This window comes from Onychomys torridus, chromosome 4 (genome assembly GCF_903995425.1).
Source record: "Onychomys torridus chromosome 4, mOncTor1.1, whole genome shotgun sequence".
Classification (NCBI taxonomy): Eukaryota; Metazoa; Chordata; class Mammalia; order Rodentia; family Cricetidae; genus Onychomys; species Onychomys torridus.
Window position 1 is genome coordinate 42,988,440 of NC_050446.1, and position 115,180 is coordinate 43,103,619.

The 115,180-nt window shown below is 39.7% G+C and overlaps 1 protein-coding gene across 2 annotated transcripts; it reads right to left on the reverse strand.

Annotated features, from left to right (window-relative positions):
* Positions 1–27,502: 27,502 nt before the first annotated feature.
* Ttc21b (tetratricopeptide repeat domain 21B) lies at positions 27,503–103,337 on the reverse strand. 2 transcript variants are annotated; one of them, XM_036183833.1, is made up of 29 exons: positions 103,079–103,337; positions 97,509–97,638; positions 97,305–97,415; positions 92,714–92,880; positions 90,789–90,911; positions 86,012–86,169; positions 82,997–83,081; positions 81,350–81,448; positions 79,683–79,875; positions 79,190–79,287; positions 78,663–78,863; positions 75,102–75,231; positions 72,060–72,217; positions 69,656–69,877; positions 68,771–69,009; positions 67,240–67,312; positions 66,638–66,748; positions 65,770–65,908; positions 60,818–60,924; positions 54,973–55,161; positions 53,609–53,719; positions 52,415–52,496; positions 46,115–46,265; positions 45,752–45,913; positions 42,546–42,741; positions 37,512–37,736; positions 34,478–34,598; positions 29,424–29,491; positions 27,503–28,024 (listed from the first exon to the last, which is right to left on the reverse strand). In XM_036183833.1, exons 1-29 carry the CDS (start codon positions 103,097–103,099, stop codon positions 27,947–27,949), a joined length of 3,948 nt encoding a protein of 1,315 aa, XP_036039726.1. In that variant the 5' UTR covers positions 103,100–103,337; the 3' UTR covers positions 27,503–27,946. The 2 variants fall into 2 exon arrangements, with proteins under 2 accessions (XP_036039726.1, XP_036039727.1); XM_036183834.1 differs by lacking the exon at positions 90,789–90,911.
* Between the last annotated feature and the right edge of the window lie 11,843 nt (positions 103,338–115,180).

Genomic DNA, 115,180 nt, shown 5'->3' on the forward strand with positions numbered 1-115,180 from the left:
TAAAGTATTGCCTTCAGAGGTCACTGTCAGAGTCAAGTTACAACTGTAAGCAAACATATTTTTTAATCTGTGACTCTGAGGATCACTGTATAAATGTTGTTTGTCCTCATAAAATTAGTGCAGGTAGTTGGTCAGCTGCCAGTGATCTGCTTCGATCAATTTACTTAACGAAAATTGGATACCGATTTCTTTACTTTTTCTGGGTTTGCTTAGCTTTAATCAATCATGAATGCCTGTAGGCTTGTCATTACATTGATCAGCTTTAAAGCTAAGACACTCTTTTGAGTACTGTAAAGAAAATTGTTAGAACCTGATGAGACGGTGACATCTTTCATTCATTTACTTTTACCTTAACATGGTCACTACTACAGGCTGGAGAGATGGTAGCAGCACTTGACGCCAGCCAAGCTGCACAAGCTGAGCTCAATCCCAGGAACCCACTTGCTGGAAGGGAAGAACTCACTCTCTCAAGCTGTCCTCTGACCTCCACATGTGTAGTACGGCACATGCACACAAACCCCAATAAGTAAATAAAAGTATAAAAGTTTGAAGTGCATCATTCTAAAAAATGACTGTAGTATTTATAATTAAAATAAATCACAATCATAAAGGCTTGAATAAAGTACATGAAAATTCATCCTTAATGATTTAATGAACAAATCATTATATATAAAGTTTTTCCCCCGTAAAGAGTAGGTTAACATTTTCTCTGCCCATAAAAAAGGGGGATTGAGCAAGAGAGAGATCATTCCTTGAAGATGTCTAAAATTTTAGGAGTAAAACTCTTAAGCAACAGCTTTTCTGTTTTCTAAATTAAAATGTCTCCTGGATATTTTCCTTCCTTCCTTCCTTCCTTCCTTCCTTCCTTCCTTCCTTCCTTCCTTCCTTCCTTCCTTCCTTCCTTCCTTCCTTCCTTCCTCCTTCCCTTCCTTCCTTCCTTCCTTCCTTTCTTTCTTTCTTTCTTTCTTTTTTTTTTTTTTTTTTGAGACAGGGTTTCTCTGTGTAACAGTAACAGTTCTGGCTGTCCTGGAACTCACTTTGTAGTCCACACTGAGCTCGAACTCACAGTGATCCACCTGCCTCTGCTCCCCAAGTGCTGGGAATAAAGACATGTACCACCAGTACCCAATTTGGATATTTTTCAATGTAAGTAGATATTAACCTGTCTCAGTTTTATACCTTCAAGAACAGCACTTATACATTGCTACTATTTCATAATAGTTATTAATAAATTATTTGTAAAAATAAATAAGACTTCTCAAAATGAACAGCTTAGCATCATGAGAATCTCACTAGGTTGTTGAAAAATGTCTAGCAAAAACTCTGAAACACAGTAAATGATTAATAAAAATTACATGATATTATAATCATGAATAAAATTGACTGAGGCTAGTACATTTTTATTTCTAGAGAAGTGCTTTATTGTGTATTATATATGATTCTATATGTAATTAATATTCTCTGTTATATGTTTCCTTGTTAAGGTGTCTGACTTGGACTGTGACACATGGTACAAATGGGCACTGTGTTCTAGGATACAGGTTGTTGGACTCTGGTCTGCTCTCTGTTAGATCTTCCCAGCCCATGATTATTCTGGTCAGTGCCAAAACTGAACAAAAATTATTTGACTGTCCTTTTCTCAACTGATAAGACATAAAAGAAAGTATTTAGCTTTTAGGGCATTTAAAAATGTAAAAAGTAGACATTAACCAATTAAAGATGTCTGCTGGGACTCACCTTCTCTAGCCTTAAAGCCAGTGGGGATTTAAGTGAGATATGAACAGTGACAAAGCAACCAGACACACAGAGAAAAAGTAACTTGGTCCATACCTCGATTCAGACTTATGCTTCACATCCTTACTGTGTAGAATCCCCTAGAAACTCTAATTTATAAATGTGTTTAATTTATTCTTAGTGTATGTACATATGCATATTCATGAGTGTGTGTGTGTGTGTGTGTGTGTGTGTGTATGTGTGTGTGTGTGTGTGTGTGACCAGTGTGGAGTTCTGAAAACAACTTTCAGGAGTTGATTCTCTTCTACTGTGGGATGTTATGTTGAAACTTGTGTGGGAAATGATTTTACCCACTGAGCCATCTCAACAAACACTAATTTTTATTTTTAGGCCACATTTTAAGCCCAAGGAAACTTGGTGGGCAACTATTCTAACCAACCCCAGTTTCTATATTAAGAAAAACAAACCCAGGAAGGTACTGCAGAATAAACCAGACTTAAGTATTGTGAAAAGGCAATTCATAGAAGAGAATTCCAGATGGCTGATACATATATGGTAATGTTAAACTTCTCAGATAACAAAGAGGCCCAAGTTAAAATGAGATTTCCCTTTACATACTGTGAGTTTGTAGATATTACAACCTTCCAGAATACCAAGTACTTGTCAGACTATGAGACTGAGGCATAAGTACCTTGTTAACAAGGTGGGTGGCCTTCTAGAATGAAGTCAATTTGCAATATTTGGGAGAAATTAGTATGCATACCATAGGCCTAGCAATGGTATCTGCTATCTACTTTGTAGGGATCGGAATTGCTGACAGATAAGATTTAATGGGAAGAGAAATGGATAAATAAAATGTATTGGATGTATACTGTGGAATAATATGCAGTAGGTAGGTAGAGTTAAACAAGAACTAAAGCACCATCCTAACTATAGTGTTGAGGGAATACAAAATATGCCAAAGAACAGGCTCTGTTGTTAAATATGTAAATTAAATCTCCATGCACATAATGAGTTTACTTATTTTTCAAAGACAGAAACATTTGTATATTCAGTGACATGCATGGAAATTTCTAGGATGCCTGAAGTGGGGGAGATGAAAAGGAACTGAGCTCAGGAATAAATTAGCAAAAGAATCAAAAATGCATGTGCGAAGGCTGGAAGATAAGGTCTTACTTAGGGTCTCTATTGCTGTGACAAAACACCATGCCCAAAAGCAAGCTGGGGAGGAAAGGGTTTATTTGGCTTACACGTCTATTATTTCTGTTCATCATTGAAGAAAATCAGAACAGGAACTCAGACAAGGTAGGAACCTGGAGGCAGGAGCAGATGCAGAGGCAGGCCATGGAGGAGTGTTGCCTACTTGGCTTGCTCTTCAAGGCTTTCTCAGCCTGCTTTCTTATTGAACCCAGAACCTCCAGCCCAGGGTTAACCCTAACCACAAACAAGCCCTCCCCCAGACAACCAGTAATTAAGAAAATGCCCTACAGGCCAGATTTTTTTTTCTTAATTTTTCTTTATTAAGAAATTTTCTACTCACTCTACATACCACCCACAGATCCCACCTCCTCACTTTTCCCACCCCCAGCCCTCTCTCCCAAGCCACCCCACACCCCCACATCCCCCAAATCAAGGTCTCCCATGGGGAGTCAGGAGAGCCGAGCACACTGAGCCTAGGCAGGTCCAAGCCCCTTCCCACTGCACCAAGGTGCAGCCAGATCTTATGGATGCATTTTTTTCTTCAATGAATGCCGTTATTCAAACCACTGACACACTCCAAGGTTGGAGCATGTCATAATATTTGGATTATTAGAGTGACTTACAGGCTGTGGTTGAGTTAGTCCAACAATGGCTACCTACCAACCCAAAGTCCATGAATCCAGTAGTTGTTTAGTGCATGAGGCTGGGTGTCTCCTCTGGTCTTCAGTGTACTCCAGAACCCTGAAAAGTTAGGCTCTAATGCCAGTGAAGGAATGAACTTGCCAGGAAGAGCAAAGGCAGTCAGGCAAAAAGCAAAAGCTTCCTTTTCCACGTTCTTTATAAGCTGCCACCTGATGCTGTGGCTCAGATTAGAGGTAGATTTTTTCCCACTTCAAAAAAAAAAAAAATCTGGATTTGATCTTCCTATTTCAAATGACTTGGTTAAGAAAAATCCCTCAGAGTAGTACTTAGGTCCTTGGATTTTAGTTAATTCCAGCTGTAGTCAAGTTGACAACCAAGAATAGCCATCACAATAAAGGTCTAACGATCTGGTTTTGTTTGTGTTTTTTTCGCCCATTTTGTCATAGTTAGGCCAAACCATGAATGACAGTAGTCTTGCTAATGGTATCAAGTCCCCAGGAGTCTCCATCATTATCAATACTCTGTGGGTTCCATTGGCTACCCTTTCTTTTCTGGATATCCCTTTAACTATATGTTCATTTGCATTTTCAATGTCACTCCTTTCTCTATTTCAACACAACTGGTACCATTGATGGACCAAGCATCTTCACATTCGGTAGCTTATACTTCAGTATCTTCCCAGGTTTACTCACTGGAATTTAAACAGCTTGGAAATAGCTTGGTCCTAATAGCTTGATGGAGGGATTTTCTTAATCGAGTTTCCCTCCTTCAGATGACATTTCTTGTGTCAAGTTGACATAAAACTATCCAGCACACTGTGACTGTGCACTGTGACCAGTGGTGTGATGAGTCATCCCTCTGTACCCAAGACCCCCAAAGACAACTCAAGGGGCCATGGAAGGGAGTTCTTTTGTTATTGGTTAAATAGCTTATTCTGACTTTGGATGATCTAATTTAAAAAAAAAAAAGATAGGTCATCTGATTTTTCATTGGGGAAAGGCATCATACCAGGAATTTGTACACTGAAATGAGGACAGAACAGAGGGTTTTCTTTCTAAAATATAGGAAAGGTTAGTTTCTTAGATTTGACCCTGGGGTCATATAATTAAAGATGTCTTGGCAAGGCTTTGGAACTTGTTCATTGGACTTGTTTTAATGGAAGAGAGAATTGACCAAATAATTCCTTCTGAGTAGGCAATGTTGATGTAGAGTGTTACTGTGTATGTAAATGTATAGAGTTTTCCAGCCTTGTTTGCATAAGGCAGGCATAGCCTCCCTACCCTACTCAGGTCTACATGACCACCTTGCTTAAAAATAAAGGACACACCAATGAAATATATATATTTTAATTCTGTTCAACCTTACTTGACAAGTCAGAAATTGCTAAGACAGCTGTTACATTTCTTCCTCCCCCAAATCATATACCTTTGACATTTTTAGATATGGGGCCCAGAATATATTTTCAAGGAATGAAGTGTTTTAGGGTTCATTCATAAAGTTAGAAATTATATGTAATTGATAAAATAAATAATAAGCATACAAATGAAAGGTGAGCAAAATACAAACCAGGAAATCTAGGATGCATGTCCTTACACCAAACACCAAGATCAACAGGCAGAGAGGAATGTCAAAATAAGCTAAATAAGAAGGTATGTCATTTAACTGTGCTTATTGAGAGTGGTGGATTTTATACATGTGTCATTATTTAACTTGATGACTTCTTTTGAGTTCACCTATCATTTTTAGGAAATTAAACAATTTTAGTAAAATATTATGTTTTTAGAGAATAGAAATGAATCACACACTTTTAGGCATAAGATGTCTGGTGTCTCAGTGATTTTACTGAGTGCTGCCCAGAAATGCATATAAGGGCCTTGGGATATAAGAGTTTAGGGCTCCATTAATAACTTTAGGGGTGGGGCTGGAGAGATGGCTCAGAGGGAAAGAGCACCAGTTGCTCTTCTAGAGGACCTGGGTTCAATTCCCAGCACCCACACGGCAGCTCACAACTGTCTATGGCTCCAGTTCCAGGGGATCTGGCACCCTCACACAGACATACATGTAGGTAAAATACCAGTGCACATAATATAAAAAATTAAAAAAAAATAACTCTAGGGGTTCATCTCATATATACAAGTGTGTGGGTGTTTTGTTTTGTTTGTCTATTTTTAGAAGATCATATATGGGTACTGTATTATAACATGTAAATTTGTATTTCATGGAAGTTTTCTTTCTCTGTCTTTATGATTTTATGTGTTGCCCAATTCCTCGGACATTCTCACAGCTAATACAGATACAGTCTTCCCATGTGGAGAAAATAAAATCATGTGTTTGGTATGAAGCATGTAGACAAATCACTTTCTCCTTCCTTCAAAGCTTCCATACTTGTTTCAAAGATCCAAGGGAAACTCCAAAGCTTTGTGGTACCCAGCCCAGGGAATCCTTCCCACTCCCTTTAATTTTATATCAAATTTGTCCACAAATAGCTCTTTGTGTATCCATTTGTAGTTCTTCTTTGTTTCATTTTTAAGGTGTTCAATCAAAAGTGTGACTAGAATTTTACCTACCACAGCTCTTGAATTTTGCCAGTTGAGTTTGAAATAATATTTCCTTTTCTTTCTTCTACTAACTGTAGTTTTACAGAAGCTTAAAAAAATCTGAATCTTATTTGTCTCTAGTCACAACAATTGCAACAGCAACATTTAGCATTAAAAGGTACAAACATTACATAATCTGAAGAGGTTTGAGGAGAACCCCAGACTTGTCTTCACATTCAAACATCACCTTCCAGATAGATAAGGTAAGAAAGCCCCATGCGTGTGGCTGTGTCTACACACTCAGCCATAGCAACTGTAACCCGGTCATGTTTTTTTTTCACTGCGAGCCCTTTGAAGCTAGACTCTGAGCAGGACTACCGATACCTGAAGTGCTCCCTACAAACATCTGTTCTTCAAGCACAAAGTACAGGGCTTGCCTTAGTAATGGGACACGGATTACTTTCAACTAATCTTAAAATAACCTTTACTAGTGAACGCTATTATTTCATTTTAGACATGGAAATAATAATAGTCACTTGGCCCCATTTGACACAATGAAAAAAGATGAATGTGACTGCCCTAGCTGCTCCCTAAACTTGGAAGCAAAGGCATTTAATAGTGTGCTCACACCAGTCTGTGTTCTTTTCATCTGAGTCTCCCTCTCGTGTCAGACACTGGCTCTTTTTGCAGAAGTATAATGGCTGAAGACGGGTTGGGTGGTCTGCATAGCTGATGTGCTTCCTGTTCAACCAAATGACCACTGACCAACAAAAGGACAACTCAGTTACTTCAGGACTGACACTAAACATATATAAAGCAGCTATTGGTACACAATGAAAACCATACTTAAAAGCGCTAAGTATGGGTTGACTTTTGTATTGCATTATGCAGATTCCTAGTCTCAAATACAAAGAGCTGGGCATTTTCTAACCTGATAATTTCTTAAATTAGTATTAATAGAAAATGATTTTTCAAGGGCTCTCCGATTGTTTTCAACAAACAATTGAAAATGATCCTTAATATTTTTATTTTCATTTGTGGGGAGGTACGTACCTGTATGTGGGTACACATGGGTATATGTGTGTGTACTGTAGGCCAGAAGTCAGCATCAGATGTCTTTCTCAGCTTTTCTCTACTGTGTGTGTGTGTGTGTGTGTACATATATATGTATGTATTTTTAAATTTTATTCATTATTTTGTTTATGATCTCTATCTGTCTATCTATTATCTATCTATCTATCTATCTATCTCTTTCTCTCTTTGAGTGTGTGTGTATGTGTGTGTGTGTGTGTGTGTGTGTGTGTGTGTGTGTATCATGGTGCCATGTAAGGGTCAGATTACAGCTTTATGGAGTTGTTTTTCTATTTTCACCTTTGCTTGGCTTCTAGGGATTGAACTTAGGTCACCAGGCTCAAGTAGCAAAAGCCTTTCCCACTGGGCCATTCCAATGGCTCTATTTTCCTTTGTTTAAGCAAGGTCTTTTGCTGAACCTGGAGCTCACTGACTTGGCCTGACTGGCTAGGCAAGGCTCTTATGTGAGTACTGGGGATTGAACTCAGTCACTCAGGTTTCCACAGTAAGGACTTAACAGACTGAACTATTTCCCCAGCCCTCCGTACATTTCCTGAATAGTACTAAATCCTTATATACAAGGCCAGCAAGATGGTTCAGTGGGTAAAGGTGCTTGCTGAGCGGGCATGGTACATTGAATTCAACCCCCAGAACTCATCTACATGTGGAAAGAGAACTGAGTCCCCTACACACACACACACACACACACACACACACCATGAACACACACAACAATAGTGAAAGTAAAGTTTTGATATACAGCCAACTCTGATGTCATGTTGATAAACTGCTTTGATGCCACTCTAGTGTCTTCATCACACTGTCAAAGCAGGGGTTAAATGTCATGCTTGGCCCTCCCTCAAAGTGTCATGCTGGTTGGGGAGATGTCTCAGTTAATAAAGAAATTACCTAGTAGTAATGATAACCAGAGTTCAGTTCCCAGAACATACCCAAGAAACAATGTGTGGCAGGTCATGTCTACAATCCTAGCACTGGAGAAGTGGAGGAAGGCAGATCATTAGACCTCCATGTCTGTCCAGCCTATCCTCGATAGATAGTTCCAAGCCAGGAAAGACCCTGTTGCTGGGGAATATTATTATAAAGTGTGTTGCATTATTTCCTACTGCTTTTGTTAACAATTCAAAGATGTATTTGATTAAATAAAAGTAACCTGCGAGCAGGAGGCTGAGTCAGCACTGTTTGTTTGTTTGTTTGTTTGTTTGTTTGTTTGTTTGTTTTAAGTGAGGGCTGAGAGAAGGGCCCTGGAGTTTTTTGGAAGACTAGCAAAAGGCGAAGGTTGGCTACTTGCTATTCAGCCTCTCTGAGCAAGTAGAAGTCCACCTAAACTGCTGAATCTGAGTTCTTCAGATCTAGATAAAGTTTCCCTTTATGGCTTTGAAAGAGTTGGAGGGAACAGAATCCCCTCAGGCTGCAGCCCTTGTGGCCTAACCACTGCAGGTAGCTGAGGAGCTGCAATCTTTGACAACCGCTGCTTGAGGGGCAGCCACTGTAGATAATAGAAAACAGATAACCACATCCTGCCTCAAAAAACAAAATGAAACAAAACAACAGAATGCCGCAAAGGACAGATACCTGAAGTTGTACTCTGTCCCACAAATAAGTAAATGCCTTCCATTCTCATGCACCCACCAACATGTGTGTGTCCCCACATGTACAAAATTCATAAAAAATATTTAGGTATATTTTTGTGTGGTAAAAATATTACCAACATTACAAGTGATAAACTTTTTAAACATCTTTTTTTCTTTTATTTTTGAGATTACAATACAATTATATCATTTTTCCCTTCCTTTTCCTCCCTTCAAAATCTCCCATATGTGCTTCCTTGCTTTCTTTCAAATTCACAACCTCTTTTTTTCTGTAATTGCTGCTACATGCATATATGTATATGCAATATTATATGTGTATATGTACACAAATTCCTCAGTATATGTCTAATATATATGTGCATATATACATACACACACACACACACACACACACACACACACACACACACACACATATTCCTAAATATGACCTACTCAGTCTGTATAATGTTATTTGTATGTATGCTTTTAGGGCTGTCCATTTGGTATTGTGCATCCAGTTGGTGTGCTCTTCCCTGGGGAAGGCTGTTTCTCCTGTTCTCAGCATTCCTTAGTTTTTATGGGGGCTTAAGGTCTTGTAAGATTTCCTCCTTCCCTCTTGGCATTCTTGGTTAATTCTAATTGCAAGGCTTTCCTTTGAGTTCAAGTCCATCTTCATTTCGGCTTGTCTGCTTCAATGTTTCTATTGGCTTTTTGAATTTCATTCTCAAGTCTTAGATTGTCTTTATTGTTTTCATGAGCCTTATGTTTGTGTTTTCTTGGGCATCACTCAGGTATTTATTCTCCTTCAGTTGTTTCTCTTTAATTTCATTAGATGTTCATTTGTGTCTTCTTTAAACTCCTTGCATTCTTTGTTGAAGTTTAGAATTGTTCCTTTAAATTCTGTGTCCTGGGGTTCATCTAAGTAATTCTCATTGGCAAACATCTCTACAAGAATGGCAGGTTTTGGAGCAGAGATACTGCCTTGGTCTTTCATGTTGTTGGTATTTTCGCAATGTGATCTGGCCATGTAATTTCTTTTATTAATTCTAAGATATGAACAGAGTAGGCTGGCTCAGAAGAGACGATAGATGGGTAGGATGGGCTTAGAGGATGGAAATGGGTTGGATGGGTCATGTGGAGTAGTGGATAGGTGTTGCCTGGTCCAAGCCTGGAGTGTTAGGGTAGATCTAGCTGACTAAAAGGTTGGATGTGACTTGGGGGCCTGTGACTTGGAGGATAGGTAGAAAAGGACAGAAGTCTAGAGACTTGTTGCTGTACAAGCAGGGCGGCCAGACCTGGTGGAAGCACTGTATCTGTTGGTGGGTTGGAAGGGTGTATGGATGAAGAGTGTCAAGGAGACCAGGCTGGCACCTGGAGAAGGATGTGAAATAGCTGGTTGGGTGGAGAGACTGGATGCGGCTCCAAGTGATAAATATTTTTAATGAGGAATATTAAAAAAATAATTGGACCAATTTGAAACAGTGAAAGAGATAAAAGGATTTAAGGCTCAAAATCTGCTGTAATAGAAGATTTATTTTAAAAAATTAGTGATCTGTTATGTAAGTAGGGACAGAAATATTAAATCTTTCTTCTGCTAGACATATAAATTACAGTGAATGTAATGTAAATTCAAATTTAATATAATTTAAATTTTATTTAAGAGTAGCCATTTGGAAAAGTGCTTTTTGACTTGATACAATAATCAAAACATCCAAAATATGCAAACTTAAAAAAGAATATGAGATCAAACTATGTTACTTGAATGTGTGAAAAGTCACAAGGAAGCCTATTGTTTTTATATAGCTATTATGCACTAATAAACATCTAAAATATGTAATTGTTGTATGTTCTACCTTTACAGTCAACAGTTCCTCTATGTCACAATTCTTGGGCAATCTATCACAACTCACCATGCTTAACTCATCTACAACTTCCCATTCACACTTGAGGACAAAATGTCCTTCCCAGGCTTTTAAAAATATGGGCGTTTTCTTCCCATTGATGTGTGGGAAGAAATATTTCTTCAAAAGACCCTGTGAAACCTGAGTGGGCATACCCACACTTAAAGCTTGAAATAGGAGGGGCTAGTAGGAGGGCATGCTCATCATTCCTGTCATCGGGTGATTCAGACAGGTCCTGTACATCATTGTCTGAATGAAGCGGAAGAAAATGAATTGTTGGTATTTCCAGGGAGTAACTCTGAATTGTAACCTCTACCTAGTCAACTAGATGTGCAATTGTGGAGCAAATGTTATAACAAAGAGGTAAATCGTGTTGCTCAAAAGGCCAGTCAGAAAGCCTGAGGACCTGTCAGTGGCCTGGTTGAAGCTCATCACTGTGCCATAGCAGCCCAGACACAATGACTTACACACTGTGCATCAGTGCACGAATTATAAAACCAACTAGGATGCAGCATGGGGTGGGATGGTTTCAGCCCGTGAAGAAATGATTATCAGGAAAGGAAAGTGAGTGTTGAATTTAAAAGGGCACCAGAGAGAAATTAAGTTATATGCATACATCATCACTCTTCTTGCCCAACAGAAGTCCAAAGTCATACAGAAAAAATTCCAAGGGAAGAGAAAGAGAGAGAGAGAGAGAGAGAGAGAGAGAGAGAGAGAGAGAGAGAGAGAAGAAGGAGGAGGAGGAGGAGGAGGAGGAGGAGGGGGAGAGGGAGAGGGAGAAGGAGAAGAAGGAGGAGGAGAAGAGGAGGAGGAGGAGGAGGAAGAAGAAGAAGAAGAAACTACCACCAAAACAAAAACTGTGTACATGAAAAAGCATTTACACTACCACTTTAGAACAGACATTTTGCTAAATGATCTGAGAGTTAGAAAAAGAAACCTATTCATTGTGAAAATGTGTTATCTAAACAGTACAGCACACAGAGGGTCTGTAGCTTCTCTCATGGGAATCGATATGAGGCTTGCATTAGTGTGGATGATGTAAGCTACAGAAAGAAAACAGCCAGATAACTGCCACATGTCAAGCCAAGAAATGAACGGGGGTGCCAATCAGCTTCACTTCCAAGGAGGCTCAGTGAAAGACAATCAAGTGCCACCCTTTTCCTTCTGTTAATTTATGCTTAAAATTAAAGTACCCCCCCCCCGTGTTGCTGAAAAGGGGTTTTGTTTTCAACAAATGATGCACTATAAATCCCATTCAGTAACTACTATTGAATATGATTCATGACAGAAATACAGTTGCTTGCATTCCAGTGACTGGTGTAACGTAACAACTCTCTCTTGTGATTCCTGTGCACTAATTGCATCTGCTCCAGCTCATGACAGACTCCCTCCCTTTTGTGTCTGGGCTTATCTGATACAACTTTGGTCTCCCAGCAGTCACAGTGATTTGCAGCAGTAAGCAGGACACCTTTTGGTGGAGATGATGTGACGTGTTCAAATCACTCCCACGGACATTGCCTTAAGTGAAAATCTTTCTTGGGAGATTCTGATATGTGCCACTCTGCCCTGCTTTGTAAACTCCTCCCACTTTTGAAAAATCACCCATATTTTCAAATATTATAAACCCCCCTCTCCCTTTGAGACCCCCTCATCTTTGAAAGAAGACAGAGATGTTACAGTTTTTCTTCATGCTGATGTTCTAGAACATGGCTTGTGTGCTAGATGCGCCCAAAAATGCACCAAGAAATGCACTAGTATCTAGGAGAACTCATTCTTGACTTCTTTTCATTTTTACAGCAATAAAGGATTTACATCTGTTGAGCAGCTTGGTTGAGATCACCACCATAAGAAGGTGGTTTGGGATTAAAAGGCCAGGGGATAGAAAGATGCTTCTCTTTGGATTACTTGCTTAGAAATTCTAGCCAAAGCCAGTGAGCCATAGATCAAAGCAGTGTTTCATCAGCGATGTTAATGGAGGCTTCAGGTCTGAGTCAGTGACCTGGACCTTTCATTCACTCTGGCTGTCAGGAAAAGGGAAAGGAGAGGTCAGGTCCCTGCTGGGCTGAGACTACATTCCCCAGCACCTGAAACAATTAGCCTCCGGGGCTGGGGGAGTCTGAAAGTGCTTCATCTACCTCAAAAAGTAAATGACTAGATGACATCAGGGGACGCTTCTGGGAAAGAAACTTCATCCCCCAGTGGATACTTTTCATGCTCCCCCACCACGTCTTAGGACAGACAGGATCAAGGCCATCATCTGTCAGATGCCAGAAGTGTTGGCTGCTGAAGGCTCACAGCCAACCCTCTCCAGGAGTCGTCCTTGGCGGGAGATTGCTTTCTCTCATGTGGGTAGGAAGCAGCCTGCCTATGCACAGAGCAGGGCCAGGCCTGGGGAAAGGTAAGAGAGGAGCTGGTCTCCTCAACTGTAAAAAAATCAGATTCTGTGATGACCAAAATATCACAGTTCCCCACAGCAATGTCATCAATATGGATAAGTTTCTCTTTTTTGCCAGAGACTTGGATATGTCTCCACAAAAACACTGATCTCATATATATTTATGGATTTTTAATGTCTTCTACATTGTGATTTTTCGTGATTTATATTTTTTAGTAATAATATGTTAATACATTCAAATTTTGGCTACTAAATATTTGGATGGGCTTAAATTTTGCTTCCAAGCAAGTGCCTCACCCATTCAGTTTAACCTAGCTCTACTCTCTACTCGGTTGTTTTGGCAGGGACAAAGGCCTGTCTCCTTGGATTTCAAAAGGCCAACCCTGAAGGGCCACTCCAGCAGCAGAGAGCCCCCTGGAGATCAGCAGAAACCTGCTTCACACTCCAGCCCCTGCTTCTTAACACCGCCTTCCCACTCCCCACCCCGTGGCTTTCTCTCATCAGTGTTAACTCCCAAAGTTACTTCTTCAGGTTAACCTCTGTCTGTTTCCCCTTAGATGGAACCAGGCCAGAGAAATGAATATGGAGCTTCAAAGAGTCTGAGGAACTGTCCAAGGTCCCACATGTGCTGAGAACCCAGGTTTGTCTCACCTAAAGTCCTCACACAATCCCGTAGCCTCCTTCAAGCCAGAAGAATGGTCACAGTCCAACAAGTCAAGGGTAAAGTCAAAGAGCCCCGCCGTTCTCACACCCCACCCTGATACGCTGCCATAAGGTTCTGTGATTTCCAGGTTGTCAGCCTGAGTTTGATTTCAGCCTTGTAAGAAGCAGACTGATGCTCTTTCCCAAAGATGTCCCCATGCTAACCTCTAGAATGTGTTAACTGACAGGACAAGAGAGACTGCAGGGGTGATTGCATTAATGGGGATGACACCTTGTTTTGTCCACAGGGAACCACTACATGCACCGGCTCCTATTGGTGAAATTATTAAGGCCACTCCACGTAGTTAAAAGGAAGGTTTATTTTGTGGGGTAACTTACAAATGAAGGGATAGGTTGCAGGGTCTGGGAAAGGGATGGCGCAGTCCGACAGTGTTCTCTGGAGAACTCTGCTTCATCTACCTCCAGCGTCCAGGGTCCTGGAACCAAGAGATGCCTCTCCTCTTGATCCTGGGTCTTCAGCATCCTCCCTCAGCCCCGCCTTGTGGGCGTGACCATTACCGAAGCCTCCATGGGGGTTGGAACTTCCAGGCCAAGGCTGGGATGGCTACCCACTACAGGCTCCTAACTAGGGAAGAAGGAGAGGGAAGTTAAGACAAGATATGACGGCAGAAACCAGCTGGAGTGTTGAGACCATGAGCCAAGTAAAAAAGGAATTGCAGGTGGCTTATAGAACCTGCTGAGTTCTAAAGAACAAACTCTACCTTAGAGCTCCAAAGGAAGACAGCTCGGCCCTGCTTTCAGTCATATAAGATCCATTTCAAACTCCTGACCTAAAATAGAGGGGAAATAAACATGTGCTGCTGGTAACTAACCACTGTGCAATAACTGTTTCAAAACAGCAGTAGGAAACTGATACAGACCCTCCCCTGCAAGGGTAGTGCTTTTTATCTGCACATCAGGGCTTCACTCCATTCATTCTGACTTGATCCTTAACTTGAGGGGAACCCTAATGTAAGAAGAACCAGAGACAAGTTCAATGAAGACTTCTCAGTTGTACAATATTAGACATTTGAAAAAAAGAGCTTGGCTGTGTGAAAAGATTGATTATCGGTACTGGTACAGATGGCCATGTTCTTCCGACAGATGGAAGTCTAGGAGAGGCGGGATATCTACATGGAGGCAGCAGGATGATTGACATAGAAAGGGCAAGCACAATCCAGGAACTCTTTATACAAGGACAATTTTTTTTTAACTTTTCTGATTTCTCAGTAATATTTTTTCCTATTCTTCAGTAATATGGTCATGTTATTTTTCTTTGAATAATATTTTGCAAGCATATTTTCTTTACTTTTCTGTTTCTGTAATATTTGTCCAGTACTCAGAATACTGATTGTCCAGAACTATTCAGTGTGTGGTAGTGGAAGACAAACCTTCCTATTATTTTTGTATGGAACCAACAGTTCTGTTTTTCTCTTGATCCTTGCTGCATTGGAAGAGGGTCTAGTTTCAGATTCTCTTGTTGAGCAATAAAAGACTGGCTTGGGTTCATGTCAGACGTTTGTGTCTAAAGGACATCAAGATTGATTACACAAAATCTGGATATTGGAGAATTTTTTATATTAGTAATTATGAAAATGAAAAATTTCTTGCATAAGAGCCAAAACAGGAAAATTTGGAGCATTAACAAAATATCTAAAATATAAACAGAAGAGAGCTGACTTCACTTCAATAGAGTAAGAGATTCTTCTGTAGAAACAGGTGAAGAGAGAGGATAGTCTGCTGTGTATATAAATTGAGAGAGGCAAAGAGAGGCAGTCATAGCTTTCTGGTTAAATGGCTAGGACCTTGAGTAACCTTGCAATGATATTTTGCTCTAAGCATGTGTCAGCAAGGTGTAGTTCTACAGTGGAGTCATTACCAGGCAAAGCCCTGGAATCCATCCAGAGAATTATCTCTTCCTCCCTAAGGGCTCAGCATCTTCACTTGCCTCCTGCCTCTTCTGATAAGTTCACTTTACCAGATAGCATCTTGTTTGTGTTGACCTCCTGAAGGAGTGATGCTCATCTATCTCCTTGAATTGTGCTTCCTTGGTTGACTGATGCTAGCTCATAATGCCCCAGGGCAGACATATGAGCCCAAGAAGATGGCGGTGTTATTATACACACTTGGTAAATGGTAATAGGGAATCTTTAGGGCTCAAGATTTCTTCTCATCTTTCAAAATAGTTGAGATGGTAGTTAAGGTGCATTTTTACATAATGATTAAACAATGTGTAAATATAAAACTCACAACACAGTAAGAGCAATACAAAGTCCAAACAGTTCTATATCAACACAGTACTGAAATGCAAGCATGGGAATCTTTATGACTGTCTTTGGTTTGGAAAGTAGAAAGCCTTGCAATAGTCCTAGTAGAAGGCAGATATCTTTTTTTTCTTTATTAAGAAATTTTCTACTTACTCCACATACTATCCAAGATTCCCCCCTCCTCCCTCCTCCCACCCTCCAGCCTACTTTCCCAAGCCACTCTGCATCCCCACATCCCCCAAATCAAGGTCTCCCATGGGGAATCAGCAGAGCCCAGTACACTGAGCCTAGGCAGATCCAAGCCCCTTCCCACTGCACCAAAGCTGTGCAAGGTGTCATACCACAGACACTGGGTTCCAGAAGCCTGCCTATAGATCAGGGACAGATCTTCTTGCCTGGGTGCTCCCAAAAAGTTTGAGCCAAACAACCATCTTCTGAATTCAGAAGGCCTAGTCCAGTCCCATGGGGGCTCCACAGCCACCAGTCCACAGTTCATGGGCTTCCACTAATGTGGCCGATCATCTCTGCATGTCTGCCCATCATGATCTGACATCTCTCGCCTGCAGTATCTCTCCTCTCTCTCATAAATTGGATTCCTGGAGCTCAGCCTGGTGCCTGGCTGTGGGTCTCTGTATTGAAGGCAGACATCTAGTAGAAAGAAAATAAATGGAATTACAGTGTAGAGGCAAGTATGCTGGTTCATTTGGGGGGTGTGGGAGGCTACGGCAAGAAGATCATACACTTGAGTCCATCCTGAGCTGCTTGATAAAACACTGTCTCAAAAAGATGACAAAAAGGGCCAGAGAGATAGTTCAGCAGTTAAAGAGCAGTGGCTGCTCTTCTAGAGGAACCAGGTTCAATTCCCAGCAGCCATATGGCAACTCACAGCCATCTGTAACTTCAGATCCAAGGGATCTGGTATCTTCTTCTCACCTCTGCAGTCAGCAGGCACACACATGGTACACAGGCATATGTGGAGGTAAAACCCCACCCACATAAAAAATAATTAACTAATAGAAAGTAAACTCACTTTATGAAATTACAAAATATAATTTACCATACTGAAATTTGCTATTTTTACAGAAGTTGAATATTTTCTCTGTTTCTAATTAAAATATGCTTTTTATATGTAGATGATCAGCTATGCTTGGGAATAGCTATCAGACTTAGTCCTGTGGAGAGAAAGGTATCAAAGAATCAGAGAGCATGATTATAGTGGACACCTTGAGACCTAGCAACTTCCTTATCTATTACTGTAGACCCACATAAATTGTTTTCCTTGCTCCTGTCTACATTAATGGGAACTGGGAACCCAAGGACTGTCTATGGTGCAGTAGTTAACTTGGCAACAGGAAAGCATTGACATGTCTGTGAGCATTGGAAAGGATGGCTTTGCCATGTGTGAGGGCCCACTGCTTGGCCCAGTGCTTAGCACTGAACAGGCCTTCACCTGAATTGATAAACAGGCTAGCTAGGTGAATGAATACAAACATGAAGAAACATTTAAAAAAATGCAGTCCTCTCCACTTCTCATTTGGGGGACATTTGAGTCTACTCTGAGGTAACAGTGAAAAACTTTATGCACCTGCGAACCTGATTTTCTGTTTATTTGGAAGAACATGTTTATGTATGTTTATATGCATACTTATATATGTATTGGTCATATACATATATATGCATACTTATATATGGATTAGTCTATTTTCTGTTGCTATAGTGAAATACCTGAGGATGGATAGTTTATGAACAAACAAGGCTTGCTCAGAATACAGTGTTAGAGGCTGATGGTCTGTTATGGCCAGTACCATTTTGATTTGGCTTCCAGAGATCACAGACTAAAACAGGAAGCCAGAGGCGGGGATGGGGGAGCAGTCTGGAGTTTTGGGGAGAACTACATTAATCTCTTCAGAGGGGAATGTTTAGGTGAACCAATCACTTTTCACTAGGTCTCACATGTTCAAGTTTCCACTACTTTTTAGTGTCAACATGCTAGGGAATATGACTTGAGCACATGAGTGCTCAAGTGACCTTGGATGGGGCATTACCTTATATAAAATTATATATATATACATACACACACACACACACACATTGGTGAATGGATGTGGTAAGTAAATTGTACTCTCTGAGCTCTACCCCTTATTTCTGAAACAAAAGGAGTGGGTTCAGTAATCTGAAAAGTTAAGAGGCAGATATGCATTCCCTAAGTAATGACAGTGGCTTGCTAATCACCAGAAGACACACTGTTGTTGGATATGAGTGCCCAGAAAAGGCATTTCAGAAATGTATATATGTTGCACATTATTTCACTGCCAGCAGCATTGTGCATTCCATTAGGAAACTGCATTTGGACATTGTTGCCCCTTTCTTTTCACTGCATCCATAAAGGTAAGTTAATCAGTATCTTGGCTATACTAGAAACGCTCAGTTCTGCACAGTGTAGCTGAAATTTTCCTGGTCCCACCCAGTTCCTGTGGTCCTTCAGCTGCTCAGACCCAAATGAACACCCAGAGGCTTAATATTAATTAAAACTGCTCGGCCATTAGCTCGGGATAACTACTGACTAACTCTTACACTTAAACTTAGCCCATTTTTGTTAATGTATGTGTCGCCACATGTTCTGTGTGCCATTACATGCTGTTCCCTGGACGGCAGGCAGGTGTCTCCTGACTCAGCCTTCCTCTCCCCAGAATTCTCCTTATCTGCTTATCCTGCCTATACTTCCTGCCTGGCTACTGGCCAATCAGCATTTTATTTATCAACCAATCAGAGCAACACATATTCACAGTATACAGAACATCTCATAGCCTCACAGACATAAGATTTAGCTGGAAAATATAAGTAAGAGATTTTTTTCTTTGAAATCTGTCTGGGGCTTACCCTGAAGGAGTGCAGTGTTCAGTATGCACAGAGGACGGCATGGTAACCAAACTGTGAAAAGGTGAGTCAGCTACAGTTGTGTTCCTATGTGGGTGTGTCCTAGCTGGGGTTGCATTATTACTCCTGAGTAAGCACAAGGCAGTGCATTTACCACCTGCTCTGTGAGCACTTCCTGCTTAAAACACACTCCCCTACAGCAGGTCAGTGTTGAATCAGCCACTTCACATCCACCAGCTTGTTTGCATGTCAACAGTCTACTCTTAAGTACCATCTCAAACACCAGAGCACAGAGGCTTCAAAAGCCGAGAGAATTTGCCCCAAGTCACACTGCTAAGAAGGGGCTGAGGATGAAAACCCAGTTTGTCTGATTCCAAAGCCTAAGATGCTTCTGGGGCCTCACTGTTCTCATCTACGATTAGAGGCAGGTCAGAGGAGCACAGAGCGGTGTGCCTCAAACTGTTCTAATCCAGAAAGACACTATTAAAGTTATATTGATCTGACCAAAATGTGCTCCTGAATTGTGCTGTCTGCTTAGAAAATACCCATAGAGGATGGGTTGAAATGGTTTTTAAAATTGTACATGTGTATTTTTACAATGTAAATCTCCAGCTGTCCCCTTCCATTTTGTTTTTAGTGCTGTTGAAAGGGCAGCACAGCTTGTTTAGATCTCTCAGCCACTGATGTAGGTTTTACTACTCTTTCCCTTCCCCACATGCCTTCTGAAGGGCACTTCTGCCACCCACTGAAGTTCACTTCTCAGCTGTGGAGGGGTTCATAGTTTTTTTCAACTTAGTGCGGAAAAGAGGGAACAGAGCGGGTTCCTCCCAGATGCTGATTTCTAAGTCAGCATGCTGCTTGGGTTCCCTGGTTGAACATATTTCAGCCATCCTGTGCCTAAGGAGAAAAACACCACTCCTGGCTCAGGTCGCTATGGTAACCGATGCTCAGCAGGCAGTTGCTGTTTCATTTAACATCACTGGCTTTAAGAACTTGAGGGGAAAGTATGCTTTCATACAAGAGAAAGGGGAAGCTGCGCAGCTTAATTAATGCATCTCAATCTAATGTAAGGAAACAGGTCACTTGCACTGTTTGACCATATCTCACCTAGTTCCTTTTTATGTCTGTATCAGATCTCAATCATCAAAGGACAGGATCTTTCTCTCATCATGTGTGAAGTGTACAAAGTGGGCAGGAGAGGAGAAACAGGGGTTATGCTGGACCTTTTGCAAAGGATTTTTCACTTTATAAAGCCATCTCAGCTTGAGAGTATACAGAAGAATTGCTTTCTCTTCTCTCACCCACAGAGGAGGCCTGGGGGATGGGTTGCTAGGCAACCTCACACCGAAGTCTGGGGCGCTTTGAAATGAACATAGCTGACCTCCCCATCATCTCTGCAGCTATGCTATTCAAAACCATTTTATGAGTCTGTAGGACTCAAGAAAGTAGATATAAAATGTAAATACAAAATAAAGAATAGGGGAAATAAATCCTTCTCAAGTAAAGACCAAAATTCGCTCAGTGAGCTAGGCAGCAGTCTGGAAGGATAGATTGAGGGGGGAAGTAGTGTTGACTGCTATAAATCAGAGACTCACGTTTTTAATAATATAGGAAGACAATATTTTCCTTAGTATTCTTTTGGAGATATGTATAACTGCCACGTAGACTATCACAACAGAATCTAAAAATACTTAGAGTCCATGGAAAAATAAATCAGTTTCTAATAATGCCATTCCTCTACATGTTTTTAACAAAGATGCTCACCTCTCATTCTTCACCACACGGTGAGTTGCTTGAAGCTCCAGAGTCTCCTATTCTCCTTTCTGCCTCTACATCGTTAATATGACACTGTTGGGGTGGGAAGAGAAGCAACCCATTTTGTGAGGAGGGGAACATTTAGAAGGAAATGGCAAAGCTGCTCTATGGAGCACAGCAGACGCTCTAATCTGCAAGGAATTTTTTGGTGTGACTTTTTAAATGCTTCATGTCATTAGGGTATGGTTATGGGGACATTTAAAGATAGGTTGCATTTATCGAAGTTGGTAGTGTGGGTGCTGGGCAGGGAGGGCTGCAAACACATGGGCTTCGGTGGCTTTGTTTGTTGTGGATGTTGGGGAGAGGTAATTCTGAAACACATTTTAGTTGCCTTAATAAGAAATGAATGTGTTAGGATCCAGGGTTTCAGTATGAAGATTCATGTAAATAATTCTGGAGGAAGCAAGAAGCTCTGTGGAATGATTTGCAATTGTTGGAATTAATGTGATTTTATGATTCCTAAAATATACATGTATACATGAAAAGAAGTACACCTGTGTGATCCATGTATATGTGTATTCAGGCATGTATATGTTTTTACTAACTGCAGAAAGGGCACAATATTACATCCTGGGATCAAAGAACAGATTTTGTATCCATATTTTAATTATATTTTACATTTGTTTGTTGTGTGAATGTGTGGGTACAAGGGTTCTTCTACGTGTGTGTGGAAAATGGAGAACAACCTGTAGTTGTCAGGTCTTGCCTTCCATCCTGTTGGTTCTAAGGATCAAATTCCAGTCATCAGATTTGGCAGAAAATGCTTTCAACCTGCTGAGCTGGCTGTTTCTTCTCCTATCTCAGGTTTTAATTACAAATACCAACCCCAGTAAAAGGAATCATGTCTTTTCAGTTTTGTTAAAATGCCACAGAATGGAAATGGTTGGATTCCAAGGCCTGGCTAATTAAAAAAACGATCTAGGGGACCTCCTCACACTGCAAAGTAAGGAAGTACACACACACACACACACACACACACACACACACACGAATGATGCAGTGTATCTCAAGGACACACAGGAATCAGCTGAGGGGGCTTCAGCTGGTCAAACCTGAAAAAACTTGAGCACCAGAATTATTAAAAACATTAACAAATTATGAAGGATCCTGAAAACCCGGAATTCATGAGCCTACAGGTTAAATTACAAATTTAAAATGGACATAATATTCTTAATACGGTAAACTGATCACTGACTGCTGTACATTGGTGGAGAAAGGGGTGATGTTAGAATATTGTCTTTTATGGCCATTGTGAGGAAATGGGATCAGAAAAGACTAACAACATGGGCGGTGGGGAGGGATTTTGGAAGAAGAGCAGGATGTCCATGTGATCCCAAAGTGTCAATTTATAGATTTATAATTGCAAGGAGAAATGAAGCTATACATGGAAAACTCTGAGTAATCAAAGTTAATTCACCTGCCATGTGTGTCTGAGATGTGATTCTCTGAAGATGTAACACTCATGTTCTGTGATGGCCATGTATGCTTATGATCTCAAATGGAATTATCAGACAAACCCAAAATAAGAAATATTATAGCACAAATGTTCAGGGGATGTGGTGGTCTGTAGTTATCTATACTATGCATGGCATAAAAGACAGAGAAAGCTTGAAATGTAAAGATTTATTTATTTTTATGTATGAGTGCTCTATCTGCACTTAAGACTTTGTCAGGAGAGGGTATCAGATCCCACTACAGATGTTTTTGAGCCACCATGTGGGTGCTGGGAATTGAACTCAGGACCTCTGGAAGAACAGTCAGTGCTCTTAAACCACCGAGCCATCTCTCCAGCCCCCAAGTTTGAAATTTAAACAAGGCTAAAAAGACAGAGTCTGACCAGAGGGTGGACTCAATCCAGGGAGTGGGGGAGGACCCTATAGGTTCAATCGGCAGTAAGAGGTGAGACGGTATTGTATCCATTCTGAATGTCCTACTGTTGATAATGGCAGGAAGTTGACTACATAGGCAGCTATCTTCTTAGGGAAGAAATGATTCAGGGTAGAGGTGTGTGTACCTCACATACTCGTCAACCCATTCTCAGGATGCTCCAACAAAACAAGCCATGTTTGTTTATATATGGTTTGTGTAAATAAACAATTTGTGTTTATGCAGAGGGGTAAAATATTAGCAATCCTTCACCAAGTATCTGGGTAAATATCTGCTGTGGTGTGGGGGGCCTCTGCTGTCTTCTCATTCACACAACTCTCTGTAAATCTGAAATTCTTTCCAAATGAAATGTTGATGAAAAAATTCATATCTGTTTGTGGAAAAAGTAATTTATACTGGAATGCAAATGGATGCTAAACATTTTAAGAAACATACGAAGGGCTGGAGTGATGGCTTGGTGAGTACTTACTAATGAAGCCTGGGAACCTGAGTTCCATTCCCCAGAAGCCACATAAATAAACCGAGCCATGATGATACCACTCTCATAAGCCAGTACTGGAGAAGACAAGACAGGGCTGGTCAGCGAGCTTAGCACACTTGGCAAGTTCCAGGACAATTAGACACTCTGCTTAAAACAAACCAATGTCAAAACATAAAAAGTGTGGATGGTTCCTAGGCATGAAAGCTAATGTTTTTCTCTGGCCCTACGTGACTGAATTCACATAGAGACATGCACATGTACACACATCCAACACCCATGTGCATGCACATACAACACAAACACAAGCACACACACACACACACACACACACACACACACACACACACACATTCGACAGAAACAGAGAAATACACAAATAGCCAACACATCCAACAAGATTTATGTTTTGACTACAGGGAAATGGCACCAGGATACAGGCCCATGTCCTATCTCTTGTGTGGCATGTGTTCACTCATTTTAAATTTGTGTGTGTGCACGTGCGCGTGTGCGTGTGTGTGTGTGTGTGTGTGTGTGTGTGTGTGTGTGTGTGTGTAGACTTTCCTCTACTCTGTGATTCTTGTGTCAAAATATCTTTTGCACTTTGTCATTTCAGTCTTGGTCAGAAACTAATAGAAATTTTCAATAAGCATGGTTACCAGGCAAGGGTTTTCTTCTATCGAATCTGTGGATTTCAGTGACCTCACTTTAACTGCCTGGGAAGAACACTTCTGCAGGTCAGTATTTTGGCAAACCACTTTTCATGAGCGCAGGTAAGCTTAGTGAGCCTGTCAGTGAGAGCTGAAGCTGAGTGGGCTACTATGACTGCACCAGAGCACCTGTCCCGCTGCAAGTGTTTTCTCAGTCTCTTACGTCACTTCCTGCATTAAAAATACAACTAGGCTGCCTTGGGCAGAAACGGAAGTAGTAATTACCTTCTTAAAATATCCTTGTTTTCTTAAAAACAGTTTAAGATTGTCAAAAGGATTTGTTTGAAGGAAGATAAAAATAACACACACCATCTGAAAGTAGGCTGGTTTAAGGACTGCCTTCTCTTCTAAGGTTAGCCCCTCAGAAGGAGGCATTCAGAACCCACTACTCAGCTTTCCTCATGTATGGGCTCAGATTGCATTCATGGGCACTGTGCCAGATTCACTGATGAGCACTCTAAGGCAGATTGTAAAGTGAAGCATTCTTCTCAAAAACATCTGGTTCTGGAGGAAAAGTATTAGGAGTTAGGTGACACTTTTTTGCTCATAACTATGATTTATCAAGTCACACAGTGCCACACTGTCCCTGCCCCTAGCTCAAATCTGGCAGGCAGACTTCCAGAAGCCACAACCAGGAACATGGAGGTAAGTGGGAAATCTTTGAGTCCAAGCCAAACAGAGGCCAAGACTCCAGTTTATGCAGGACAAGGGGCTGCCCTTTGGTCCAAGATGATTTTACTTATTATAAAACAGCTAAAGCCCATTAGCATAACAGTTCCTCTGGCCAACTTTGTGTGCTCTATCTCCTTTTGAACCTTTGTTTCTTCATTTTCTTTACAAAAATTGTCCAACGCTCAGACTCATTCTTCTAAAGTTCCTGCACCCCACTGTTTTCCTATTACATTTCAACATCTTTATTTCTTGTACCTTCAGTATTTATTGGCTTTTCCCCATAATATCTCCATATATGAAATACTTCTATTTTAAAAAGTAATCAGGCAAATCAAAATTTCTCCTACCTCCCTTCCCTTCCTCTGCCTCCAATTTAAATATTAGATATCTAAATATCTATTGTCTCCTGATCCTTGCTTCCATTCTAAGGGTGTCACTAATCTCCAAGTAAGGTTGCCCCAACTTGAAAAGGGATCTCCTCCTCCTCTCTCAAGGAGCCAGTGACATGAGATTTTTTATGCCTCCTCCTCAGGATACATCGCATAGCTCGGTGTCGTGGCCTTGAATGACTTTAGTTATTTCCTTCTCTAATTCATTAAATGTGGCAGGGTCATCACTCAAAGTCCATTACTACCGCAAAGACCCAAGGTGAGGGAACTGGCTTGCTCACGGGTCTTTCTGGATTCCCAAAGATGTGCTCTGTGCCCCTTTGGGGGATAAATTCTTTGTGTGATCCTTCAAGGCCTCCCCTGTTCTGTCACTCTGCTGTTACTGCACCCAGTGCCATTTTCTGGAAGTCTCCTTTCTATCCTCTCACTCTGGATCTCTGGCAATCAATGGAAATGAGAATATATTTTGTAGGAACAATTAGAAAAATTTGACTTAAGTGTCACCTTTTTTTTCCTAATCATATTTGCCATGAAAATAGCTTTGAACAGTGAAAAGGAAGCTTACAAAGGTTGTCCTCTGAAAATTACATTTAAAATGTCCTATTTTAGTTTTATGTGTATGTGGTGACTGTTATGCATGAGTCTGGTTTTATTTATTTTTTTGGCAAATGGTTGTATAACTTCAACAATTATACTTTTCCCGTTTTTACAATTTTGAAAATTAAATACCTTTGGAAAACATTTACTGAGTGTTTAAATATACTTAATTAATATCTACATAACAATCTACCATTAGATAAATGTGAATACATTTGACCAATTTTTTCTTAATGGAGGACAGTTTCAGTTCATTGACACCAAAAGGAAAAAAAAAAAAAAAAAAAAAAAAAGCAATGCTGTCTCCCCTCCCCATCCCTGAGTATTCCCAATGGTGCCTCTCTAAACAGGACAGTTGGTAAGGGGACAGACTCACTTCTACTGCCTCACGTATGGGCCTCGCACAGGCACAGCACCTGCCTTCCCATGCATTCATTATTCACCCAGAGCTCAATCAGCCCCAAATGGTGCCACGTGAGTCTGTCTGAAATCACTTATCTTCTTTGGTCCCAAAGTAGCATGGCACGTCTCAGATTCTTGATTCTTACCTACATGAACCCTAGTCCCAAGTTCAACCTCAATTCCTCCACCATTCTTTCAGGAAGGCCCTCCGAGGCTTGCTCTGATTTGATTTTGGGGGAAGAAAGCTATTCCTCCAGGGTACCCCCACTTATTACATTAGACTTCCCAACACTTCCCTTTTCCTGAGGGCATGTATTGAGATAAAGGCTCCATGGGAGCTTCTTCTACCTGTTGGAAACTGGACTCTTCTCCATCCTGAAGGCAGGTACAAACTTCTACTCAATGTATCACAGTTGTTTAAGTTGCGGTTTGGAATGGTAACTGCCTAGTCTGAGCTCCAAGTTTCACATACCTGTGATTTAGAGATGTCACAAAAAGTCAACTCTTAGTGAAGAAAAAAATATCTAGGGCAGTCAATGCTGAAGAGTTTAGCTAGGGTGGCAGGAGCCAGAGTGGTGGGCTGGTCACATTAAACTGAGCCTGGATATGACAATGGCTTTTCTAAAGTGATAACAACAATAATGAAAGGAGTAGGCCACCCAAGGGACCATCGACCCCAATGCCCACCCTCAGGCATGCACTTCCTCCAGCAGGGCTGTACTCCTAAAGATTTCCAACAGCACCACCAACCGGGGAAGAGGTGTACAAATGCCCGAGTCTGGGGAGGGGATATTTCTCATTCCAATCACATGTACATGCTTAGTCTTTGTTAAGGAAAGAATAGGCATAGTTTGGAAGTTGAGGAGGGCAGAATGGCCAATTAGGAGTCTCAGTACTGTGGAAGAATAATTCTCTCTTAGTAGTTGTTATCAGAGTTTTATGAAATGCTATAATTGCAATTTTGGTGAAGAATGATTCAAATTTCATAGCACATAATTGTCAGTAAAGGGACACTGAAGTCATGGAGATGTGATCTTCAAAGTAATCAATTTTAAAGACAAACAAATTATTAAAATATTTTATTGCAAGTGAAAATAAAACCAAGGACTATTATATTTCTAAAGAATTTAAAAAGATGTAGATGAGACACTGAAAAGAACGCTTAGGACAGAGCTGGTTAAGATTAGGATATTTTGGTGTAAGAAAGCTGAGGCTGGCTATGCATGAGAACTATCTGCCCGGGCAGGGCCTCCTGTAGCTGCCTCTTAGTCTGTGCTCTGTGAGTCTCTGAGGACCAAAAGCAGTTTTCAGCCTTCCTCCCCAGGCCAGTGTCTGGGATACATTAGGTTCATTAGACTCACTTCCATGGCTTCTGCTTAAAAACTGCTGTAAGGACTTACGCATTTAGACAGGTTTCAGAAGATGGTCATCTGAGATCACACTAGCTTCGAGAGTAGGAAGTACAAACATAACAAAGGAGGCAAAACACACTTTTATAGTGTCCCAGGAAAAGTTTTTCTAAGAAATGCCATTCCTTCAATATTCTTATGTAAACACTACAGAGTGCACTGTGAGATTACCTTTATTTTACAAAACAACATATCTTTAGAGTTCTGAGAAAAATGTCAACCAGATATTCACAAAATCTTTATTAAAATATACATTTAAAATACTTATTCTTTTTTCATAAATTACATGAGATTATTTCACAAACGATAATAAAAAATTTAACAGGAAACTGGAGACTTTGAATAGGATTGTTGAAAATCTATACTCTTTAGAAAAGATATATCACATAGACTTTAACAAAAATATCCTCTGTAGACATGAACTAGCCTTTATCACAGAACTACCTCATTTGTGCATAATGAAAGAGAGCAAGGCCAGCTCTCACCAGCTTCTCCACCAGGAAACACCACAGTCACAGTGTTTGTCCATGGACAGCAGCATCCTCTGCTGGAGAAGAGGGGACATGCTTCTGTGACACAGTGTCAGCTGGAGCTGTGAGTACTGCAAAGGATGTTGGACCCTGCTGTCTCCTGCTCACCAGTATAACGTACTAACCAACACAATCATTTTCAAGGTCTTAATGATGCACGGGCCTTATCAAGTATATCCTTTCTGATTTTGGGGTAAGCTGGATGTGCTTCAAGAACCTGGGGAAAGAAAGCCAAAATAACTTGTAATGAACTGTTGAGAACGAGGGAACTTTGACTCTTACTATAAAGGGCATTACAGCCAAGAGTCCACTGTATTAACACTGTAACTGTAACAGTTTGCAAAGGTCATCACAGCTGTAAAGTGGTGACTCACAGAGGAGGAAATAAGAGCATCAGAATATGGAAGCCCATGTGGAAACATCCCATACACACTTCCAAACAGATGATTTAGAGGGCAACTTATAACACTGCTGCAACTTAGCTACTTGTGATGTCTAATAAACCCTGGGAGAGTGATATTAACAGGGAGCACATATCAGATTTTCCTGGACTGATTTTGGAACTTTCAGATTCCTGGGAACACTATGTCTAAGAGTGAGGAGCTATTCATTTAAAAAGATAGAACTCTACAAGCGATTCTAATGCACAGCCTGGCTTTAGTGTCCACTTTGACCCTTAGTGAGATGCTAAAGCATGGCCTTACTGTGGCGTCCACAAATACCTTAATGAGAAACATTGCCTTATAGAAGTTGGCAGTCAACAGCATCCCCTAGCCAGATGTTTACTACAACAATGATGGAACATGACTACCTGATGTAAGGGACAAGAGAAAATTGTAAGGAGTTTATTCTGAACTACTGCCTTACATGGAGGACCACTGGGACATGGCAGGTACAAAGGAGCTGAGGAAATTCTAAACCTGGAAAGAACTTAAATGTGTTATTTTAATTGTGGGATTTTAATGGAATGAAATGCAGAAGTATTTTCTAAATTAAGGAATATTTTTTTATCTGCAATTTATAAATCAAAATTCTCTAATAAATAGATTTAAATATATTCACAAAAAGTTCCACTTAAAACAGTGACCTGGGAAACCAATACTATTTTCAAATGTGCACCTGGTACTTGCAGAGGCCAGAAAAGGATGGTGGAGCCCCTGGAACTGGAGTTAGAGATGGTTGAGAACTGCACATTAGTGCTGGCAACCAAACTCTGGTCTTCTGCATGAGCAGCAAATGTTCATAACTGCTGAGTCATCTCTTCAGGCCTTCAAATCCTTCCAAACTGGGTTTTGTTTAACATGTTTTCCCTACTAGCCTACATCTTTAAATTTACACAAACACTTTACTATGGGAACTCCAATTATAAACACATCCTTGTATTAAATAAATTTATTTTCTAAATCTTGAACTGAACACTGATAATTTCTCCACAATTTAATTAATAAACTAGCTACAGGACTGCATCTTCTCTTTCTTTCTATTCAATGGCATTTTGGGAGTAAAAGAAAGTTGTCCATCTGTACTTTGAATTATGAGCCTTAGCCTTTAAGAGCTGAGCCACCTCTCCAGCCTCCCCCTGTGCTATTTAAAGAAACTGTAATTTAAGCATTTACCTGGTGACATATGTCAATTGCATCCACATATCGTTTTGCTTTTAAGTAATTAAATGCCAATTTGTATCCTGTTAAGACAAAAAAAAAAGTGATACATGATACAGTGGTATATGTTTTTTTTCTTCCTCTTTTGTTGACTTATTAGGGAAGTCCAAAGGGAAGCTATTGGCCAATCTAGCAAAGTGACATGCTATTATAAAGCAAAGTGAAATTAAGAAGAGCAAGCAGAAAAGAACAAAGTTGGAAAAAAGAACTGCAGTGAATTCCTGTTGGGAGAGACATTCCACAGTGTGGTTTCTTTAACTTACTAAAAAGGTCTCATTGACTTCAGGTTACAGTAAAAACTCATCACAAGGCAGTAAAACACAACTGATTTATACAGTATAGGTTCACTTAGTACTTATTAGGGAAACTGATTCCTGTAGTCAACTTTCTATTAGGAGAGGAAGTACCTTATTTGAGCAATTGCATGAGTAATTACATAATTTTAAACAGAGATAAATTCTATGAGAGAAAGATCCAAGTCAAGACCCAATCCAAGACAGCCATAGCAGGAACCTGAACCACAGGAAGAGAGTGTTGGGGTGTTTGAAATGAAAGGATAAGGCCTAAGCTGACCTAGGCTGGGAATCAAAAACACTTTCTCTTCAGGTGGGGGTGAGAGGCAAGATGTCTCATATGTTAAGATCAGTGGTAAGACACATAAGAAACCAAACCACTTCAGAGTCCTTGCTTAGAAGACAGCAAATCAGAGAGCAGCACAGGTGGGTAGATTAGTCATCAGGTGTCCAATTGATAAACAGCAAGTCTTGTCACAATTATGCATACAGAAATGCCACTCTTCTAGTGTTGTCAATTGTAAGTTTTAAGACAGTCACAATGATTATTGCTCTCCTACAAGACTATTCCAAGAAAAAGAAAACTAAGATTACAATCTTTCCACTTCCTCTTTCACAATGATCCCCAAGTCTTGGCAGGAGAAGGTGCAGCACAGATGCCCCATTTAGAACTGAGCATTTCCCATCCTCTTATTATCTGCACCTTGGTCACTTGTGAGTTTGTGTGGTAATCACCATCTACTACTGCAAGTAGAAACTTATCTGATGTGAGTTTAGAGGTGCATTAATCTATGGGGAGAGCAATATGTCATTCATTAGGAGTCAGTTTAATACTCTGTCCATTGAGCAGAATAATGGGTTGTCCTTTAGGGCCTATGACATGCTAACCACAGATTCTTGGCCCAACCATGGTGCCAAGTATGGATTTTATCTTATGGAACAGGAATTAAATCCAATTAGAAAATGGTGGTTACTCCCATGACATTGTGCCACTATTGCATCAATGGATATGTCTTGCTGGAAAGTCATTAATTGTACCTCACAGGTTTCACATCTGGGCAAAAATGATGATAACTTTTCTTCTGCAGTAGTGTGAACATCAGTTTTCAGCACTATGAAAGCTAGCCAATAGAGAAGCTTCCATGTCAATGTTAACTTAATATCTCCAAGTTCGCTGATTCAAGTTTGTGATACCTTCAGCAATAGGGTAAAGTTTGGGAGAGTAACCAATAGTATTGACAATATCCTGTAATGTTTAGGTGTCTATGAGATCACATTGGCCAGGAACTCCAAAAGAAGAAATCCAGGTGACAAATACAAGGAAACAAGTGTCCTCTGTATACAACAGATCCACTGTACATACGAACTTACAGTGGTTATGACAGCATACACAAACCCTGTGGAAGCTCAAGCCTGACCAAATCTCAAGATGGAGGGAAAGGTAGATACAAATCCCAGCATTAATGAGGAGTCATTAGCAATTGATAGCTGGTAGGAGACAGAGAGAGTCAGTTTTCTTTAAGAGTGTTGCCATTGGTAGGTTGACAGACTTGAGTGGAAGGCTACACATTATGAATATGAGGTCAACACAAATTGGACTTGATAGGTGAGAGAGAGAGAGAGAGAGAGAGAGAGAGAGAGAGAGAAAGAGAGAGAGGGAACAAAGTTTGGTGGCTAGGGAAAGGAAGTAGATCTGGGAGAAGTTGGGGCAGGGGTAAATATAGTCAAAAATTACTGCTCAAAGAACTAATGAAAACTTAAAGCTAAAAATAGGATAGATATTTAACATTTGGGTACTTTGTGAATTATGATTAATATAAAATAATGGATAATAATCGACATTTAATTTTACATGTTACAAACAGGAAATATGAAAATGAAAACATTGCTCATGAGCTCTAATGATTGGAGTATGTTGTAGCTTTGTGTCTGTAGCTGTAATAAAATACCAGGACCAAAGCAACTTAAGGGAAAGAAGGGTATAATACATCATTTCAAGGAAAGCAAGGTAGAACTCACTACTGGTCATATGCTGGTGATATCACATCCATACCCAAGAACAAAGAGAGAACAAATGCATCTTTGCTTACTTGCTTTCTGCTTCTTTCCTCTAATTCTGTTCAGGGTACCCTGCCTAGAGAGTCTTGCCCACATGGGCTGGGTTTTCCCATATAGAACTTTTAAGTGTGGAAGCGTGGGCTTCTGGCTTGCTGACTGTGGTGGTTTGAAAGAAAATGGCCCCCTAAAGGGAGTGGCACTGTTAGGAGGTGTGGCTTTGTTGGAGTAGTGTGTTCTTGTTGGAGGAAGTGTGTCAGTGTGAAGATGGACTTTAAGGTCTTAAATATGCTCAAGCTACACCCAGTGAGACAGTTTACTTCCTGCTGCCTGCAAGATGTAGAATGCTCAGCTCCTTTTCCAATACCATGTCTACCTGCACGCTGCCATGTCCTGCCATGATGATACTGGACTAAACTTCTGAAACAGTAAGCCACCTAATTAAATGTTTTCCTTTATAAGAGTTGCTGCAGTCATACTGTCTCTTCACAGCAACAGAACACTGACTAGATGGATGTTGATTAACTTTGGACCTATAGGCACATTGCCTGAGTTTTTGGTTTTTCAGTTTTCTTAACTGTTAGGGAAACAATTCTTAACCTCTCATAGTAAAATTGTTTTATTTTTTATTTTTTTATTTTATTTTTTTAGTCTATAGGTGATTGTCTATAGGTGATGTGTACCACTTGTATGTCTGTTTCCAGTGGAGGCCAGAAGAGGAAGTCAGATCCCCTGGAACGGGAGTTACAGGTGGTTTGTAAGCCATCATGTGGGTGCTAGGGATAAAGCCTGGGATCTCTGGAAGTGAGGCCAGTGCTACTAACTGTTAAGACATCTCTCTAGTCCCTCTTAGTACACCCTTAAAGATTAAATAGTAATCTTATTATGAAATGTTTTTAAAAATTTTGGAGTGCCACAGAAGTAATAGCAATTTTCCTGAAAAGCAAACTCTATATGACTAAAATCATAACTTTAATTTTAACAGTCAATAAGGTCATCTTGAACAAAAACAAAATGAAAAAGGAAATAAAGGGCTAGGAAGCACAAGAAACATGTGCAATACAGCCATAAGACATGTCTCAAAAGTGTACACACTCAATTATAGGGCAAGCAGGAGAAAGAGAGAGCAAACCAGCAGTCTAGCGACTGCCGTGTAACCTAAGTGTAGGTGTGAGTGGATCCTCCCCTCACTGCCTCTCAGTTCTTAGTGTTCTTCTAGTTTAAAATGATATTTCATTGCAAATGTGTTCTTGTGCACATTTATACAAGGGATACAACTATATATACTCTATGTGAATTATAAATATATTACTGGCATATCCATTTTAGTGCCATTTGCAGTGGCAGCACCTGGTTCTGAATTCTATGGAACCAGTATGTCGATTTCAAGTATGCACTGTTAATTTGGCCAGTCAGACTGGAGTAGTGGATAGAGTGACAGTCTGAAGCGAGAGACTCAATCACTGAAAACGTCATAGGCACACCCACAGACAGAACACTGGGAGTGCTGCCAAGGTCATCTACAAACTACAACAATATAAGGAACGAGCTGGGCAGTTGGAGTCTCCGTGTTTTCCAAAGCTTTCCACGAAACAGAGTATATAAATAAATTGTAAACATCTTACTCTGGGGGAATAAATTATCAAAATTATTTATATCTTATGGGTATTTAAAAAGTTTCCATGTTACAAGGTGACTCTATCTCATATGATGTATAATACCAGGGGATGAAAATTTCTAAACAATCATTAGTTCCTGCACTTTATCCAATCCAGTAATTTAACAAATCCTAAAGAAACACAAGTCAGGGCCAAGTTAAACAGATGGCATTGAGTGTAAGGAGGATTGTCTGACTGCAAGTCAAACATTGTAACACAGCTGTTAAGGACTGGTGACATCTTAGGCTAAGTTAATAACTTGAAGTCACCTAATCTAATGCAAATATCAACACCCTTATACTTACAATGAGTCAAACCATATTTAGAAACACATCCACATGCAGTAACACAGATCAGAAGGGACATAGCGAATAATTTTTCATGATTTGTGGCCATAGAATCTCAATCTCTCTGTCTCTCTTTGTCTCTCTCTCTCTGTCTCTCTCTCTCTGTCTCTCTCTCCCTCTCTTTTCTATAAAAATCCCACCAATGTTTTAAGGGAGAGTAGGTAAAGTCTACTTAGGGGTTTTGAGGGACCACGTCAAACACGGAAAAGATGATAATCTTCTCAAGAACAGAAAGTACCTGAGGGCCACCTCAGGAGGAAGTTCCCACTGAAGGGTCATCCTCTGTAAGAGGGAAGGGAGCCAGATTGCATCACAGGACAAATGTGCATTGCTTCAGTGAATCAGATTTAGCTCAGTGGAAGGACCCCCATCGCCAGTGAGATTAGTCATTGAGTGCACTACTGATATAACTCAAGTGTTCAGACACTATAGACTAACATTCTTCAAGCAAGAGTCTACAGACAGAACAAGTGATGGTTCTAGACACTCAGAGAACTGTAGCCCTTTATAACACCCCCAAACTGTACTTTAATGCTAAAAGGCTTTAGAAGATCAACAGTAAAAAGATGTAATGTAACATGTGCATAATTTATTTGACAATGGGACACTTTTTGTCATTTCTTGTGAACACCCTGGGTCCAGTTTGCTGAACTCACCCACTGCCGGATTTGTCTGGTTACTATGCTTCCAGGCCATCTCATAGTTGAAGGCCGCATCTGTATATGCTTGCTCTTTCTCCATAATGTATCCCATATATTCATAAGCTTTGCAACAAGACTGAGGGGAAAATGAAAGGCATGAACAGATTAATCTCAACACCAATAAAATTTTATGGGATGTGTCTGCACACCAGTCATATTAATCCATCTAAATGGTGTATAAAGGGATGGTTTTGAAACTTGGATATATCACCAAAGTACGTACAGGACACAGTGAATAACTGATAAGAGCCAGTGCAAACCTTTCAGAAGCAGAATTTCTTTTTACAGAAATACATATAGTGGTATGTGGATTTTACTCATACACAAGCACCAAGTTTATTGTGAATTATTTAAACACATATATGGTCATAATATGGGTATATAACTTTCCTTCAAGAGTTAACTACTAACCCCACTCCTTCTCTACATTTACACTTCCATATAACCAAGAAAAACATCCTCAGATACTGTATAATTTTAACCATATAAATGCTAGGATGCATCTCAAAAAGATAAAGACTTCCTTAAATAATACCCAAACGCACGACACATAGCATGTACCAACTTCTAAATCACCCATATATTCAGACACTAGTCATATTTCAAATTGTTAAAATACAATTTAAATTTTAAAAGTTTGTTAGATGGAAAAGCCAATCTATGTCCCAGATTGTGAGTGCTTTGAAATAGCTCATCTGTTTTGATCTAGAGAATTTCTCTTCTGTCTCTTTTATCTTAACCAAAAGTAGCATAAAGAATCTTTACAGTAGCATTTATCTCCATACAGGTTTAGTTGACTGCATCTTTGTAGTATTTCTATAACAGAGTCTGATATCACTAATAATTCCTGCCTTTTACAGTGGTTCTCAACCTTCTGAATGCTGCAACCCTTTAATACAGTTCCTCATGCTTAGTGACCCCCAACTATAAAATTATTTAATTGCTACTTCATAACTGTAATTTTGCTACTGATATGAATCATAATGTAAATATCTGGTATGCAGCATATCTGATATGTGACCCTCAAAGGGGCCATAACCCACAGGTTGAGAACTACTGTTTTTGAGGCTCAATCTGAATATTTCCTTTTTATGCTAACAGAATTTGCTGTAACATTTTCCCCTATTCTAAGATATTTCATCAGTAGTTTCATTAAAACCATTTCCCATTAAAACATAGATAAAATGTGAACCTTGGAAAGCCCCCTTTACCACTCAGATGTCCTATAGCTCAGCAGACAGTCTTAATGTTTTAGTATTACTTTTTTTCATTTCACTTGATTGAAAATAGAGTGCACTGTTGTATTTATCTTAATTACTGTGTGTTCTGTCTCATCCCAGCGCCATCTCTGTCACGGATATTTTCTTCTTCCAATGACAAAGCACAGGATGTTCAATTTTTCTCCCTTTTTTGTAATAGTCTGTCCATTCATAAACTCATCAATGTTGAAAAAACAGTGATACTTACTGCTTAGTTATTTCTTGGAAAAAATCTCTACATCAACATGTCTCACCAAAGACTGACTACTTAACAGCGCAGTTTATACAGAAAGCCCAGGACACGTGCTGAATTCTTCCCTATCGTCTGACAGAAGAAGCAAGTTTATTTGCATACTGCAGTGTTGACTACTTCTATTCTCCTTTTTGTCTTTTGAAGCAGTCATGGGCTTAACATCTTGGATGTGTTTTAATCTATTGCGGTTCTCATTCCCTTTGGTAGTTGGTGTGCCAACTCTGGCGTTGGCCTGTCTTCAGTGTGGCTCCTGAGTGCCTGGCACGACTCTCACTGTCTTTGATAGCTTTCTTGCCGTCTACTATGGCAAGATGCTCTACTGTTGTCTTATGCTTTCTTGGTCCAAATATCAGTGATTTTCATTTTAAAATTATATAACTCGAGGTTCCTAAGCTTTGATTTCTGAGCCTCATGCTTTGAAATAGACACGCCAAACCAACAGGGCTGAATGTTCTCAAGGACCAATCAAGTTTAATCACACAAGGTGTTGCTCTCTGGTCAGTGTTGACAAAAGATGAGATCTATCTGTGTCAAAGATTTAATTTCTATTCAATGTTGCTTAATCTCAGACCAGGCATATAGTGTTCAACTACACAGTAGTTTAGATTTTTAAAGACGAACAAGTATTTTGTTTTCAAGGCCAACTTAAGTGAAATTGGCCATTTAAGGCAGTCTACCCATTGATAAAGGACTGGTGCACTATAGGCTTTTAATTCCTAAGAAATTATCTTAATACTACTAGGTAATTATAAGTTCTCCTTAAAAAGCAAATGAGCCATCTTATAGTCTAATTTGCTTATAGAGAATAAAAAAACAGATTTACTGTGATTAACACTTTTAGCTAATTGGTATGAATCTGTGAATATAAACAGCCTCAACTTTCTAAGTCAAATATAATTATTTCTCAGCAAGTACTGATTCATATCTGAACTTTAAAAAATGTTCATAATAAGACATCTTCTTTATGTCTGTACAACAAAATATAAGTAAAAAGGGCTTACAGTGTACAGACTTGAAGATCTTCCATTTTATACCTAAAGAACTTGCACTAAATTGAATTGGAAGCCTTTCTATATATTATGCATAGTGGATTCTAATAATGTGGAAATGACATGCAGCTGCAGTAAGTTCATCAAAAACACTTCTTAAAGGGAGGGGCAGATGGCCACAATTAATACTCCGCAATTTTCATTAGTTCTGGGGTGAGATGGGTAATCATGGTGAATGCTTGACATTCCAAAAGCACTTCTTGTAAGTAGGGCATTGCCAGCTGAAACTTGAAGCTGCATAAATCTGTCTTCCCGTTACCATCAAGGGAGCACAGCTTCTTTCTTTATCATAATGTTCATTTCCTGATTACAGTCAGAATAAAGATTTAAGGTTCAAGGCACACTGGGGAAACATCAGAAACTGACCCATTGCTCTACGACAGGACGCCTACACAACACAGTTAACCAGTTGGTTCTCAGTCACCTACACGGTTATGGCACAGGCAGCGCTTTAGTAATTCTTCTGCCATGTCATATTTTGCTGACTGAATATAAATATCAGCAAGCAGCAGCCAGCTCTTCTCCAGGTCCTCGGCTTCAATAGGATTCCAAGCCATTTTTGCAATCCGCTTCAGCTGGTTTCTGGCTTTTGGCGTCTGTTTCAAGATCATATAAGCTGTTGCCATTCCCAAGAGAGCTGGGATATGATCCTTCTGCAAGAAAATTGAACTTTAGACCACAAGATGCACCACATGGGAAGCAGCAAACACCAGCTAAGAAGTCACCTGCGCCTTGGTCTGGCTGCGTGCAGGGAAAGTGACCATCACTGTTTAACACGTTGGGAAATCCCAAGCAATCCCCTCTGAGGAATTAGTGAACATGTGGCCCAAATGGACCAACAAGCTATGCAGATGCTGAAGCCCAGTCCCAGCAGCCAGTACAGCTTCATGTACTGACTGGTGGATGTGGTTTTGTATAGAAAGAGAAAGAATGAAATCTGACTTCACTGTCATGATCCTGAGAGTTAAAGTTTTGTCTCCTTGGTTCTTTTTACCTGCAAATGGTGGATCTTACTGCTATTTCCCCTCTTTTATTAACAAAAATAACAATAAAACCCTTTTCCCAGTGAAGTCTAGCCAATGAAATGTCATAAACAAGGTGTGCCCTAAATAATTTGCCCAGTCCATGGAATACACATGGTTTGAAGCAGACTTCTAGATGTAGAGCCTACAGTCTCTAGATAGAATCTAAAAAGCACAATATTCATTTGGATAAAGTCCCAAAACATCAGTCTTCTGTAAAGCCAAGAGGTAATAGGATCTGGAATACAACAGGGGTCCTTAGAGTCTACCCAGATAATGGACATGAGCAACAGTGTGCAAATCCCCAACTAATCTCGGCAGGAGGATTATGATACTTTCAGGAGGGCCCAGTTTAAAGTTAGAAGAGCAGAGATGTGATATGAAATTGCAATGTTGTGGCTATACCAAAGGCTGTCTGTAAGACTGCATTTGGACAACTAATATCAAATATCCAAAAAGGAGCATGAAATGATCATCTGTTTATACCCAAGGTGGCTCTTGGTTGAAGTCAGAAGAGAGAAGGGGAATGTATTAGGGCCTGATGGAAACAGGAGGGATATAGTACTTTCTTGGCTCTAATTTTCTTTTCTTTCTTATTATTTTTGTTTATTTGTTTTTGCTTTTTTAGACAAAGTCTCTCTCCATACCCCTGGCTGTCCTGACTCACTATGTACACCAAGCTGTCCTCCAACTCATAGAGATCCAACTGTCTCTGCCTCCCTAGAGCTGTCAACACACCCAGCCTCTAATTTTATTTTCAAAATGTAGTAGTTTTTGAAGAGACTGCTCTTCAAATTATGAAACCATACCCTACTCATCTTGGATGGACAGAAGATGGCAGATAATGGTGGCCTATCATGTATTTGTTAACTGGTCCTAAAGGACCTAAGAAGAGAGTAGTCCTGCATCCATTTACATGAACCAAAATGTCCATGCAGTACAGATTTAAACGATGTCTTTGATTTTATAGCCTTCAGTTTGATTAGAATGGATTAGCTCTTCACTGCTTCATCATTGCTATGTGAAGTTTGAGTGCATGCATACATATGTGCATGCGTGTGTGTGTGTGTGTGTGTGTGTGTGTGTGTGTGTGTGTGTGTATGTGTGTCCAGACCAGAGGCTCATGCCAGGTGTCTTTCTCAGTCAATTTCCACATTTTATTTTCTGAGTCAGGGGCTCAATGATTTGGCTAAGGCTGTCTAGTCAGTAACTCCAGGGATCCACCTGCCTCAGACTCCCAAGCACCAGGACTACAGAGTGGCACCTCTACTTCTGACTCTTTATGTGGGTATTGGGGAATCTGAGCCCATGCTTGATTGACAAACACTTTACCAATAGAGCCATGCCCCCAATCTCTACAAACTAAGACTTTCTGAATCTGAAGACCAAGTTCAAATCTCAGCACTAGACCTGAATCAGGCCTGATGATGGACCTAGCACTTCCCTGGTCCCACATAAGTGGTCCAACTTATGAAGCATAATTCCTTTACTCTCAGCGGCCACAGAGGACAGAATTCAGCTGTGGCCGATAAAGTACCAACATAATCTCTGCACATGGTTCAGGTGGGAGAGTGCAGCATGGGCTAGTGCGCCAGGCTCCTCTTCTTCCATGACTGCCTGTCACATTCCTCTGAGAGACAGTGTTTTGATTAGACGCCATGTTTCTCTGCCTTTGTTCATATTTTCCCTTCACTCAGAAGACACTTTTCCCACCTCTATCTGTAAAAATGCAAATTGCCTTAGATCTTGAATCACAGCTCTTTCTAGAATCACAGCTTCTTATAAGAGGCTCCAGAATCTCCTTAACCCATCACCTATGTACTTTCATTTGCAACTATGGGGGAGAAGAGAAAGCATTTTCTTTGATTAAGATAACCATTATATCCAGTATGCTGAGCTCATTTTTTTTCTGAACATTATGAGAAATTTGAAAACAAGAAGGTTACATTATTTATTCTTATGACTCCCACCATGCTGAATATTTACTGGCTGCATAATGAATACTCATTGTACTGAATATATTGCCTATGTGTTAAATGAAAAACTGCAACACAAACACCGTGTTGCTGAATCTTAGTCCACCCATCATCATCTCTTGGCTGCTCCAGTTAGCAAACAGATTTGCAGGCAGTACCTGAATAGCACAGACAAGCATGCTAAAAACCACAGTCTCATCTCCACAGAAAACCTTCATCTCACTACGAAAGAGCTGCAATGCCATTCACTGCATCCGGCTTTTATTTCTTTTAAACTTTACAGTAGGGATGATGGATTTTCTCAATACAAACCCATTACTATATGACAGAATGCCACCTCACAGCAGTTGGTGGCTGTGACACCTAACCTCAAATTGTACCTTTAAAAATTCTTTTGGATTTGCATGAACATTCCATTTCCCATTTTTCAGTAGCTGACATCCATCTGTTACAGAATGCCAATTCGGGGAAGCCTGTTCTTTTCTTATCTTTTAAAAAACATATCACAGAAACAACACATTGACTGACTCTATATTTCTTTATAAAAAGTATGTAAGATGACACAGTGAGTATACTGCTGACTTTGAAGTCAGACTGCTCATCTTTAAAATGGGAACAATTAATCATGACAGTCTCCCAAGGGTCATGTTCTGAAAATTAAGCTGTACTTTAGGTCTTATAAAGTCTACACAATATATGAGGTATTATACCTTCCAAAAACTATGACCTGAGCTATAATACAGAAACCAACTAAAGAAGCCTTGTTACTTACTTTGCCTTCATTGATGCCCATATATGTTAACAAAGGATGACTCTCCTTTATTGAGTGAGACATTTAACATCACATTACAAGAGTTTTTGGGACTATTTTCATTTTTGTAATTTATTTTTTAATGAGAAAATCTACACAAATCAGCATGTTTCTAGATCTGAAAACCTAACTTAGTTTATGTAATAGACTTAGATAATCATTCTAAAATAATCATGACCATCAGCAATTCATTTAAGGGAATGTTCACAAATGTCTTTTCCTGGGTTTTGAGCTAAGCCTGACATTGACAATATCATATTGTCACTCAAAGAAGGAAATTGAAGCAAACCTAAGAGGCATATGTGGTAGTCTGAATAAAAATGGCCACCATAGGCTCACAGGGAGTGGCATTATTAGGAAGTGTGGCCTTGCTGGAATCGGTGTGGCCTTGTTGGAGGAAGTGTGTCACTTGGGGGTGGGCTTTGATGTTTCAGATGCTGAAGCCAGGCCAGGTGTCTCACTTTCTTCCTGCTACCTGCCAATCCAGATGTAGAACTCTCAGCTACCTCTCCAGCACTATGTCTGCCTGCATGTTGCTATGTTTTCTGCCATGACAAAAATGAACTAAACCTCTAAAACTGTAAGCCAGCCCCAACTAAATGTTTTCCTTATTAAAAGTTGCCATGGTCATGGTGTCCTTTCACAGCAATAGAAACTCTAACAAAGACAGCATATCTGTCTTTGTTCCCTATTCCACCCTGCAGGGCAGGGGGCGATACTTTGGAGACCACCATCTTAGAATTTGCAGAAGGGCTCTGCTCTGTGTGGTGCTGAGGCTGAGTGAGCTTGCTGTTTGGTCTGGTGGAGGTTTAGAGTAATAATGAAGCTGCCATCTAAAGCAAGTCTACACAAATCTATGACATTTTATTCTTCCTCAGAGTCCTAGAAAGTAGGCAATGGCACCACAGTAAGAGGGTTTTGGTAGCCTGTCTACCACTGTGACCTCTAAGCCAAACAAAATAGAAAAACTTCTGATATCCTCTAAGAGGCACACAGTTGTGAGTTTTCAGTATAACTGTGAATTTTCAGTGGCAGAAGAAAAGAGATCAGTGATGGTGATTGGAAATAGGTATTACTAACTGGGACTATCCCTTCCTTAGTAGTATTGTGCATGGGAAGGGAAAGGCCTAACTAAACACTCGGAGAATGGCAGAGACTAGATTTGAGTGGAGCAGGAAAAGAAGAAGGAAATAACCGCAATCAGAAATATGCCAGGAGGTCACGTTAGTGTTGCTAAAGGAAAATTGTTATTTGCATAACTGAATTACACCTTGTCAGTACTGATCCCATTTAGTTCTCCAGCTGGAGAAATTCCAAGTACACCCAAGTGAGAAGGTGAACCAGCCAGGCAACATTCATTTTCACTTAGTAACTTAGACTCAGCCAGAGCTACAGCATGAAAATCCTCCAGAACACAAATTCTTCTCTTTGGAATTATCTTTTGCTCTCATGAAGAATTTCCTTTCTGTGGAATTAATTCCATGTTTGCCCAGAGACTAACACACAATAATGATGGTATACAATGTAAGATTATACAAAAGCATACATCTAAACTTTATTAAGCATGCCATGTTCAGAAGATCATCAGTTATCCAAACAGCATGTTGTCTTACCAAGCAAGGGTAGACAAAGGCAAGAAGGCAAGCCACTGACCTCAGAGGCTGCTATTTCAGTGAAGGTGTTCAGGGCCTGCTCCACGCTGGACTTCTGTTTGGTGGCCATTAGGCAGCAGTTCTCCAGAATGCGGAGCTGCAAGCGGCCCTGGACGGTCTGGGGCTTCAGTTCTTTCAGGAGCTTTTCTGCTGTTCTCACAGCCAATTGCACGGATTCCTGCTTCTCAGTTGAACTACTGTGGACACAAAGAGTAAATCACAAATGTTTGTTACTCAGGACTCCAAACTGACTGATATTAGAATTCAGGGCACTGGCTCCTCTTCATCATTCATTTCAAGAATTCTTGGTGAAGACCATTCATTTCATTTTCTTCTAATACCAATAGATGAAGTATAAATGAATTTTGACCAAAATTAATATGTCCTTAGTGAGACACCATTAAACCCTGAATCACTCTAGAATGAAAATTAGACAATATCTATATATGGTAAACACATTACTTTTAGGTAATATATAATTGGAATAAACACAAAGTTTTCCTAGGCTAGTATAGCAACTGTCCTGGGGTCAGTTGCTAGCTCCACAAAAACAAAAAAACAAACAAACAAACAAAAAACAAAAAACAGAAAACAAAAAAAAGAAAGAAAGAAAGAAAAAGCAAAGTTCTAAGTAGAATCATAATATTGCCCAATGGTGTTCTACATGTAGTATATACTCAGAAAGAACAAGAGAAGAGAAAAGTAGGACAAGGGTCAAATGCCATATGATTTCATGCAGTACATGGTCCTTCAGCACATGTTCAATCGGTACATGTTCCTTCAGTACACGTTGAATGTATCTATTTGGGGAAATCAAAACTCAGGAAGCAGAACATTTTCTCAAAGATTGCAAATGATATAACTTCCATCTGAGTCTAAGTTTATCAAACAAATAAAATCTCACTTTACTTCACCTTGTTACCTATCAGACTCTTGGGAAGAAAATTTTACGTGATACAAGGTTGCAAATTTGAGGCATAGTAACAATTCAAATACTTGTTAGCAAATTCCTTACACACACACACACACACACACACACACACACTAATGCATCAGTAAAACCTCTCACCTTTCCTTAACCTTAAAGTTTTAAAGAACTATTTCTTTTAATGTATGTGTGGTGTGCTGTGTGTGCTCTGTGTGTGTGTGTGTGTGTGTGTGTGTGTGTGTATGTGTGTGTGCATGTAAGTACAGGCCAGAGGCAACAGATACCCCATGGAGTTGGAGTTATAGGTAGTTGTGAGCCAAGCAACTTGGCTGCTAAGAACCAAACTCAGGTCCTCTGGAAGAGCAATACATGCTCTTAACTACTGGGTCATATCTCTGGCACAGGTCCTAGTGATTTCAATGTTACTGAAAACACCTCCTGCTCTTGCTATCTTCTCTGCAGCTCCTATGCTCTGCCTTCCATAGCTGTATGATTTTGTTTCTATTTTTGCCCTTGAGACTGCTAGCCTTAGCACACCCAAAATCTATTTCCTGTGGCTACAGATAACAACTTACAAAAGGGCCCATCACACAGCTTTGACCCTTGGGGTGTCCCTTAAATCTATATGTGCACTAGCAACTCCTCTTCCAAGTTCTAGGTTGTATTTCAACTGTTTAATTGAGGGTCTGCACTTGGGTATCCACAGGTCTAGAACAGTATATTTATTATCTTAACTTTCCTAAAACAAACAGGCCATTTCTCTACTTTTAAGTTTCACTGATCTCTCTAACCCAATCTTGAGATTTGTCCTTTCTTGTTCTAACACTCCTCCACTATTCCATGCACCTTCCCCTGACAGCAATGCACTGCATGACTATGTCCTTCGACAGCCCTGAATGTCCGCTTCCTTTCAGGTCACCAGCTGTGGTGTGGGCAATTGAATGGCCTCAGATATGGTCTTGCAGCAAAAATGGACTACATGCCAATGAAAGGCAGCCATAACCTGTTACACACCCTTTACACCTTTATCCATCCCCACTCCTTCTGAGAGAGGAACAGGCACAGCTTGAGGGGTTGCCACCATGTTCCAGCAGTAATCCAGGGTGAACATTGCAAAGCTGTGGTGGTGTGGGCTAGCACTCAGCCCGAGCCTTGGTCTATCTTTTCTGGCCATTGCCTCAGATGAGGGATTCTGATCTTGTTTCATAGTGCTGCTGCAGGAAATCAGTGACATAATGCATAGAAAGAACAGAGCACAGGGCTGACATAAAGCTACCATGTGTTATGTAGGAAGTATGATCTTCTGCTTTGTTTTAATTTTGCAGTGTGTGTATAGTATGCATGTATGTATGTGTACATGTTGCATGTGTTCACATGGAAGCCTGAGGTTGACACCAGGAATGCTCTTCAATCACTCTCTACTATGTTTATTTATTAAGGTAGGGTGTCTCAACAGAACCCACAGTTTGCCTATACAGCCAATCTAGGTAGGCAGCTTCCTCTGCAGATCCTCTGCCTCTGGCTGGTGAGTGAATGCATTACAGGCCAGCCACCAAAGCCACTGAGCATTTATGTGGGGTCTGGGGACTTGAACTCAGGTCCTCATATTTGTGCAGCAAACACTTTAACACTGAGACATGCCAGTCAGTACTATTATTATTATGTGGACTGTGTTTGTTATGGTTGTCAAATTCTGTAATTTATTTTAGTTTTGACAGTAATTAGGGGAATGCCTTTGTAATCCACCTATTATGATTTAGGAAATGGAAAGTATTTCATGCCTAATTGTTTTACCTTTTTGTTGTTGTGATAAAACACCATGACCAGATCAACTTATAAAATAAGTTGTCTAATTTGACTAATTCAGAGCGTTAAGAGTCCATGCTAGCACAGCAAAGGAAAGCTGAAAGCTCACATTTCGATTCACAAACAGAAGGCAGAGAGAGCACTGGGAATCTCCTAGGTCTTTTGAGAACTCAAATCCCACCCTCAATGACATACCTCCTCCAATAAGGCTACAGCTCTTAATCCTTCCCAAAAAGTTCTACCAACTGGGGACCAAATATTGAAATACATGAGCCTATGAGAGGTACATTCATTCAAACTACACACTGAGGTGGAGAATCATTATTTTAGTCAATACATGTATAATATACATATTCCATCCATCTTTTCCTCAGCATCATGCTCGAAGGTGATTTTCTTTGGCTTTTCTGTTCATGATCCCCAACAAATGCTTTAAAAACTGTACCAAAGGAAATGTGTCACTTGCTACTCACCCCAGGTCTCCATCAAGGTTTTCAAATACTTCACCTCCAATAGTTTCATTATCTGGATTCAAGCAGATTTCTATCATATTATAAAGTGCATTCTGGCCCCAATCACTATCTTTTCGAGCTTTATTAAAATGTCGAAGGGCATCATTTGGTTCTCCAGTATACCTTATTGAATGATTGAAAAAAAATTCAATCACTGATTACAAATTTTATACCAGATCATAATATGCTTCATAAATAAATCTATTAAAATACTTCAAATTACAGGTTTATTTTTAAACATGAAGAATAAAGCCTTTTCTATTTTCTGCACAATAAAGGGAGAAAAATCATTACGAAGTAGGATTTATCTGCCAATAGATTTACCAAAAATGTAATCCTTTACAGTACTGAAATCCTGGCTCCAATTTTGTTCTGGAGTTGTGTTTCTCAGCCATTGAAAAAAATCTCGGAACATCCTCAAGTTTCCCACATCTTCTTAGGAGATCAATCAAACGAGACAAAGTCATAAAATTATCTAGAAACAAGCAATACTTCAGATATAGAGAACATGTTAAGATATTTGTTCTGATTGTTATAATTCTACTTTATTAATGTACAATTTTCTTCAAATGAAATACAACATAATAATCAAACTTTTTATGTGCTAGAATTTCCTAATGAGAAGTATAGCCTTGGTCATCTATCAAATGATATCTGTTTCACTGGGTCACCTACTATAGAAGAAGACATAATGTAGGCATGTCTAGAAAAGGTTGATTTTATGCTACTTTTCAATGTTCCTGGAGTCAACGTTTCTAGAAACAGCCTTCATCTAGGTCATCTAAACCCTAAAATTCAGGAAGATAGATTGACAACTGTTTCTGAGACTCTTTTCCTATTTGCAGATGGAAGGTGGGTAATGGAAGTGCAGGATAGTGATTGAGGTAGGTAATCACAAGTTTTATTCCAGAATTTACTCCACATATGAAATGTTGAAGACGAGATTCAGTGGACCACACTACAGCGTTATCATATTAGTCCCAGGATTTTAATATGATTTCACCTTTTCCTAGGTGAAATAGTTAATTCAGTTCTCTGGTTTCCAGTGGAACTTTCTCTTAAGTTCCTTCTAGCTTTCTGCTATCAGTATTGTACTTAAGATTTGAGCAAGATTTTGATCAAGATTCATGAACACCAAAAGAAGAAAAAATACACAAAATTGTGTGTAAAGAAGGAAAAAAAAAGACTCAATTTCATGACACAGAGATGAGGTAAGTCATGTATGTATGACTAATAGTTAATTACTTGTAAATAAAACTTGGCTGACACTTTTTTGATTCAACATTAGACAATAACTTCTTCCCAATTGTCATTAAGTGGCCCTCAATGCTATGATTTTAACAGCTACCTGACAGTCTATTACATTAGTAGTTAAATTCTCCAGGAGTCTGTTTTTAGGTGGTAGAGATCCTGAATTATCTTAGAACTCATAGGGAATTTGTTAAAACTCTTACACACACAATTGTGAGAACTTTCTTAGGGTGAATTCACAGAGTTAAAGTTATCTACATGAGCATATGAACATAGCCCCAATTTTTAAAACAAATTACTTACTCTTGACTGTAGAGACATTATTATATGATGTATTAGAACACTAAGGAGACCATGCCTAGAGTACTGAATAAAGCCTCAACCAGCTATTTATGTGCATATTCACAGCAGTGATACTTGCAATAATTAGGAAGGGGGAACTATCTGTGTGTTCATTAAAGATGACAGATAAATGTGATACAAGCATATATAAAACATAGTTTCTTGAAAATGTAAGAAACTCTTAACATAGCAACAGGGATGATCTCTGAATACTATGCCAGGTTAAATGAGCCAGACACATGAACAAATGCTGCAGGATATCCTTTTAGCCACCTAGAGTTGCTAAGAAGCATAGAAGCAGACAGCAAGATGGAGACTGTCAGCAGAGGAGGAAGGTGGAGTGGAACTGGGGCACAGAGCTATAATTTAAAAAGGTTATACAAGTTCTGGGGATGGATAACCACATCTGGCTCAACAGTATCAACATACTCAATGCCACTAACTGTATGCTTAAAAAAGTTAAGATGGGGCTGGAGAGATGGCTCAGTAGTTAAGAGCACTGGTTGTTCTTCCAAAGGTCATGAATTCAATTCCCAGCACTCACATGGTGGCTCAAACCATCTATAGTAGGATCTGATGCCCTCTTCTGATGTAAAGCTATATGTGCAGATAGAGCATTCATACATAAAATAGGTAAATCTTAAAAAAAAATGGTTAGGATGATACATTTTATTATATTACACATTTTGTCAGAATAAAAAAATAAGAAAAGAATTTTGGAAGGTTTGCATCTATTCAGTTACATATATGAAAACAATAAGATCCTTTGCCTTCTCCTAGATTTTGTTTATCCTGCCTTGTGGCATCATTATAAAGAGCAGAGATTTAGGAAAAGGGAATTCAAAACTGGCCATGTCTTTGAGCTGTGTGAAAACAAGTAAATTAAATTATCTCTACCTAAGAATGACTCACTTTTCTTAAAGTGAGTATAATATCCACCTTCAGAGCATTGGAGAAATTAAATCAAATGAAGGTATGAAAGAGTTCTCTAAGTCTCAGAATGACTCTCTACATTTACAAGTCTTTGTACAATAGGATGCACAATCCATCATAAAGCCAAAGGAGGCTAAAAGTAGAATTCAACTAAACAAGGACTAAAAGTTAAAATATCTGGCCAAACATTTGTATGCTATTGCTAATATGTGGAGACGTATTTTGCAAATATCTACATCCAACATTGGGAAGCCAGTTTCTTGAAAAATTCTCTCCTTCTAGTACTGCTGAAATATATTCATCATTAGCTTAAGTTATAATGACCACAGAAAGACTACTACATTGTGTTATCTTTTTGTTAGCCTTGACATTTGAGAAAATGAGTGTCTTCATTTAAAAAAATGGCAATATATCACAAGGTAAAAATAGTAGCTGGTATATTTTTTTATTGATGGACGGTGCAAAGATATCAAAATAATGACAGTGAGATGTGGCATGCAGGAGTGCAGTGCTGCAGAAATACATAGCACCAGAGAAGTCAGGTGTGCTTTCCTCAAAGAGCTGACCTTTGAAGAGCCTCAAGGATGGGGGCCAGCCATTGCCAGGCTGACAAAGGCATTCCCAGTAGCTGATAGCACTGCACACACAGAGCAGAGTTCAGCCCAGGGAAGATGGCAACCTTGATGTGGCTGAAGAGCAGGAAGAGGAATGAAAACAGAAGCAGAGGGCTAGCACAGGCCACGATATTATAATTGGGCTATAGCTTTAGGCTTTACTCTGCAGCATGAACCTACTCTGAGCAAGGGGGTATTATGGGTTAGAGTATTGATCTGATGACATGAGAGCCAGCAGCAGCAAGAGCCAGGGCTGGAAGAACAGATGAGGTGACAGGGATATCACTACAGCAGTGGGTCAGGAGAGGACAACAGACTGTGTTGCTCAGCAACCAGGCAGATGGAACTGTGGTACTTGTTGGCTAATTAAAATGGAGAAGGAGAAAAGTCAAGATATTGGGAAAATTTGAGACAAGATACAATATGTTGATAGCAAAGTTACAACTGTAAAAGGTATTTTCAATTAGAAATAAAATTGGACAGTACTCTTCTTTTTAAAAGTATTTTATTTTTAACTCTGTGTGTGTGTGTGTGTGTGTGTGTGTGTGTGTGTCTGTGTGTGTGTGTCTGTGTGTCTGTGTACAATAACACACATGAGGCAAGTGTCTTCTAGGCCAGAGGCATCAGAGTCCCTGGAAATGGAGTTACAGGTGTTGGCTAGGTGACATAGGATCTAGGAACCAAATGCTCTTAACAACTATACCATTACTTCAGATCTTGAACAGTACATTTCTAAAACAAGCTAAACACAGACACACTCTAAGTTATGCTACTGATGATGATCAACGATGCATACATAAACTCACTGTACATGTGTATGCATTAGAAGAAATTATACAAATTTATAGATAAATAGGTAAAGTCCTACCAGGAATAAAGTGTTGGGATAATCTTTTTGTACACTGTGTGAAGATATGTCTCTGTTTTACCTCACCTGCCTAAGGCTTCTTCTGATTGGTTTAATAAAAGAGCTGAACAGCCAATAGGTAGGTAGGAGAGGATAGGCAGGACTTCCAAGGAGAGATAGAAACTCTGGGAAGGAATCATAGGCATGGGAGATTCATCAGCTAGATGCAGAGGAAGTTAAATGTACAGTACTGAGGAGAGGTAATGAGCCATGTATCAGATTAATATAATTTAAATTTAAGTTTAAGTTTTAAGAGCTAGTGGGATCAAGCCTAAGCTAAGGCCAAGCTTTCATAATTAATAATAGGTCTCTATGTTGTTATTTGGGAGCTGGCAGTCCAAAGAAAGACCCATTACAATACAGCATACATTATAAAAAGAAAAGGTCATGTAAACAAAAATTTTAATTAAAATTTAGTAAGTTTAAGTACTGACATCAATCCATTCACTGATTAATGAATGAATGATGCAATCAGTGCTTCCTCTAATGAATTCACTCACTCAAACTACTATGCAAATTTTCTCAAGCATCCAACATTCCCTAGTCTTACCTAAAAACCTTGGTGTTACCTGACTAGGAAAATATGAACAGTCAGAAGAGAATTCTGTTCCCTGTCTACTCCCATCTTGTCATTCAGACTCAATTCAATCTATCGTCATTGACTCTGTACTATGTGACTGGCTTGCATCTGTCAGGGATTTAAGATGAGCACATTATTGCTGACCTTGAAAAGTATACAGTCTAACAGAGAAGACAAATATATATATATATTCATATATATTAGCAAATACTCTCTTTTTGTTTCTTGTTTTTGTTTGTTTGTTTGTTTGGTTTTTTTGAGTCAGGATTTCTCTGAGTCATAGCCTTGGCTGCCTGGAACTCACTTTGTAGACCAGGCTGGCCTCAAACTCACAGAGATCTGCCTGTGTTTCTGAGTGATGGGATTAAAGGTGTGTGCTTGGCTTACAAATACTCTTAATTAACAAGGAGTTATTTATTGACAGTGTGATGTGGATTAGGGTGATCAGTTCATAAACCCACTTTGACTTTGGTTTTGCATGGAAAGTTCTGGATCTAGAGCCCTTGTAGTCTTAGGCAAAGTAGGAAGTAAAGTATTCAATGCATAAGGATGCCTAGTGCACTCTCAAGGGTAATATACTTTAGACTACATAGTGAGAAAGAAGAAAGAATATATTATAGGCAAAAGAGGAAAATGTACACAAAACTCCTGGCATATGGGTCCATGTCTTTCAGTATTGCTGGAGTACAATGTCCTTACATTGAAATTATGAAGAAATAGATTTTAAAAAAAGACACAAAAGTAGGGGATGGGGAGATATATCAGACCTCTAAAATCCATGTAAAAATGCAAGGTGATGGTATGGGCCTGTAACCCCAGTGCTAGGGAGATTGAGACAGGGGGATCCCTAAGCCTCATTGGCTTGTCAGTCCAGCCTGATTCATGAGTTCCAGTCCAACGAGACACTTTGTCTCTAAAGAGATGGGCAGCTTACTAAGACTGATGCTCAAAGTTGTCCTCTGTTGTCTACACATGCCTCCCCCCATCTTTCTCACACACCCACACAAGCACAGAAACACATTAAAAAACCCCACACAAGTAAGAGTGGAGCTATTTGAGAGAGGAAGGGGATGAGAGTAATGAGGAGAGGCACAGAAGGGGTTAATGGAAATGAACATGATGCACTCATGTACCTATAGGAACATGTCACAGGAAACCTCTTACTTTGTACAATTACTATACACTTGTCACAAAGAAGAAGAGACATGCCCCAAAGCAGCCAGTCTATCAACTCAATAACTATCAAGGTTTGTTGAAGAACAGAAACCTAGGTGAGAGAAAAGCCATGTGCCACAAGACGTCTTCTCTAAAGCCTGCAAAAGAAACTCTAATGTGTGCGGGCAATACGGCCAAGAATAGCTTAACCCTACTCATAAGGAAGCAGAGTCTGTTCTTGAAAGAAATAAGATTAGATAATTCCTTCCTAGCACAGGAAATGGGAACAGCTTGAGGTAGACTGAAAACAACATGTGGACTGGGAAGTAGAAAGGGTAGGAAAGCCATGGCGGAGGCCTCTGGGAAATAAAGGTAGGTTTGGGCAAAGTGAGCAGGGGGAATAGGAAGTAGTTTATGGCTGAGCACTGTCACTGCAACGCAGGTGACTGGGAACGGACTCCTCTTCCAATTCCTTCTATTTTCTCATTCTAGAAGTGGCACGATCTTAGGTGCGGGGCAGGAAGGTGACAGGAATGCTGGAAATTTGAGGAGACAGAAGAAAATGGGAAATGCAGTTGGAACGGGGAAGTCATTAAAGTAACACGGGGTACTGCAAGGCAGCCCGGCTAGGCTATGCTCACGATTTACAGAGACCAACAGACAGTGGGGCATTTTCCTGACGGCCATTTGAGCTACCTAGACCCAAGTGTGGAATTAGCAGAGTCAGATTCAATCAATTGCTCCTTCCCAACAGGTGATAAGCTAAAAAGGCAAAACAAACAAAACCCAAAGAGACAGGGAGATGATTACCTTTGAACAAAAAAAAGTCTTTGTGCATTTACCTGGTTTGCGTTCTAAAAGCTGCTGCAAGTGGAACACTGCTTGTTCATAGTCCTGTTTTCTGAACATGAGGTCAGCCATCAACTGTAAAGATAAGTTGGCTCTAAAAATGGTACCACATATTTTTATGAAGCATATTCTTTTAAAGAAGACTTAGTACTATAAAAATATTTATGAAAAATAGGAGGGACAATTTGCAAAAAATTAATCAAGCATGCAAACCAGATAGGCCTGTTCACAAACTTTTATTTTTAGCAAAAAATAAAATGTTTCAAGTCGTGGCATAAAAACAAATTTGAAGGGATGGAGAGATGGCTCAGAGTATGTATTGTTCTTGCAGAGGACCCAAGTTCAATTCCCAGCACCTACCATGGGCAGCCTATAACTATTTTAACTCCAGCTCCAGGTTGACCCATTGCCTCTGATCTTCAAGGGCACTGGACTGAAGTTCACATCCCCTATTACCCTTATAATATAATTAAAAACTATAACCATATATCTATAACATCAATTAAAAGGTTATTCAACATTCCACTGTGCTACTGAAGAAACATGCCTCACTGCAGTAAAGCAACAATAAAAAGATTAAAGAAACCTTAAGTCACATTTATTTCAAATGGAAAGCATACAAGCACTGCTGGGATTTTTCCATGTGTTTTAAGCAAGGTGAGTTCTATTCGACTTGGTTGTAATGGCAATCTTGAATGAGCCTCATACATTGTCTTCCATACAAGGTACTGAAAGGCTGAAGAAAGCTTCAACCAGGTAGAAAAGAGACTGTGAACAAGCTAGTGACACAGTGCGGTGGGGGCCTATTTATTTATTTTTCTGTGACTCCAGAAGTTCTCTTGAAACCTTACATTAGCTCAGAATGTCAAAGCCTGGGTTTAACAAATCTTGTGATGGAAGACCACAGAACTACCCCTGTCCAACATGCCCCTTAGGCATAAAGAAAAGTTAATGAGCTCCAAAGGGAAAGCAAACCGTCACCTGGACTTCCTGTCACTCCAGTGACGCTATGGCTAATGGTCTCTGGTACTGGTTGGTAAACGTGCCCATGTTAGACATACGTTATTCTTCCGTAAGCCAAAGTTAACAGCACCTCACCATTTAATAACGGTTCTGTGGGTAAAATTCTGACAGTCCTAACAGAAATAAAACTCCAGAGCCTGCGCAGCAGAGACGTCCGGACTGACCATGGTGGCTGGTTCATTATCCTGGTCCCTCTGGAGAAGCAGTGCACAGTGCCGTAGGGAGGCATCGAGGTCTTCTTGGGCCAAGTATAACTGGGCCAGTTCCAACATTATCTAGGCAGCAAAAGCAAGATACTCAGAAACTGGTTTCAAAATAAAATGAATGAAATGTTTGGATAAGATTAAACTTGATTCATTTTAAAGTTATCACAAGAAAAATGCCATGCACAGTGGAGAAGATAAATGATAGGCACATTCATCTCTATTGTCTTTTCAGGAAGAGACTGAAAAGCAGGTGATAACTCACTTGAAAAACAGAGATAAAAGGCATTGCTGATTTAAAGCTGGACACCGTATTACTGTATAAATTTCTCTGAAAAGACCAAGGCAAACCTCTTTGACCCTGCTTTCTCATTTTAAAGTGAAGAAGGTTCAACTGGTAGACAGTCGCTAAGGATGCTTTTGAGCCAGAACTACCATTTCTACCCTTTTAGTCCCCAACGGAAAGGAGAGCTGCTTGGGTGTACCCTACCAAAGACTATTCCAGCAGCAGCCACACCGAGTCACTGCAGTAACTTTCAGAGTCATAGCACCAGGGAGCCATCAAACCACAGATGCTGAAGTGTACAGCCTTGCTTACCTAACTGAACCAAACGACCTAGATTGAGATATCGGAGACTAAAAATAGCTTTAAACTGATGATTAAAACACAGATGAATGTTTAAAAGAAAGAAATTGCAGTTTGGTTTACATTAGTTATTCCACTATAATTTTTGTGTGTTCGTGAGTGCATGTGTGTGTGTACACATGTGGGTGCACACGTGTAGGGGGGGCCTGAGTTCAACATCAGGTGTACTGCCCTATCACTTTGTGTTGCACGGCTTGAGATGGTCTTTCACTGAACCTGGAGCTCACCAATTCAGAGGGGCTGACTGTCCTGCAGTCCCATGATCCTCCTGCTCTGACTTGCCAGTGCTAGGATTAAGGTGTGTGCTGCTGTGCCCAGCTTTTTTACACAGCTTCTTGGCGGTTGCACAGGCTCAATTTAAGTCCTTATCATGTGTAGCAAGCACTTCCCTGACTGTGCAAACTCTGCAGTCCCTCCAATGTAAGGCATCATGTAATTTGTTTGATTTTGCATTACTGGGCATATGCTAGGCAAGCAATCTACTGTGGAGCTCCACTTCGAACCCCATATGCATTCTGAAAGTTTTCTAGAAATAGTATTTTTTAAAAAAAAAACAAACTGTTTTATTTGATATATTTATTATCAAATATTCTGTATTAATAGTCATATAAGGCTTCTACATCTGAGCAAATTAGATGGTACCTGGAAGAAGAAGAACTCACAATTTTGTAACACTGACCTTACTATCTGCTTCACAATGTACCAGGGCCTCTCTATAAAATGTAATTGCTTTTTCATAGTCTCGCTGAGCAGCAGAGTGTTTTGCAATCTCGGCACAAATTTCAGCTGCAAAGTGCTTCTGTGAGGGAACTGCATCTGGCTGCTCCATCTGAACCCGCTTCAATATCCGAGCCTGCAGTTCTCGAGCCTAGAAAACAGTTAAGCATTAAAAAATGAGAAAGAATCAGGAAAGGAAAAGAAGCAATTTTCAACAGGTCATGTAACAGTATAATTTTATAGTAAGATTTATACGAGCGCTGATGGTCTGTGACATAACCACCCCCCAAAGAGCCTTATTATGATCTCAAACATACAGCTGCTGGCAAACCAGCCAGCAGGTAGCATCTGCCCAACCAAAGTACTGCAATGTGGACTCTTTTTCTGTTATAGGGATGAACACAGGAAAAAAAAAATAGGAAGATCACTAGATTCTATTAGTAAATAATTATAAATGCTAAATGTTTACTATATTAATGAAATGTAATAGTAAGATTAAATATTGATAGATTTTAAGTAACATGTTGATAGTTTATGAATTAATCACATATTTTTTCTAAAAAAAAATTAAAACCCAACCAGGCTGTTGAATGTAGTTTTTCCACTCTTGGAAAGGTATCAAAGATTTATTTAGAAGTGATAGAAACAAAACACAACAACTAATTACCACTGTAAAGAAATATCTATGTTATAAGGTAGAATATCTAAGAAAGAAATGGCAGCAATAAAGCGCCCTTGAGGCGACATAACGTACTGATGTGCAATCACCTGTCAGTGTATTTAAACATGGACCTGTGCTGAGCACAGACAACCTAGAACAAGGTGTACTCACATGCATAAGAATAGTGAGTAGATTGTTAGATTGGAAAGATGTCTTTTTACCCATACTTCTGGTTTGTAGAACATTAATAAGCGGGAGAGAATACCTATGCTTTAGTGCTTAACAAGTAAAATCGAACCATGATTTATTGACAATCATTCACTGTGACACATTTAGTAAATAGGGAGTGCCTGCTATATACCACACATTAGACTGTACACAGGGAGGACACTGTTTCAAGGACTCCTGCCAAAATGTTGGTTGACAATTTATATTTGATGAGTATGATTTACAACATTTCAAAATTTTCATTTTTGAATTACCAGTTTAGAGGGTTATAATAGTCTTTTGGAAATGAAAGGATGATAAAACATGAATGTACATAGTATACAGCAAAGATTAATTCTCTTTGATGCAATTTATATTTGATTACATAAATATGTATTTATGCATGCATGTATGTTTCTGATCATATATATATATATATATATATATATATATTTACTGTGCTGAAACATGGCTCTACCCTGTTTTGCACACAGTAAGAAAGAAAAAATGAAAAAGAAAGAACTATATGCAACAGAGGCAACTTCCCAAGAATAACTTCCTTTACCCATCAAGGTATGTGTTGTAGAATATTATTTTAAGATGTGTTACATTTGTTTATGCTGTGGAACATTTGTTTAATGATGCAAAGATGTGTCACATTCTTTTATGTTGTATTTGTTTAACTCTGTGGAACTCTGTTACTGTGCCTGCCTAAAACACCTGATCGTCTAGTAAAGAGCTGAACAGACAATAGTGAGGCAGGAGAAAGGATAGGTGGGGTTGGTAGGCAGAGAGAACAAATAGGAGAAATCTGGGAGTAAGAAGAGAGATCAAGGCATGAGAGAAGGTGGAGAATGTTAGGAGCCAGCCACTCAGCACCCAGCTACCCAGCCACCCAGCCACCCAGCCACCCAGCCACCCAGCCACCTATGGAGTAAGAATCAAAGTAAGATTACAGTATTAAGAAAAGGAAAAAGCCCAGAGGCAAAAGGTAGATGGGATAATTTAAAGTTAAGGAAAGCTGACAAGAAACAAGCCAAGCTAAGGCTGGGCATTCATAAGAAAGAATAAATCTCTGTGTGTGATTTATTTGGGAGTTGGGTGGTGGGCCCCCCCAAAGGAGCAGAGTAAAAACAACCAACAACGTTTTGGCATTCCAATGTGGGGCTAGAGTAAAAGAAACGTGAACTACAGGTATGCACTGAAATGATTTGAACCTTGGGGACAGCCTCAGTTTATACTTGCTTATCTGAGTATTAACATTGCCCTCTTTTTTTTATGTTTAAAAGAGATTTCTCTCGGTATTGTCCAATACCAAGGCACAGCATCAAGCCAGGGCTTCTCTTTCTGCTGTCTTATGGCCAAAGGGGAGAGGTAAGAGAGTAGGAGGTTGATATGAAGCTTTAAGTCCCTTCCTAGTCAACATGAATCCATTCACGAGGGTGAACATTTTAAACACAACTCATAGGTAGAATTCCAACTCTGTTTTAGAATTAAATTTCATACACATACTTTCTAAGAGACATAGTTAAACCATTGCAACTTTTTCAGGCAAACATAGGTTCTAAGTCTTTGATGGTGGCTATGATTCCTAGGACCAGTACCCAATAATGAAATACTGCTTTGGTTTATAATTTAGGTAGCATTTAGTAGTCTAGAAGCTTCTACTTTGTACCTGTAAAAGACTCGCTCTAAAGACATCATTTGAAAACTTGAGTATCAGAATCACCAGAAGGGAGCTTTAAAATGAGAATTGTGGATGCCATCTCAAGAGTTTCTTATTCAGAAGGCCAGCTGAGTGTGAAAGGTATATTTTTAAATGCCCAGGTGATATTGATGCCAACAGAAGCCATGCCTGCAGATGGCTAGATAGCCCTTCAAGCATCCCACCCGGCGCAGCACCCACTGCTATGCTTCATAACGAAGGAGGCACACACAGGTGGAGAGCACTGCATGTCCACCAAATGGCTGGTGATTATGAGATCCATTTAGTACCGAACAATGGCTTATGTGTAAGTCCAGAGCTGCGCATGTGGATACACTCAGTAAATATTATTACTATTTTAACATATTCAGTAAATATTATTACCATTTTAGCTCTCTTTTATTAACTAAAACCTATCCACCAGTCACTAGTCACTCCTGCATCTTTTTTTTTATTGGGAAATAACTAGAGATTATATCTTTGACATCTATTTTGTTATTTTTATTAAAACTTTAAAATTAAAATATGATGGCATCACTCCACACTTCCTTTTCCTCCATCTCATACTGGGAGCCTCTTTTTCTTTTGTTATTATTGTCACTTATAACTACACACATATATAAATACAGCCTGCTGATTCTCTTTAGTGTGGCCCTCTTTACAGAAGCTCTGTACTTTGAATGATACATTTTATGAACTAAAAAATTTGTAAAAGGTGTGTAATTGATGTCTAACAGATATACAGTCTATGTACTCTTAGTTTTATCTCTGCATCTGCTAAATTTCTAGGAAGACAAATAGAATAGTGGTGTGTATCTCATTTGTTTAGCTCTCAAGAGGAACACATTTATAGACGTGTGTGTGTGTGTGTGTGTGTGTGTGTGTGTGTGTGTGTGTGTGAAAGAGAGAGAGGAGACAGAGAGAGAAGAGACTTTGCAATTTTCATAAGGATAAATAACTATAAGATACTTGCATAAAAATTTTTGCATCTTATAGCTAAAACATTTCATAAAAAATGTTGAGCTGCCATAGAGGAATGGACAAAGAAAATGTGGCACATTTATATAATGGAGTATTACTCAGCTGTTAAAAAGACAGACACCAGGCAATCTGAAGGCAAATGGCTAGAACTAGAAAAAAGTCATCCTGAGTGAGGGAACTCAGACTGAGAAGGACATGCTGTGTCCTCACTCATAAGTGGACACTGACTGCAAAGTAAAGGACAACCAGACTATAATCCATGGACTCAGAGAGGCTAGATAACAAGGAGGATCCAGGGGAGATGCATCAATCTCCCTGGGAAGGGGAAAGGGAGATCTCCTAGTTGGACTGGGGGCAGGTAGGCATGGGAACTTGAGGGATTGGGTTGGAGGTTGGGCAGAGGGGGACAGTGCTGACAGAGATGACTGGAAAGGGGGGTTTTACAAAGTAGGGTAGTAGCCTGATGCAAGGAAAACTTCCACGAGCCTACAAGGATGGCCCCTGTTAAGACTCCTGGCAGCAGTGGCTGCATAGTCTGAACTGGCCATCCCCTATGATTTGATTGCTGACTACACAGGCTGTGTTGGAAAACCTTCATCCAGTGACTGATGGAGACAGATACAACCAAACACTGTGTGCTGCATTTGGTGAGTCCTGCTGAGGAGAGGGAGGAGGGATTGTAGGAAATGTGTGTGTGTGTGTGTGTGTGTGTGTGTGTGTGTGTGTGTGTGTGAGAATGTCAGGAACATCTTGGCAACCAGGGAGCCTGCATGGGACCGACCTAGGCACTCTGCATATAGGTGACAGTTGTGTAGCTTGGTCTGCATGTGGGGCTCCTGGAAATGGGAGCGCGGGCTGTTCCTGGTGCTTTGCCTGGCTCTTTGGAACCTATTCCTCATGCTGGAGTTCCTTGCCCAGCTTTAAAACAGGAGGAGGTGCTTGGTCTTACCGCAGCTTTCCTGACCCATGGGGGGCTTTCCCCTTTCTGAGTGATTACAGAGGAGGGGTGGATTGAAGATGGTGCAGAGAGAAGGAGGGGGGAGGGGAGCTGTGGTTGGGATTTAAAATAAATAAACAAATAAAAAAAGAAAACAGAAAATAGTATATGTATTAAGAAGGAAACTGCTTTTTTATTCTTTTTTTTTTTTTTTTTTGGTTTTTCGAGACAGGGTTTCTCTACGTTGCTTTGCGCCTTTCCTGGAACTCACTCTGTAGACCATGCTGGCCTCGAACTCACAGAGATCTGCCTGCCTCTGCCTCCCAAGTGCTGGGATTAAAGGCGTGCGCCCCCACCGCCCGACTTGCTTTTTTTATTCTTAATAAAGCACCATCATGGGGTAAAAAGCCAGCATTGAATAAAACCAGAGAGAAAAGGATGTTTCATTAATAATATCACAAGAATAAAAAGAATAAATCCCTGTATAATTATTTAAAAAGAAGGCAAATAAAATTAAAATATCAAGACTATGAAACATTTTTATAGCAGATATAGGCAATCAGAACATTTATTGTATTTGACAATTGAACAAATTACTTTAAAAAACATGGGAATGTAAGCTGACAGAAGAGGAAGTTTAAAATGGTCAGTGTGAAATCTCTTAAAGTTGTTGAATTAAAACATAGTTTCCATAAAGGCAGGGGCGAGACTACAGCAGTTTCAAAACTGAAAAGTGTCCTCAACTTTAACAACAGTATTCTTCTAGGCTTTTCTCTAATGAATCTACGAGGAGGAAATCTGAATAAAATGTCAGAAAACATCTTTAAATAATGGCAAAATCGCTTAGAAATTGACATTTATTTCAGAAATATAAGGACTGATTAATATCTGAGAATTACCTTAATATACCAGATTAATAGACAAAATAAAACAGGGCATATAACCATCTTGATGGACTGACTTTCATTTTCTTATTAAAAATTGTTAGTAAATAAGAAATTGAAAAAAAAATGACTGAAAGCCATTTAACTACTTAAGAAAACAACAGAATGTAAAACTCCTACTTTGAAAACCACAAAATATTAGGAAAGGTTAAAGATCGAAGTAAGTGGAGAAATTAAGCACTGAGTTCCTAACACTTGCCCAGGTTTTAGGCTGTAGAACAGAAATAAAATGGCGAAGCATCCTTAACTGTTAGAATGGCAGTGTTTTGTGTGGACCCCCTTTAGGCACGGATGCGTCCTCTGTAACTATGGGTCCACAGGGAGTGCTTTCAGCCGGTCTCCCGACTCTGCCCACAGTCCCACATACTGTACCTGTTGTAATGCAGCAATCGCATCGCCGGGTCTTTCCATTTTCGAGTAAACTTTCGCTAGAAGCACTTGGGAGCGCCCATCCTCCATGAGAGCTGACAATTCAGTCACTAAGAATGGAGTGCAAAGGGGATAGTGTCATTTTAAATAAATGTCTATATTTCTCTACATTAAAAAACTGGTCTTAAAAAAGATTTTGACAGTAAATAATAACGTAAAATTTTATAAAGTTAAAGTATAACAAAATCATAAAAAAGATTTAGGATAGTAATTGGCTGGAAGAAATTGTAGAGAACTGAACAGTAGTTTTCATTTTTAGACACTTATTAGCACGTAATTTCATCACTCACGTCAAGATTGCAATTTTCATTTTTCAGTCTGTAAAAACGTCTGATGAAGCCATTAAAATAGAATAGTCTCTGCATACAATTAAGAAATTGCTTTTTTAATTCTTAATTACCATCATTAAGGGCACAAACTATAATGTCAACAGGTCTGGTTTCTAGTCTAGGCTCATCTCTAGCTAACTATGTAATCTTTCCCCCTGCAGAATAATACTCCCTACTTAGCATACAAAGTGAAACTTCAAATAAGTCCAATAAATAATCCAAACAAAGAGGCATCTGATGATCTAAGGAATACATTGTAACTTAAGGGGCACATCAGACCCCTAAATGGGGACAAAGTCAGTTTTTTGCACCATTTATGGAGTATACAATCCAGGCCACATTCTGCTATATACCCCCTGCACGTAGGTCAGAGCACTATTTTAGAGGAGTTGGTTCTCTCCTTTTATCACATGGATCCAGGAGTTCAACTCAAATTGTCAGGCCTAGCAGCAAGCACCTTTACCTGCTGAGCCATCTTGCTGGCTCAATCACTGTTTCACATTTCAACTTGTTGAAGTAGGGCTTCTTTAAAATAATTAATTAACAAACTGAGTTAACAAAAACTCAGCCTGGAATGAATAAACTTCCAAAATTTGTCATGGTTACTTTACAGGTAAGAAAAGCTGGGAAGTGGGCGGAGTGGCAAATAGAGACAATGTGGAATCCACATAAGCTGGAGCCTTTGCTCCGGCCTAATTAGAGGGCCAGAGTGGCAGGACTGTAACAGGAAAGTGGCTGGATTTACGGAAAAGCTTCAGATCACTTCTGGATTCAGAGAGGCTGCAGCAGTTCAGGACTGAAATAGGCCTGGATTCAGGGAGGCTGCAGCCCGGCAGGCCAGCTAGCTACCATCCTAATCCAGGAGAGGCAAATGGGGATAGAAAGTAGTGGAAACTGAGTTGTGGGAACAGTGAGACTCAGAAGTGAGTCATCAGCTATTTAAACAGAACGAAAAGGCAGAAGCCAAGATTTTGGTTCTTACCCACTAAAAAGGAAAATAAAGTTGTAATGAATGAGAGGAGGAGGGTCCCATGCAGAAAACATTTAGGAAATGTATTAAGAATTTAGGTTTAGCCGGGCAGTGGTGGTGCATGCCTTTAATCCCAGCACTTGGGAGGCAGAGCCAGGAGGTGAGTTCCAGGACAGGCTCCAAAGCTACACAGAGAAACCCTGTCTCAGAAGAAAAAAAAAAAGAATTTAGGTTTAGCCAGAATAAATTAAAGACGTATGTTAGAAATCAGGTACTTGTATTTATAAGCTGTGAAAACCTGTATATATGTAGGAACATGAGCTGTAGACTGCTGATTTAAAAAATAGGGACAATTTAAAGCTAATTAATACAGTAACACATGAAATGTGTATAAAGGTATATTAGTCTGCCTCAGGCTGTGTTCAACAAATATTCATTAAGCTTTTACTACATAAACACAACAGTTAACTTATATAAAATACATACTGTATTTTCCCCTACAACCTTAGGCCCTTTTGTGTTAGCAGTGAGATCTGACTGAGCAATGCACAATGTTTGGCGTGAGTGAGAAATCACACAGTAAATGTATCCTTAATTGGGAGGATTTATGGGACAACTTCATTAAAACTCCCATATGACCATCTGGGAGTATTAGAAAGCTTAGGGTAGACTCCTCTTGCAGATGGAAACATACATGGTGTTAGCAAAAGAAAATCAATGGAATGAAATTTCCTACAGAGTCACATAAATGGGGATTTACTATGAACTAACGGTGGTATTTGAAAAAACAATTAAAGTTGACTATCCATTTTGAAGATGATATAGAAAAAAATTATATGTAATTTAAAGTCCTTAATTCAAAAATAAAGACAAAAAGGCCAAGTAACATCCCATAAGACTTTTATAACATAGTTATGAAAGTTTTTCATAAAATAAAGTAACAAAGAAACCAAAGAAGAAAGATGGTCAGATATGGTAAGAAACAATAAATAAACTTGGCAAAAACAAAACAAAACAAACAAAAAAACCAAAATCAAACCAAAAAAATCCAACCAATCAACCGAACACTGGCCCCAGCAAGATCATCTATCACAAAAAAATGAAATTTGGGCAGCTGAGAAATGACTGGCATGAATTCTAGGCAGCCTGGGCCTAGAGGAGATCATCCTTCCCATGAAACAAAGCAACAAAGAAGAATGAAACAATATTCAGTTCCAGTAAGTACCTAGAGGTATATAAACCAAAATTGTACTACGGTTTTTTTAAATTTTCCTTCAAATACTTATAAGTACAAACACACAATATTCTGTGATTTTAAGACACACTGGGATGCATAATTTTGAAACAGAAGACTATAATTGCAAATAAGGAAAGAAATAAGATGAAAACTCAAAAGTATAGAATTACACATAAACTATAACTACATGTACCATAGTCTAGTGTGCACAGCCATTCCCCAGTACCTGGGGGACTGGTTTTGAGCACTTCCATCCAGTACCTAAATTCATGGGTGTGCAAATCCTTTATGTAAGTAATGTAGTATTTGCACATAGCATGCACATGTCCTCTGATATCATTTAAATCATTGTTAGATTACGAATAACATCCAATATAATGGAGATGTTATATAAATATCTCTTCTACTGTGCTAGTTAGGAAATAATGACAAGAAAAATGTCTCTACATGTTCAGAACAGGAACAACCTTTCTTTGAAATATTTATGACCCATGGTTGGCTGGGTCTGTGGATTCCAGAATGTCAACTGTAACTGTGTGTGCATCAGAACAGAGGCATGAGTAGGCAGACTTAGGAAAACAGGCAGGTGGCTAGTTGGAGATTTCTCTGGTGAGTGGGGGAAAACAAGGCTTTCACTTACTTTAGCAATCTTTAAACTCTGAGAGGAATAAGCACTACATTTTACTAAAAATTGAATAAACTTGCACAGTTGTAAAAAGGAAATGTGAAAATACTGGAAAAAAAATCTCTATGCACAAATGTTTTCCCAGCATGTATTTTTTTTTTTTTTTTTTGGCTTTTCGAGACAGGGTTTCCCTGTGTAGCTTTTGCGCCTTTCCTGGATCTCGCTCAGTAGACCAGGCTGGCCTTGAACTCACAGAGATCCACCTGTCTCTGCCTCCTGAGTGCTGGGATTACAGGCGTGCGCCACCACCGCCCGGCCCAGCATGTATTCTTAAGAAATATAAGCAAGTACTCGGGGAGATGGTTCAGTGGTAAAGATGGCTGCTGCCATGTCTGACAAACTGAGTTCAATATCTGGGATATACTTTCCCAAGTTGCCCTCTGACCTCAACACCTACTCAATGGCATGAGAGCACACCTGCAACACACATTATAAATCCAAAGAGGAAACAAATGTAAAAAATTTAAAATGCAACTGTACACCAAGGATTAAGATATAAGTGTATTAGTTGTAATGTGGTTTATAGTACCAATATGAGAAAACAAAATAAATGCTCAATAATATAGTAAAATTAAAAACATTACCAAGTTATAAAACACTATTTGATCAAATGGTATGAAAGTAATGGTATCAACACGTATTTTCTCACATTGTATACAGAGAAAATAGCTGAATAGGTAATATGTTTTTTGAAAAGGAAAATCACAAGGACCATATTTATATAAAAACACAAATAAATGTATAGAGAATATATATTTAATCACATTCTACCTATATGGAAAGTAATGTCAGCAGAATTTATGGAAAAACAGTTGACTTAATGCATTACTATACTTTTATAATGCCTGCATTTTTTTGTATTCATGTGTTTGTATGTGTGCATGTGTGTATCATGTAGAGGCCAGAGTCAATGTCAGGGCCATTCTTCACCCTACCTTTGAGACAGGGTCTCACTGAACCTGGAGCTGGATAATTTGGTCACAGTGTCTGGCCAGTATCAGATATGAATGCTGTCTCTGACTCCCCATCTCTAAGATTATTGATGAGCTTCTTAAGTTTTGTTTTTTTGTTTTTTGTTTTTTTTTTAAATGTCAATTGTAGGGGTCTAAACCCAGGTCATCAAGGAAGTACTTTATCAATGGGCCTATCTCTGCAACCCCTCAAGATGCTTGAATTCTTTAAAAAAATTAATATTTATACAAGTCAAGATTATAAAAGTGGCCAGGTGGTGGTGGCGCATGCCTTTGATCCCAGCACTCGGGAGGGGAGGCAGAGGCAGGTAGATCTCTGTGAGTTCAAGGCCAGCCTCAGCTACAGAGTGAGTTTCAGGTAAGGCTCCAAAGCTATACAGAGAAACCCTGTCTCAAAACAAACAAACAAAATTATAAAAGTGTTGATGTGCTTAAATATCAGTAATTGTAATTTATATATATTTATATCATTTTGGGAATTAAGTCCTTTTATAACACAATGAACTATATATTAAATTTATTATTAGATTTAAAACACACCCATTTGGCAGAGTTGAGTTCTGAAAGAAGAAAAATACATGTAAATTCATAAAACCAACTACATGTAAGAAAGAAAACCAATATATAATTAATTAGGTATTATAAAAATAAATAGACCAGATTTATCAAGCAAACTTTTTTCTAATTAGAATGGCTTTCATACCAGGTTCATGAGCTAGAGAATGCTGGAGAACTTTTTCTGCTTTCTCATACAACTTCAGTCTTAGTAAGAGCTCAGCCAGGTCATAGCAAAGGCAATTCTGTTGTCCACTTTTCAGAGCGGCTTCGTAATACGTGATTGCCTAAACAAAGTCCATTTCAGTTAGGGCTTCAAAAGGCACTGAAATTTCATACGTCCCAGGTGTAAGGCATACTGATAACTAGAAATAATATATGAAGAACTGTAGGCATATATCCATGCTGTCAGAGAAGTAAGCTGCTTTTCTTAGAGAATCATAGAATACAGAGCAACCAGCATTTTCTTACAATAAAGGAATAATGAATAATACTTGGTAAAAACCTTAGAGATTATTCTAGAGGTCAGCAAGCCTTCTTAAACACGTTTGCTTTCCTAGTAGGTGTACATATATTTAACAATGACCAGGCATAGCACAAGAATACACCAATCAAGGGAAACACTTTACCCTACTAGAAACCAAAAAACAACCTCCTTGAAGCGTATAGCTTGACCACACTGGCACAGCAGAAAGGAAGTGATTATGCTACATTACGTAACAAAGGAGATGTGGGATTAGTGACTTTAGGACCATTATTCAGTTGCAGAGACTGAGAAGAAGCTTAAAGTACTGCTAGGGTCAAAACAAATCTTCCTAAAAGGCAGCACTGAAGAAAACAGGTCACTGGGAAAATTCGACACGACACAAAGACCAGTTTGCACACACGAGCATGGAGCTTAAAATCACCAAAGATGTGGAAGGTGGCTGCTGCTGCTGCTGGTGAAGACTTCTCTACAGCAGGCCTGGACTAACTTGATCCAACAGATGTACTGACATTATGGAGCAGTTAGTTACCTTTGAGTAATTGTGAGTTTTGACAAGCGCTTTCCCAATTTTCCTTGCCAGTGTTCCATCTTTGGGGTTCTGATTTAATGCTTGCTCATAGGCCACTATGGCTTCTTCAGGCTAACATTGTCAGACACAAATGACAAACATTAACTGACAGTGTAAGTGGATCCATTGAAGACCAACATTTCCATAATTAAGGCCCTCCCAATGTGGAATACTTTAACTCAGTGTATACTGAAGAACATAAAAGTAAACAATTCTAGATAGAAGACAGAAAGTGGGCCAGATATTCATCACTGTAATCATACCCACAATGACCACACTCTTGACTACAGCAACTTTGCATTTCCTGACAGTCATCATAACTGTCAGTAGATCTCTCTCCACCCTTCTGTTTAGAGGAAACTCTTGACATTCTCCTAGCAACATCTCTATTGCAGATAAGATTGCTGAGTTAAGTCTCCATGTTAAAAACATGGTCAAAGCTAACCTTTTATTGCAATCACTAGAACTCAGATATTAAATGATGAAAAAGCTAAATTCCCTATGCTAATTATAGAATTCTACATTTAAAAAAAATTTGAGTTCAGTAAAATTAGAAATTTTACCTCTTGGATGTTCATGTATGCATCACCGAGGAGCAGAAAGGACCGGGGACTGGGCATTCTTTCAGCAATTTCTCTGGAAATTGGACCAACTCTACTTAGTATATTGAATACAGGTAACATTTACAAACCAGTAAGATAAAGTGATGGCTTGTTTATCTTAAGTATACAGTAGCCTTCAGAATATTGCCAGTAGTATTATCTTGTTAACATGTATACTTTTCCTGCTACATCAAAATGTACTTCTCAATGACTCTTTCCATTTTCTGACATGCATGGAGGAAAGTAAAGGTAGACAGCAAACATTCGAACTCTCATTGCCCAGGAGGATTCCTTAACAGGAGGAAGGCATTGTACGGTCCACCTGAGCTCTCATCCTCAAGGTGAAAATTATTGGATGAATTACCTCCAAACCATCACGTCTTCTGCTTCAGCATCTGCTGCTTATTTATTTGCAACAAGTAGATGACTGAAATCTTCCTGCTTCACCCCATCCCCAAGTGCTACAATGACAAGTCTGCACCACCATGCCTGGCTTGCTGCTCAGCTTTAAACATTCCTTACGTAAGCATTTAAACCTCTATGATAAAGCCAATTACTATTCCAACTTTATAGATGCTGCTAAGAGTGCATGTCCATAGCTAATCTGTCAGATTTGCCTGAAACCAAACCATGCTTTTCATCATTACATCACAGCACGTCCAAAAGAAACTAAACCTTTTGGTTCCTGTTTTTGTTTGTTTTTGGAGACAAGAGTGTTGCTATACAGCCTCACTGGCCTGAAACTCTTACATAGGGCAGGCTGCTCTCAAAGTCACAGCAATCCCGCTGCCTCAGGCTGCTTCATGCTACAAGCCACCATACTGGAGTAGAAGCATGATCCTGACATTTAAACTCCTCACCATCAGAAGGCACTGGTTTCTCAGAAAACTCGATACTTACTAAGAATTTGAGTAACATGCTTGGTTAGGTTGTGGGATACGTTGATGAGTGAGGACTGACTCAGTCTGCTCACTTAGTCACACACACAGTATGTTTGTGTGGCTACTGTTTTGTTTGTGGCAAAGAACAGCAACATGTATGCACCATGTCCCAGTAACTCTTAGGGCCTCATGTGACAAAGCTATTATTCACTCAAAAGGAAGAAGTGAATCATAACTTGGAGTTTGGAGCACATTAACTTACAATTTTCCTCTTCTACAATAGATATGCCAAGTATTAAATATGCCTGTCCAGTCTCTGGATTGTTGCTATATAATGTGGTTATTAGAATATATCTAACTCTTGCCTTTTCTTTCCCCAAACAAAAGAGTCAGAGCTAAAAGGAACATTTGATGAGGGGATTTCAGAAACTACTGGGCCATGCACTGAAGCAACTGGAGTTCTATTTAGGGTAAACACCTTGGTGAGAATGGTCATGGGCATGACTACATCCAAGAAAAGACCTGTAAAGACTCTGTGACATCAAAAAGACAGAATGTCAATGTGAGGGTTAAATTTCAGGAGGAAATGTGCCATGTAACTAGCAACTTACCTGTAACAGGTGATATATAACATTTTCTCTTTTCTATGCTTCAGGTAAATATCTGCCATTTTTTCTTTGGCCTCTATAAAATAAGGCTGTTCGGTTGTGACATTTCGAAGCATGCTTAATGCACGCTCCGTATCTCCTTGAGCCAGAGCCAGGTCTGCATTAGCAATAGTGACACGTAATTCTTCACACGTTCCAGAAAACTCATGGATGGCATCTTGTAAAACCTTTGCTGCCTCGTGCTGTAAAGAAAAAAAAAATGAAAGACTCCTACAAAATAGGTAACAAATTACCCCAGAGAGGAGCCTCATCTACCAAAACACAATGATTTCAGTACATTCATGGTATTTACAAAAATAAACTGATAGATTTTTAAGTGAAGTCTTTAAGTTTAAAGAGACCAAAACCAGTTGAGGCTATAAATATTAGTTAAGTGGCTGGTTTTTTACAACCAGGATGACAGCAGTTGCTATACAGAACTCACTGCTATTCTGGAACAGAATCATAAATTACATGATTACATTTCATGGTGGTCAACATAGGCAAGCACACTGAAAAATCCATCCAGGGTCAAATTACATTTAATTTCCAGGCACTTGCAAGATGCACATATTTTACTGAAAGGTTAGGAAAAAGTAAGTTGCTAAATTTTGAAAGTTGGCCAAGGGACCAATTCTGGCTTTTTGATTTTTTTATATGTATATCATATGTATAGATGTAGAGAATTATTCAAATAGAATTACATATTTATATATTACATATTACACAGGAGAGAAGAAGGTATTAGCACATGTGTTTGCATGTGTACATACACACACACACACACACACACACACACACACACACGCACGCACGCACGCACCAAAGTTCCAACCTGCATTAACTTACTTGTTCTCCATTTAAGCGGTGAACCTCCACCAACTCAAGGAAGATGGATAAACGATGGCTCGCATCCACCTCAGTTCTGTGCTTTGACTTTGAGGAGGCTCTACTTCTCCTCATTCCTGGTAGGTTCATTGCCATGTGCAGAGTTTTAATTGCTTCTGCTACTTCTCCCATTTTCTTTTGCGACTGTGCTTTGATTAAATGGTATAATGGGTAGTCTCTCACCTGAGAAAAAAATGAACAATAGTTCTCAGGAGTGTCCACAATGGAAAAACAGTTTACAACCCACCAAATACGTCATAGGATTCTTGAGTATAGCTCATTTATGATCATATCCACAAAGTCTGCTTCTGACCTTTATTTACTTCCTAATCATAATTTTAAATTAAAATTTTATTAGAAAGGACTTGCAAATAAAAAAAACCCACTTCACATATTGAAATTACCCAGACCCAAATACTATACATCTCAATCAACTACGTAGAAGTTTAATCATATTACCTCTAACATTCAGGGAAACAGCTACTCCAGCATCCTCATGAATGTCAAAGAGGTTGAGCAGCTAATGTTTTTACAGCACAAACTATACATCCTAAAATTTGAATTTTCAGTGAAAGGGATATCTTTATTTGAGGCTCCTCTAGTAGTGATATGCCCCTTAGATTTCTAGAAAAAGTCTGCATTTCTATCCTTTTTACTTTTAATACTAGAAGTTCCAAGGGGCTTTCATTAAACATTGACCTTCCCTTTTCATACTACCCCTAAACACAAAGTCAAGAGTCTTCCATCTGCATTTCAGCTGTAAACAGATATAGAGAGCCTAGAGGGACTAATAGAGTGAGTAAATAAGAGAAGCCAAAGGGGATGACCCTCAGTGTGGTGCTGGGAAAACTACTAAAGACTGAAGGAGCCTTAGTCCTCCAGCAGCTGGAGGCTGTGCACCTGGGAACTGGACTGAACACTCACACCTGCTCCTCTCCCAGAGACTGACGAACAGTGCATGGGCACAGCACTGGGTGCACCTACATCAAGAGTCCCACTTTCCCAAGACAAAGCAGCAATACTTCTGGCTTCTTACATAGAACTTGAATTCTCTGTAGTGGGTAGCTGTTCCAGCTTTGACCTGGAAGTACTACCCCCACTGAAGCTTCTGGAAACTATCACACCTACTAGGAGGGGCCGAGACAGGAGCCCTTAAGACCTGAGATCTGGATGTGCTGGCTCTCTTGGTTCCTGGATCTTGGATGCTGGAGGTAGATTGAGCAGAGTTCTCCAGAGAACACCGCTGGACTGCACTACACCTCTCCTGGACCCTGTGACCTATCCCTTTACTTGTAAGTTACCCCATAAAATAAACCTCCCTTTTAAGTACATGAAATTGCCTTAATATCTAGCTCATTTCATGGTTTTCCCCCAGAATGGAGTGAATCATCAGTTTGAGGCTTCCTTCCATAAGTCTAAAACAGTGCTGGAAGCATCTAATGTTCAGGGAAAATGACGAAAATTTCCTGGATAGTAAGAGATATCTTTATAACTTCGCACTACATAATATTCATTTCCAAAAGCAGTGTGTGTTATCTGACAATGAATCTAAAAAGAGATTATGGGAAAACAACTGTAAGAGGTTGTGGTAGTTCCCACCTGTACTCCTAGCACTTGGGAGGCTGAGGCAGGAGGATTGCTGTAACTTTGTGAACAACAGTCTACAAAGTGAATTCCAGGCCAGCTTGACCTACAAAGAAAGATACCACCTCTAAAAAAGCAGAAAAGGAAAGAAAAAGAAAAAGGAAAGCAAAGTCCAAGGAGAGAATGGGCAGTAACATTATACTAACCTTACCCATAAAAGTATTTGCACAATTCTGCATGGTTTAAAATTATTGTATATATACTTAATTGCTGTATTTAATTCTCATCATAACAAAAACTATTCTATAAATTACATAGAAAAGAAAACTGAGGCTTAGAGATAAGTACAAAGACTAGAAATTGATCCCCAATCATTCATTACCAAATTCATACAAATTTATTTTATTGATTTGGTGTGTGTGTGTGTGTGCGCGCGCGCGCGTGCGCGCATGTGCATGCATGCTGTGATATTGTCTTTCCATATTGTCCAGGCTGGCCTAGAGCTACTGGTCTCCATCCTCCTAAGTAGCTAGGATGACTGGCCCCCACTGCCTAGGTAGTCTGATATTGTAGTGGTTATGTTGTGTTAATTCATACAGTTTTTCATCTATGTCAAAGACACCTGAACGTTTTCTTGTATTTCTTGTAATTTCAAAATTCTATTAAAATATTTATTGGCAACGTATTTTAGATTCACATGTAAAATAATTGAACATGTATACATCCATTAAAAGTTCAAGGAACATGCTATGTCTTAACCATTTTAGTCTGGAATACTTACATTAAAATCATAGCTCAGACAAAGTTCCAGAGACTGAGAACATAGTTTGACTTTCTCTTGAGACAAGTACACCTGTGCCATCAAGAGGTGGGCCTCTGCGTAGGAGGGGCTGTGCTCTAGACAGTGTTGTAGGTTGTTGTATGCTGCTTCAATGTCACCTAGTGGGGGAAACAATGCCCGTGAGGCGTCAGAGTTCAGAGGTAGAGCCCTGAGACGGGACCTAGATCACAAGCAGTTATGGTTCTGGTGTTTAACTCCTGTTCATGAAGCCATGCCTCCATTGCTGCTTGCTCTAGCTAGCTTCCTTCTAGCCACTTGAAGAACAGACCTATATATCAGGACAACAGTTGGTCACTGCAAACCAGGGGAAATACAAAGGATGACAGCCGGTCTCCATTATTACTGGTAGGACTAAGCATCTGCCTTTATTTTCCACCTAAAGAAATTGTGTTTATAATTGCATTAAAATGGGCTTGAGACTGTTGTCATTTCAATGAGCATTGTCTCTCATAGGCTTGATCATTTGAACCCTTGGTGGCCAGTTGGTGGCAACTTGGGGAGGTTTAGAAATGATGGCTTTGATGGAGGGAATGTATCATTGGGGAGTAGGTATTAAGGATTGTTAACCTCACTCCACTTTGAGTTCACTTTCTATGCTTCATGTTTGCACTTGAAGGTTGATCTCTCAGCTTCCTGCTCCAGTCCCATGCCTGCACTTGCTGCCATGCTTCCCTGCCATGATGGAATCTTATCCTTCTGGAAACATAAGGCCACATAAAGTGTTTCTTCCATAAACTGCCTTGTTCTTATCATAGCAACAGAAAGTGACAGGACAAAGATATTTATAAACCTAGAATTCTCTGGTATCATTGACACTAACAAAGAGGACATATTCTAAAACTGGGCTTCATGACTGTGTGGTATCAAAGACTATTGGGGTCCAGCCCCTCAATAATCTTTTCCCAGAGTTCCAGAAGAGACACTACCAGTGGCAGATTAATTAATCTAAGGAATTTCCTGAATAAATCTACATACACAAAACTCTAGTCAGTTCTGAGTCAGTCCTCTCTCTACATTGCTTCTTTTCTGCTCTCACACTTAGCTCCTTTCTTACATGATTCTCTTTACATTTTTCTGCTCTTAGTTCTTTTCCATCTAGTTTTCCCCCATCTAGTTCTTTCCATCATAGTTCCCCAATCTAGTTCTCTCAAGTCTCTGAGGTTTATAGTTACATACCCAAGCAATCAACAATGCTCTGGCCAAAACAAGGTCACACAGCTTGAATTCTTACAGGGTCAAAAGGAGGGGTAAGCAGTAATTGTCAACTATCATTAGCAACCCAAAAGGGAAATGACTAATGGAGAATAGAATTAACTGAGGGCTAAATTCGGTTAATAGATCAGAGAAAAGATATTTATGTGCTCAAACTATATTCTTAGAAGTGGTTAGTTAAAATATTAAGAGTCTAAGTCACTAAGTTATGAGTGAAAATAAAACTGCCCCCCCTCTTTGGAGCTGTATCTGTCTCAGCCTAATCTTGGCTGTACTGTTTTCTGGCAGGGTGGGGGTAGCTAGCAGCCTGTGTCACAGCTTGCTGTACCTGGTATGTAAAAGCCCTTTTGTTCTGAGTTAATTGTTAAAGGGGAAGTTTAGGATACCACTTGGGCTATGGGAGAAAAGAGGATTTATGCTTAATTTGCACAAGAAACAAGGCTTGTTCCTAACAAGGCAGTTGTCTCCCTATGGATATTTACCTTAATTCAGGAGACTAGTAGGTGGTTTGGATGCTTATCTTATCTGCCGTCTGTCCTTGGATGTTTGAGAGGAATCTCAGATAAAATGTTTTTGTCCAGAGATGGCCCTGGCCTTGGATACTTGCTAAAGGAGATATCTGATTTTAATGCTAAAACGGGGAGACAGAAGCCTGGAAAAAAGAAGTCTTGCCTGTGTGACTATTGTCAACACAGTTGGGAGAAGTTATCCAAACACTTTAATTGCATAGGGAGAAACTGTGCCCGATAAATGATCAATCACACTGTTAGAAGTTCTTAGAATCAAATGGGAAAACTGTAATAGCACACATGAAATTTATAGCAGGAAATGGCTAATATTCAAAAGGCAATATCATCAAGACTCCCTAAGTCTTGGTTTTATCCTCCTGAAAGGCCTTGGCTTCTTCTAGGTATAGCTTTGTCATAGTCAGCTTAATTCCTACTACATATTTCTGCATCCAACAGCAGTATGTAAAATAAGAAAAAAGCCAAGGACACATTTTTGAAATTCTAAAGCATGAGATAAAGATTAAAATTCCTTTAAACACAAACTGAAATATCAAATATTTTAGAAAACATATGCTATGTATCTGGAAGTCTTAAAAATCCACTTAATTAATCTTAAAACATTGGTTAAGATTAATGTATTAACAATGGTAAAGTTGATCCTCAGCTGGAAGATGAAGATGAGGCTCTGCTTGGCATCATCAGCATCGACTCTTGTCTATGCTCTATGATCTACAACTTCCTTGTGATGCAGTCCATCCAGACTCATATGTGGCATTCCCAAAAACTGGCTTTAAGTAGATATAACAGGGCACACTTCCCACCCTGCCTTTTAAGAATTAAGGAACGAAAAGTTCAAAATTATTTTGTTTAAATATACCTCACCTTTACCTGCTATCTATAGAAACAATAGGAATGAGTTCAGTTTTCTAGTTCACAAGAACTCAGCCTACGGCACCTCCCACAGCACCCATTGTCCCCTCAGAGATAGAGAATTAATGGACAAATTATTGACAGAGATAGCACAATAACTTATTAAACATATTGTACAACCAACCATCAGCAACACCAGTAACTTTGGGATCTTTATTATTCTAATGCCTAATACCTAGAACTATGAAAGCAGAAGGCGATGCGAATGTTAAGCATAATAAATTTAAGTGTGTCAGTGACGCCAGGCTCAAAATGGTTACATCAACTTGTAGTCCCCAACCCCCAATATCCTGTAACGATAATAGAGGTGAGTGGTTAAGGTATAGATCACCTGACAAATACTTCACTTTGGCCATTAAGAAGACAGCGTGCGGAAGACCTGGGACACTTCTGATAATTGTCTCTAGGACTGAAGAACAACGTCTGAGAACTGGAGAAAGAGGCTGCCCGGGACCTGCAGGCTAAACAAAGAAATCAGAGCACTTTCCTAAGTTCATAATGGTACTTAGCCAGGATTAAACATACAGTAATTTGAGTGTGTCTAGGAAGAAACTACTATTTTTTATAAAATTTCTCTTACTTTTTTTCATACTACCTTTGCTGTGTAATTGGACAAATATTAATTATCTTTCTAGTTCATCTATGAATAGACTATACAAATAATGGGTTTTGTGCTGTTAGAAATTAGAAATTGTTATGTAATTAATATTTTGATAATATGAAAGTAGTATCATTCAAAATTTATCAAAGAAACATGTTGAAAGAAAAGACAACTGAGAGATATTTTTTGGTTAAACACTCTACATTGCTTCATTGATGCTGCTTTCTTGACCTAAAGGATGGTCTTCTCCATCCTCTTCACCTGATGTATAGTCTGCTTCATCCTTCAGGTCAATGACTGCATTCCTTTACAGAAGATCCCTCTGAATATGGCCCACATAACTAACAATAATATGCCACATTTCTTGTCCTATGCTGAGGCACAGACCATGTTCTCAAAAAGATGCTTAGTAAGACTATTACCTAACGTTTTCAAATCTCCACGGCATACATTCTATGGCTCTTTTCCACCTAGTGCTGCTTCTTTTATGGGACTAGGGGTCTTTATGTATCTTCAAGTTCAGAATTTTATACTTCTTTGAAATGAAATGAAGTCAATTTTTTAAAACTGTTGTGATGGTTAATATGGACTGTTCTGCTCTAAATGTGGGTGAGTCCATTCTATGAACTGGAGTCCTGGGCTAAATACAAAGGCAAAAGGATCTGAGCAGGAGCATCCATCTCTCTCTGCTTCTGACTGGATGTCATGTAAACAGCCACTTCCCATTCCTGTTGCCATACCTTCTCCATCACGTTGGACTGTACCCACAAACCATGAGCCAAAGTAAACCCACGGCCCCAGCCTCCTTTCCTTCCTTCTTCTCTTCCCTCCCTACTACCTTCTATTCTCCTTCCTTCCTTCCTTCCCTCCCTTTGTTCTTGTGCTAAGTTGCCTTTATTAGGTATTTTGTTATAGCAACAATACAATTCACTAATACAAATTTTTCTCACCAGAAAAATAGTTAAAGGAAAAATGATACTAAGTATCTAATAGTCACCTTGCCACCAGGAGGTGGTGGCGCATGCTTTTAATCCCAGCACTCGGGAGGCAGAGGCAGGTAGATCTCTGTGAGTTCAAAGCCAGCCTGGTCTACTGAGCAAGTTTCAGAACAGCCAACATTACAAAAAGACCCTGTCTTGAAAAAAAAATAGTCACCTTGCCACCTGCTCAGAAATCTTGAGAACAATTCTCATATTTTTCTTCTATTTTATGTTGTTTGTTACATTTTGAGAATGGACCTCACTATGCAGCCCAGGCTGGCCTCAAACTCTCAATCCTCTCACCTCTGCTATTTCAGAGCTAGAATTATAGGTGTGGGCCACTTCACCCAAATAGAACAGCTATGATTTTTACTAGGGTTTCCCTATACAATCAAATATTAAAAACAGAAGTCTAGAGACAATCACGGAGATTATACTTGTTAGGTTAAAAATGAAAGGAAAACTGTATGGGAAAGAGGCCCATGAATGAGGAACAGATCTGAGGCCAGTGCTGCCTTTCTGGAAAGACCCCATGAAAACTGACCAAGTAATAACATGCGGATACAAATTGCATTATGGGAAAAACAGGATGTATAGTTGGATTAGAGATCTAGCTACCAAGGAATCTATTATTTTGTGATCTACCTATGGTTTGGTTAATTCTTAGCATAGTTATCAGAGAAATCCTTTGGAGTACCTGGAAGCCCTGTTGGTCCTTGTCTCCCCTGTGATATTCTCATCTGTGATATTTTCCTCTCCTACCCACAGACCAGTCACACTCATCCCCTTGTGTCCCTGTGGGTGTCTTCATCAACTGTTCCCTTTGTTGAAAGAAGCTGTCTCCATGGGTCATCTTCAATTCTTCTTTTTGTAAGGCCTACTTCTCTTGTAAGGCCTTTCACATAAATTTTCATCACCTCTACCCTGTTCTATTGTTTCCTTAAAGCATTCTCCACTACACTATCCAGTCTTCTTATGGTATATGCTTCACACTTTAAAATATATCCTTTGGGGCAAAAGTTATTTTTCTGCAAGGACATTCCCCCAACTCCATGCACTGTGCTGGGTGTGCTATAAAAACCTCTGCAGAAAGAAGCCTAGAGTGAATATTAAATAAGCATTCAACCTTCTAAGCAAGTTGGATGGATGCTGACATGGGAGACTGACCTCAACCAGCCTGAGTTAATCATCAAGTATGATTCTGCGAGAGGATAGTTTTAAGACATTATAAAGGTCTGGAAAATGACATGCTAATAAACAATCTGCAGAGCTCCCCAAGGAAAGGCCATTTCTCTTATTTTCATTGTTCATGTAACATGCAAGGCTATAAATCAGGGAGAAGCTAATACCTCTGGTTTTAGGAATGTGTACTGGATAGATCTATCTGGAAAACCTGTGCAGAAATATGAGCTGTGCATGAGGAAATAGGTTATGTGTGCTTACTGCCAATACCAAGGGGCACTGCCTAATGAATACATGCCACTTTGAAAGGATTCCTGGGTAGGCTACACAAGGCTCTAGTACTACTCAAAAATGCTAATGCTTACAAAAGACCATTATTATTTCCAAGCTAAATCAAGCAGATGGTGGCTGACAATAAGGCGCCATATAAAACAGATGGCAAGAGCTAAAAGGAATATGATAATTGGAGTGTGAACCTGAGAATACAGAATGTCAAGAGAGAAGGGCAGTGTCCTAGTCTCGAACTCCTTAGAGGTATGAGTAATGGACTATGGTATTTGTAAACTGTTAACTCAGTAGGTACACACAGTATAAAAAGGTAGTGGACTCACATGCAGTCATACGGAACAAGAACAGGGGCATCCCACACAAAAAGGAGAATCTCCTTTATGAAGGAGAACTGATTATTTTTTAGACTAAATAACGAGATGCTCTCTGTGTCACTCCAAGGAACAGGAGGAATAGTCAATCTTCCACTTTCAGCATAAAGCAGAGTTTGATTTCATTCGGGAAATGGTTTAATTGGTTTTATTAAAAAGAATCCTGTTCTGAGTTTTCCCAAGGTGAGAAGGCACTTGATGTTATCAATCAGATCCAAATATGTAACATGCATGAGAATTAAGCCCCTTTAATACTTCTAACCTGAGAGTTTTAGGATTTAAAAAAAAAATTAAATAAGTTTTTACAAATCAATACTTTCATGATTTGGTAGTAATATTGCTATAAAAATGGGTTTAAAATAATTTCAATAAAAAGAATTAAGAATGCTGATTACAGGCCACATATAGTCAAACGTTAAAAGAGACTTGTGAGCATCTCAGTGAGGGAGAAGAGGGACTCAACTACTTACCTGAATGGGGCAAAAATTCAGATATTCAGTAACAACTTCTAGTAAGAAGTCAGGATTGAGCTTTTCAAAATACTGCATTCCAAGAGGTAAATCTTCTAAGTGTGAAAAGTGAGTATTCACAGCATCATTTAAAAGATTTATAACTTCTTCCTGTCGACTATTTTTTTTTGTAGCAAGAACTGCATGCAAATACATTAATTCCTGAAAAATAAGTAGATTTCATAGGTTATTCCATTTGGCTATAAAGCTGTTTATTTCTGTTTAGATTTCAAATGCATATAAAGTATTATTTATAAGAAATTATTCAAACCTTTCATAAGAAATCATTCAAACCTAAGTATTAGCTGAATGAAATTTTAGGCTCATCGAGAAAAGCATTTAAAGTCGACTTGCACAGAGGTAAACTAACAAATGCAATTACACATTAAAGGTAGAGCTCATTCACCATTCAGAGCTAAGGATGAACCGTCATTTAGTTTCATGTTTATAACAGCAGGTGTGGTCTGCCATCTGATAAAATGTCGTACCGCAGATTTGCCCATTGACTGCTGGAATTCACTGAAGAACTCTAGCTGCTGGTCTGCATCTTGCAATTGCCCTTCTATTAACTGACATCGGATGAGTCCTGAAATCAAAAATAATCAAGGTTTATTACAACCAACAAACTAGGTTAAAAAAACATTTTCTTCCTTCACAACAATCCCGTTTTAGACTGAAAAAATTAAAAGAAGGACACAGCAGGGGTGGAGGTGGAGAAGAAAGTCAGTAGCCAGGGACTATGTAAAATCTTTCACTGAACAATTCATAACTTGATAGAAGCAACCAAATAAAATCATTCTTTCAAGATAGTATTTACGAAGTCAATTGTTATTTTTAAAGATACTTTAAAAATGACTTTTCCTTTTGTGTATAGCAGAAACAGTTTAATTAAAAGATATATATATCTGCTTCAGTGGGCTGGTTCTCAAAGCAGGTTTCCCCTGGAGAAAGTCGTCACTGCATCACTGCATCACCATATACCTGTAACTGCAGAGATGTTGCTCTCATTCAGTGTCATGGCGGTCCTGTACCACTTCCAGGCCTCCTTAACTTTGCCTTGGAGAATCATTTGGTAGCCCAGCTCTGTAGCAATTTCTGCTTGCTGGGGGGTTAAACTAAATGCTTTCTCTAGGAAACTTTGAACTTTTTGAAGAATGAGTTGATTACGTCCACACTGAAAAGAAAAGAAAACAAGGAAAAAGCAAATGTAGACAAGAAGTCCAGCTGTCCTCCGAATAGAAGGCCCATTTTTCTCTGTACTCATTTATAGCTTGAAGTGCACAGGATGAAGGAAAGAGAATACAGAGTGTCTAAGAAGGAAAAGGGCTTCCTACCATCTGGATACTGTATCAACAAGAGTGCAGGGCCCATCACAAGGTGTATATTTTAATAAATAGTGTTTGAAAACATCACCATCTTATATGATCTTGCTGCATAAAAACAATGGTTTTCATGATTCTTTTACAAATTAGGTAGGAAAGTCTTTATTTTTAAGGTTTTTAAATCTATGTGCACAATTAAGTAAAAACCAAAAAACCTTTCCCCTTGTTCATAACCTGTAGCAATAGGGAAAATATTTTAAAAGGGCATGGCTTACATCTTTTTGGAAAAAAAATTCACTAAAATTTTTTTATGTCAATGCTGTTAAATAACTATTGAACACACCAACTTTTAAGAATAAAATACTTCTCTGGATGTTTCAATAAACTTAATTCTATAAGCATTTTAAAAAATAATGGAAATGTATATGGTATTAACACAAATAAAAACAGAACATATTCATACTTTTAGATTTTTTTCTTTAAGTTTCATACATCCTACATGTTTTAAAATATGATAGTTTCTACAGTTTAACAATATCCTTAACTTCTTCTTTCAAGTTGGTTTGGTAATTCTTTATATTTTTCCCTATATTTTTGCTACTTTACTGAACTGTTCAAAGCTCTAATTCCTTTCATTGGCTTTGTAATTCTGCTCTATTTCCATGCCCATCACCTTGCCTTTAAAGAATCTTCCTAATAGAAACATGCCTTTACTACAACAACAAAACCAAGACACTGGCCTTTTCCTCCACTAAAACATTCCATAACTCACTTCCATAGATTTCCCCCAAAGGTTTTATAATAGAAAACAAAAGCACAGAGTGTGGAAGGGCTACCCACCACCCCCACATTTCCCTAGAGTGCTCTTGAGTAGGAGCAGCAGGAAATATTAATTAGAAGGATAGAGGGGAGAGAAACAGATAGAAAATACAGGATAGCCTCTAGAAGGCCTGGATCCTAATCCACTGGACCATGACTATCCCTGCCCTAGGGTATTTATAGAAATGCCAAGGGGTGGAGCAAAAGACACTCCCACTCCCACCCCCCCCAGGAAGCCACTAGGAAACCTAAAAATGGGCTACAGCAACAGAGCACCCCAATCCCAAACACTGCACTCTGGCTTCCTCTGTCTGGAAGGCACTCTCTGTCTCCAAGAGTCCCCTGAAGTCTTGAAAGTAGTAGTTACAGTATCCTGAGTCTACTTTCTTGGGAATGGATAATACATTTAGATCATATTGATTTCCCCCTAGGCCATATGTTCCTCTGCTTCATCACTGACTGACTGCAAACTCTAAAGATAGAGGTCTGCCATGCAGGCAGTCTTACGGTTCTGCTGAAGGCTATGGTAATCTTATAAAAAAGTTGAGCATTCTGTGGTTCCACAATATCCAATGCATTTCCTAAATTTTCCAGCTTGGTAGCAGCCTAAAACAAAGCAAACAATATTAATCTTAAACTAAGAAAAAAAGAATCTAATACATAAATATTCTTATATACTGATTTTTTTTACTGATATATTTTTAATGGTTTACTTTTATTTTATGTGTATATGTGAGTCCCTGCATGTATATATACACACCATGTAAGTGCCTGATGCCTGCGGAAGCTAGAAGAGGGTGTTAGATCCCCTGGAACTGGAGTAACAGATAGTTGTGAGCTGCCAGGGGGATGCTGGGAACTGAACTCAGTCTTAGGCAAGAGCAACAAGTACCACTGAGCCATCTCTCCAGTCCTTTATTACTGATATTTAAGAGACCTTGGGTTTTTACAAATTTCTCCTTTTGTGTGTGTGTGTGTGTGTGTGTGTGTGTGTGTGTGTGTGTGTGTATTGTGATGTATGCATGAGCAAATGTTTGTGTGTGCATGAATTTGTATGAACATGTGTGTGTATAGAGGCCAGAGGTTGGCTATCGATTGTTCTCTTACTTTTGAGACAGGGTCTCTCACTGAATCTGGAGCTTATCAATTCTGCAAGACCAACTGCTAAGTGAGCTGCAGATGTCTGCCAGTGTTCTTTTTTCCAGTGCTAGCAATACAAGCATGTGCCAGCATGCTGATATTTTATGGGTGCTGGAGATCCAAAGTCAAATCCTCATGTTTGTGTAGAAAGCACTCTATAAACTGAGTAGCTCTCTCTACTGAGCTCTCTCTAATAATGAAGCCATGCCACAAAGGCTGTTTTAATGATAATATAGTTACAAAAATGTTCATGAACCTTTGAACTACACAGATAGCCTAGTTTATATTTGAAATGGTATCTACAATAGGAAGATCATGAAAGTGGTTAGGATAATTAATTTCTGGTGTTGTTTCTAGGTTGTCTCTTTTGGTGCTGAGAACCAGCCTTGCACATGCTAGGCAAACATCTCTCCCCATGAGCTATAGCCCTGGCTCCAAGTGATAAATGAAAAGGTGACAGAAGATTTGATCCACTAAAATTCTTCTAGTGTCTGCTAAAGTGTTTGTTAAGTAGTCACATCAGCCACGTTGAACACACAGACCTCTTGTAACATGATTGCTGCACACTGGATTTTTACACTCCTTCACCAGCATCCAGTGAATGTGTGCAATACTATCAAAACATGCAGACCTTATCTTAATGATTTCATCCTGCACTCATCTAACTCATGCAACTCAACTAAGTTGCAAACATACTATGAAATCTCCTTTGTATGTGTATGTTCATATCTGGATCGCAGACAATGCTATGTACCAGAATTTTACATAAAAATACATATACTCTAATTATCAATCTAAAATCATTTTTGAGAGAAATTTCCCTACATGTGTGCATTACTAGTTGGTACAAGATGGTAAAGTCTTTGTAATGCTGTATTTTGGCAACTAATTAAAAATAACAATAGAAATATTTTGAGATAGAACTTGAAGCTTCTGATGATATGCACACATGCATTTATCAGGGTGTGTGATGAAATCCATGACAGGCAACTGAAACCAGGCACTATAACTTACCTTCTCTATGTCCCCCTCCCTACACAGATAATACAGAGCCAACATTCTCAGTGCCTCCACATTGTGACTGTCCTGAAGCAGCAACCTGCAGGAAACACACCAGTTAATAATGATATAACATGAGTTGTTTTGTTTTTTGAGGGGTTAAAAGTTTAGTGGCTTGACTCTTCTACTATTTAAATAAATGTTTTAATGATTATTTTAAGGTTAAAAAGTTATCTGGAAGTTAATTTTTTGTTGTTGTTGTTTATTCGAGACAGGGTTTCTCTGTGTAGTTTTGGTGCCTTTCCTGGATCTCGCTCTGCAGACCAGGCTGGCCTCGAACTCACAGAGATCTGCCTGGCTCTGCCTCCCGAGTTCTAGGATTAAAGGCGTGTGCCACCACCGCTGGGCCAGAAGTTAATTTTTAATGTTTTAAAATATGAATAGGGGTTATGCCTGATTCTAATACTGTAGTAATGCTACATAAAATATTAGTTAACTATACACAACAGTGTATATAAAGTTGAGTTTAGGAGCTGGAGACAAGGTCAGTGGTTAAGAGCACTTGCTGCTCTCACAGAGGACCTGGGTTCAGTTCTAAGTTCCCAGCAGTCCCAGGGGATCTGACACTTTCATCTGGTCTCCGTGGGAAACACATGCATGTGGAGCTCTCACATACAAGCAGGCAAAACCTTCATACACATAAAGTAAAAATAAGTAAATAAGCAAAAATTTTAAGATGTTGAATTTACCTCAAGCAGGTTATTAAAGGGATTCTAAGAATGCCAAAAAGAGTGAAATATTTAGATTTGTGTGAACATTATCCATAAATTTAAAATAGTTTCCTATATGACAAAACACAAATTGGAAAATATTATGAAGACATTTACTAATCATGAGAAAAAGCAAAAGGTATAACTATAGCAAGAACTGTTCTATGCTATAAGAATTCTTAGGAAACTTTACTAAAAGGAATTATAAAGTAGCTGTTCTGAAGGGCTCACATACAAGCCCTTGCATGAGTGTCCTCAACAATGAATTTCTGACTCTCTTTTTCTCCTTTTGAATCTGTCTTCTCTACACTACTCTGCAGTCCCTCCATGCAGAAGACGGGGTGCTCTATGGCACTGTGACTACAGACTGGGGTGTTTGACTTGCACTGGCCAATGGGATGACAGCAGGAGAGCCAGCCAGCCCAGCCTACTCTGCACAGGCAGTCTGGATTTTGTCTCTGCTCTTGGTTCTTGCCTATCACCAGGAGAAATGTCTCATTTGTGATGCTATGGCTGGTTACTGAGGTCTGGAACTTTTCCCAGAGTCCCAGCAACCAAATCACCTAACATCAGCTGATGCAGATCACTGATACCCAAACACGAAACCGACGTAGACTGTTTTACTCTTTGGAGATGAGCAGTAGCTTATTTTACACCAATTGCTGTCTGGTATGATAGTGCTCAGCTTGGGTTAAAAGTTTCCCCCCAAATAACCTACATGTAGTGTTGGATAAAACACTTAACAGGTTCGTACCTTAGCTCAGCTGCAAAGGGGGGATGACTGCGTCTCAGGTATAAGCCACCTTCCCATCAGCCAGGCCCTGTGAGCACTTTAAACATGCCATCTATAACTTACTTTCACTCACAATGTTCAGATTGCCTTCCTAGCTAAAATATATATATATAAGTCCCAGGCACTTCTCAAAGCACCTTAAGGATAACTGTCCCGGTGCCTTCACCAGTATTCTCTCTCAGATCATGGCAGTGGCAGGAAAATGGTCCCTCTGCTTTTACCCTCGCACCCTTCCCCACACAGTTCTCAAAATGGCAATGATTCTATTAAATGTTGTGTGATATTTTGTGTTCTGACAAAGCTTGCTTGGAGTCAGAGGGCGGAGCAAGCCACTAGATAACCATAGAGGTCTGGAGGTCAGTACAGAGAGGAAACAGGAAGTGATAAGGTGGGGCCAAGACAAGATTGTACTCCTTCTGGACTGGAGAAACTGAGGAAGGAAGTGACTGTGGCTGCTCTCCTGCTTCTCTGATCTTTCAGCTTTTATCCTGATACCTGACTCCTGGTTTTTATTGATAAGATTAGATTTATGCTTCATTTGGTGCCTAACGATACTTCTTTATTCAAAACAGAACTTTGCATATCAGAAGAAATATCAAACCCTGGTCCACAAGATCCTTTATTACTCGGAAGCCGCTCCCTCCCCATTTCCTTCTCACTGGTTTTGCCTTAACTCTGCTCTGTCCCTCAAACAGATGAAAGGACCTCTCACAGAGCTCTTCCTTGGACAAGGCTTTCTCTCAGGTACCTGCATGCCTTGCTCACATGACCTTCTCCAGGTTTTTGCTCAAATGTCATTCTTCAGTGAGGCTTTCTACCACCACCTCCAACTTCCTACCCTCAGCATACCATACTTGACTGTTTTTCCTCCCTAGCACCTATGTTTAATTACTACATAATTGAATCATGTTGCTTAGCATATGATTCATCTCACTAATTTACTATTACCTTCCTAATGGCAGAGAGACTTGTTCACTACAGAAGTGTCTATCTTAAAAGAGATACTCAGCTATTGATGTAAATAAACAAATTCAGGGGGTTTTGCATAAGTATGCACTGCATGCTATATGTATGTGTTAGCATTTGTATGGGCATGCATGTGTGCACATGCAAGTGGAGGCTGCGTCACTCTTCACCTTACGTTTTGAGGCAGTGTCTTTTGCTTTGGAGACTCCCTATCTATTCCTCCCACACATGAAGATTATAACTGGGGCAAACACCCACCCAGACTTCAGGTCCATCAGACTTGACACTAACTAACCACTGAGTCAGCTCTCCCTTTAAGAGCAACACAATTTACAGTGTTTTTTCAACTCTATGCTGCTTGGAATAAAATCACTGTATATTACTTGAAAAGTTAATTTTTATGCTGATTATGAAAGTCTTGTAAAAGACAGAACAAAACCAGATTTCCCCCCTCATGTATAACCAGATCCAAAGAGGCTGTGATAGCATTTTCCATGTAACCTTTGTGCTGTCTCCACTGTCTGATCCCAATCCTGCAAGGCCAGTTGTAACTTCATTTTCTTCTCAAAAGCAGGGAGGAAGCTTGGAAAGTTTACAATTATCTGGCTCACGGTCTCCAGGGCTCCAGAGTAATTCTGGCGCATTTCAAGGCACAGTACCTAATAGGGCGAGAAAACTGACATTGAAACTATGCCTTGTACATCAATCAGGCCTTCTCAGGCCAGCCTGGGCTACAGAGCAAGTTCCAGATCAGCCTGGGCTATGACTGAATACTGCTGCTATTTTTTTGTTGTTGTTGAGTTTTTATCAAAATCACATTTTAGAATATCACAGACATTAACACACATTACATAAGCAATTTTGCTCTAAAATAGACTCTTAATATACTACTTAACCTGATAATAGGATAAAATTAAAATAATATGCAGAAGTACTTAGGAAGCTGAGGCAGGAAGATGGCCAACATTTAAGTAAGATCATCAGTCTATCTTCTACATGCTGAGGACAGGCTAGCCTGGGATGTGGTACAGAGTAAGGCCCTGTCTCAAAAATCAAGAAAGTAAAAGTTCATTTAGAAATATAAAGGATATTGCCACTCAGAATGAGAAAATTACCTTTATAGAATTAGTAGCTTTTTAAATAGCATATAAAACTGAAGAGCTTTTACAGATTTTACCCTGCATTTGAAAATGCTGCTTTCAGGGTAGAAAATAAGCAAAATAAGGTTTCAGCAACACTTCAATCCTAGGAATTCTCTTGAGGAAGTACTGAAAGACAGCACAAAGGGCACACCCATGATGGTTACTGCCCAACTGCTGGTGTACAAGAGAAAAGAAAAAATTACTCACACTGTCCATGAATGAGTCATTAAATAAGAGGTCACTGACTTAACAGAAGTGTAGGGGGACACAGAAGAGCTGCAGAAGTGTGCAACTTCCGTTCACTGTCTCAAAGAACATGTCCTCTATGACAGCTGACTTAGTTTACCAGTAGTAGTTACTCTCTTACTCAAATGTCACTAAGCTGTCTGGAATCATTTTTATAGTGTCTGTGTATTAGACACATTGTTTCTCCCAGAGGAGAATAACCTGTAAGTGTAATTAGTGTTCTGGAAATTCATGGAGAGGCTGCAAGATGACTCATAGGGTGAGGCATCTGCCACCTCAGCTGATGACCACAGGGAGTTCAATGTCCAGAACCCACATGGTAGGAGAGGACTGACTCCTGCAAGTTGTTCTAGGCATGCACAAGCACAAACTCACACTAAATAAATAATGTACATTTATAAACCATATTTTTCCCTTTTAATTTTTTTCTTCTAGATTATCTTTAAGTTTTACCTCAGTATATCTCAATTAAAAATTAACATTTTTGTCTCAACATTTAATAGAAAAGTGCAATATGTATTTATATGTATATAATTCCATATAGTTATAGAAAAGTACAGTGACCCAGAAATCTATTATATCAAAATAAAATATTTAAATTTCCAAATAATTGACAATAATAGAAGTTTAGGATAAATTTTAGTATACGTTTTCTCTTGGACTGTACCTATATAGCTAACACTGAAAATAAGAAAGCCCTGTCACAAAGAGCAACAGTGTTGGAAGGTGGGTCCTTGACCAGAGGTCAGTCCATCATGAAAATGAACAAGGGGCAATGTGTCCACTCTTCTGGTCTTCTGCCATGTAGGAGACAACTTCTCCATTAGGAAAGACTGTCCAAAGGACCATCCTGTAGGATGCAGGGATCTTACCAGACACCACATGCTAGTGCCGTGATTTCAGACTTCTTGCATTAGAATTGTAGAGATGAATCTCTGTTCCTTCTAAAGCACCCAGTCTCAGACTTCTTTCTTTCAGTCCCCTTTCATTTTGAGGGGTTCTAAAACAGTTCTTCTCTGCAGCCTAGACTGATCTTGAACTCTGAGTTCAAGGACTGATGACAGTCCTCTGAGTTACAGATTTACAGACATGAGTCACTCTGCCCATTATGTTTCAGTTGTTTTTGTTGAAACAACACAAGACAGACCAGACCACGGTAATTCAGAGAAATCATTTAAACCAATCATGAGTATCACATCACAGTAAAAGGTAAACTCCTCTGAAGTCCATCATATTAACACCTCAACTAGCCTAACCATGGAACTCACTTTCCTTTAAAGAATAGAGAGCAGCAAGATCATTTAAAAAAAAAAACAAAAAAACCCCACAAAAACAAAAAAAAAAAACCCCAAACCAACCAACCAACCAAACAACTTTAAAAACTTGCAACCCAACTTCTGTAACAGCACAATGAGCTCCTGACTCTCATCACCCTGAATATTTGTTGTGTGAGTTGATTAAAATGTGAACAAACTCATCCACGGAAGCTGGCCAAGAGACCATGGGGATACTAGCAAGAAATAAACACTAGTCCTCACCTCTTTTTCTTCTTTATCATAAATAATAAAAACTTCTGAACATACATTATTTAGACAGTCTCATTACATAACCTATGCTGGTTTTGATCTTCCTGCCTCTGCTCTGCAATTGCTCAGATTATAAGAGTGTATCACTATGCCCAGTTTAAATGTATTTCCTTATTTATTCTCAACTAAAAAAACCTGAAAGACACTTAGGACTATATCGCAATGGCAGAACACTTGTTTAGCCCTGGGATTATAAAGGGCCCCCAGCACTGTCAAAATCATAGTATTTTTAAGATATACTTTTAACTGTATATGTGGATGTCTTTTTGTGAGTACATGAGCAGTACTGCCTCTAGAGGCCAGAAAAGTGCACTAGAGCCCTTGGAGTGGAAGTCTCATGGAGTCTCCTGACATGGGTGCTGGGAACAGAACTCAGAGCCTCTGCAAGAGGTCTTAAGCACTGAGCCATCTTTCCAGCCCCTAAAATGGCAATGAAAACAATTCATTTTATTTACTGTGGAGTTTGAGTGCAGGTACGCATGGACCACAGCACATGTATGGAAGTCAGAGGACCAATTTAAGAGTCAATTCTCTCCTTCTGTATGGTTAAGGCATGATCTCTCATATTGTCTCTCCCCACCCTTGTGGGGAGCTACCTATAAGCTTCTGAGTGATTCTCCTGGCTTCACCCCACTCTTCCATATCATGCCAGCGAGTGCTGGGATTGTAGATCTCAGTCACTGCTTCCAAACTTTTTTTGTGGTTTTAGGGGATCAACTTCACACCCTTACGTTTTCATGGAAAACATTTTGATCTACTATCTCACCAGTCCAAATAATTTATTTTAATTAATTTATCCTGTGTGTGGCTGCGGGTGTGTGCAAGGGCACACAGATGGAGAGCAGAGGACATTCAGGGTCTGCTGGATCCTCCCTTCCTACGTGTGGGTTTTGGAGATCACACTCAGGTTTTCCGACTTCGCAGCAAGTCGTTTTCCCTGAGCCATCTCACTGCAGCCCAGGGACAAGCTTTGAAAAGTGGAGGACAGAAGATACTAGTGGAGACAGATGAAAGGAAGTAACTTTAAAAAAAATCGTTCTTTTTTTTTTTTTTTGAAATGTTAAACATTATGTTTATTTTTTCTTTCTTTTTTTTATTATGTGTTTTAAATTTTATACATCAGCCATGGGTTCCCCTGTCCTCTCCCCTCCTGCCCCCACCCAAAAAAATCATTCTTATTTCATGTGAATTGGTGTTTTGCCTGCATATGTATCTGTGTGAGGGTGTGGGTGCTAGGAATTGAACCCGGGTCCTCTGGAAGAGCAGTATGTGCTCTTAACCACTGAGCCATCTCTCCAGCCCAAAAGGATGTAACTTAAATCGTCCAATCCAACAGTGATTTTTTTTTTTAAAGATTTCTCAACTGTTTATCCTCAAAATGCAAATCAAGGGCAAAACTGTTTAAGCTTTGCACTAGCTACTTCTCAAATACAAATACAAAGTGAGACCCATTAGGTCACCTCTCCTCATCACCCCTGACCTTGGGTCCATGACCCCTTTTTTCCTCTAGCCTTTAACTTCTCACTCATTCTCCTCTGACCACCTGGATTTCCCACTATGCCCTGATGTGCCTTAAGGTATCAGAATCTGTCATCTCTTATTTTTAATGTTTTCTGCACCATGCTATCAGGGCTGTAGGGCATTTGAATGAGGACTGTGAAAATCTTAAATATTATTGATTCAATGCATACACTGACAGTGCAACTATCTCAGATGATCATAGACATGCTTTAATTGGAATTTCCTTCAGTATCTTTCAGAGTAAAAGAAGAAACATTCAAGTGTTATGTAGCCCTTCCTGTCCATAAGTCTTTGTTCAAAAGTCAAATGTTCTGACTCCCTCATTTCCAACTGCCAATTTGTGCATCAGTGCCCATCTCCCATCCCTGCTTTATTTTTGACAACACTTTGTGCCTACTATCTAGTCATACCCTAGGTAATTAACTGACCCATTTTACTCACTGTTCATCTCTCTAGTAGAAGAGAAGCCCCACAACGTGAGGTGTTTACCTTTTCCATGTCACACTGCTTCTCCAGTTGATGCCTCACACATATTAGATGTAAGGAAACACTGTGCAGGAATGAATTAAAGAACCAACCACAACAGACAAACACTGATCCAGAAATCAGGCCCTTTGGTAGAGAAGTCATTCTCTACTGTGTCCTCCCCAGACAGATGCAAGTCCCTCGAACAGTTGAAGACAGAATCACAGGTATTATCTTTTGTGACCTACTTAGTTTGACTAGATTTCAAGTGTTCTAAATTTTAAAACATTTGATTAATTCACTTTGATTCCAACTCACCTTACCCAGCAGAGCAAAAATATCATTTCCATCTTGTAATCCTTCCTCAAAATACCTTAGCGCTTTTTTAGCATAAGGTTCTTTGCCTCTTGTAATATCAAGCCACGCTTTCAAAATTGGTCCCTGGAAAAGTAAGTTACTACTCAAGTCAATATGAATATCAAGGAGTTTTTCAGCAATTGTCTTACTGCTGAAACGAATATCCTTCTCTGAGCCTTTGATGGTAATGACCACCATGATAATAGCTGCCATGCGGCTCATTCTGTAAGAATGTGTTGTCTCTTTGCACACAACCCCAGTGAGCTAGGGTAAGGAATAGAGATGATACTTTACTTCACACATGATAAGGACTAAGATGCACAGCTACCTTCAAAAGCTCTGCAACAGTCTAGTTAATTAGAAAAGTCCTGGGAAATGAAGAACTGAAATCATGGATATTTCCATTGGATTGGAAGGTCTGTATGATTGCAAAGAAGATAATTTCTTTTTAAAAATCAATTAAGAAATAGGGTATGTTCTCCTTTCTGTGCTTTTTAGATTAACTTATAGGCATTTTAGAAAGGTTATAATTGCTTCCTGGAAATATGGGTGAGACTACCAACCAGTACCCTTTCAACTAAGAAGACACTTTACCATCTGAATGGGTTTCAAAGGCTATTTCTGTGGAGTAACTGACAACCTCCAGTTCTAGCCCTAAATCTTCAGCTTCCTTCCTTTGAAAGCTCATCTGCTATTCTGTTAGCCAGCACTTGAAACACAGCACGTGTGAAGAGAAACATATTACTGCCCTCTACTGTCAGTGACTTCACTCAACACTTTCTCCTCATGGAAACAGATCTCACTAGATTTGGGGACACTGAAGCACCCCTTGAGCTTATGCCTCCTTCTCTTTTTTCATTTTGTGTATCAGCTGACAAATCTTGGTGGGTCTTCAACATTGTTTATCTGTACTTCCTCTAGTCCCTCCAGAATATACTGTCTGCAAACTTTGGTTTCTGCCTAAATCAGTTCAGCCTATGAACTATTTTCTCGATCTGTACTGTAATAATGTAACTTCCATGATTCAAAGCCTTTAAGGATTTCTTAATGTCTATCAAATTATCTATAGATTCTCTTGTCTAGCAATCATGGTCCTTCCATCTCTATGGTTCTCTCTTACCATTTTCACTATGTACCCCATGGTCCATCAACTGTAAGGCTCTCAAGGTAAGCAGATATGATGTGACTTCATCTCTATCTAGTATTTCCTACCTGGGGTAACTACTCCCCCTTCCTAGGTTTACTGAAGAAATTGGTTGGGGGGACTTGGGGACTTGTTTTCTTGGTTTTAGCTGAAATGCTATTTCCTTTCAAAACATTTTCCCTCAATCACTTAACCTTACAGATGTTACGTGATTGAGGGAAAATGTTTATCAAAGTAATGGCTTGTACAAAATAGGCTGCTATCTTCCTGCGCACTTCAATCACAGCTCTTCTCATCGTTTCAAGGGCTTCTCAGGAGGTAGTCTAGGCAGGTGCTCTATGCTGATTTGCCCAAGAAAAGGAAGCCTGTACTCTATGCTTGGATTACTAATGGCACACATCCGGGTGTCTTATAGCAGACATGTTCAACAAGAGGGAAGGAAGCAGGATATAGATCTATTCCAAAGTGACTGGTACAGAAACAAGAAACCCCAGTCCAGCCATATTATTTATGAATATTTCATATACAGTAAGGATATTTGTAGGTTAAAGCTAGCAAATAAGCTCATGATACAAAGAATAAGCAACCTTTGAAAGGTCCTATTCTGCAATGAAGAATATTAAAAGAAAGTTGTTATTTATTGGGAACAGAGTGGTTATAATAAAGGAGTAAACAAAGGATGCTATTACATAATATCATAATCTTCCTTTGGTACTACTGTTTTAAAAAGAAAATTGGTCACCTCATTGCTATCATGTGGCATTTTTGACATTCTGTCAATATATTCTCTCGCCTTATCATGGCGACCAATGTGCCATAAAAACAGGCCTGCGTGGTACAAGGCTTTGCGTCCGGCTTCCTTACGTTGCTCCTTCATTTTGGTATCTAATTCCAGAATAGCTTCTCTATCTGTGAGGGGGAAATAACATGAAATCGAAATTAAATCCCAGATCGAGTGTTCATGATAGGTCAGATGACTAACCAGGTATAGCATTTAGTTATTCTTTCCAGGGCAGCATCATTAAAAATGAATATACACCATACATGCCATCAAATTACTGCTAGTATTGCTGCTTCATTGAAGAATGGGCAAGCTAAGGGGCGCAGCACCTGGGGGGCAGAGACAGGTGGATCTCTGAGAATTTGAGGCTAGTGTGGTCTACAAAGAGAATTCCAGGATTGCCAAGGCTACACACAGAGAAACCCTGTCTCAAAACAAAAAAACCAAAGACCCAAAAAGAATGAGCAAACTGAATCTTAATAATGCCTTATTTGACCCAATACATACAAATTAGAAATGCAAAATAGATATAAAGTTAGTGAGTTTGCTCAATTTTTTAAACTAAATCTTTGAAATGGCCTTATTTTATACTTACAGTACATTTAATTGAGGCTAAGTTTTCTTCAGAAAGAATGTGTACATGCCATTAAACTTAGAGTTGAAAAGCAGATCCATATACTCAATATGGGTCATTTTCTTGATTAATCATTCATACGAGAGGGCCAAGCTAACTGTGTCTGGTGCCAGTCCCAGATGCAGACAGAGCAAGCCATGAGGAGCAACCCCTCCCCACAACCCCAACACCCACACACTCCCAGCCACCATGGCCTCTGCATCCATAAATTTCCTAATAACTGGATCAGGCATCAGCTTAAAATTTTAAAAGTAAATTAAAATTTGAACTGGTAAGATGGCTTAGTGTGTCAAAGTGCTTACAGCATAAGCCTTGTATCACAAGTTTGATCCCCAGAACCCATGTAAAAAGCCTACATGTGATGGCATATGTTTAATCTCAGAACTCCTGCAGTGAGATGGGAGGCAGATTGTGGTGGTTAGTTTTATGTCAACTTGACACTAAGTAAAGTCATTTGGGAAGCTTACTGTATCTGGTGCCAACCCTGAGCTGGTGGTCCTGGATGCAGTGGCAGCAAGCCAGTAAGGGACACCCCTCCAACCATGGACTGCCAGCCACCAAGGCCTCTGCGTCTTTTCCTACTTCCAGGTACCTGCTGATTTCCCTAAATAATGGTCTACAAACTGTAAGATGAAATAAACTCTTTTCTCCCAAAGTTGCTTTTGAAAATGATGTTTTATCATAGCAACCAAAACCATAACTATAACAGAAATTGATACCAGGTCATGAGGTATTACTGTGACAGACCTGACCATGGTGTTTGGGGTAGTACTGTGTAAGGCCTTTGGAACTTTGAGCTGGAGAAGCCATTGAATGCTCAGCTCAGTGGGCTGTTCTGTGGGAACTTAGAAAATAATGCTGAGAACAGTGCAGCCTGGTTTGTGAAATTTCAGAGGGAAGTTAGAATCCTTCAAAGACTCTCTCATGGCAGTCTGATATTTTAAATTAAGAATCTGTGGTTCTGATAAACCTTTGCTTTGGGACAACTGATGCTGGTTTAGCTGGACCTGGGAAATTCGTGGTGATTAAGAAGAGACCAGCATCACTGAAGCAAGGTCTTCTGGGGAGTGTTTCCTTGGAGTCAGCACACAGAAAACTGTGGTCCAGAGGAGGCCACGGGTGTACCTTGTGCTGACAGCTGAACTTGGCATTATGTAACTGTCTCCCAGGTGGTAACAGTTTTGAAGGAATGAAGGGGTCATGGAGAGAAGCTGAGTCCCTGAAGAGAGCCCACGGAGGCTATTGGTGAAGGTGCAGCTTGGTTGTGAAGACCCCAGCACTTGGGAGATACCAGTGCCATGGGATGACCACCAAGGGCAGCAGCGGGAGTGAATGAAGCTGGGCTGGGCCGGTTAGACAGGTGTAAGTGTTATGAGTGGCGGAGCCAGAGAAGTACAATGTCCAAGCCCTTTGGGACCCAGAAGACCATGAATCTTGAGGGAATCCCAGACACTGGACACTCAATTATATACACTGCTGAAGTTTGGTTGTTCCCTCTTGAAGTAAGAAAGTAATTAACTTGTTTTTTTAAAGTTCACAGGAATGCACAATTATGAGACTTTGAAACGTATTTTAAAGTAACTTCAGAATTCTAGAGAGACACTGGAATTTAACAAAGACTTAGAAATTTTACAGACTTAACATTTAGACACAATGAATATTTTAAAGAGACCCAACTTTAAAGTGTTTAAATTTTAAAGACTGAGGAACCTTTGAAAGTTGGAATGTTTTTGCATTGTGATAATATTAACATGTCATCTTCTGGACAAATGGAAAAGGAAAGTTTCTAGATGAATAGTGATGCATTTGTGTGTCAGATTGACAAGAGGTCAATTGTGCTGGCTAGTTTTTATGTCAATTTGATTCTAGCTAAAGTCATTTAGGAAGGAAGAAACAACTGAGAAAATTCCCCCACCAGATTGCTCTGTGGGAAAGCCTGTGGGACATTTTCTTGATAAATGATTGATGTGGGAGGATCTAGACCACTGTGGGTGGTGGTACTCCAAGGCAGGTGCTCCTGGATGGTAAAAGAAAGCAGGCTGAATAATCCAGGAACAAGCCAATAAACAGTACCCCTTCATGACCTCTGCATCAATTTCTGTCTTGAGTTCGTGCCCTGATTTCCCTGGGTGATGAACTACAATCTGTAAGACGAAATAACCCTTTTCTCTCCAAGTTGGTTTTGGCCATGGTGTTTGGTCACAGCAATAGAAAACTAATCAAGACATGGACAGAGTTAAATCACTTGGAAGCTTGTGGGTCAGCTAACCTGGAGCTCCCAGGACCTGGGAATGTGGCAGAAACAGGAGAAACCCTGCCTTAAAAGGTGGAGGAGAGAAAAGTTGAACATGCCATGGTATGTGTAAGCTCCCAAACACATGCCCCTTGCCTCAAAAACAGACAGAGAGACACACATACAAGTAATAATATTTTTAATTTAAGTAAATAAAAATTAAACAAAAAATTCTGTTACATGTTGGGGGATATTTTATCATACTGTGAGCCCGAGTTTGCATCTGTGTTGATTAAATAAAATTAACCTTGGATCAGGAGGCTGAGTTAAGCAATTAGTTTACAGAAGGTAATCATGGAGCATCAGAGGGCAACAGAAGAGACAGATGAAGTAGCAGGGATGGATTTGGAGTGGTACAGATTTTTCTAGTTTGGCAAAGTGGAAGCATGGAGCTTTTGAAGATGCCAGCAAGGAGAGAAGGTTAGCTTTTTAGCCTCTCTGAGCTAGCAGGTTTTCACCCCAGCCTTGAATTTTTAAGTCTTATTTATAAATAGAACGACAGAGATTTAGTTAAAGCTACCTTTAGCAGCAGCGACAGAGCCAGTGCCCGAGGGAACAGAATTTCCTCCAGGCTGTGGCCTGAGTAGCTGGGCTATGACTAGAGAAGTAGGCAGGTAACTTTGGAGTCACAATTTCTAGCTGAAATAGCAGTAGGTCAAGGCAGAGCCACTGTGCCGAAGATAAACCAACAGCCACATAATTTTGTGTTCAAAAGCCACACTCAGTTATATAGTATAGCTGAGGAGTGTATGCCATTCCCAGGATAGACAACTATATTATAGTATTTTATTAATAAAAAAGTCATTCCAAATCACCGGGGTAGTGTCAGGACTAGTGCCCAAACTACTTGACTCTGAAGTCCAATCCTGAAGCACATATGTATTGATCACTCACTAGAACTCTTTCATATCTTTGAAACATCTAGCATGCTCCTAACAGAAAGCACCTAACTGTTTACTTGTCAAGCAATGTTTTATTTATTTTGGTTTTATAATCTGTACATGTGTGCTTAGCATGGGAGGTATGTGATAGGCTTCTTAAAATAAAAACAACGATTCTAATACTTAAAAACTCACTCTATGCAGTTTAATTATTTGAAATATTTACAGTGCTATTGTTCCTGGACATATACATATACACATACATGTTTAAGTTACCTATGGCTTGGATTTTCTTCTGTCTCAGTCATGGGTTACACTACTCACTGGCACAATGCAACCCAACTTTAAAGACCAGCTTACAAACAAACTTTCCTTCCATAATATATGTCCCAACCACTATGCAGAACAATGTTCCTTCCATAATATAACCAAATGTCCCAACTACTACCCAATGAAAATTACAATGTTACTTTCTTAATATAGCCATACATCCCAACTACTACCCAATGAAAATTACAATGTTACTTTCTTAATATAGCCATACATCCCAACTACTACCAAGAATAACATCCCTTCCATAATACAGCCGTAAATCCCAACGACTATGCATAACAAAGTTCCTCCTATAATATAGTCATATATCCCAACTATTACACAGAACAATGTTCCTTCCATAATATAGCCACAAGTCAAAATGAAGCAAATGTAGACAATTCATCCAAACACTGTACTTAAATACTATACCTGGATTGGGGCTCATTTTATGGACATACATTAGGGCAATCAGAGAACACAGTGACACATCTTGTTTATTTTTAATGGCCTCAAATTCCCGAAGGGCTTCTTGAGCTTTGCCTGGAAATCAAGATTAGGGTGTGGGGGGAAAAGTATTCTTAGTTCAAATCAAGGATTCAGAGAATTTGAAAACAGTTGATGACTAGTGTGTACCTTCCATCAGTGTGCCATAGGCATGATAAAACCTGAAGACCGGATCACTGCCATACTTCTTCATTCCTTCACTGGCCACAAGTAACACATGGTGATAATATCTCTCTTGACAATAGTAATTAATGAGTGTCTAGAAGAAAATAATGGCTAAAGGTTAACAGTCTGTTATTCTGAAAGACATTCAGAAGCAAATCTAAAATACTGGAAAATCCAGAACCTAATACATTTTCTTCTTTACTCTTTAGAATACTACTGAAAACTGACACATAATAATAAGGATGAGACAGAATGATCATGGAATTACTGACAGCTCAGTGTTTTTCTCTTCCAATGTGATTTCTTTTTTCCCCCCTTTAATTAATTTTGTCAAGAATACTGGAGCCAGACTACTTTTACATTTTCCTCCTTTGGCTATATTTTCTTAAGGGCTTTAGGAAAAAAAAAAAAAAAGAAAGAAAAAAGAAGGAAAAATGTAGACCAAAAAAATGAAGAGACTTGGGTTGGTTAGCTTTTCTTGGTGTTTTGCTGTTTTTTATTTGGTTTGGTTTTGTCAGCTTGACACAAAGGATGTCTCATTTGGGAAGACGGAACCTCAGCTGACAAAATGCATCCATCAGATTGCAGGCAAGTCTGTGGAGGCATTTTCTTGAATAATAACTGATGTAGGAGACCCAGTTCACTCTGGGCCTGCCACCCTTGGGCAGGTGGTGATGGACTATATATTATATATTTAAAGCTGAGTCAGCCATGAAAAGCAAACCAGTAGGCAGTGTTGCTCCACTTCGGTGGGTGAACGAGAATGGCCCCCATAGGCTCATATATTTGAATGGTTGGTGTCAGTGAAACTGTTTGGGAAGGATGAGAAGAGTTGGCCTTGTTGGAGGAGGTATGACCTGGATATGGTAATATTTTATTTATACTAAAATGTGATTTTTTTGTATGTTAATAAATAAAGTTGCCTGGGGGTCAGAGCTAATAGCAAGAGCCAGGTGGTGGTAGTGTATACCTTTAATCCCAATCACGTGACAGTCAGATCTCTGTGTGTTCAAGGATACAGCCAGCATGGAGACACATACCTTTAATCTCAATACCAATCATAGAGACCTAGAGGTCTGTATGGACAGGCAGTGACGAGGAGGTCATGTGGTTGGGTTTACAACCAATGAGAAGGCAGACCAGAAAGTCAATAAAAAGACAGACATACAGGAAGTAGGTCTCTTTCAGAGGGGAAGGACGGCAGCAGCAGCAGCAGTGAAGGGTAAGAAAGGGTTTTTAATATCAGCTCTTAGCTACTGCTCTGATCTCTTGGGCTTTTCACTCTGCACTTGGCTCTGTGTTTCTTATTTAATAATACTGTTACTTCTACACCTAGAGGCTTTGAGGTTTCAAAATCCCATGGTAGTCCGTGTCTGTCTTTGTTCCTGTCTCTCTGTCTCTTTCTCTTCTTGCTGCTTGTGAATCAGGACATAAGCTCTCAGCTACTCTCATGTTCTTGGCCATGATGGTCTTGGACTCTAACCCTCTGAATAGATAAGCAAGCCTCCAAAAAACTCTTCTCTAAGTCGCCTTGTCATGGTGTCTCTTCCCAGCAATAGAAAAGTAACTAAGACACCTGTCTTCATTAAGGTTCTATTGCTGGGAAGAGACACCATGACCACAGCAACTCTTATAAAGGAAAACATTTAATTGGGGTGGCTTACAGTTCAGAGGTTCAATCCATTATCATCATGGTGGGACACGGCAGCATACAGGCAGACATGATGCTGGAGAAGGAGCTGAGAGTTTTACATCTTGATAGGCAGGCAACAGGATGTGAACTGGGATACTGGGTGTGACTTGAGCATATTTGAGACCTCAAACCCTGCCCCCACACAGTGACACTTCCTCCAACAAGGCCACACCTACTCCAACAAAGCCACACCTTCCAGCAGTGCCATTCCCTAGGAGCTTTCAAGGGACAATTATGTTCAAACTACACCACCATAGTCTCTGCTTCAGTTTCTGTCTCCAGATGCTTCCTTGAGTTTCTGCCCTAATAAAACACAATGACCAAAAGCCACTTGAGAATTCATTTCACCTTAGAGTTTGCAGAGAAGTCAGAGGGCTGGAAGGAATGTGAATTACTGGCTCACTTAGCCTGCTTATATAGCCTTTCTTATAGCACAGAGAACCACCAGCCCAGGGCGGTACCACCCACAGAGACTAGAGAAGGGCCCTCCTCCAATAATCATCAATCAAGAAAATTCCTTGTAGACTTGACTACAGGCAATCTGATAGAGATATTTTCTCAATTGAGGTTTCTTATTCTCAGATGACCCTAGCTGTGTCAAGTTGTCATAGCCAGCACACAAGCTGTGACCAGCTGGAACTGGTCTAAGGTTTCTTGAAACCGAATCTAAGGTTTAACTGCTGACTTACTCAAAGAGGGAAGCCACACTCTCACCGTTACGGTGACTACCAGACTCCTTTACTCCATAAACAAAGGTGTGTGGGGAATCCTGTGCTACTGTCTGACTACAGTGGGGTCTAGCATTAGTAAGAAACAGAAGGGACGTAGTGTGTGCAGACAGCTCTTTCAGAGTCTGGACTCTGAGGGCTACATCCTTGCCTTTTCTAGATCCCAGTCACACAATATTCTCTAGAACTTCTGCTCTGCTCCCCTCCTGTGGTTACTGCCCACACCCCTTCTCCACCTTGTTTCTAGAGAGAATGACCCATAGTCCATCTCCTAGGCACCCACAACACACCTCAGCAGTGTTGTTTTCCCAAGTTTCTCAAGCCCTAGGGTCACAAATGCGCATTTTGGGGTCACAGAATTATTCTACTTGACTTCTATGCAGTGTTTAATTGCACTCACCAACTACAACTCTGAAAGGCAGTGCTGTGTGTCCCAGGAAGGACATGGATTTAACTGTATAAAGACATGGCCTCGAGTCTTTGTCAATGTTACACTTTTGCTCATTTACAAACTACAGTTAGTAAAGCAAATGTAGACATGGGGTGAGGAATACTTGAAGATGGTGTAAAAGTCCTAGTCTGAAAAAATAGAATGAGTTTCACCACACTCTGCTGTCTGGTCAACACCTCTGCCAACCTCCACGTTTATGCTCTGCCACCTGCTACCCAAATCGTCAAATGAACCATGACACCCCCCTCCCATTCATCCAGTGCTGCTTTAAGTCTTTAAAGCATTCTTTACATGCATCTGTTTCTCTGGCTTTCATATTACTCCCCAGACCTATTATGACTCTTGTGGTTCAAGTTAGACCATTTAGTCCAACAAACTTCATTTTGACTTTTGAGGCAGGCTCTCATTATGTAGCTCAGGCTGGCTCAGACTTGCTTTCTGCTTGCCTCTGTTTCCTGAGTGCTGAGACTAGTCACATACCCCATGATCAGCAGTCTAGCAAACATTTGCTGACTGTCTACTTTCTAGTACGGGGTACTATCTACTTTCTAGTACTACATACCAAGAAGAGAGTAATTATGCAGTACTGAGAAATGTTAGTAAGAGTGGTCACTGCCCTAAAAATATCTTGAACTTTCTGGTGAAATTGTAATCTGAACACCAGCTGAGATACAATGCAGCAATTAATGTAGGAAAGTGGCCAGTACATTGCAATTGAGAATACAGAATACTGTACACAGCTTGAGTGGGTGACCAGAGAATCCACTTCTACAGACCATTTAGAACTGATTCTCCAATTATAAGCCCATTTTACTCCTCCTCCTCCCACATTTAACACCATGATTTGCCTTGATGATTCTTGACAAGGCAGAGGAACAGCAACAAGCAGGTAAGAGTATAGTACCTGGGATGAGTGTGGTGATGGGCAGGGCTAAAAGCCAGTCCTTAATCTACAACAGTGGGCTAAGATATGTTTGGCTTACCATTTGGTTTCGTATGGCCCATGAGCTAAAAATGGCTGGAGAAACATTTCATAGACAAATTATAAAGATTTATTGGTATATGGGGATGTTCAGTCATTTAAGTACATCCACAGCTGATTGCCAACTACAGTGTAGATGGACAGAGATCCTAAAATACCCCATCTGGCATTCTGTAGAGGATGTTTACCACTCCGTGTTCAAGAACCTGTTCTAGATAGAATATTGGACAGACGGATCAAGGGAAAAGGGGGGCTGGGCCAATGGTCTCATTTTGTTTGTTTGTTTGTTTGTTTCGAGACAGGGTTTCTCTGTGTAGCTTTGCACCTTTCCTGGAACTCACTCTGATAGCCCAGGCTGGCCTCGAACTCACAGAGATCCGCCTGGCTCTGCCTCCTGAGTGCTGGGATTACAGGCATGCGCGACCACCACCCGGCGATGGTCTCATTTTTAAGGATATGACTTGCTCCTGTGGTGAACGATGAAAAATTGAATAATGGTTTTTATCATTTAAGTGATTTTACTGCTCAACTCATTTGGGCAACCTGAAGGATAGATTGGAGGTGATGAAAAATGTAAAAGCTGGAGGAACTTGAATGGTAATGCAGAAATTTATTAAAAATAAAAAAGCCAGCCCCGGAATGGTGGCAAACACCTTTAATCCCAGCACTTGGGGAAACAGAGGCAGGTGGATCTCTGTGAGTTCGAGTCCAGCCTAGGCTACAGAGTGAGTTCCAGGACAAGCTCCAAAGCTACAGAGAAACCCCGTCTCGAAAAACCAAAATAATCGAATAAACAAACAAACAAACAAACAAACAAGTAAATAAATAAAATAGCCAAACATTTCAGTCTTCTCTAATCTTCATAGCTCAGATTTTCCTCTGTGACTATCAGGAGCTAACATGGCATTCACGCTTTTATCAGCTCTCGGGTTCAGCCCTCATAAATCAAGTGTAAGTTGCAAGACCTGGTATGTGTACTGCAGTATCTTAAGTACTTAGAAAATAGTGCAAGACACACAGAAGGTGGTCAACCAATGCTTGCTTATTAAAGGCACTTGGGACTGTTCCAGCATTAGATTGCAAATGGGTCAATTTAATGTCCTGGGGTCTGTTCTGCTAGCTCCAACGTCCCGGAGACATCCAGGAAGAAGCGCTCCACAAATACTAAACAAGTCCAAGAGTGAACAGAGAAACACCATCATCTAAAAAGGAAAGTTCTTGCATTTCCAACCCGTCTTTGTTTCACCATTTCTGAACTATCTGCTGAATGCATCAATCAGAAGAACACTTCTGCAAGTTAAATACTCCTTCCTCTCCTTTTCAAGTCTGTTTTTAACTGCTTGCAAATCTCGTCCTATTCCTTAACACGCGAATGCAGAGTAGGACGCTAGGATGGCTGTTAAGTCCCTCAAAATCACACCTGGAGACGGAGCAAGCTTCCCCAGTAGAAGTCCAGTGCCAACACAAGCAACAGGCTGGGGGCTGGCCGTTAACGGCAAGGCAGCGGCTGTGCCCGGGCTTCGGGATCATCCTCAGGGGGCGGGAGTTGGGGGGGGGGGTGCAGCATCTTGGCCAAGGCCGCAGGCCCTCACCGCCAGCGGCCGCTGCCCATGACACCCGGGCCAGGTACCAATCACCTCGCAGTGTCCACTCGCCCAGCCCACGCCCTGCACCGCTCACCTTCAGCCCCTGGGAGTCCATGGCCGCCAGCTGCCCGGAGCGTGCCCGCCACTGCCAGCTGCAGGTTCAGGGGCTCAGACCCTCTGCCCGGGCCCTCAAACCTTAAGGGACGCGGTGGGCGGTGCGAAGGGCGTGGCCGTGTCTCCATTGGCTGCCGGCGTTAGGGGGCGGGGCCTGAGCGCTGGACTGCGAGGGAGGGGCCCCGGAGCAGGCTCGGAGGGGACCCAGAGGGAGGACCGCGAAGGCGACTGAGGTTGGACTGCGCTGGGCACTGAGTGCGGCTGAGTGATGGAGCCTCCGAAGGGAAGGCCAGCCTGGAACGGGCTCGAGGAGGAGGAGGGGTGGGTGGAGCTAGAGGTGTGAGATTAAAGAATAAAGATGATGAAGCAGGAAATAGGAAGAAGCGCAATGCTGCTTTCCATGCCTGCAAACAAAGGCAGACTCCATTTTCTCAGCTTTTTTTTTTTTTTTTTTTTTTTTTTTTTTTTTTGTGGAAGCGGATTTGCGCAATGCGGATTAGCGGCGTGCTTGACCAGGGAAAATGATTTACCTGCCACTTGTAGTAATAGTGACGGGGCCACAAGGTGGCGCAGAAAAATCACAATTTGGCAAAAGAAGAAAAAAAAAAAAAGTGAAGCCTGGCTTGGGCCTGTTTTAAATCTTTGCAAGCACGGCTGTAATTTTGTTATCTGAGTGCTTATTAAATTGGTCCACCAGATTTCCACCGTAAAGTCTTATTTGATATGTGTAATTACCTCTTTCAGATTTTTATTTCTTAAGGGCTTGCTATAATTTGGATATAAACTGTCCCTCCAAGACAGGTGTGCTGAAATGCTTAATTCCCCAGTCTGTGGTGCTGCTGGAAGTGGTGGAACCTTTGGTGGGAGGCCTAGTGAACGGATTTTAGATGATTCTGGAGTGCCCTTGAATTGGATATTGAGACCCTGGGCCTCTCCACCTTTCAGTCTGCTTCCAGGCAGTCCCAAAGTGACTGGGCTCCTCCACCAGGAGCTCCCACCATGGTGTTCTCTGCCATCCCCGGCCTGAAAGGAGGCTAACTCACCACGGTCCCCCACCCTCCTGGGCCTGTGAGAGCTTCTCTTCTCTAGAAGATGTTCACCAATGTATCAATTATGAGAGCCAACAAGCTGACTAACATTGTCTACAGACATGAACTTCTTTCTGCTTGCAGGCTATGTAAGACCATTCTTCAGAGATGGGGTAACTCCAACTCCCAGATTTAAAATGAAGCAAGGTTTTCCACAGGCTTTTCTTTCAAGTACATCATTACACCCAATAAGGCACATCTTGTCATCGTGGAATTGTTTCTAAAATTCATAGTCTAGGTAATTGCTGTGGCAATGAGCAGTTGGTTGGTAATAGCTACTGATTTGGTTTCCAAAGCATGCGGCACAGAAAATCTCGGGCTAAGAAAACCTTGGGGCTCTATAACGTGTGTCGTCTTGAGACTGCACACTTGAATCCAAGAGGGAAAGTCTATCTGAGGATCACAGTTATGGGAATAGATGAACAGCCTGAAATGTTTAAACCACAAATGACCCAAGACCAGTGGAAAGCTATACATGCAAGCATAGTGACTTAGCCCCTTGTCAAGTTTCTAATGGTAAATTATTTAGCACCAAACATTAGTTACTTGTGAAGACTTTATGGTCCTCGATAAGCTCTTGTGCAGAGAATTCCTTTATAAATCTGTCTTTCTTGAAACACTGGTATGTCCTCTAACACAAATATTACTACTGTTTCTCTACTGTTAGCTACAAATGTCAGAGCATGGAAGCTAAGACTACTCCATGTCTTGCCCGACTGTATCCCCAACTTCCCCCTCAGAAAGTCTTTACTCCGTGTAGAAGGGAGGATTCCTTTTTTTGTAGAATGTGTTTTTCTCCTATGCCCAAAGCTATTTTTTCCACCTACCAAAATCTACACTCTCTTTAGAGAGAGCTCTAATCCATTCTCTGTGCAACCTGTGAAGATCACCGTAAGTGGATGGGTTTGAGAAAGAATATGGGGGGCGAGAGGGATCTGGTCTCTAGGCCAGAGATGGAGCTGATTTATGCTACTTGGCTCCCGCAACGTGCAAAGTGATTTTTTTTTGGGGGGGGGGAAGTGGTATTAGGTTTATGGTAAGCATGTTGATCTCCTAAGCATTTAGTGCATGTGATAGGATCAGCATGTCCATTCAGTCATGTCTGTTTTCTCTATGTCACTGAGCATCGGATTAAAGGAAAACATGAAGGAAATCTGCTGAAGACAGAACTGAAAGGGTCACACAAGAGAACTGCAACTATGCGAGGAGGATAAAGGGAAATGACCTTATTTTAGGAAACCTGTTTGTACACAATCCTCTTCGCTATTGCTTCCGTTGGAAAAGTATGCATTTTCTTCCCAGTTTACATTGGAAAGGAATATCTTCCCTTTTTCTAGAAGAAGAGGAAAAATCAGATACCAGATAAAATTAGAGAAAGAAATCAGCTGTTCTGATATCTTTAGCTCAGAATTATGCTTGTGCCTGGTGGCGCGCTGTGGAGTGGCACTCCCTGCTGCCCTTGCTGTCTTCTTGTAGCTTGCTGTTATAACTTCCTGTCTCATAGCTTGCTGTTATAACTTGCTTGCTCTCAACACTTATTGTTTCACAAGTCTGAATGCTCTGCTTAGTAACATTTGAGTCAGGGGCTCCTCAAAGTCTCCTCTTACCCCGATGCATGCGCTGTTCTCTAGTGTGTCCCTCAGATTCCCTCAGGATGAAAACCTCTCCATCCCTGGAAGGCCAGGTCCATGTCCTTCAAGAGCTGGTGCTCTCTCTCCTCTTCCATAAATGTGCACGCGTTCTCCCTTCGCACTTAACTCCCAGCTCCTGGTGTACAAAGCCCCCTTTATCAGCCTGCCCACTGTCTAAGTGGCTGAGTGAAAGCAGCCAAACATCCTGTTCATGAGTCCATTTGCAACTGACTTTTAATTTGTAACAGTAGGGTTTTACCACCACCCCTCAAATGTTTGTCTCCAGGACTTTTAATCACGTGGAAAATGAATACTCCTCTATTTATCATTAGAGAACATTTTAAAATGATGTTTTGTATTCTTCTGAATAGTCCCCATTTTCATTGTCTCAAGTACACAATAAGACTAGGTGTATGTTTCTTCTGGTTGCTTTGTTTAATTTCAGTGGAGACTTAAGCTATAAACCAGGATGCATGGAGCTTGCTATGTGGTCCAGACTGACTCTGAACTCTAAAACGGTCCTCTTTCTCCCAAGTGATCAGCTTAGACAATTAGTATTTTTGTAGCAAGGCAGAAGCAAAAGCTTCTAGAATGGTGTTGCATAATAATGTAGCCATGTGAAGGAGCATGAGGAATTTAATTAAGAACAAAAAAAATTCTTGTGTGTACATTACATTTAAGACAGAGGGTTCATGCCCATTTAGAAACATAGTGAATGATGTCTATTGATTTGTACATCATTTAAAATACTTAAAATAGTGTTCATGTTTTCTGCCACTGGAGGACATTGTTGTCCCATGGGTAAGACAATAATGGGTATGAACAATGACAGTCAAGCTTGGGCTCAGATACTTAGCTAGCAATCACTTGATATGCTAAGGGTGGGGAGGGGCTTGGTGAGACACTGTTTGGAGTCTGAGGTAGTGGGTATAATCAGGTAGGCAAAACATGTGTTTATAACACATTTCTAAGAATTGCTGATGTTTTCTGTCTGAGGGTCATACCTTAAAAAACAGCATTTTTTGAAGTGTAGTATTAGCCCCATATACGACCAACATTTCTCCATCATAAGATTATTTTGCTGGGCACACATACCAATGTAGTTGCCCATTGTCTTTCATGAAAAGGTGGTGTGTATGTAGAGATTTTTGTATGTCAATAGTAAGAGAATATATAATAAAGTCACAATTTCTATACTGTTGAAGAGAATATGTATATGGATGAGGTACAGCAACATTATTTTATGTGTGTGTGCACATGTTCCAGAGTGCACATGAGGAGATCAGAGGACAACTATGTAGAATGTATTTCAACCTTCTATCTTTGTGTGAATAACAGGGACCACCTGCAGGTCATTGCTTGCCTGGGAAGTTCCTTGCCCACAGAACCATCTTACTGGCCACCAGAAAATATAATGACTTCTAAAACTGAATTAACTTCAGTTCACAGCCAGATCCCCAGAATATGGGTACCAGAAACATTTTAAAGATTTGTCCCTGAATATGGAAGATGCTATAGTATAAATCATTCATTTCCAAATATAAATTTAGACAATATTAAGTCTGTGCTTGCCAGTGGGAATCCAGAGTTTGATTCAATTTGAGGAATGAATTGGACACTGAGATATGAATGTTCGGGTAACACATAACCTCCCAGATATGTGTCCACCCCCAAAAGTCATTTTCTATCAATTTCCAAAACCTAGATGATTATTTGTAAATATATGTTTGTTTGTTTTTTCCTGATGGTTGTGCAAAGACCAACATGCATGAAACAGTTACTTTTACCCCTCAGGAGAAACTTTCATTTCCTTCTTTCCTTCATCCTTCCCTCCCTCCCTCCTTCCTTCCTTACCTCTCTCCCTCCCTCCCTTTCTCTTTCTTTGGGTGCGTGTTGTATATGTTTCTACATATGAGTGCATATGTGTGAGTGTATACATAGCAGCCAGGCATGAATATTAGGTGTCTTCCTTTGTCAGTCTCCACATTATGTTGGAGATAGGATCTCTCACTGAATTTGGGATTACTGATTTGGCCAGGCTAGCTTGGTAGCAAGCTCCAGGGATATCTACCTCATCCTCAGCACTGGGGGTTCAGATGTATACCATTGCACCTGGCTTTTTACCTGGCTTCTGGGGATTTGAATTCAGGTCCTCATGCTGGACAGCAAACACTTTACCAACTGAGCTGTTGCCTGACCTGTGTGTATTTTCTTCAAAAAAATTTTAATTTTTAAATTAAAAAATAATGTGTTTGTGAGTGAGTGAGTGAGTGTGTGTGTGTGTGTGTGTGTGTGTGTGTGTGTGTGTGTGAATGAGTGTGTGTGGGTCTGAGGAAGATATTGGTGTCCCACTCTGTCACTCTCCACCTTATTTAACTTTTAAACTAGTACAATGCAGGGCACATTCTGTACTGTGAAGCTAGATGTGCCTTCACAGATGCTGTGCTTGCAGAATTATTTGCCCTAGAAGAGATATTTGGCACCAAAAAATTGGAATGATGGTCTTGCTTCCAGAACTGCTCACATCTAAAATAAGAAGGGAAAATAATATTTTATAATCTAGCAAATCAAATTTTGTGAGTTTACCCAACAAAAATGTCCACAGATGTGTAAAAAACAGGAATAAAATATTTGTTGCACCCTTACTAACTATAAAGAAAAACAGAAAAAAAACCTACCCTCAATGTCCATCAATAAGTGATTGTTAAATCTATATAATATAATATTTTTCATCACTTAAGAATGAATCTGAAATATATTTCACATGGGAAAAATATCCAAGATATAGTCATTGAAATGTTGATGCAGCAGAGCATAAAAATGTTATTGTGTTTATATTAAAAGCCTTGCATATATATGCACATAAGATGTCTTGCCTTGATAATTACTCAAGAATAGAATCATTGTATTTTGTGTTTGCACTGTTTTGGGGGTGATTTCTTTTTTCCCCATAAATAATTTACATGCATTGTTTTTTGCAGCTTAATCAGGAAAATACTATAAAATTTTAATAAAGTTTACAGACTTGGCACAATGGCCTATGAATGCTGCCCCATTTCCAAAAAATTGGCGTTTAGTTTTTGTGTTTATCATGGGATAATTTTCTGTAAAAAAACAAATAGACTCTGTGTCCTTCAAATATCTTAGCAGTGATTTTCTGGGGTGGTGACCTTTCCTGCTCTCTCTTTGGTACTGGGAGTTTTTTCTTAAGTTTCCCATTCTCTCAGAACAGTCCAAATGTCCTGCATTTGTCCCCAATGTGGAGCCCTTTGTCCTTGTGCTTAGCCAGTTCTCTCAGAGCAAAACAGACATATTTTCCCAAAGCCCTGTAAGAGTTCATGATGTTCTGCTGTTACAGAATGGTTCCTTTTTGTAAAGTCAAGTTGTACTTACTGAGAAGAAGCAATGTAGTGTTTCCTCTGATCTTTGTGGGAAGTCTGAGAGCATGTATCATTCCGTACTGAGTTAGTGTGTGGTCTAGAAGCGCTGCTCAGTGGTGCTAGCACCTTCTGTGTGTTGTGTTGACTACGTACTACAGTCAGCTATGATGAGTTCCTGAAGGCTTTGACACTTATGGGTTTAAATACCCCAAAGCCAGAGTTTTTCTGACTTGTCTGATGATAGACTCTGAAGAGAGCTTGCTATTTAATGTTCTTCTACCTCATTGTAACTGATAGCAAGGCTCAGTGCAATGCATGAGCAACACATATGCATATCCTTTTCTTGGGGATTCTGATTTGAGATGAGATTTGGGACTTTATTTTAAATTAATTCCCTGGTATATTTTTTATTAAAAGAAGAGCTAAAGATACTGAAAGTTGACAGATGCTATACAAGTGAGCCTGGAGACTTGGTACCGACCATGCTTGGTTCTTCTGATGCTGATGTGTTTATTTAAGGTATGGTCCAAGGATAAGGCCAAGGAAATATACATTCTGGTGTGGAGAAAGGGGAATGGTAGAGTGTTGTAAGGCACACTGCCTACATTTATACTAAATTCTATTCAGTTAATGTCCAGTGAGTTATTTGTTACATATCATAGCATGTGATGTATGAAACAGGCTCTGCAGTATATAAGTTAATGATGCTATGCACGTTCTTCTCTTTGGTGAAATCCTTATTTCTGAGTACTTGAACTATTCACCCCAAGTCCTGCTATCCATTCCTTGTATATTTACCTCCACTACCTTATCCTTAACACATTGTGTTCTAGCACTAATCCTGTTTTAGGTTACCAGTGTGTTGCAGTAGCTGCTTTCCCTAAGGAAGAGTAACTGGATACAGTTACAACAAAGAATAATCAAAGGCACAGTTTATTTGCATTTAGAATTTTTCCTATGACTGCAAGGAATACTGCTGAATAAGGTATTGCTACACCATCCCTCATGAGAGATGAGCATTAATAATGCAGATTAGAAAGAGGCTAAGTTGTATTGAAGGGAAAACAGACCCAGTACCTTTCATAAGAATAAATTTAATGTGGCCAACTTAATAGTTCCAAAATAACAAAGAATGGGGGTATTATAGAATTCTTAAGTTCAAAAGAATTAAAAAAAATCACTTTTGGATGAATAGCTTGAAAAAATATGCATATAAATATATGTCTATGCATTTACTTATATCTGCATTTGTTTCTTTACAGGTAATAGTGATATATGTTCTTTTAAACATTTTATGTACATGGATATATATATATATATATATATATATATCCATGTACATACAAATTCATGTATATATATGAATATATATATACATATATATATGAATTTCCATTTGTAATTTTTTTGATGTGCTATTATCTTACACATGTTGCATATAATGATGGATCTCAAATACACTTTATAAGTAAAGGAAAAGATACCTTAGCTGGATGGATAGCTTTTCAATTTTTTTTCTTGATTTACTTAATGTGTATGAGTGAGAGCCTGCATATCTTTACGTGCACCAACTATACGCTTGGTGTTGATGGAAGCAAGAAGAGTGAGTCAGATTCTCCGGGCCATTCCCACTTGGGTGAAGAAAGTCTTACTCTGTAGCCTAGACTGTAACTCACTATGTAGCCCCACGCTTCCTCAAACTCATTTCAGACTTCCTGCTTCTGCCTCCTGAGGGATGGGATTCCAGGGGTGAACTTACACCCTCGCCTAAATAATTTTTAAAAGGGCTATTTAGAGCAATGCTAAAAATCCACCATTTTTCTCATTCACAAAACAGCCAATGGTTATTAGGCAACAGGTGTATGGATTCTTGTGTTAGAGAGGAAGCAGAGACTAATGGGAGAGTGAATTCCGAGCCACACCCCTCAAGGCCAACAGAGAGTTGTTCTGTGGAGAAAACAAAGACACCAAACTTCTATCATGATCTGTCCAGGCTAGCCCCAGCTTACACAGTGTTAGCATGGCCATTGGTACTGCCTCCCTTCTCACAGGGGTGGTTTGCGTGTTCACAGACCCTTAACGAAATCCACAGGGGACTTCTTTACCAGTGTTAAGTAACATTACTTATTCTTGACAAACGGGCCTGGTTTCATTTGATAGAAAGTGATGAAGAAAGTATTTGAAGAAAACTCTTTCAGTTATTTGAATAAACAATTCTATCAACATTTTTCTATGTGGTATAATTTCTATGTGGTATAATATATCTCTATAACATTCATTAAAACTTTAAATGAATAAATACAGGTGAAGAAATACAAAGTATCTCATTTTTGCTAATTTTAGGTTATCAGGTTTCTCATGACTCCTATTTCTATTTACCAGATAGAAACAACAACATTTGATGTCATTTATTTTGAAATAATTGGTCTCACAAACTTGGCTCCTTTTTGACACAGTATGTAATGTCTCAGGCACCACTCATCATTAAATCTGAGTATCATTTCATAGGTAAACCCAAACTTCTTCCACACAGGTAAAGAAAGCATACAACCCTAAAAGAGAAGGTACTCAAGCTTATGTCTTATTCCTTTGCAGCAAGAATGTTAAAAGTTCTTTAATAAAATCAAACCTGGAACAAGGTATTGGGGTGAACGTTGAATGATCAGAGAAGCAGAATAAGCCGCAGCCACCTCACATTGCCAATTCCTCAGCTGATCCTGTTTCCTCAGACTGGAAGCTGCTGAGTCCTCATCCAAATGGATCTCAGCTGAACTGCTTCTCGAAAGCCTGAAGCTTAACCAGCCTAGTTCCTGGTCTTCACGCCTTATATACCTTTCTGCTTTCTGCCTTCATTTCCTGGGATTAAAGGCTCACTTCTTGGGATTAAAGGTGTGAGTCACCATGCCTGGCTGTTTCCAGTGTAGCTTCAAACTCACAGAGATCTGGATGAATCTCTGCCTCCCAAGAGACAGGATTAAAGGCGTGTGCACCACCATTTTCTGGCCTCTATATCTAGTGGCTGTTCTGTTCTCTGACCCCAGGTAAATTTATTAGGGTACACAATATTTTAGGGAACACAATACCACCACATTTCCCCTTTTTTGTCTAAAATTTTAAAAAAAAAGCTTATAATGAATACAAGAAAAACTATCTAATAAGTATATACAATATATATAGTCAAGAATTATATTATGTCCAGTCCATTAACATTTGACAGAATCAGATGAAAAACTCCATTAATATATATTAACAATGTCCAGTCCAGTAACATTTGATAAACTAAGACAAAAAATTTTCATTATGTATCCAATGTAAAACAAATAGTTCCTTTTTAAAAGTAGATTCAATAATTGGCCTTTTTATTTTATCATATCCATATTCTTTTTTCCTTTTCATAATAGATTCAATAATCTACCTTTTGTCATTTTCATATTTTCCCCTTTTTTCTTTTTAGAGTAGATTCAATGATCTACCCATTTATCCTATTATTTATCTTTTTTCTCAGAGTAGATTCAGTGATCTACCTCATATCTATATTCTCTTTTCTCTTTTTCTTTTTTTTCAAACAAAAACTCTGAATCTAATCTCCTTGTTCAGCATTTTTCCTGACAATTAACAATTAACAATTTGTAATCAACCATCATAAACAATGACAATATCCATAACTCATTAAACAACCAAAAACTACCCACCCTGCTTCTTGGAATGTGGGTGTCTTTTTCTTAAAATTACTTCCTGCTTTCTGGGGGTGAGACCATCTTTAGGGAATCCTGAAAAGAAAATTTTTGGGTTAATTGTCAAGTTCTGTATCATTTGTTCAGTCTCTGCATATTGGGAAAGTGCAGGGCTTGTCCCAAGTCCTTGCTCAAGTAGTTTGTCAGGCTGGATCATCTCAGCTAGCCACTTGAAATTGTCCTGAATCGTTTGTAGTTCAAAGTTGATCTTTCCATGGTGTTAATCAGCTTAATGGCTTTACCATAGTCCTTGTGGAATCATCATTGTGGGGTCCCCAGGATCCTTTTGAAGACTTCAAAGTTGCTGTTAGGCGTGGTCGTGATTCCCTGTAGATTGTGTGTGTGTGTGTGTGTGTGTGTGTGTGTGTGTGTGTGTGTGTGTGTGTCCTCTGTGGTTTGGAGTAATCACAGTCTGATAAATGTCTGTCTCTTGGAACCATGAATGTTCTTCCCTAGAAGAGAAAATCCTCACAGCAATTTCTCCCCACCATTTGTCCTGCCAAACTTTTCCAAACTGACCTTTGCCCATGCTTTCTTGTAACATGCTGGTCCTGGCAATTCTTCTCTTAACAAGCAGCAGTAAACCCTTTATCCCAGGTAGCAGCATCACCACAGTCACCAACATGATGAGAATCAGGCAGCAATTCGGAGCAGCTGCTGCTGCCTCCATGGTCCTACCACTGTTTGTAGCTCGGTCCCGGCCAAAGCTTCTCCTTCGCAATCCTTCTAGGCTTGCCTCAAACTCTGGATCCTCCTTCCTCTTCCTCCTTCAGCAAATCCTATGGGAATGCACCACCACAACCGGCCGAGTGTAGTGAGGGGCAGAGCTGGGGCCTGCAAGGCCACAGGCAAGTAGCTTTTTCATGAATTTGTACCACGAACGTTGGGCACCAGATGTAGATCTAAGAGTCTGATTAATAAGAAACACAGAGCCAAATGCAGAGTTAAAAGCCCAAGAGGTCAGAGCAGTAGCTAAGAGCTGATACTAAAAAACCTTTCTTACCCTTCACTGCCACTGCCGTCCTTCACCTCAGAAAGAGGTCTACTTCCTGTCTTTTTTATTGACTTTCTGGTCTGCCTTCTTATTGGTTGTAAACCCAACATGACCTCCTCGTCACTGCCTGTCTATACAGACCTCTAGGTCTGTATGATTGGTATTGAGATTAAAGGTGTGTGTCTCCATGCTGGCTGTATCCTTGAACACACTGAGATCTGCTTGTCATGTGATCGGGATTAAAGGTGTGTGCTGCCGCCACCACCACCATCACCACCACCACCTGGCTTCTGCTATGGCTTACTATTAGCTCTGACCCCCAGGCAACTTACAAATAAAATTACATTTTAGCACAAATAAAATATCACCATATTCCTTCCTGACTATATTTATTCTCCAAGGATCTTCCTAAATTATGTTTCTGTTTCCCATTTTTTTTTTGTCCTAAAGTTAAAACCTACCTGTTCCTGACCTGCCTCCATTACATTTATAGATCTTATAAGGAGCCTTCATTATTATCATTTTGACATGGGTTAAGTTTTGGCCTTTCTCAGGCCTCTGACAGTATTCACTTTTTACTTAGTGAATGTTGACCTGTTGCAAATATTACTAGTGTACCAGCCTGCTTCTCTTTTTGGGTCTGATTGAATGTATCTACTGTAATGACTGGATGCCTGAAACCTGTGATCTGTAAGGAACACTTGCCCTGAATCATTTTGTCTTCATGAGGATAATTATCAATGTTCTGTTGGTAATAAAAGTGAATCAAAGAGACATGATGGGAACTTTAGAAGCCATTCAGCAAGTAGTTTTGTACAGCTGAAACTGTTGGTCTACTGTATGCTTTTAACCATGATTCCATATTCTTTCTGTTAATTAGGTCCTACCTCCTTTATTCAGTACAACCCAGATCAGAAGTTACCAGGTACCCTTACTTTGAGTTGTTTATCTATCCCCTAAGTGCTATAATTTGTAGGATTTTCTTTTTCTCTTCTCTTTGTGAACTAGAACAGTAACTCAGTAATAGATATTAGGAAATCAGGCTTACTTCTGACTGTTTTTGTTTTTATTTATTTATTTAGTTGTTGTTGGTAATTTAGTGTGTGTGTGTGTGTGTGTGTGTGTGTGTGTGTATGTATGTATGTGTGTGTATGTGTTTGTATGTGTATACACATGAACAATGGCAATCACAAGGAGGCCGCAGAACACTATGTGCAACCTAGAGATTGAACTCAGGTTATTAGGTTTGGCAGCA

Excerpts from the sequence above, each read along its gene's own strand:
- Ttc21b (XM_036183833.1), bottom strand. The coding sequence starts at position 103,099 with ATGGACTCCCAGGGGCTGAAG. Across the intron at positions 97,416-97,508 it reads CTATGGCACACTGATGGAAG|GCAAAGCTCAAGAAGCCCTT; the intron begins GTACACACTAGT and ends CTTGATTTCCAG. Across the intron at positions 52,497-53,608 it reads ATAATGAACCAGCCACCATG|TTGATGGCTGACCTCATGTT; the intron begins GTCAGTCCGGAC and ends TTATCTTTACAG.